The sequence below is a fragment of the Stegodyphus dumicola genome, chromosome 8, assembly GCF_044657685.1.
Source record: "Stegodyphus dumicola isolate Sdum_Otavi_A_Nest chromosome 8, ASM4465768v1".
NCBI classification, from domain to species: domain Eukaryota; kingdom Metazoa; phylum Arthropoda; class Arachnida; order Araneae; family Eresidae; genus Stegodyphus; species Stegodyphus dumicola.
The window spans coordinates 174,595,645-174,739,823 of record NC_140775.1 but is presented as its reverse complement, the minus strand read 5'-3'; the positions used below and the strand labels follow the sequence as shown (position 1 = coordinate 174,739,823).

The 144,179-nt window shown below is 33.4% G+C and overlaps 3 protein-coding genes and 1 non-coding gene across 11 annotated transcripts; 2 read left to right on the top strand and 2 right to left on the bottom strand.

The window, feature by feature from the left end:
- Window positions 1–55,189: 55,189 nt before the first annotated feature.
- Window positions 55,190–90,615, bottom strand: LOC118194841 (uncharacterized). Its single transcript, XM_035366053.2, has 6 exons — window positions 90,489–90,615; window positions 75,835–75,940; window positions 70,647–70,821; window positions 66,006–66,172; window positions 63,051–63,213; window positions 55,190–55,715 (listed from the first exon to the last, which is right to left on the bottom strand). Coding segments are annotated over exons 1-6 (747 nt in total). The 5' UTR covers window positions 90,490–90,615; the 3' UTR covers window positions 55,190–55,580.
- Window positions 81,934–82,007, top strand: TRNAV-GAC (transfer RNA valine (anticodon GAC)). The gene has a single exon. It is a non-coding gene; the product is annotated as a tRNA-Val (tRNA).
- An 893-nt stretch (window positions 90,616–91,508) lies between the features above and the next one.
- LOC118194837 (uncharacterized) lies at window positions 91,509–112,989 on the top strand. 8 transcript variants are annotated; one of them, XR_004759154.2, is made up of 8 exons: window positions 91,509–91,884; window positions 94,297–94,416; window positions 95,700–95,790; window positions 99,299–99,417; window positions 100,777–100,945; window positions 107,787–107,840; window positions 110,531–110,800; window positions 112,691–112,989. XR_004759154.2 is itself a non-coding variant. In XM_035366041.2 (6 exons), the coding sequence occupies exons 1-5, from the start codon at window positions 91,719–91,721 to the stop codon at window positions 100,902–100,904; spliced, it is 624 nt and encodes a 207-aa protein (XP_035221932.1). In that variant the 5' UTR covers window positions 91,509–91,718; the 3' UTR covers window positions 100,905–100,945; window positions 112,778–112,989. The 8 variants fall into 8 exon arrangements, 3 of the variants coding, with proteins under 3 accessions (XP_035221932.1, XP_035221930.1, XP_035221933.1); XR_015042817.1 differs by lacking the exon at window positions 107,787–107,840 and adding an exon at window positions 107,841–110,410 and having other exon boundaries at window positions 91,510–91,884; window positions 112,778–112,989; XR_015042816.1 differs by lacking the exon at window positions 107,787–107,840 and adding an exon at window positions 107,841–110,410 and having other exon boundaries at window positions 91,510–91,884.
- Window positions 112,580–128,080, bottom strand: LOC118194836 (putative RNA/DNA demethylase ALKBH6). Its single transcript, XM_035366038.1, has 6 exons — window positions 127,922–128,080; window positions 127,463–127,592; window positions 121,943–121,989; window positions 117,645–117,749; window positions 114,148–114,258; window positions 112,580–112,861 (listed from the first exon to the last, which is right to left on the bottom strand). The coding sequence occupies exons 1-6, from the start codon at window positions 127,952–127,954 to the stop codon at window positions 112,607–112,609; spliced, it is 681 nt and encodes a 226-aa protein (XP_035221929.1). The 5' UTR covers window positions 127,955–128,080; the 3' UTR covers window positions 112,580–112,606.
- Window positions 128,081–144,179: the final 16,099 nt, after the last annotated feature.

Genomic DNA, 144,179 nt, shown 5'->3' with positions numbered 1-144,179 from the left:
AAACAAAGAAAGTCGTCTTCACCAGGTTAATGCCGTCTCTAATAGAGCTCAAAGGAAAACAGAAATAAATGAAAGCGATGAAAAGAAGCTCCTGGAACCGATGGAGGAAGAAATTGAAGCATCCAGAGATGCCTTTGAAGAAGAAGTTAAATTACCGGAATTAAACGTGGAAGATGAAGTTCTCTTGAAAGTATTACACATTGACTGAAAAAAGGCTGAAAGTAATGATTCCTGAAAGTGAAGAAAACGAATTAAATGAGCAAGAAAAAATGTTTCCATTTAAATAAAACTTCGAAAAGAAATAACTATGTGAAATGAACAATTCATTTTATTGTTTTCCACCTTTACGTTTTTGTTTGGGTCTTTTCAATTTTTGTTTTCCGAACTTTTTAAATTTTCCCATGGCCTGTGCACATCTGTGCAGCAAACTGTCACATCTACCTATAAATCGATCACACGTAAATTCGAAGATATTCACGAAAATTTGAAAAATGATAAAGAAATTAATATTGAGGTTAGGTTTGGTTATTTAATTACGGCAAAGCCTCGAGGGCTATCTGCCTAAGGGGAGGGATGCCTTCGTGGAGGACTTTCTAAGGGAAACTGGCTCGTATACACGTTACACATGGGGAAAACCACGAAAACACCCATGCAGCCAGCCCGTTCGCGGGTTTCGAACCTCAGACCGAACTGCCAGTGTTCAGCGACTTTACCGCTCGGCCGCTTAAATTAATATTGAGAATCATTTTGCAATGCAGCTTTATCATCATCATTTTTCGGCTTTCGATTTAATATCAAAGGCGCTAATAATAGACGAAGAAAACAATTGCCGAAAGCAAATGGCAATTGAACATTATCCGAAAGACACAAATGAACTGAGAAAAGGCTTTGCTGTGAATTATAGCCGAGGAACTGGTCCAACATGGGAGAGATCTAGGTGCCGTCAATAAAAAAAAGAAGTCTAATTTGAATACTATCCATTTTCTTCCTGTTTAAATGTGGCGTAAAACTATTTATTGAAAACTTAAAATTTTGGTTTAAAGTTTGGAAACTTATGAGAGAAATTATCTTCTCTTGAATAATAATTGAGAATATCTTCTCTTGAATTCCTCTTGTAGGGAATATCAATGTAATTTCTTAATGAGAGAATCTCTTCTCTTAAATAATAAGTCTCTTGAATAATAATAATTAATTTTCTCTTGAATAAATAATTGGGAAAGCCGAGCTCATAAACTTTCGAATTTTACAGAACATTTCCCTTCGGAAAAAGTCTCTCCGTTGGGGTAGAGGTTGTAAAAGCTTTAAATATTGTTATTAATCTCTCGTGCATTTGAAATAGATGAATAATAATGTACAAGTTACTGGCAATATTGAAACGCAGGCTCGAGAACCGAATGTATTGTGTAGCAAATTCACTTAATTATTTAATTAATGACTTATTAAAAGTTAATTTATTAATATTCTAAATTTATGCTACACAACGTGTATTTTATTTAATCTCTGTGCTAATTTGTTTAACTTTAATTGGGGTTTTGGTAACTAAGAATTTGTACGCTCATTTTCACTCGTTACTCAATACGCGCTGAAACACACAATGGAATCAGGTGTTTTTCTACGTAATAATCTTGATTTTACATTACTTAACTTAAGTTTACCCATTCTTAACTTATACCACTAGAAGCAGAAAAATTAGTTCTTCAATTTAAGATCACTTTCAAGAATCTAGCCTTGATGCTACTTTAGTAGACGGTTGCACGGATTTTTGGCGATTTACATTGGCGCAATTGTTGGAGCAGTTTTTACAGTCGTCAGCCATCTTGAAAAATGCTATTTTTACGCATTTTAAGCATATAGTAAAGTATTCGAAACTTTAAAAAAATAAATATAGTTAAAAATAATGGATTAATTTTTTGTTGAAAACGCTGTTTTTTAAGATGGCTGGCAAATGTAAATAAATACATTTACTAAGAGTATAAAATGCTAAAGTAAGGTTAAATTATTACTTTCATATAATAGAATAAAAACACCGCTATAAAAACATTGTGCCAACATTTAATTGGGTTAAAATATAACTTAAATTGAATATCTAATTAAAAACATCATACCAACGTTTAAAAGAATCAAAATATTACTTAAATACTTTAAAATAAGTTTTATAGGATTTAATTATTTAACATTCAAACATATGCGGCAATAAATATCTCAGGAGTTTTTGAAAACATTGTATTAATTTTTTAATAAAAATTGAAGTATGCAATTATAAAAAGAAAATTATATACTTACATTTTTTAAAGTATTTTTCCTGTCGTATATTGATAAGTACCACAAAAAAAACTGTCTTCTAACGATCTTCATCTGTGATTCACATCTCTCGCACTTCATTAAAGAAGCAATTAGCAAGGTTTTCTCCAAAAATAAATTTAAAATAAATTTCCTCTGACGCTATTAACAATTTATAAATAAATCTTTGATTAGGAAAGCCAGATTGTCTAAAATAAGGTCTCAAAGGGCAATTTTTTTATTTCGATACCAATAATTCTCGGTAATTACCAATAACAACATTCATCTTCGAAACGGATATATCCATTCGATTTGAAATCTGAGGAATTCGAAGAGATGAATAATAAAATTTTAAAATGGCGCGATAATGCACAAATATTCAGTAACCAATCAGGGAGCTGATTACATCACGCATAGAATTAAAATTATTTAAATAATCATTCATAATAAAATCATTTTTAAAACAAATGCAAAATTAAATTTTATTTTAATATTTAACAGCCATAAATAATGTTTAAAACATTAGATTAAATTTATAGATATTAATAAAACCAATTACTTTTCAAGTAAGGTGACGTCTTTGATTACATCATCCACAACATAAAATTATATAAAATATTATAAACAACAAAATTTTTATTTCAAATAAAAATGCAAAATTAAATTGATTTTTAATATTTAGAAGCCATAAATAATATTTAAAACACGGAATTTATGCATAATAAAACGCATTATTTTTTAAATAAAATGAAAACAAAGTATCGGTTACCATAAATAACTTATCCAGCAATGGGTTTACTATAAGTCGTATTACTCGCCAAAAGAAAAATCGCCAAAATCCGTGCAACCGTCTACCAAAGTAGCACTCTAGCCTTAACAGATTTTAAGATACAGTAAATTTTTTAACTGAAATTTCTATTTGTATTTTTCATTGTGTTGGAATTGAAGGGGGGGAAATTGAAAAAAACGCAGCTTTTTAGCAAGTTTTCTATCTCTCTTGACTACACTTATAAGGGATTTCCGTTGGGGTGAGTTAGGTGGCCAGATCGGCCTTCGCAGCTGTTTTAGATTTGGTAAAGAATATCTAAGGAGATTCTTTGCTTTATGCTTTTTCTCACACACTGTTCGGAACGAGTAAAGAAGGGGCTACTGTTTGGCTTCGACTTTTTGGGAGGCTGAGATGCTTCTCGCTGAATTTATGGGGGCATTTCGCCCAAGTGGCAATGGAACTTCATCCGGAGTAAATCTCTTATAGTTCACTATGGGAAAAAAACTAATATATAGGGACTCACTCAGTCCTTGACAATAGTCATGTTTCAGATTAGCAAATTTTTCAACTGGTTGCTGATACCTTATTGATCAACATTACAGCTGCAACAGTCCTTAATAGATTAAAATTCTCCTACTCATCGATTTGAAGTTTATTAATCTTCGAATTGGCTTCTTCAATATGAGTGATCGGAGCAGTGACTGTCACATATCATAGATGCGGTCTGGAGGTTTATGATATTCGAATTGGTTCCCTGTGCACTTCTTCAATATCTGAAGGGTTGGTGAGCCGTGCCTGTCGCATATCATCGAAGCGGTCTGGAGAGCTTTTGGTTCTTCGCGTCAGGCTTCTGTCTAGTTGTTCCTGCTCCTGGCTGACCCCTGTTTGAATCATTAAGCCAGATAAGTCCATACCTTACGCAAAACTTTAGTTGGTTAAATCCTAATTAATTAATTCACTTCTTAATTTCTTCAGAAAAATCTGACCGGGTGTACTAATATAAAATTTTTATTTGTAAATTTTTTTAACTCTGATTTTCCGTAGAATCAGTCACATTTTTTTTTTGTCTTACTTACGCGTTAAGTAAATTATTATGTAGGGAATATCAATGTAATTTCTTTAATGAAAAGGCTTATTAATATTTAATTTGTTTGCAACTATTATAGAGCTGAGTGGTAGATCAATGCAAAATTTTCTAATCCAAATGCTAATTATTATCTAAATTGTCTTAATACTTAAGAGTTAATACTATTAATAATATTAAGGTTCTCTTATTCACCAGTGGTGAGTTTTACCTCATCGGTAATAGCTTGATATGAAATGTGCAATGTAATAAAATCAAATAGTGCAATATTTAGGTTAAACTTAACTGTGGTTATAGATTGATATGTTTACCAATTATAGTATGAAACTATTAAAGAATCATTATGTGGAATGGAAATTTTCTGTTAATAATTAATCTCCCCGGGGACATTTATTTTTAATTAATCTTGGTACCCATTGTTTTGATAATTGTTTACTTTTACACTTAAGAAACTTAATAAAATTTAAGATATATATACATTGGATAACCATTTGTATATTTTATTTTCTACGTATTATTCGACATGACCTTTATCACCACTCATTCTTAAAACTAAGGGTTTTTCTTTCTCTTTACACAACGCAATTAATTAAAATTTAGGTAGAATTTAGGAAAATTTAAATTTGTGTGTGGTGTCTTCTTAAAATTATCATAATACACGCGGTTCTAGCACAAAGCACGTATTTATGTTATACATTTATGCATATTCTTCATTGTTTAATTTCTTTAAATATAACACAGGGCGTTAATATTTGGTTGCAACAGTTTGAAAACTGATACGGACATTTACAGTGAATCAACGCAAAATACCAAAACGAAATTAATAGCCCTTCTGAGCTAACGCTCCTTTGGGCTAACAACAACATGCGCTCATAATGCACAGTTTCAAAGATTCAGCGTTACAAGAGCAGTGGAAGCTCATTCGCCCCTATATGAAACCCCTCCCTCAGTGGCGATAATGATGTGCACTTGTAAATTATGTATACCGAGGCAATGTATGTTTACTGTTGGTTACAAATATATATATACTAGCGGACAAGCCCGCCAAATGAGCGGGCTGCGACCAAAGCAATATTTGGAAGTTCTATATACTGAAAAACTGAAAGTAAAATGAACTATGTACTATGCAAGAAGTTGCTAGTTGCGGGCAAAGCAATATTTATATACATAGCGTTTCATAGCTCATGGGACAAACTTGGAGGGGCGGTCGAGCGTACTAAAACATGCATTTTTTGTATAGGAATGTAGGGTCTAAAGTGACGGGTTAAGGCAGGAACGCAAAAAAACGACACGAGAGGAAAATGTGTTTATGTACAAAATCAACGCAAAGTGCAGCAATACAGTATTCAAAATAAATGTTCAAAAAAGGGAACACTAACAGTAATAGGACCTACAGTTATGATTGGCTGGCAACGCAGCGGTAGAAAGCCGGACAAACCACAATCCGATGCATCAGAGGATCATTCGCAACTCTGATGTCGAGCGTGATGGGTGAGTTTAAGCATAGTTTTCCCTATGCGTAAACTCACCCATTTTGAACATTTATGAACATTTATTGTGAATACCGTTCCCATTAGCAGCACCATACATGAGATGCTGACGGGGACGGCAGAGGAGTGCTATGGTTGTACCAGGAACGGTTTCCGAACAAGCGTATGCCGAAGCACACAATATTCGAGAGATTGCATTGGTCTCTGTGTGAAAACGGGTCATTTGAAGCCACCTCTGACACTAGGAGTGGAAGAAGAAGTGCACGACAACATCGCATTGAAGAATCCATCTTGAACATTATGCATGAATTACCTTAGACAAGTACAAGAGCTATTGCACGTCGTCTGCAGCTGAGTCATTACACCGTTTCGAGACTATTGCATGAAAATGGTTTGCACCCATACTAATTGCAGAAAGTCCAAGCCTTGCAAGAGACAGATTACCCTCTTCGAGTTCATTTCTGTCATTGGTTCCTGCAGCAGTGTGCGGCGCAGGCGTATTTCCCATCGGATGTGCTATTCACGGACGAAGCAACTTTCTCACAGGACGGCATCTTGAATAGCCACAACATGAACATGTGGGCAACTCATAATCCACACATCACACGTCCACATGCATTCCAAACCCGCTTCTCCGTGAATGTGTGGGCGGGTATTGTTAACGACCACCTCATACGCCTATACCTCTTACCTGCACGTACAAATGGCTTATGTTATCATATTTTTCTGCTAGAGGTGCTACCGGAATTGCTGCAGGATGTTCCTGCTGTCGTTCATGATAGCATGTGGTTCCAGCATGATGGTGCACCAGCCCATAACCATGTGCGGGTCCGCAATTACTTGGACTGGACATTTCTGGGCCGATGGCTTGGCCGTGGTGGACCCGTTCGATAGCCCCCCCCGGTCGCCAGATTTATCCAGCTTGAAATTTTTTTTATGGGGCCATCTGAAGAGCATCATTTACAAGACTCCCCGTTGACTCACTGGAGGACCTCGTTGCACGATTATCAATTGCGGCTGCAAGCGTGCGCAAAATGCCTGTTGTTTTTCAAAATGTTCGTCAATCCCTTCTGCGACGTTATTAAGCATGTATTACTGCTGGTGGTCGCAATTTTGAACATTTATTGCGAATACTGTACTGCTACAAAGAAGCACTTTGCGTTGATTTTGTATATAAACACATTTTCCTCTCGTGTCTTTTTTTTTTTTGTGTGTGTGTGTGTGTGTGTGTGTGTTCCTGCCTTAACCCGTCACTTTAGACCCTACATTCCTACAAAAAAAAATGCATGTTTTAGTACGCTCCACCACCCCTCCAAGTGTGTCCAATGATCTATGAAAGACCCTGTATAAATAAATATATGTATGTAAGAAAATGCATAAAAACATTTCAATGTGAATAAAATTATTCTTTCCAAGCAACAACCAATTCGTAAATAAATTTTTTGTTGCCAAACCAGAAAACAAAAACTTTGGACACTTCAGGTTAATACGTAGGACATCATGATTTAAATTTAATGTAATATAAGAACTTTTTCTCAAAATCAATAAAAGAATTAACGTGGCAATAACCTACCGTGTCAATTATCCTAGCCCGAAACAAAAAAAAAAAGTTGCCAACAGAAGCTGGTTGTTCAAAATGCTGACATTAACGAAAACGTTTCGGCAGACAATGACGTCACATGCAATTGCCTGCTTTCTTCAACGTCAGACTATGAACTTATATAATAACAATGTATTTAATGTTTGGCAGGGCTATTTTTATTTCATATCCCTTGCTGGAATAATCTGGAACTACGGTTGGTCATGTTAGGGAGGTTTCACTGTAATTCGCTGTATCTAAACAAAGTCTTATTGCACATATCCTCCGGAACGAAATTATTAAACATTCATCTGATGTTAGCTTAAATTAGTTTTCTAAATCCGAAGTCTTGTCGTATGGAAGCTCTTAACACATTAATTTTCCAGCTTGAAGTATAAGTAGGAGTTATAGTTTAGATAAAATGTTTCGTTTTCGAACAATAGGTACTTATGCAGCTCGCTTTTGAGGAGAAAAGTAGTCAACACAGGTGGACATTTTTTCGTTATTTTTTAGATAACAACTGATAAGAAAACGATAAGAGTTCAATGAAAATAACTGTGTTACTCTTTCTCTCTCTCTCTTTATATATATATATATATCGCTTTTTTTTATGTGTGTGTGTTTGCGTGACACGGTTTTATTTAACTTGCCTTCTCCTTTTTTTTTTACCTGAGTCAAACGGTGAAATTAATGTTTGACACCCTTCTATTAACACAAAATTCGTAAAATTTTTCACAAATACGTAATTGTAATGATAAATACATTATTCCACAAAAATGTTTTCAGAATTCAATATTGCTTTAAATATCACTGAATTAATCCCTCATTCTTTTCTTTAATGGTTAAATTACTAACCTTAGCATAATTTTGATCTTTATACCACCGAAGTTAGCGAGAAATAGTCGTCCAAGTGTTGAATATCTTTCGAGATTTTTCACATGATTTCTGAATTTTGGTGGATTTTTGGATGTTTTTTCGATATTTTTAGCTATATATTGTTGCTAACTATGGCGGACTTTTAAAAGAAAAGATTTCAGCCTTTATTGCGTGAGATTTATTTTAATTTTAACCAGTTATTTTATGTTCTGAATCTTTAATGTCACTTTCCTCTTTTCATTTTTCCGCCAGAATACAAATTATCTCGCTTGTATTTCAGTAAAGACAGAGCGTGTTTCGCCTAGTGATGGCTACGTTGCTAGGCGTGCTGTTCTAAGATAAGAACTTCTGTTTTCTGCCGTGCATTATAAATGCCGATAGTACTTCGCGCTGGTGAAGCCTTAAGAGCCAAATTTGCGTTTTACTCTGCGAAATGTTTGGCTGTTATCTACTTAGATTTAGTTTTACACTGAAGTTTTATTCCGAATTCTCGAGGCAAATGCCGGCTGGTTTGTAAGCACCATGTGTGCCATCTGTTTATCTTACTGAGTTTTAGAGTCCGTTACACCCTTCTCGTGTCTCTGTAGCATTTCTGAAGACATAACGTTTTCGAAATACTACACTTAACGGTCTTATTAGCCTCAAGTTATATTTAGAAAAAGGTTCATTCATTATAAATGTTAGCAGATCCATGATTTATAGTGGTGATGAGATTGGATTTCTCAGTCAAATACATTATTCCATAAGAATGTTTTCAGAGTTTGAACAGTGATACTTTTTTATATATAGGTGAAGTTATATCACATATTTTTGTCTAGTTGCCAAACTAATCATCCCAGAATTTTGATCATTACACCAACCAACAGAGCGAGAAATGAATGTCCAATTAGTTAAATAGCTTTTGGAATTTATAACATAATTTGTTGAATTTTGGCGAAATTTTAGTTAAATAGCTTTTGTGTAGAGATATTAGGTATTTTTTAAAGCAGGAGAGATGAAAAATTAGCAACGTGCTCATCGGAAATCGAACCACGGACCTCTGGAATACGCGCCCAGCCTGCAGACCACCACACCACGAAGGCATGCCAAGAAGGCGGGAGAATTGCCTTATGTACTCCCCCTTTTAAAGAGCGACTGGGGTTTTAGGGGACCCAGTCGCCAAATGCTGAGTAGGAAGAATCATCATCCACCACCCTTTTAGTTTGGGTGCCACTGTAGAGCGATTAGGATGCTTTCGAAGCAGGAAAGATGAAAAATTAGCAATGGCCTTCGCCGGGAATCGAACGATGGACCTCTGGAATACGCGCCCAGTGTGCAGACAACCACACCACGAAGGCACGCTAAGAAGGCGGGACAAATATTTATAGGCTTTTTTAATAAGAATTTATTAGGAGTGAGGTTTTCTTTGCTCACCAGACGTAATTTTACTCAGCAGATATTCAAGCTTCTTGAAGTTTGTAAGTTTGAAGTCCTCTTTAAGTCTGTAACGTTTTCGTCAGATATTAGAAATTTAAATAGGAGAATTACAGCGATTAGTGAAGTTAAAATGCTGTCATTCTAGAGCGAATATATGATTTGATTAGTTATTACGCCAGATGTAAACTGTACCTATTTTGAGCTCATATGAATGGCTGATAAGTGTATTTTAATAAATTATTCATATCAGAGTCACCGATTTTCTTACATTCCTTTGGAATTTCAGGAATATTTAGCTCTTTTTTATATATTTTTCCAGCAACCGAACTGTATTCCGACCGATATTTTTCGTTATCAATTAAATGTATTGTTTTCATCAAAATACATTTAGATATCAATTTCCGCTAATATCTAGATTTTAATTTGCTTTTAATCGGGTTTACCGAATTAATCTATCAGTAATCTTTTCGTATCTACTTGCGTTCTCAAGGTAATATCTTTGATCATCTATTTTCACGATAGGCAGTGATAATGAAACATAAAGCAATCAAAAAGGCTCGAAATAGAAAAGATAAATAATTTTGTGTTCATTTTAGAAAATGAAGTAAGCAACATTTGAAGTTAAATTCTGTGCTTTTAGCATTAAGCTTAACTGTGTAGTCTACAAACACAAGTTCATCATTATTCTTAGGGGTAATACTGATTGCAGTTCAAGTACCTGCGTCGAAGACTGGAAACGAAGAAGTGGGATATATGAGAAGATTGCTTCAAATTTATACCTTATTTTTGATTGATACCAACAAAGGCTTACAACACTGTAAGTGAGTTAACTTTAATTTACCATTCAATTAAACGCAATGTTAGCTGTAGAAATATGAACTGCATCAATAAATTATCAAGAGATATTTCCAATGGTTTCTATTTTGTTAGTAGTTTTTTTTTCTTCTTATTGCGTATCGTAAATTCGAAACAAAATGTCCTCCTTTAAAAGTCATCCATTCCGTAAGCAAGTAACCATCTCGTAAATTTCTGCATTCAAATAAAGAAAGCCACTTTTGTCAAGAAGATGACTTGTGGTCGAGCAAAATCGGAAGCTATATCCAAAACGTGCTGCCAAGGAGTGTGCAAGACTTTGTTGCTGAGATAAAAGATCCTTTCATGACAAAGTAACTTGTCCTTCGTTATAATTGTCACCCCTCTTGTTGTGAAGCATTTTTACCCTTTTAATGGGGTTAAAAATAAGCTACTGGACATCAATGAATAGGCTTAATGAAGCAGCTAATAATATAATTTATCTATATATAAAGAAGAATGTTTGTATGTTTGTTTGCGATTAACCCACTCACTACTGCAGCTATCGTCACCAAACTTTCTACATTTTTTTTCCGGATCCTGGGAAAGGTCGACGTACACCTTTCCCCCACCCCCCCAAAAAAGCTAAAATCAGAGATATTAATTAAAAACTCTGAAAACGCAAATTTTCGTCCTCCTTTTTTCGAGGGACAACAGTCTTTTACGCTGGAGATAATAATCTGCTTATTTCGAGAAATGCTGCCACTATTCGCTTTCAAATCGTAGTTTGTTAACAAATTTCTAAGTTTTACGATGAAATAAAAATAGAATTGCTAAATATTAAATACATTATTCCCCATTCCAAAAATTCGTGGGAAGCCATTTTGACTATTCTCATCTACGTACGACTTTAATCAGCCGAAATATTAATTAAAACTCTAAAAGCGTTAATTTTCGCACTCATTTTTCCGAGTGGCGACAGTCTCGCGAATTGGAGATTAAAATGTTTTATTTCGAAAAGTGTTGCCACTTCTCGCGTTCAAATCGTAGAGTTTGTTAAACAAAAATTTGTAAGTTTTACAAAATCTAGCTATGTATAAAGAAGAATGTCTGTTTGTATGTCTGTGTGTTTGTTTGTTTGTTCGCGTTATTGATTTCTGAACAATTATGATAAATGTTTTGCCACATTTAATCGAGTAAAATTGAATACGGGTGGAATATTGGATGAAATTTGAGCTTTTACGACCATTTGATTAGAAAGACGAAAATCATTAGAAACTGCGTGCCATTTTTGCTGATATAATGAGAGAGAATTAGTTTGTTTTTCTATCGAAATCTTTTATGTGGGTTCCATACCGCATGAGGCTGAAAAATATATGACTATGAATCATAGTTTTTGCATCTTTATTAGAGAAGGTTTACAGCGATATCGTTCTCTCTATTGTTAGATACATTACTCCCAATCTAACTTGGTATCGGGTACTTCCGCTAGTGATATAATAAAACTTTTACTTTGTGCTTTTTTTAAATTTCCGCCCAGACAATCACAGTGGTTAGCGACGCTGACTGCCGTACCGATTAGGAAACGACAGATACAATCTTGCATGCCTTCCAAAGATAAAATTTGTGGGTTTGTTCTGACTAAGTCAGACACGCGATATTTATCACTTCCACAACAACATTTTTTAAAGCTAGATATAAGAACAAATGTATCATCCTTTGATGCACACAACGCAAATTAGAATTACCGAAAGCAAACTTCGAGGATGATAACGAACATGCTGCAAGGTATATTTTAATTTTATAACACTTATTTTAATTTTGAAACCCTTTCCTTTCAATTCTTATTTCCACTTAAATCGTCCTACCAGAATGAGTTTCTAGAATCGTGTTGAATGCAAATGAGTTAGAAGAAGTGGTTAATATTCAGATTAAGGTAACTTGGCGATTTTTTGCCGAAAATTGGCGACCAACCCGGCTAGTTTTTTTTTTTTTTTTTTTTTTTTTTTTTTTTTTTTTTTTTTGACACCATTTTGTTTTCACGGAGCAAAGGCATTTTTTTTTTTTTTCTCAAAATTTTTTTCCAACAATCTGCTAGCGGAATTACGCTTATGCTAGACTTTTCATGGAACAAAAGTGCTTAATCATGACGAAGATTAGGTGCGAAATTGGGAGAAAGTGCAGAATCGCCCACTGCTTGCCGCGTTTTTAAGAATTACACATACACGGTATCCATGTACACTTCGACCTATTTTCACTTAAAGGAAAACATCCCAGAATTGCACAAAAATGGCATTGCGTACACTCTTCACTTTATCCATGTACACTGCTAAAGTCCTAGCTAGTAACCTTTATCGCCTTACCAAAATGTCGCAAAACTACCTGTTACCATATTCCAAAGATTAGCCGAAGAAGTATTTAAGGAAGATTCAGCTTACTTCGACAAAGAGTGCTAGGGATCTTTAGTGACGCGTGTTTGCCTTTCGGCTAAGTCACTCTTGAAGCTGTTACGCTCGGACGTATTATATGTGCCTACTGATATTCGCCGTCTAGTTTAATTTAAGGGCCGACTACGTTCGATAATCGTGTCTAGCTTTGGCTAAGTCTCCTTTAGTTAATTATAGTTTAGTTTCTTAGTTCTCATTCTGAATTAAAGCTCGAGTAGAGGCTTTGCTGTAAGCCTAAGAAGTTGGCCAACTGTTATTCTTATTAGAGCGAATAAAAGTGTAATTTAACACTTCCCAGTCTACGTCTTAGTTGTTTGAACTCAGCGATAAGGTTACTAGCAATACTAGGTTCCTCGACGTTTCATCTTAGAGAACGAGCGAGGAACACTACTATGTAGTAAACCCAAACTACAAACAATCACATTTTGCACAAAGTTCACAGAACATAAATGTACCATTTATGTTTTCTTTAAGTTTATCTTTAAGACGATCACTGATGTTTCCCATATTGCTTTGGTCTTCTGTAGTCATGGTCATCATAGGGAAGGTGATGTTTGATACGATGCTCATACCGATGCTTCTCAGAAACACTGGCTATTTATTTTCAAAGGTAGTCAGTCAGTCGTCTTAAGGAAATAGTGGTCTCAAAAAGAGTGACTGCACATGCAAAAATGACAGTCTTAAAAGTAAATGAAGTTTTTCAGTACCAGCTAAAAGGAAGGACTGAAATTATTCTTTGATTTTGTTGATACGGAATGCTTAAATTCTTCATGCCTATCCGGTGCATTAGGTACTACTCTAATTAACATAAATTGGGCATAGGCCAAGTATTTAATACAACTAATTAACATAAAATGTGCATAGACCAAATAAAAAAAATAACCAGTTCTCCTTATTTTCATGACAGAGGATTGGTTACCCTAATTCAATTTAGCTTATTATAATATGCTAGTCGGTATTCAAACATACTATGCATTGATATCGTTTTTATCAGGAATTCCAAACTTTTTCTTGCATCGATCCTTTTAAAAGGAATGGCTTTCTTCATTGGCCCCCATACATTTTTCTCTATAATATATGTCATGCAACATAATTACAATAAAAATAATTGTACATGAATAACTTAAAGGTAACAATTAGATTAGGAATATGAGCAAACGTTTTGATAGATTTATTGTTTAGGTAAGCATTATTATTCTTTTGTTATTTTATAATCATGAGAAAGTCTTCAGAAACAAAAGCACAGATTCTAATTGCACAAAAAATCGAATTTGATTAGTGCATTTGACGTATATTGATGTATTTAAAAAAAATATTTAACATAAGGTTGCTTAATGAAATTTCTAAATAACCCTTACTTAGAAATATACGACTTGTTATCCTGCTTTCTATTCTAATTTAACGGCCACCAACGGGCGAGCAGTAACCGTTCTTGAGCAATGATAGTTTAGTCGGAGATCGAATCCTAGAAAATATCCTGGCTGCATGTTTCGTTTCTGTGATTTTCCCCGTGTGTAGCGTGGATACAAGCCAGTTTTCCTTAAAATTTTCTCCACTAAGACATCACCCCCACATACACTGGTAGTCCTTGAGTTGCTTTGCCTTAATCAATTAACCTAAGCTCCAAATTTTGCGCTCTTCGTATTTTTTATTGTATTTTTTCTCGCGTTTTACTTTTTTATATTACATTTACTGCATAAAAATGTTTTACACGTTTAAAAAATCTTTTGATTTTTTGATTAAATAATTTTAGTACATTTCCCCCTTCCATTTATTTTTATAATATAAGATTATTAGTTAATTAACTAGTTATTTATAATTTTAGCCTTTACTGTAACTTCTCCTTTCCGTTTCCTCACCAGAAATGTAAATGACTTTAAACAGTATTTTTGCTAATGTTTTTGGATCGTGTTTCTACTTCTTGTGGCCATATTACGTAGTTCTGCCATTTATTTATCCGGCTTTGCGTTATTTCTGCCAACTTTTAAATTTCATACGCCGGTTAGAGTATTTAAGGGTAGCGTAGATTTAATTTAATTATGTAGTCTTTGGCTATTAGTCTTCCTTTCAAATTTTGAATTTGGCTGTTATTTTGGTTGCATCACCACAAGTTGTGGCTGATGTTGTTAGCACGAGAAAGTGCATTTATGTTCAAAGTTTGTACTTAAATCAAAAGGTTTATTTAAGACTTTGTAGTTAATTTCGGACATAGAGATAATTCGCTTTATGTTTGTTAGGAATTTGGAACTAGTTTAAGGTCCTAAATCAAGTCAAACTCTGCAATATGATTTCTTCCTTACTACATGATACAGCTATATCAATAAACAATTAATTATCGATTTTATTAATATTTAATTTTTTTATAATTATTCATAATTAATTATAATTTATAATAATTAATTACTTATAACAAATGGCATCTTAATTATCAGTTGCCGGTGCACATTCGACTGTCAACCCCCCATCGACTCCATCATTGACCCCCTTTAAAATTTCATCGATCCCTAGGGGTTAATACCGACCCCCATGGGTCCGATGGCTAATACCGACCCGGGTTTAAATAAAAGATTTTAAGCCATTTAATATTAGAAGCTTTTTTTTAAGACATCGTGTAGCATGAAATAGTATTGTTTCATCATTATCCAAAAAAGGCATCTTCATGATGGAGAGTGAACTTTTATAGAACTCAAAATGTATTTCATCACAGAATGAAAGAATTCTTTTGTTGAGAAGTGATTAGAATGTAACTTTTGAGTTTCCTTTCGTTGATTTACTTTGTCATATGATGCCTTCAGCAGGAAGTTGTCTACATGTAACTGCCATTTCGTTTCGCTGCTGAAGGCACAGAGCATGCGCTACGTCAATGGCCTTCAGTGTAAGAGAGATTTCATTTGATTTTTTCCAAGCTCTTCTACTGCCTTCGGAATCTGTCTCTTCGGTCTGAGTCACGAGTTTAATGAATCCATCTGTCTGCTTTTATTAATGGCTCGCTTAATAAAGAAGGTCTTTGTGAACCAGTAACTTATACATGTGAGACCCTATATTTGTTTCCCATAAGTTTATTAAGAAAATAATAAGCGCAATTATTATTACAAAAATTTTAAAATATTAAAATATTTTTCTCAAATATAAGCAGTACATTATGTGGAGTTAGACGTTTTCGCCACAGACTGATGGGATGTATTATTTCTAATGACTTAATACAACTATATTTCTCTTCTTTCTTTCTCTTTCTCATTTCTTATAGACGACCTGCCACTGAAAGATATCAAGATTCCAGATTCACTATATTTGTAATTATAATGTAATCATACTCACTAATGTGGTCACCTCCACAAAGACCAAAGTCATCTGGAGGTGTCTGTGGTGTCTTTGAAACGTTTCATTATATTTTTTAAATAAAAATAACATTGTATAGTCAAAATATTATACTTATGTAATCTGAATATTATTTACATTATTAAATTAAAACAAAATGCCGTTTAATCCGCTGTACATTTCAGAGAGGAAACGCATAAAGTTGCTTTGGAATTGCATCTTTCAGAAGCATGTTGATATAAAATATAAGCATCATTACAGAAATCTCGGCGAACGGGAATGTCTGCATGGTCTTTTTCGGAGGTTTTCTCTATGCATAATGTAAACATGAGCCGGATTTCCTCAGAACATCCTCCACGAAGATATACCTATACCTTAAACCAAACAGCTGCGGAGTTCTTTCCTATAATCAAATAAAAGAAAAGAAATGAAGCGATTCTGTGCATTGAAACACTATGAATTTGCCTAGATAATTAGAAATGCAATCAGAAAATTCAAATGGCCCCTTCCTCATTTTACTTTGCATATGATACAAGTTTGGAAAAACATTTCGTATACGATATAGTGAAACCTCTAAGGCTTAGAATTATTTCTAAAAATGTGATTAAATAATTATATTGAACATCACCACTAATCTTGTTCTTTAAAGCGAATACCTCCGTGAAAGAACTCATTCAGCTCGAATAGTCTTAGAAGTATTTAAATGCAAACTAGAAAAGATGTACTTTTAAATAAAATCAGGGATTTTATAAAATATAGCTTCTTGAAGATTGCCTGAAACGGGTTAGTCCATACATTTAGATGAGGAAAAGCACGTTTAATAAATCATTTTCGTCAAAAGCATTGAATTAGGTGTCCAGAATTAGTTTGCATGTGACAAAGCTTAGTATTGTGTGCGTACGGGTTCGTAATGGATTGAATGCATCAAAGAACCGATGAAAACTTGATAACATTTATTTTACTAAAAATACTTTACAGTTCTGAAACTTTTCAAACACAGAAGTACTTATACAGCTCTTCTCAGTATCATAGAACACAATCAGTAGTTACCGCTTCAGACTACTAAGAATGTTGAACACAAGGCATTGCAAAGAGCTTCAAATGCTTCAGCTCGTACCGGTAATCTCTCTATACTTTGAATGCTCAGTACTCTGAGATGAACTCTGGACTCAACCTCTGAATTACACTAAACTGAAAATGATGCTTTCTCCGGTGTTATATAGTTTTCTCCCGTCCGCCGAGAAATTTCCAGTACCTTCGATTTCTCGAAATTTCTGGAAGGCATACACAGTTATAGTTACGTGGGGCCGGATACAATTAAAGTTACATAGGAATCGGATCAATTACAATTATCGAAAATCGAACCAAAATGTCGCCGCCAAGCTGGAGGCGATTTTTCGCTAAACCCCTGTAATCTTGTTTTCCTGGCGATGGTTCGCACTCTGAGTCCTTGCATATTACATCATATAAGAGATGCAATAATTTATATATAATTTCAGTGAAATTTCTTACATGTATTCAAAATTCGTAACAACTCGACAGCTATATCTGCTGAAGTCAAAGAATGCTTTCGCAGAATACGACCTGAGAGAAACTAGGTGATACTTACGTTTATTTAGAGAAATCTGTATAATTACCCATGCTGTGGACCTGTTCGCCCGGTTTCGGACACATATGGAAAGAATGAGCTGCAAATTGAATCATTAAAGCCGTTTTACTCATAATGAAGATGTCTACAACCTTACAAAGATAGATTTGTTACTTACAAAAGCAACTTTTACGCGCCTTTTTAGTACAAGCTGAAAACTGATCTTTACAATGGATTGTATTAGTGGGATTACGCAAAGCATGCGAATGTTATACGCCTAAGGGAAGAGATTAATTAATTAATTAATTAAGCTTAAGCAGCAAGAGTTGTCTACCTAAGTTAAAATGATGCCTTCTTGAAAGGCAGTTTTGGAGAATTCCGCTAGGATTTGAATGCGGGTCGAACTACCAGTGTTCAGCGCTCTTACTACTCTGCCATTAATGGGCTCCGATCTTCACATGGATTAATAAATGGATTTTCACATTAATTACATGAATCTTAACATTAATTGGCTCCGATCATGAGGTTATGTAGGGCAACCTCCACTGTGTTTCTGTCTTTCCGAACTGAGGCCGACTTGTATTAAGGAACCAGCATCTTTATGTCGTGGCATCGATATGAAGCGATGCCATTTTAACAGTTTATCGTATTTCAGATTCTACTGGGAATTCTAAAGATATGCTCTTTTTAAATATTTTGCGATTTTGCTGTTGAATTTTATCTGGTGAAAATTCGAAAAACATGATGTTTAATAAATAGCGTTTCAACGTGCAAAAAAATAAAAATAATAAAAAGACCAAAAAAAAAAAAAACTTTGTAAACTGTCCTACTAAAAAAACTAAACATTGATAAGATTAACTGAAGAAAGACTGGGAAAAAAAAAAAAAAAAAAAAAAAAAAAAAAACAGAAAAGTGCATGTTAACCTTTCTGCATCGGGAATTCTAAATATGTGTTGCTGTGCTGCTTTTAAAAATTTTGTGATTTAGCTGTTGAATTGTATGTGGCGTTGTAGAGGAGTCATTAGGTTAATTAGAAGCAGAAAAGATGAAAAATAGCAACCGCCTTCGCCGTGAATCGAACCACGGACCACTGGAATACCGGCCCAGCGTGCTACCATTACACCACGAAGGACCGCTAGAGAAGTGGGAGAAATACCTTATAGCGTAAGTGCAAAGAAAGCGATGCTTAACAATAAAGCTAAAAATTTGTGTGAACGGAAGTGAGTTCAATAGCAGACTAGTAACCTGCGATGCTGGGCGAGAACATAACAGAAACCATAACACATCGTATGGCGTGACGTTAAAATCTTTCTTTTTTATTTTTAGCAAAATGAAAATTTTTACTAAAAATAATAAAAGATATTTTAACAAATTAAAAATTTCTTTCACTAAATATATATCAAAATATACATAAACAATAACAACAATAGGTATAGGAAAAAATTCAAATTTTTATTCATTTTCTATCTGAAATTAAATATTTGGCACATTCTTGTTCGTTACAATTTATAATTCAAATATATTCACAGCTAAATATTACTATTCAGATTGATACTGTTTTCAAATAATTCTAACATGTTTTATTAATCATCGTCTTATATTTTCAAGAGGAAAAAAATTACAATGAAATAAATCCCTTAATACAAATATTAATTATCCTAATAAAAAAATTAACCAACTTTCCGTTGAAGAAAAAAAAAATCATGCAAAACTTTTCAATATCTTACAAACAGTGAAATAAGCAAAAAATAACATGAAAGAAACCCAAAAAACAAAAAATTCCGCGCACAATTTTACTCTGCCGAACAACCTTATCAAAAAAAATCAATAAAAATGTATTATATATATAAAAAAATGACAATGAAATATGCCAATCTCTTAAAAACAGTGACATAAGAAATGCGATAAAAAATTGTTGCCAAACCCATATTTCTAAAAGAACGAAACTATTCAAAATGATGCGATTTCATAAAAAATCTATCAACAACAAATAAGAAAGGAAAATTGTTGCCAAAATCACATTTTTAAAGATGTGAGATGTGAGAAGTGTATTCGGAAGCTTCATTTAAAATTTTTTTAAAAATAGAAAATATTATCATTTTTCCAAAATTCTTTTTGTAAAAGCAGTCGCAAGGATGAAAGTTTAACGTGTCCAAAAATCAAAGAAAAATAAACTGTAAATTTTTAAAAAAATCCCGTTGAAAAGGAGTTAAGCTCACTTTGTTAAATAAATTCGTATTCAATCGATTTATTGAAACACGAAATTTATTTTAAGTTCGTAAAATAGCTAAGTGCCTACGTTTCATGACGATGTGAAAATGGAGTGTGTAGAGTAAAATCTCGCTTTCCTATAGCCCATTATGTCTCAAAATGACGTGATTTCGTCACAAAACATAAAATAAAAAAGATTCTAATTCGAATTTCGAAAAAATCGCTTCGAAGTGCACTGGCTTTTGTCGAGATTCACCTATGTACCAAATTTCGTAGCCGTGGGTCTATTAGCTTACGCGCAGTGCGAACGAAAGACACACACACACACACACACACACACACACACACCATGACTCTTTCTTTTATTATATGTAGAGAAGATTATATAAGTTACTTTAATTTAAACTAAAAATAAATAAATTATGAAAACTTCCCAAGCGGAAAAAACTTGAAGGGACTAAAAAGAGAAAATGAGTAGGTTGCAATAATTTACACCAGTGCCTTTCTCTTATTTATTACATTTCTTCGGAGCATACCTGAAAGCACGCTTGTTTGTATAGAAATAATTTTAAATTTAATTTCCGACTACAGTTGGACATTTGACGGCGCTTCGATTCTGATGAAGTTTGTAGCGTTGTAGAGAAATTATTAGATATTACTTTCATCACGTATTGTGATGCTCATTGGTTAATACAGTTTGTTTCTTTTATTACTTTTCAACTGAAAAAAAAAAAAAAAAAAAAAAAAAAAAAAACTATTTAAATATAAATGTATTGCCAAACAAACTGATTATTCTTAGTGCAGAAATTCTTTAACTGAGCGTATTTACATTTTGACAAGAACAAGAAAGTTAATAAAATCTGCATCTTAAATCTCAAAATAAGATTTATATCTTATTGTAAATTCATTAGCTTTCTTTATAGATCTTTGTGATGCATCGTTATTCACGTTCAATTTTAATGGAAATGAAAACAATATAAAATCTGACTAAACTAAACTCTTGAACCGTATTGACAACAAACACATAGAAATATGTGTGCTTCTTATGAATATGTGAATAATGAAATACATAACTGCAGCACATATATGCATCAAGTACACAACAAGTATAAAATGCCGTTGTGGATCGCACAAATCGAGACTACTGCGCTAAAAAACTGCGCGAAATAGCCTCCCACGGAAATAAAAATGCGAAAATTAAGCCAGACTCTTAAGATATCTTGCGCTTAAAATAAAGACAATGTCTAAGCAGTATCCCCCCGCGAGTGCTTAATATTTTTGCAGAAAGAATCGACAATTCTAATATCAGAATCGTCTTCGTCGGCAGATTTAAAACTTTCATCACGTATACACTTGCCTTGCGATTTCGTATCGCTGCTAGATAACATTATAAGGCACTATTTAAAAAATAAACATTCCTCGTGAAGTGATAAAAGTGCCAAATAAAATGTTTATCATTTGTCTGTCATTTTGGTTTACATTTCTTTTAGTTTAAGTGACTAGCGATGCCGCAAAAATAAAAACTATAATCTGTGGTCTGAAGACGCAGAGAAAAAATAAAACAAAGAATACAACAGTAAAGAAAAACCTTAAAAATGGTTTGATATCGTAGGTTGTCCGTGGCGGTTTGGCTCCCTTTGTTCAACGGGTGGCGGACGGCATGGACCTTATAAGAGATAGACTAACCTAGTAGGCGGGGCGCGAGTCACCGACATGTCGGCAAGAAAGAGTAGGGACGATCTGGTTAACTTTAACACTGAAACCTATGGCGTTTGTATCACATAACTCTTTTTAATTATTAAATGTGATACGTTGTATAGTGATGAGATTATGAAAGCCACAGTTTTTTCCAAACAGGATTTAATATATCTCATTAAATCACTTTTTACTCCATTTCGCGCATTTTTTCACGCGTAATTCTTGTACAAACATCTTTACTTTGGTAAAACGGTAAAAACTCTAGGCAAAAAATTTATGAACTTAATTTTGCGTACAAATAACGTAAAATCAAATAAGGTTGATAGCACGTGATGCTTATAAAAAATAAATACGGTAAAATTAGACAAGATCTGATATTTTTTTTTTTTTAATTTTTAACTTTTTTTAAAAAATTTAATAACCATTTCAAGGCATGGATTTTCAAAACTATAATAACATTACAAAACAATCATTTATTTGATTTAGATCATCATTAACTTATTAACATTAAAGTGGAATATTTATTTTAGTAATTTATAATATTCGGAGCATAAAATTTTCTGAGTGTAATGAAGGGAGAAAAAAAAAGGTAAAATAAAATCTAGAAGCATTAAGATATTATATTACGTCCAAAAGGAACCTTTTTTTTAAACGTTTTGTGTGTTCCTATATTTATTGAATATCATGTTCTTCGCCCGTAAACCACATACATTTGAAAACAGCATATCTTTAGAATTTCCGCACTGGAGATAAAACTGTTATTTTCCGTACAGTGCTCTCTCTGAACTCGTTGAGTTTGTTACTCAAAAATTCGTTAAAGTTTTACAAAATATGAAATAGGTTAAAACAAATTCGAACTTCAGCCGTCCAGATGACCATGTTCGGGTGGAGGATCCATGGCTAGTTTTTGTCTTGATGGCTCTTTGATGGTTTTTGTTACAGTGCGAGAAACATACATGTACTCATGCAGATTCTTCATTATTTAATTTCTTTAAATATAATACAGGGCGATAATATTTGGTAATAACAATTTGCAAGGAGACCGGGACATTTATAGTAAAACAGCGCAAAATGCCTCTTCGGAACTAACAGCCTTTCTAGGCTACCGCCCCTTTGGGCTAATAAATTAAATTAAGAGTAAATAAAAAATCTTATGCAGAACTAAAAATAAATTTTAAAAAATAATCACTATAAAATACAAGCAAAATTAATTATTACGGTTAAATACAATTTTAATATTAGAATTAAATGTATAAAAATTTTTAAGGCGTCGAAAGTGTTTATCACAATGATGTATTATGAAATATAATTGAAATAAAATTCCTTTGTAGAAATTGTGCTATAATATTCATCTATAATTTTAAAAAAGCAGCACAATTTAGAATTTTAAACAAAACTTTCGAAAATTCGTTTTTAAATATTTTAGTATTTTTTACCTATTTACACCAATAAAAAGCGTAAAAATTGCAAGAGAAAATTGCTTGTTTGAAATTTTCTATTAGTTCAGATTTAAAATATTATTTTCTAAAAGGAGTAGTTACAAATTTCCTTACAGCACAGGAAAAGCTAAAAAAAATATCCAGCCCTGAAAGCATGCAATACCTTTATAATTATTTGGAACGTTAATTATGCTTGATAAATATGCTAAATTTTTAAAAATCAATCTCAATTTCAAAAATAAAAATATGGAGAAATTCTAATTTGTGAAATAAGGCGCTACAACAAGCTTTTTCTTGACAATTATACACGCTGCAATAGGCAACCACTGTTAAATTTCTGCAAGTCGTCCCTACTCCTTCGGATGTGATCAAGGTGACAGCAGGGAACGCCTCAGACGAGGGAGAAAACCCATTTAGGTTAGTCTATTTCTTATAAGGTTCATGGGCGGACGGTCTATGACGTATCTATGTTCTCTTTTGTTGGCGGATGCTTGCCGTCCACCTTTGTGTTCTTAATCCTAGACGGTGTGCAACAAAATTGCTTCCCTAGGTTGACCGGTGCCGTTATGCCTCCTTGGATCTCATCTAGGAGTTGGAGCATTATAACCGTTTAAGGCATCTTAAGCCAAGTCTGGAGCCCCTTCTTCCTAATGCAGTGTATTTAAAAAATATTAATACATTGGTAGTGGCATATACTAAAAGATTTACTTTTGAACAGGCAAGAGTAAAGTGATTTACAGAATATTCTAGTTTATGAAAATGGTCGCCGTTGGTAAAGATATTAAGAAACGCTGAGGATTTTAAAAATTCAGTTATTCTTGTAGCTACAGTAGTTCATTCAGCCCAAAATTTTAGTCTGTTAAACTTCATCTTTAAAATATTACAGACAATATTTGTCTTTTGGAAAAGTAACATTACGTAACATATTATACTACGCCAGGGAAAATGCTTTTATTTAACTTTTTCGACTTAAAGTTGTTTATATTAATGAAAACTTTTATTTGATTTTTGCTTCTTGCTAAATTTCATTTGATAACATAAAAGGAATCTAGACAAGAGTCTTTTCTACTCTACGTGACAAAATATAATTCGGATACAAGATTAGGGTAAAGTGATTAGACGTTTCAGGGGTTGGGAAAATCCCGCATTAAGATATCTATCAGAAAATGTCCCGCTTTCTGTAAATATTAGGTTCCGAAATTTTCCTTGAGTTGGCTGTGGAAATATTTGGTCACTCTAGAAGAAAAACAACAACAGTATTCCTATATTAATAATTCCTATATTAATAACTAGCAGCTTCGCTGCCAGCCTTCGTCTGGCTTTTAAATGTACCGGAAAAATGGCTGAAGGGAACACCAAACGTTAAATTTAAAAACTACGTAGAATTTTACTCTGCAGAACAACATCATAAAAAAAAGTTATTACGTATAACAAAATTACAATGAAATAAGCAATAACCCTTAATACAAATATTAATTATCCTAATAAATAAATTAACCAAATTCCCTTTGCAAAATCTTAAGAACTCAAATGGTATAAAGGAGGTTAAGAACTTTGTTTCTTAAAAAAATCAGTCAAAACTTTTCAATATCTTAAAAACAGTGAAATGAGCAATAAATAAAATAAAGGATTGCAAAAAACAAAAAATTCTGAAAAGCAAAGTATAATTAATGATATTTTATCTTATGTTTTCAAGAGAAAAAAATTACAATGAAATAAGTTATATCCCTTAATACAAATATTAATTATCCTAATAAAAAAATTAAGCAAATTTCCGTTGAAGAAAAAGAATCATGCAAAACTTTTCGACATCTTACAAATAGTGAAATAAGAAAAAAATAATATGAAAGAAACTCAAAAAACAAAAAATTCCGCGCAGAATTTTACTCTGCATTAATTTTACTTTATGAAAAAAAAAAGTCATTAAAAATGTATTATATATATAAATGACAATGAAGTATGCCAATCTCTTAAAAACAGTGACATAAGAAATACGATGAAAAATTGTTACCAAACCCATATTTCTAAAAGAATGAAACTATTCAAAATGATGCGATTTCATCAAAAATCTATCAACAACAATGAGAAAGGAAAACTGTTACCAAAATCACATTTTTAAAGATGTGAGATGTGAGAAGTATACTCGGAAGCTTCATTTAAAAAATTATTTAAAAATACAAAATATTATCATTTTTCCAAAATTCTTTTTGTAAAAGCAGTCGCAAGGATGAAAGTTTAACGTGTCCAAAAATCAAAGAAAAATAAACTGCACATTTTTAAAAATAAACTTTTTCAAAAAAATCCCGTTGAAAAGGTGTTAAGCTCACTTTGTTAAATAAATTTGTATTTAATCGATTTATTGAAACACGAAATTTATTTTAAGTTCGTAAAATAGCTAAGTGCCTACGTTTCATGACGATGTGAAAATGGAGTGTGTAGAGAAAAATCTCGCTTTCCTATAGCCCATTATGTCTCAAAATGACGCGATTTCGTCACAAAACATAAAATAAAAAATGTTCTAATTCGAATTTCGAAAAAAATCGCTTCGAGGTGCACTGGAAATTTGTCTATGTACCAAATTTCGTAGCCGTGGGTCTATTAGCTTACGCGCAGTGCAAACGAAAGACACACACACAGACAGACTCTTTCTTTTATTATATGTAGAGAAGAGAATATGGTAAATCCCATTACAACTGGGATGTTTGCGCAGAAAGAATACTTGATTTCGAATTAGAATAATAATCTCATTCAATATAGCTTCTGATTTGCGAAATGGCTTGAATTAATCCCAGTGATTATGTCATATTAGCATAAAACACAATATTAAAATGTATAAGGCACCTTAAAGGTCAGAATCCCAGCCTCAGATCATCGACATTTCCCAACTTCAGACTTCGACCGAAGAAGTATGAGGATTCCTGTGTTTAATTGGATATTATTTCAGACGTCTTTGATCGTCGTAATTACTACACGAAGCAAAGTACTTTAATATCGCAATAGTAACCATTAATGTTAAAAACACGTGAAATTGTATATAGTCGTAACGATCATATGTCTCTCGTGTATATCTAAAAGAAAAAAAACTTAGAAATACTCTATATCATTGCTCAAAATTTTTTAAGGAGTCACTTTTACAAATTAGAATATTCTGACGACCACCTTCCCTTCGAAAGTAACTTTTTTAATGTTTGTTATTACCATAAACACTTATAGTTTATCCACAATTAATTAAAGTTCGTGTGATTTTATATCAAGCTAATTGTAGCGCTCAGTATCCTTACTGTCATTCTCCATTTCATGTCTTCCCCTCTTCCAGAATACTAATTTTAGTACGCATGTATTCAAATGAAGTAGAAAGAGATAGTATTTAAATGAATTTAAAGTATTTAAAGGAATTTTTTAAAATTGCTTAATGAGAGCGTGTTCCACCTACTGAAGGCCACATTTCTAGTTGAAGGCTATGACAGCAGTCTGTTCGATATTGCTTTATTCTTTCCAGTAGGGCTTGTCATGCCGGTACCGGTTTGCGCCAACTTGCACGCTTATCCTTTCTGCTTAGTTTTTGGGCTAACTTTAGATTCAACTTAGTTTTAATTTGAATTCATTACTTTTGAGTTAGGCCTTAAATGCTGGCTAGTTTGCTAAATTATTGAGAGAGTTCTTCATAAAAGGGTCTTTTACACCCTTCTTATGTTCTCTGTTGTCTTATTGGACATAGCGTTTTGATCCAGCTTAGTGTATGCTCTCCAAGAAGGGGAGACTCTGCAAATAGACACCCTATATTTCGTCCCCTGTCAATTTTCAAACGACAGAATTAGTTAGGAAAGGGAAGATAGGCGAGTGAGTACGGTATTTTTCCATAAATAATTTATTGCTTTGGTGAACAACACGTATACGAAAACAATTAGAATTAGGGTTTGCTTCAGGTATACGAAAAATAAATAAACGAGAAACGCATTGCAATAAGACGGATGTGTTGGAATTTCTTTTTAAAGATAAGTTAAGATCTTTTAGTTTCCCTAAAATATCTGATAAATATTACAGCTTTGATTTTAGAAATCATTTTGAAAAAAGAGCAGGAAGATCAGATTTTTTTTTCGATTAAAAGTATAATAAATTTCGTTCTTTAACAACAACATCTTAAAGTTTCCCTCTCGACGTCCATCTTTACTTCTGTTGTTGCTTATGTCACTTGTCTGACGTCATCCCAAGCCCACGAACTCGTGGCAAGGAGCGGAAGATTAAGCCTGCCGTTGGCAACAGCCTTAAGCACCTAATAGCTGACAGTGCGATTTGGCTCAGTTCCGCCCCCCGTTTTGACGGAGAGCAACCCGGGGGACGGTTCCAAGGGTCTCCCACCTCTCTTCGCTTCTACTAAACCATACGAGAGGACTTTCGGTTCGCCGCATATTTAGAGTGCCTCCATGCAGCACCGACATTATACATTTGCCTTCTCCGGGATTCAAACCCGGGCCCTTCGGCACTATGCTAACCACTATACCGGTTGGGCAGGATCTTTATTTCTGCATATAATAATAAACCTTTGTATTCAGATTCCATGTCTTCACAAAAATTCTCGAATAAACAATTGTTAAGGGCACGACTTATAACAAATTTTATAATTTTTAATAAACTTAACATTTTAATAAACTTTGAAGACAATTTTGAAGAGACTAGTGATGAGTGTTTAGAATCTTTTACAAAATTTCAAATGAGTGATAAAGAAAGAGATGCAAAAAATGTTCGTCCTTACAACAGAAGTTTTTTATCAATGGGCTTATCACAGATTGAACAGACATTTCACGATAAATTATACTAGTAAAGATAATAAAAGTATTGATTATTTTAAAACTTTATTAATATCTCAAAATAAACAGAGTACAGCTTTTCTAAACACATTCACAGTCAGCGAAATAACTCAGGAAGCAAGTTATTTGGTAGCAGAATTTATTGCATAGAAAAGGGAAAGTCACACAGTTGGTGAGGATCTGATAATGCATTCATGTTAAATTATAAGTAGGTAAAATGTCGGGAGATGATGCAGTGAAGAAAACTGAAAATATTCCAATTTCGAACAATACAGTATACACCAGTGATATGTCAAATGGTGTTTGTTTGGGTCTCATCCAAATAACACACACTAAATAAATTCGCTGGTTTGATTCTTTATTAATTCTCATAATTAATTACAATTAACTCATATCTGTGACCAGCCCTCTTACACCGTCGATGGCGATTCTCAAACTCGTTAGATCATCACATTACAGATGCGCATGCGCGGATTACATTACAGATGCGCAGGCGCGAACATGCCGCCCCGCGTTGCAATGCTTAGCATTCAACTATTGTAATTAAGATATAGCATAAAAAAATTAAACAAGTATATCATAAACAATTTTGAATAAGTACTATCACATAAAAATCATTATTATAATTAGACATTTACCATATACATTAGCGTACAACTCAAAGCAATACAATATAACATTTCAGTTACATAATGACATTTTATGTGAAGCACATTCAATACTGTACAATAAAGACAATACTCATTTTTGTATTGGTAAGACACATAATTTGGTAATTGGTCGTTTAAGAGTTTCAGTTTGAGTTTTTACATTACATACGCGAACCTTTCCATCTTTACCATAAAATACTTCTATTATACGACCAACCGCCCAATTACAACAAGGCAAATTATCTTTAATTAAGACCATGTCTCCAACTCGTATATTGTTTTTAGAACTTTGCCGTTTAGATCGATTTTGTAAATGACTTAAATAATTGGAGTTTCATTTTTTCCAGATAATTTGTACTAATCTTGTGATCTGTTGCCACAATTTTAACCTGTTAATGTTAACTTCCGTGATATCTGGCTCAGGGATCGAATTAATTGCTCTACCAATTAAAAAGTGCCCAGGTGTTAGAACCTCTAAATCATCAATGTCCGAAGACAAGGGTGTCAATGGTCGGGAATTTAAAATTCCTTCAATCTGAATCATAATTGTTAAAAATTGTTAATATGACAATTTTGCATTACCTACGACACGTTTGAAGTGGTACTTAAAAGATTTAACTCAAGCCTCCCAAAGGCCGCCAAAATTGGGTGCTGTGGGAGGAAGAAATTTCCATTCGATATTCTCAGAACTCAAATAACCAGCTAAAAGGTTATCTTGTTCGTTCACTAGTTTGTTTAACCTCTTTAATTCTGCATTTGCACCTACAAAATTCGTAGCGTTATCACTAAATAGTGTTAAACTTTTACCTCTTCGTGCAAAGAAACGTTGCAAGGTAGCTATTAATGCTTCAGATGTTAGGTCTGTTACCAGCTCTAAATGAATGGCCTTAGTAACCATACAAATGAATATACACACATAAAACTTTTTGATATATACCTGTTCTCTAGTTTTTGTACTTAATTAAGAATGGGCCACAGAGGTCAACTCCAGTATAATTGAATGTAAGATTAGCTGTGATTCTTTCCTTGGGTAAATCACCCATGATTTGCTGAGCTACAATGGGATTAGCTTTAAAACATATTATACAATTTTTCTACAAACATTTCTACCACTTAAAATCCAAAATTTTTGTCTTATATGATATAACAAAGATTGAGGACCCACATGCAAATATTTTAAATGAGAGTAATTAACTATTAACTCTATTAATTAATTTATTAGCTCTATTAATTTAATTTATGTTTAGAAGACAGAATAATAGGAAATTTTTTCTCATAAGTTAAATTGCTATTTTTTAATCTACCTCCAACTCTCAACAGTCCATTACTGTAAATGAAAGGGTTAAGACTTTTAATAGAACTATTTCTTGGAACAATACCTGATTTTTTAAGATCACTTATCTCATTTATAAAATACTCACCCTGTACTAATTTTATTAAAGTTTCTTCAGCTGCTCTCAGTTCTCCCACTTGTAAATTACCTACCTGCTTTTGTTCTTGCTTACAATACTTGTAAAACCTAAAACAAAAACTTATAATACGAATTAATTTTAAATACTTTGTAGCGTTGCGCGCCTCCAACTTGCACGCAACCAAGAGGTGACTGTTGAAACTGGATAAAAGACAGAGTCTTGTTAAGGGTTTAAGTCCCTTTTTATTCAACGTAATAAATTACAAGTGCGTGCTCTTGACGCTCACAACTACGCCAACTCGGCGGTCAAATAAAAATAATAACCTGAAAAGAAACTAAAGACAAGACTCTAACTACGAGGCTCTCTAAAAGTAACTAACCTCACCGCGTTTTACAATACCGCTGCTAATTCAGCAAACTTGAAGATCACGTTGAACGATTAACAATACTTCCAGGCAAGCACACAGGCCGAAACGCGGGGTTCTTCAATTTCTGGCTAACTACCTCCGCGCTCGTGAAGTAAGAACAGTACACCTCGAACTCGTTTCCTTTTTATTTAACTCAGAATACTTCCGCTGATAATTTGAATCCTTGCGCGTTCTACTAAAATTTACATACTCTGGCATTGGCAGTTCCAGGGGAAAGTAAGGCTTGACAGGAAAGGTAGTTTAAACTTAAAATAAATGTTAGTTAAAATAAATATAAACCCTACAACTTATTACTGCAATTCAATAAATCATTAATGAAATTTTTCACATTCAGATTTAAACATGTAGATAGTTCAGAATCAGCAAAGTTTTTAAGTTCATTACTGTTCTTTTCAGTAATTGCTGCAGGTATAACTCTTATAGGGTACTCATCCTTCATTAAGAAGTCAGGCCCGTTCCACCAGAGTTGACTTAGTTGCAGTTTTTTGGCAGACGTACCTCTAGATATGAGATCTGATGGGTTTTCTTCAGAAGCGATATGATGCCACTGTGCTATTTCAGTCAGATCCTGTATCTTTGAAATCCGGTTTGCGACAAATGTCTTGAGCAGATGTGGCTCTTTGTTGATCCATGACAGCACAATCATAGAATCGGTCCAAAGGTGGATAGCAGTAAGCTCCAATTTTAACGATGATTTCACGATGATTCAGTTTAGCTAATAGCACTGCAAAGCTCAAGTCTTGGGATTGTAGTCTTCTTTAGGAGTGAGACACGCGATTTACTGCATACCAACCTCACTGATGTATGGTTTGTTGCTGATGTTGCTTTACAGTAGATAACTGCTCCATAGACGGCCTCTGAGGCATCACAGAAACCATGTAATTCAATCTTGATTCTGTCTTGTAAATAAAATACATCTATGGACTTCAATGTTGTTAATTAGCTGCAAGGTAGTGGAGAATTCTTTCCATTCTTTAGCCTCCTTTTCTGGCAAAACATCATTCCAGTTCAATTTCAACAGCCATAATTTCTGCATAAATATTTTTGCTACAATTATAACGGGAGAAATTATACCCAATGGGTCAAAGATGCGAGATATGACGGATAACACTTGCCGTTTCATAACCTTTACGTTGTCTTCGAATTTAACGTTGAAGCTCAAACAATCTCCTTTTGACTTCCATAAAATATCTAATGCTTTAGATTCTTCTGATTTACCAAAGGGATATGTTTTGTCGTTTGTTTGACACAGTTCAGTAGCATTACTACACCACTTATGGAGTAACATTCCACTCTTCAAAATGCCTATTAACTGATTTTGAAGTTCTAACGCAGAACTTAGCGACTCAGCTCCAGATAGAATATCGTCCATGTACATGTCTTCTCTCAGTACAGATGCTACTAAAGGAAATTTATCTCCTTCGTCCTTTGACAGCTGTACAAGTGTTCTCATTGCTAAAAATGGTGCACTCACAGTTCCATAGGTAACGGTAGTTAGCTCAAAGTTTTTAACTGGCATATCAATGCCTTCTTTCCATAAAATCCTTTGCAACTTCCACTGATCTGGATGAATAGAAATAGCTCGATACATCTTTTGTATATCAGCAGTGAAAGCAAAAATATATTTCCTGAATCTTAGCATAATTGAGAACAAATCGTCTTGTATCACACCTCCATTATACTGTATAAAATTTAGAGAGTTTCCTTTGGTTGTCAAAGAAGAAGCGTTAAATACTACCCTCAAGGGAGTCGACTTACTTTTCTCTTCTCCCCTATATACTCCAATATGAGGAATGTAATATGAACCTCGTTCCTCCTCGCTTTCACTCACCTCAACCATATGTCCTAACTGTTGATATTCTTTTAAAAAATCTGAGTATAATTTTAAATATTCGGGATTCTTTACTAAGCGTTTCCACAAGGAATTTAATTTACTCGTTGCAATTTGTTTAGAACTTCCTAAAGTGTCCGGATCCTCCTTTAATGGCATTTTAACAACGTAACTACCGGTTTTATCTCGTGTATAATTTTCTACGAAATGTTTCTCACAAATTAAAAATTCTTTGTTTCTGGGTTTATCAGTTTCAATATTTTCTAATTCCCAAAATTTTCTAAGAGCTTTATCTAAGTTGTCTTCTTCCTTTATCAACCCACAATGAACCCTGTTTTCAGTCTCTGTTGGAATACTTCCAGACACGATAAAACCAAAAACTGTATCTTGAAAAATAAGATCAGGATTATTCATTCGAATTTGACTCGGTTTAAAAGTTCATAAAAAACTCCCGCTCCCAACAACATATCTACCCTATTAAATCCTTCATCTGCTAATTTTAAATTAGGAAGATCTTGCACTGAAATTTTAATTTTGCGCGAAGGTGTTAAATCAGCAGTTATTTTTGGAATTACTAAAAAGTCCAAATTCTTTATAAAAGTTCCTTCTTTATTGCATATCCAAGCATTAATTTTATGCTTTATTGTTAAAGTAGCATTATTTATTCCCGAAACGGAAATGTTTGTTTTTTCTTTCTTTAACTGCAAATGCTCAATAAGATTCCGGGTCAAAAAGTTCGACATACTGCCCCCGTCCAGCAGACACTTCACTCTCTGTTTTTCTCCCTCGTTATCAATTAGAAAACATACGACTGTTGAAAGCAGAACTGTACTCTGTTTATTCGAATAATTGCTAATAAATGCCTTTTGAACGAACTCTAGCGCATAACATTCAAGGTCGATGAGTCATCTCGTTTGGGAACGTTGCAGTCAGATACATTTGTTTTGTTTTTATTTTGTTCCGATTCCTTTACGATATTATTTGCTTTCGGAAAGTGAATAGTTTTGTGGTGCCGTTTTTGACAAAAACAAGAATATTTCGATGGGCAGTTTGATACTGAATGCATATGTAGACAGTTAAAACATAATTTATTAGATTTCACAACCTGTACTCTTTCTTGTACCGGTAATTTTAAATACGATGGGCATTTTGCCAATCCGTGATTCTCGTGCCATAAAATACAGTTCTCTGTTTTAACATCTGATAAAAACACTTTAGCTACACTTTTTGAGCTATTATACTTACGATTAACATGAGAATTCTTAGTAAGAGGTTTTCCTCGTGACGTGAAATATAAATCTATTTCTTTACCTAACTCACTAGGTGAAAACCATGAATCACCTTGCCTGACAGCAATGTGAGAAGCTGTTCCCGTATCTAAAGATTGGTATAACCTATCTGAAACTATTAGTTGTTTGAGGGTCTCGAAGTCAGTTACCTTCCTTAATTTTAAATAATAATCCCAGGCAGTTATTAAGCGTGAAGCAAACTGCACATGACTTTTATATGTGGTTGTTTAACAGTTTTTCTAAAGTTTTCTAAACACGAATATGGTGTTGGCTGAAACTCCTTCAGAACTACTTCTTTTACACTTTCATAATTCGCGATATCCTTATCATGTAAATAGGTTATTATATTCGAAGCTTTGTCTCCTAACAGATTTAACAGAATTTCTGCTTTATAGTCCTCCGAAACATTTTTTGTAATAAACGTTCGTTCTAATGACGAAAAGAAAAATCCCCAACTCTCAAGCCGTATAGGAATTTTTACAGTTAAGTTTCTGATACTTTTTATTAATTGATCTAGTGACTCTGATTTTGTTTCGGTTTCGCTTACACCATCAAGTTTAGTTTCTGCTTTAAGCTTAGCCAACTCTAACTCATTCTTTGATCTCTCAAGTTTTATTTTTTCTAACTCGACAAGTTTTTGCTCTTCCTGTTTTCTATTTTCGATAATAGAGTTTGCTATCTCTTTTACTAAATCTTGTTTAGTTTTGAAAATTTCACTATTCTCAATAATATCAGTCAAATCTGCTATAGTCATTTTTTCGTCAACATTTAGATTTATTTCTAAGGCAATAAGCCTTAAATCATCTTTTTAGCACCCTTAAATAACATTGTTATTTATAACAGAACAAGCACAGAATGTACAGAATTAACAAGAGAGGAATCACTTACCTCTGCAGTGATTCACTTTTTATGAATATCCGTATCCAAAATCAGCGATATTCGTTGAAAAGAACAATCTGGGAATATTGGCAAACACAAATACTCCTGTGTTCTCAAAACGAAACACTTTACTCATGCACAAACTTACTCTCCGGTCGACTACGACCAGATATGTTTGGGTCTCATCCCAAATAACACAAACTAAATAAATTCGCTGGTTCGATTCTTTATTAATTCTCATAATTAATTACAATTAACTCATAGCTGTGACCAGCCCTCTTACACCGTCGATGGCGATTCTCAAACTCGTTAGATTATCACATTACAGATGCGCATGCGTGGATTACATTACAGATGCGCAGGTGCGAACAGTGTTGAAGAGGTTTTGTTGTGATAAACTGAGTAATAGCAGTTTTTCAATTCAAGTGGACGAGTCAACAGATTTAAACAACAAATGTTATGCTCTAAAATTTCTAAGAAAACGTCCTCTGCTGTAAAGTATTACTTGAAACAAACAAAGGACCAGATACATCTAATATTTCATCTGCGTATCTGGGAAAAAATATCTTCCTTGGAAGAAGCTGTATTGGCATTTGTACAGATGCTGCTGCTTCCATGGTTGGCTCCATAAAAGGCTTTGTTTTTCTTGTAAAAGAAAAAATGCTAGCGGGTTACCTAAAAAATCTTCTTTATCGAGGACGTCTGGTAACCTTGGCAGATTTGAAAGACAGTATCACTCTGCATGTGAGAAGCGTTTCAACTGACCAATTACGATCCGCAGTTCAACAAACTGTCCACTGACTGCAGATTTTACATCTTGGAGAAGAGAACCATACTGAGCTGTCTTCCCATACATCGATAAGATCCTTGTGATATGAATGGATGGTACGTTCGAATAAAACCTGTTATTAATGTGTAATTTGTGTCTTTTCAGCATATTTTCCGTTGTACGGCACCTTCTATTGGTGTTTCACGAACTAAGATGTTTTCAGCGTAATCTGTTTCGCCATCTCTTGGCTAGTACGTTCAACAACTTTGGAACCTTTGCAAACAACAGGGTGTTTTAATTTTGACCACTTTGTATATGGTCATGTGATGAGCGAGTCAGTTGGATCATTTTTTAGTTATCTGAATCCGAGATAGAAAAATTCAATATTTTAAATTGTACAGAAAATTCTAATGTATATGTGAGTAGATTTATTTTATCCGCTACATTTTCATTCAATTTATAATGATTTCGCAATAAAACCTGAACATTTTAGATAGTTTTTTTAAAAGTTATCACCATACGCAAATGACATATGTACAACATTTAACTTAGACTCTACCACGTAAAAAATTTCTAACCCCTTGTTTCGAAAACAAGTAATACGTAACACATCGTATAAATTTAAAATTTTATGTTAGCCACGGTCTTATTACAAAAATACATCAAATCTGAGCTTTCAGCCATAAACCTTGGTTAAAAGAATTTACTGGATTTAATAACGATACACGTCAAAAGCCTAAAGTGAGTCTGAAATCTTTTTTTTTTTTAAATAAATAATTTTTTTGTGTAAAAACATATCAGAATATACGAAAGAGACTATCTACACAGGGAACTTTAAACGCAAGGAAATGGAGAAAAAAAATGTAAATAGCCCTTTGTTAGAAAACTGATATCTTGAATGATAATTTTGCTTTCATCTAAAAAAAAAATTATTATATTTGAATAAGCCTGTTTTTGTTCGTTTTACTCTTTTGAAATGGTCTAAATTACACATATACAAATGGCCACTTTAAAAGTGTGTGTAATGATCGCTGTGAATTATTATTCACCGATATTGATTCTTTTTATTAAAAGTATACAAACATGATAAATATTGAAATTTTACAAAATATTCTTCTGCTATTTAATATTGTAGTAATTCTGGAAAAAATAATCAAATGTTTAATTCTGAAAACAATTTCTCATTTGAAAAATGAAACAAGTATACCTATACAAGGTGGTTCAGAACAAAACGTAAACTACGCAAAAATTGTAAAGGCAGGTAGAGGGGACCTAAAGGAGCAGATTTCGTATAGGAATGTGTGCTCAGTAATGCGGCGTTGAGCTGGCAGAGAAGTGCCCGCGTTAGCTGGATTCTTCATTTACCGCACAGATCTCCAGCAGCGTGCATCATTACACCAATGCGGAGCTTGCTGAGATGCGTTTCATGCATGGGGCTGCACAAAGAAATGGATTAGCTGCTCAGAAAGAATGTACAGGGAGGGATTCCGGGATAGGAATCAGCCGGATCATAGAACGCTCGAGCGTCCTCCTCAGGAGTTAAGTACGAGTGGATCATTTTATACATCTAGCGTGTGATACAGTAGGAGATAATCCTCAAGCTCAAGAGCTATAGGACGTGCGTTGGACGTGAGCAGTGGCGTAGCTAGGGGAGCAGCGGGAGGGCCAGCACCCGACCGTGAAAAAATATAGCCTACTTACACCTTTAAAGTATTATAAAAAACAAAAAAGAGCATATGAATCTGTCAGTGGATCGAACACAAGTACACAACTACATAATTTCAATAAATGAATTGTTTTCAAATAAACTATCTCCACTCCAGTCTATCTACTGACGAGAAATCTTTTTTTCCTAAAATATGGTTTAGTAGAATAGATGTTCTCTAGACTTACTGAACTATTACTTTCTTATTTACTTATTTTATTATTTTTCTGATCTTACCGAATAGCAGCGTATATAGTCACATATAATCAAATCGGTGCAAAGACATGCCAATATAGCTTTTCCACGGAATAAGGTGGCACCATGTTACGATATCAATGCATGCCACTTGTATGTGCACGTCGCGTCTGTCCGAGACTATGGCTCGGTTGATCGGGGATTACTCCAATTTTTAAGTTTTTATTTTCGCATTTAGAACTAAATATTGCTCTGGGATTCCCCTAAAATGATCGTTGCTTATGACTGCCGGTGTCATTCATCCTCATTTCTTAACTTGGCGTGAAGTGAAGAATCTTTATTTTAATAGTTTTCTAAACGAGTGGAAAGATTTCATTTTTAAATTACATGAACAAATAAATAAGTAAATTTATTATTTATTTGTTTAAGCGTTCTCCAACTACCCCAAAAGATAAATATGCCTCGTGGAGCTCATACATCTAAAAGAAAAAGTAGGTTTCAGCAATGAAAAGCCAAATAGGCTAAAATCTGTGTAGTTCAGAGCATATCTGGACACATCTTTAAATATATTACAAAAACTGATGGCAGCGAAGCTTATGCAAGGAATGATTCTGATGATGTTAGTTCAACTTCAGGAAGCAACAGAGCGACAAATTAATGATAATAACCTAAGAAAAAGACGAATCAGAAAAAAAAAACTGCCAATGACAGTGATGACAATGCTGAAGCAACATTTCGGAAATGCTAGAATTATGAGCCGTCATTTCCCTACAGCGTGGACGTCCCGATCACCTGATCTTAATCCGTGTGACTTCTGGTTGTGGGACTATCTGAAAGATGTTGTGTTAGCGGCCATATGGGCACTTCCAATGACTACAAGGAAGCAACAAATTTTGAACAGCGTTCAACGACCGTTTGTTTTGGCCATCACGAGGGCCTACAGGACCACAGCGACTGCAGCAGCCACAGTGCTGGCTGGACTTATTCCACTGCACATAAACGGGCCCAAATGGAAGCGGTCATCGCAAAAGTCACTCTCCTTAAGCAACCTGCTCAATACCAGAACTTCCATTTCTCACCGGAGGACTTTGACAGCAATCTACAAGTTGCGGAAGAACACCCGGCCCTTTTCTGCAAGAATGTCCATGCTTATACAACGATGCTTGAAGACAACAACGATCACTCTAATGCCCTTAAGATTTATACAGATGGCTCCCAGGTGAATGAAACGACAGGCTGTAGCTATACCATCAAACGAAATGGAAGCAACTTAAGGTCTTGGAAAGGCTTTCTGGGTGCAGGCAACTCGGTCTTTCAGGCGGAAGCCGAAGCCATACGCCAGGCAATCCTAGTAGCGAGTCAATTTAGCTACTCCACCGCAGAAATACACACCGACAGCCTGTCAGCAATTCATGCAATTCGGAATCCTTTTCACAGGTCGCCCATCATAGGGCGCATTCAGCAAACCCTGCACCAGTATGAAGGACGCATCCTCATCTTCTGGATTAAAGCACACGCTGGACACCAGAGGAATGAGGAGGCAGATTTACTAGCCAAAGAAGCCGCGAGCAATCTCGATGCGGAACAACTGGCAATAAAATTACTAAACTCCTATGTAAAGAAGGCTGTTCTAAACGTCGCACTCAAGCAATGGCAGGAAGAGTGGTATTCTATTCCGCAAGGAAGAAGGACCTACGAATTCGCTCACAAAGTCAGCCTTGACAAACAGATATCTCAGCCACACATCACCAGATTTATAACGGGTCATGGTCCATTCCCCGAATATTTTCTAGAGCGAAGAATAACAAACACCAACATCTGTGCGTGTGGCCAGCCAGGTAGCCCGGACCATTATGTCACCTTCTGCCCACTAACGCGAGAGTGGCACATGCCGTTTTACAACACAGATCCAGCTTATAAATAATTCTTTATTCGCCAACCAGCGGTACTTAAAAAACTCAAAAGTATTATGGACAGACTGCAAGCATTAGGCCAGGACTTGTATGATTCGGCTTAACCACAACCCTATCCTTTCCACATAACCAACCTTTATATCCAATGTACCTGTGGCAATGTGCTTATGTATCGTGCCTTCATTAATTGTCACTCATTCTTACCTATGTTATTAATTGTCATTCAATATTTCATTAATTACCAGTGCATCTCCAATAATTGTTGCATACCATTACTTTAGTTTTAACTATCTAGATCAACGCACTTTTGTATCCAACGCACATCATTCGTTTAAGTGTACCATCCCTGTCTATGTATGTAAAGCCATGTAGAATAACACAGGGTTTTGTGTTATGACTAATCGTCATGTATCGTTTTACTGTACAAGTACCATTTTCAGTGCATCTTCTGTAGTAATGTATCAGTGTTTAAGCGTATCATTTCTCCTAATGTCTATATTGCAATTCAGGATAACACACGAGTATGTATAATCATTAATTGTCATTTTTCGCATTAATACACAATTCAGTGTATCAGTTTTATTAATGTATAGGTGTTAAAGGTTTCATTTCTAATAATGTATACATAGCTAGTTGCCTTGAACTAAAAAGCATCAGCTTTGTATAATAAACTTTATTGTTATTCTAAAAGATGAAATATTTAAGAGAAAAATTGCCTGCAGCGCAGTGCGGCTAAGAACGCTATTCTACTGAAACATAAACATGAACAACTGTTGCCACTCACACAAACTTAATAGTAAATAAAGCACGTTGCCAGTAACAAGATTATTGCAAAAATCATAACATAAAATTAAGCAGTGAGGAAATAAAATATACAAAGAAAAAAAGAAATGCAAATATTAAATATGCATCCAACATTAACTCCCACCCTTGCCATTGCATTAACAATAGATCATTCCCGATGCAATGGCAATGGTAAAAGTTTTACTATAGGTCTTTTAAAATAACCATTAACAGTTTTTACTGTAACAACTCTAACATTGCCATCCTTTCCTGGATGGATTTCAACAATGCGACCTAAAGGCCAAACACCAGGAGGCATGTTGTCCTCCTTAATTAATACAATATCACCTACAGACAAATTTGGAAGTTGTTGCTTCCATTTGTATCTTTGTTGTAAGGAATTTAAATACTCCTTATAATATCTCTTCCAAAAGCCTTGTTTCATTTGCTGTAATAATTCCCATCGTTTTAATAAAGTGGGTTTGGGAATATTAGAAAAATCCTGCTCTGGGATGCTAGTAATAACATCCCCAGTTAAAAAATGTGATGGAGTCAAAGCATCTAAATTACCTACATCATTGTGATTAGTTTTAGATAAGGGGCGTGAATTTAACACAGCTTCAATTTGAGTTAGTAAAGTAGTTAATTCTTCAAATGTTAACTTTGTCTCTCCTATCATTCTTTTCAAATGAAATTTTATGGACTTGATCCCTGATTCCCACAAACCACCAAAGTGGGGAGAAGCAGGTGGAATCATTTTCCATTCCATAGTATTTTCAGCCAAATAATTTAAAATCAATTCATTGCTGTTAAGTGAAAGTAGCAGAGTTTGCAATTCGGACAATTTTCTTTTTGCGCCAACAAAGTTCGTACCATTATCCGAAAATAAGTATCGAGGTGTACCACGCCTCGATACAAATCGCCTAAGAGCAGCAATGAAAGAATCTGCAGTTAAGTCGCTAACTACCTCAATATGGTAAGCTTTGGTAGCTAGACATACAAACAAAGCTATATAACCTTTAGTGGTCTTAAAGCAACGACCTTTGTAATTTTGTAACATTTTGTAACATTTCATAATTTGTAACATTTCAAAAATTACAGGACCGGCATAATCAATACCTGTGCTAAAAAATGGTCTCTCAAGTGTTACTCTTTGTTTTGGCAAGTTTCCCATTAACTGATTATTAGATGACAATTTATATCCGTGACAAACAATACATTTATGGATAAAAGACTGAATAAGTTTCTTACCATTTACAATCCAATAGCTTTGCTTTAAAATGTTAGCTAGTAAACTGGGCCCTGCATGCATATAAGTTACATGATATTGTTTAACAAGCAACAAAGCAATCCTGTGTTGACCTGGTATAATTATGGGATGCTTAGCATTGAATGACAAGTCAGAATTTTGCAACCTACCTCCCACCCGTAAAACACCATCATCATCTAGAAAAGGAAAAAGTGAGCTTAAAACACTTTTAGGACTTAAAGATGAATTATTTTTGAGATCCTTTATATCTTTATGGAAGTGCACAAACTGGATCCATTTAATGATCAACTTCATAGCTGCTTGCCTTTCATTAGATGAAGGTACTACTGCAGAACTTTTTAACCTATTATCTTCCGAACCAAAGACCCGTTCTTTGCACCTAGAAATAAATCTTAAACAAAAGGAAATTACATTAACTATTTTAGATAAAGAAGAACAGTTCTGAAATAAATTGTCCAGAGTGTCATTAGTCAAATAAGCTGTTGTACAAAAAATTGATTTTGTCCTTTGTTCAGTTAAGACAGTTGCATCTCTGTTAGTCTCATTACTGACAGAACATTGTAGAGGCCACTTTGAACTGTCGAACGCTAAGAATTATGGCCCATGCCACCATAGGGATATGTTCGGTAGAACTTTAGGATCGATTCCTCTAGAAGGAAGATCGGCAGGATTCTGTTTCGACGAAATATAGCTCCACTGTTGATAGGGAATAGCATCTAATATTTCTGAAGTCCTGTTTGCCACAAAAAGCTTCCATTTTCGAGGATGAGCTGCTAACCAACAGAGAACAACCTTAGAGTCAGTCCAAGCGTGAAAGGAAATTTCAGTACTGGAGAAGGCTTTACGGACAGCTTTGATTAATCTGGCAAGGAGCAATGCACCTAGGAGTTCCACTCTAGGTATGGACACTTGTTTAATGGGAGCAACTTTGGTTTTAGCAACCACCAAATTGACTTCATTTCTGTCGTGAGATGTTGGTTGAACACAGTAGATAACAGCAGCGTAAGCAGATTCTGACGCGTCACAAAAACCATGCAGATAGATGTGGTTAGACGTAGTTTGAAGCCACCTTGAAATTTTAACATTTTTGAGAGCCTTAAGATCTTCTTGAAGTCGCTGCAACTTCTCTTCCCATTCTTTAGGCAGTGGGGCATCCCAGTCAAGTTTTAAAAACCACAATTGCTGATAAAACATTTTCAACTTGACTGTACATGGTGATAGCAAGCCAAGAGGATCAAAGATTTTAGAAGATTGAGAAATGAACCTTCTTTTAGTAATTTCAGTCCCAAAATCCATAGAAATGTTAAATAAAAATACGTCTTCTGTAGAGTTCCAAAACAGCCCTAAAGTCTTGGCACATTCATCTGAGTGAACTTCCAGGTCATCTTCTTCATGATTATCAATGGATAAATTTTCGAGAAGCTTTGAGCAGTTTGATCTCCATTTCCTTAAATTAAATCCACGTTTCTCTAATAGCTGTGAAAGCTTAGAACATAGGTCAACTGCTTCCTCTAAATTGTTTGCTCCAGATAAACAATCATCTACATAGAAATCATTTTTAAGAACGGAAGATACATGAGGATGATCCTGTTCTGCATCCAAAGCAATTCCCACAAACAGCGTGTTGCTAAAAATGGTGCAGATGCAGTGCCATATGTAACTGTACATAATTTATATGTCTGCATTTTTGAATTAACAGATTCTCTCCAAACAATTCTTTGTAAATGTTGATCCTCATTATCTACTAAAATCTGGCGGTACATTTTTTCTATGTCAGCAGAAAAAGCTATTTTATGTATACGAAAGTTGAGCAATATTGAAAATATATCTCGTTGTAGTGTTGCACCTACCCCTAAAACAGAGTTCAAAGAAACTGAATTTTTAGGTTTACATGAACCGTCAAATACTACACGAAGTTTAGTGGTAGAGCTACTCGGTTTAACAACAGCATGATGCGGTAGATAATATACTTGCTTATTTTCTTCATTCTCAACAACTGGAACCATATGATTTAAAGTTTCGTATTCTTGCATGAACTCCTTGTATTGCCTACCAAGTTCTTTATCTAAATCAAATTTTCTTTCCATGGATAGAAGACGAGAAATAGCCAAAGGTTTGGAGTCGCCTAACTCTTCAGCATTACTGAAAATGGGCAGTCGGACAACAAATCTGCCATTTCCGTTTACTCGATAATTTTCTTTAAAATGCTTCTCACAAAACTCTTCTTCAATCGTTGATTTCTGATTTTGGAACGTTAATTCTTCCAACTCCCAAAAACGCTTAAGTGTTGCATCGACGTTATCCTCAATATGTAAACTAATGCGATTAACACTAATGGGATGCGGAGTATTGCCTTCTGTTTTAATTCTGCCTGATACAACCCAACCAAAAATAGTATTTTGCGCAATTACATTTTTATAGCCAACAATCTGCCCTGGCTGAAGCAGAGAAAAGAAATAGTCAGCTCCAATTATCATGTCTATTTGTTTGGGCGTACTGAAATTCGGATCTGCAAGATTAATTGAATTCAAATAATCAAGGTCCTTGCTATCAATCTTCACTGAAGGCAAATGCGAAGTTAATTTTTTAAGAATATATGCTTGTATTAAAACACCATTTTTTTTCAACTCAGATTTCGGAAACAATTTTACATTTACATAACCACGAGTCAAAGCTGCTTCAGAATCACTAAGTCCCTTTACGCAAATACGGGCATTTTGTCTGCGTATATTTAATTGTCGAATAAATGATTCACTGATGAAAGAAGCTTCACTTCCACTGTCAAAAAGAATGATACATTCGTGACCTTGACCAGCAGAATCGTAAATTTTTACTGCCGCCGTTGGTAAAAATGAAGCACTCTGACCCTGAATAGAAAAACTCGAAATATTATTTTGTTCGTCTGAACTAGAAATTTGTTCATCAGATGGAGATGAATTTGACACAACTACGTTATTACTTCTAATATCTTCATGCAGTAAAGTATGGTGTTTTGCTTTGCAAATAGAACACACATTCTGCGATGAACAAAATTTTAATTGATGATTTCCGAAACAATTGAAGCATAATAAATTCTTGTGAATGATATTTTTCCTAGTCGTAATATCTGCACCTTTAAATTTATAACACTTTGATAAAAAATGAGAACCATTGCAATGCTGACATTTTAGAACAGAATTTTTATTACTATGTGAAACATTCTTCGAAACAGAGCACTGATTTTTATGCGATACTCGCTTTTCATTATTATGAGTGTTTAACATTTCAAGTGAAACACATCTTGAGTTTAAGAATTCCAAAAAACATTCTAAGGTAGGAAATTCTTCTTCACCATTTTTTTGTGACCATAAATGGCGCGTTTCCGGATCGACTTTTTCTAACAAAAAATAAATTAGCCAAACATCTCTAGACGAAGCCTTTTCGCCAAGAGATTTTAATCCACGGATAACTTCATCAGATGTATCAGATAGTTTTCTTAGATTAACAGAATCAGCGCTAGTAATTTTGGGTTGCTCAAGAAATGTTCTGACAAGCGACATTACAATTTGATTTTTTCTATCATAACGATTCATCAATTTGTCCCAAGCCTCATCGTATGTAGTTTCGGAAATCGGAATGTGCTTAATAATAGCAGCTGGTTCGTCTTTTAAAAGTCCTATCAAATATTGGAATTTCTGAATTTTCGCTAATGACTGATTGGTATGAACTGTCGCCATGTACAGATCTTTAAAATTAAGCCAATCAGTATATTTACCATTGAAACTCGGAATGTTTAAACGCGGAAGTTTAAAGCTAGCCTCAACTGCAGTGGGATTTGAAATCAAAACATTTCTGGCCGTTACGGATTCAATGGCGGATTGATACATTACTTTCGTTTCAAAATATTTAGCTTCGAATTCAGCAATTTCAGAAGCTTCTTCGGGTAAAGCAGCATCATATTCATCAAATTCTTTAAATATTTGTTCAATTCTTTCTAATCGTGCTTTTAATTCCGTTAAACTTAACTGATTACTGAAACTATTGTGAAGCCGCGTCAGGGTAGATTTCGTTCGTCCTCTTAATCTTTTAAGATCAGATTCACTTAATTCTGTCATTATTACCATGAATAATGATTAATAAGCACAAATAACTTCAACAAGATACTTAAGCAGCAAAAAATATTTCCGCTTATCTTTCTGACGTCACGCAGACGATTCGCAGTACCAGTACTTAAAAGTTCGTTAAACACAGTTCTAAAGCATATAATAATAACACATTAAATAGCATTAAATGCCTCACCTGGGGAACCAAATAGTTGCCTTGAACTAAAAAGCATCAGCTTTGTATAATAAACTTTATTGTTATTCTAAAAGATGAAATATTTAAGAGAAAAATTGCCTGCAGCGCAGTGCGGCTAAGAACGCTATTCTACTGAAACATAAACATGAACAACTGTTGCCACTCACACAAACTTAATAGCAAATAAAGCACGTTGCCAGTAACAAGATTATTGCAAAAATCATAACATAAAATTAAGCAGTGAGGAAATAAAATATACAAAGAAAAAAAGAAATGCAAATATTAAATATGCATCCAACATAGCTATGTAGGATAATTTATGTTCATGTATTTTTATTAATCGTCATCTTTCATATTTATCCACAAGTACCATCTTCAGTGTGTCATTTCTAGTATTAATGTTTAAGTGTAGCACTTCTACTAATGTATATATAGCCACTTAGGACGATATGCGATTATGTGTAAATATTAATTGTCATCTCTCGCAATGATGCACAGGCATTACACTCAGTGCAACATTTCTGTCAACTTACAGGTGCATAAAATGTCTTATTTCTATTCATGTACGCATAGCGCAGTAGGATAATACATGATTATGTGTTATCATTACTTGTCATCTTTCGTATTAATGTAAGTAAGTTATTACATACAGCAAGTTTTGGTAGCATCAGGCCAGAAGGTGAGTCATTTCATTTATCTGCATGCAATTTATCTTTGATAATGAGTTTTGAAGAAACCGTCGAGAGAAATAGAAAAATTAGAGGTTCGGTTCGTACCAGTGTAACAAAATTAATAAGGAAATTGGATGAGGAATTGCAAAGCGAGAATCCGAACCTAGAAGTGTTGCAAGAATCACTTTCAGTGTTAATCGAGAGAGAAACTAGCTTGTTAAAATATGATGAAGTTATTAATGCTCAAAGCACTGTTCAGGAATTAGAGACAGAAGTAGAACATTGTTTAGAATACAGCGAATCCATCATTAGATGTAAATCTAAAGTCAATAGATATATTCAAAATGTGGGTAAAACCGGAACAACTTAACAAGTTTCGGAAGTCAAAACTAATTATAATACTAAATTGCCTCGCATTACCTTAGAAACTTTCAGCGGCGATTTATGTAAATTTACTGAATTTTGGGCTCAGTATAAAGCTGCCATTCACGAAAACAATACGCTTCAAGATGTTGAGAAGTTTAACTATTTAAGATCTTTACTCACCGGTTCAGCTGCAAAAGCTATAAGCGGATTGCCATTAATAGGAGAAAACTATATAAAGGCCATCGAAATCTTAACTGACAGATTTGGGAAAAAAGAAATATTAGTTAGCGCGCATATGAACGTTCTACTAGCTTTAGAGCCAGTACGCCGTTCAAGTGATGTATACAGTTTAAGAAAACTATATGATGAAATAACAGTTCAAACAAGAAGTTTAGAGACATTAGGTATTAATTTTAATTCTTATGGCAATCTATTACTTCCTATTTTATACAAGTGTATACCGCAAGATTTAGTGTTACAGTTTAGTAGGGAGAAAAAAGGTCGACACAGAGTCAACAGTGTCAGATTTATTGTTGTTTCTAAAGAGAGAAGTAGAAGCGCGCGAAAAGTCACTAAATGTGGGTCTTAAACAACAAACACTTTCGATAACCAGTGAAAGAAATACCGACAACTATCGTAAGAGTGTTGCTCCAATTAAAAAGAAAATGGTATCAGCGGCGACGCTTAATACATCAGTCGAAAATTATATGTGCGACTTTTGTCTTAAATCTCACCTCTCAAAAGACTGCGACTTAAGTATTTCAGAGAAACACAAAGCATTATACGATCAATTTAAGTGCAAGCGCTGTTTAAAAAAGGGTCACAAAAAACCATTTTGTAAGGCAAAATGGGTTAAATGTAATATTTGCAAATCTTTGTCGCATTTAGAGAGCCTGTGTGATGCAGAAGGGCAAGAAAATAAATCCATTAAAAATACTGCGAGCGCAGCAAAAGAGACAAACGTTGGTTCACTATTCCTCGAAACGAAACACTGAGCAAGCAAATTCCTAATGACGTGATTTATTATCAAACATTGAAAGGTCAACTGGTAGGAAATAATTCCACATTTAACGTTAGGTTGTTATGCGATTCAGCTTCCAAAAGATCTTATGTTTGTCAGTCTATTTCCAGAAAAGCAAGTTTACCAACTATTGGTAAAGAAAGATTAAGAATTCATACATTTGCATCTTCGAATCCTCCAGTGCGAGAATTTAAAAGAAAAAGACTTTCTCTAAAAAGTAAGACAGGGTTCACTCTAATCATCGAAGCACTCGAAGTAAAAACCATATGTTCCAGTGCATTACCCACGCCATCTGCAGAAATTATAAACAATCTTCGCCAACAAGGATTTCACTTATCTGACACCTGCGATAGTGAAGTGGCAGAGGTACAGATTTTAATTGGGAATGATTACTTGAACTGCATCTTAACGGGGAAAACACATCGGTTAACAGACTATTTAGTACTGCATGAAAGCATATTCGGTTGGACGTTGAGTGGTAGAGTGGGGGGAGAGAGTAAGAAGCTAAGTTCAGGGTCAGACTCCACCGGCTTGTTTATACACATCGATTCGGAAGAGGAATTAAAAATATCGGAACAGATTCGTCAGCTTTGGGAGATTGAAAGTCTAGGAATCTCTGAGTGCGCGTCGGAAAGGGGTTCTGGCGATGAGCGAATAATTAAACAATTTGAAGAGGATTTGAAATATGTAGACGGGAGGTATGAGGCTCGCTTGTTGTGGAATAGGAGTCCAGAGCATTTGGAAAATAATTTTGGTTTAGCGAAAAGGCAGTTCGAAAGGGTGCAGCGAGAGTTAAAAGGTAACAGCTTTGTGAGGGAACAGTTTATGGAAATAATTAAATTTCAGACACAAAACAACATTATTCAAGAGTGTGAGGATACGAGAGAGGGATACTTTATGCCATTCCGAGCAGTGGTCCGTAAAGATAAAAAAAGCACTCAAGTTCGAATGGTATTTAATTGCAGCAGTTGCGAAAGAGGAAAGCTATCGTTAAACGATTGCTTAGAAAAGGGCCCAAACCTAAATCCGAATATTTTGGATATCATTCTTTCCTTTCGAAAATTTAAAATTGGATTCTGCGGTGACATAGAAAAGGCGTTTTTGATGATTGGGATAGCAAGGGAAGATAGGCAATATTTAAAATTTCTCTGGTATCCTGATAATGACAGTGAGGACTTTAAAATTATGCAAATGAACAGAGTATTATTTGGATGTAATTGTTCACCGTTTTTATTGAGTGCAACGATCAAACATCATTTAAAGAAATATGCGGAAACAAACAAAAACTGTATGCAGACGATTTGTGTTATGGAGGGGAAAGTGTAGAATCAGCTTTCAGTCTTTCATCAGAGGCGGTATCTATTTTGAGAGACGCGAGTTTTAATTTGAGAAAGCTAAACACTAATTCTAAAGAACTGTATGACTTGTGGGTTCAGGAAGGGTTGTGTGAAGAAAGTAGGTCTGAGACAGATAGTAAGTTGAAAGTGTTAGGCTTGGTGTGGAACTTAGAAGAGGATGGTTTGAGAGTAGACGTTACATCATTGTTGAGTAGTTTAGAATCGTTGAGAAATAGTAAAAGATCGGTGTTAAGCACAGCAGTTAAGGTGTTTGACCCAGTCGGATTTATTTCTCCATTTGTGGTGCGAGTTAAGAGACTGATGCAGGAAATATGGGAGAGAGGTTTGGAGTGGGATGCAGAGTTGCCAAAGGAGTTACGGTGCAAATGGATAAAGTGGTGCGCTGAAATTGAGGAATTAAACGCGTTGAAAATAGAGAGGTACTACTTTACAGAAGTTCTAAGTAAAGGTCAGTCGGTTGAAATTCATATTTTCAGTGATGTGTCAGTAGTGGCATATGGAGCGGTGGCATATTTTAGATATAAGAATGAGAGAGGAGAGGTATGTGCGTCGTTTATAATGTCGAAGAGTAGGATAGCTCCGTTAAAAAAGTTGTCCCTCCCTAGGTTGGAATTGATGGGGTCTGTAGTTGCAGCTAGGTTAGGAAAATATTTATTGAAAATGTTTCAGGATTTGGTAGGTAGGTTAGTTCTGTGGACGGACTCCGAAATTTGCTTGTGGTGGATAAAGGGGTCAGCGCGTGAGTGGAAGCAGTTCGTGTCGAATAGAGTTGCAGAAATACAAGACTGTACCTCGCCTGATAAGTGGAAATATTGTCCAGGGTCGGAAAACCCAGCAGATAAATTAACTCGTGGTGAAACAGCAAATGCATTGGTGAAAGATAATAACTGGTGGCATTGTCCATCATGGTTGAAAGATTCTGAAGATCAATGGCCTGAGCAGAAGTTTAAAGTAGAAACTGAATCTCAAAATTTGGAACGTTTAAGCACTTATGTTCAGGTGACTATTCCAGAAGAAGAAAATGCGTTAGACATTACCAAATTCAGCAGTCTCGAAAAATTGTTGAGAGTTACAGCTTGGGTAAAGCGGTTTGTCGCCAAGCTAAGAAAACGTGCCTGTGAAGAAGGTCCTCTTACTGTATTGGAGATCCAAGAAGCTGAGGAGTACTGGATAAAACAAGTACAGAGAGCGAATTACTTTTCGGATATTCAACAACTAGAGAGGAATAATCTAATAACACCAGATTCTAAGCTTTACAGTTTAGCACCATATCTGGACAGTAGAGGTATTTTGCGTGTCAGAGGTCGTTTGGAACAATCAGAATTAATAGATGACGAAAAACATCCCATTATTCTGCCCAAAACGAAGTTCACCGAACTAGTGATATTTAGTGAACACATAAAAGTATTCCATTCAGGAGTCATGGCAACATTGTCCAAAGTCAGGAATAAATTTTGGATACCTAAAGGAAGACAAGTAGTAAAGAAAGTTATTAACGCTTGCCTGGTGTGTAAAAAGTTCGCAGTGAAGCCCGCCAAACAGTTAACGGGTCAGTTACCCAGAGATCGTGTAGTCCAAAGTAATCCTTTCACAGTTGTAGGCATCGACTTAACGGGAGCAGTTACTATTAGAGAAAAAGCGGGTAACCACAAAAAGGTGTACATAGCCTTGTTTACATGCGCCGTCACTCGTGCTGTACACATTGAAGTGGTTTCAGATATGTCAGCAAAAAGTTTCATTTTTTCATTACGACGTTTTTTAGCAAGAAGAGGGAGCTGCAAAGTGATTTATTCAGATAATGCGAAGAATTTCCGCAGCACATGTGAAATAATTAAAGGATTTAAAAGAATCAAAGCAGATCCAAGTGTGAGTGATTTCTTGACATCCAAAGAGGTAACATGGAAATTCATACCTGAGCGTTCCCCATGGTGGGGAGGGTTCTGGGAGCGTTTAATGAGAAGCATCAAGGAACCTCTGAAGAAAATCTTAGGGAGAGCATTACTGACTTTCGAAGAGCTCTCTACAATATTAAATGAACTCGAGTGTGTGCTAAATAATAGACCTCTAACATATGAGACCAACGAGCTGGGTGAACCTCTCCCGCTCACAACTTCACAGTTTTTATTGCCAGGACGTGGTACATTTAACTTTCCCGAGCATTTCTTGGAAATTTTTAACAAGGTATCCGACAAAGAGACTTTAACCAGGAGGAAGCTTTACCAATCTAAGCTCTTAAAATTAACATGGATCAAGTGGAAAGAGCAATATTTACTCCATCTTAGAAGTGCGCATAACTTTGCTAATCCTAAAACTGAGCGGAACCTTAAGACTGGAGACGTTGTGTTGGTAGAAGGACCAAAACAATCCAAACTACTTTGGGACATGGGTGTAATTGAAAACGTGATTATAGGAAGAGATGGACATGTTCGAGCGTGCCTTGTTCGCACGCCCAAAGGACAATTCAGAAGATCGATCCAGATGTTATATCCTTTCGAGATTTAATTTAGAACTTTTGATATTATTGAGTTTTATTATATTATTAATTATTATGTTCATTTGTGGCTTTGATATATACTAGTATAGATTATTCTTTTATATTATTCATTTATATATGTCATACCATTTAGTATTAATCCATTATTAATTAATGTTGATATTGTTATGTAGGTAAGTTTGTGTACTCTTATTAAAGAGTACAGGTGGGGAGTGATGTAGAAAAAAGAGATAGAGGGCGCTGCGCCGCCCGTATGTTTAGCTAATTAAGAGTTTCGGCAGTGAGGGTTCAGAGGTTGATTAGAGTGGTTGAGAGTGACATAAACTAGATACTCTGTAATTTGTATATAATATTTGTACATAGTCTTCTATTCATTAAATAGATTTAGTTAAAGGAAAGTGTCTTTGTTTGGCCAATAGAACACAAGAACCACCGATAAAGAAGATGTAAGTAAGTTATTACAGTATTCATTAATTGTCATCTTCTGCATTATTGCGCCAGTTGCGTCAGTGCTTCATTTCTTTTAATGTATAAGAGTTTATTGTTTGCCTATCTCATTAACTACTTAGATCAATATATATATATGTATCCAATGTACCTATACCACAAATGTACCTATGTATGAAACTTTTTATTAATTGTATACTGAAGCATATATATGCACACGCCCTTGTTTGGCCACGTCAATACCACATATTCTCCATTAATATATTCCCGATAGAGCCCTTTCAGGAAGTCGCCAGGGTTGTGTTGTTCTAAATAGGTGCGGGTACCGGACGACACCCGATTTGTCATATTAAGCAGTACGGGTGTCCGGGCCCTGCATTCACCTGTCACCTGTTCAGTGCTCCGATTGCAAACTTAGATAAATTGAAGGCATGCATTGAGCAGCACATTCTGAACGTGACCCTGGAGACACTTCGACCAGTTGTGGAACATACTGTTTCTCCATTCCGGTTTGTTGCAGAAAACGGTGGATAGTATATTGAACATGTTTTGCGCCAGTCTCACGAAAATTAAAAACTGATTTCATTGATGCTTTTCATGCGGTTTTTGCCCTCAGGGCAATTAAAAACCGATTTTTCCCATCCCATGTGATAAAACTTTGGTGGATGGGTTTATGTAACTCATAGTATCACACCAGTACAGTCATACACACTAAACAGTACTTTCACCATCAAACGCAGTCGATGGCTCCGAAGATGACTGCATTTGGAAACTGAATGATTATTAAGAAGAAAGCAATGGAAGAAGAATTTTGCAGTGAGTTAAGTAATTTTGAGTGAGACAAGTACAAAATGACTGTACCGCAAGCAGTCTGATTCGAGTGTTAATGAAAAAATACTGGACAATTTTTTCTAAGTATTCTTTTTTTTTTTATTCTGGTGTTAAAGAAAAGTACTTGTACATTGCAAAGGCCAAAAACAGTCCGCTTAGCGTATGCATCCTTCATTTTGGAGTATACGGTACAAACATCTATACCTTCTTCGAAATTCGAATCCAAGGCCAAGGCCACGGCAATTTGCTCCCCCTACACCGTACCAACCTAGTACTAGTTACCACCTGAGTGAGCGAAAATAAGTATTTTCTATTCCATGTTCTGAACAATCCGTGTAATGTCCGCATCTTTCATTTTTACCTCAAATTTTGGTTAAAAAAAACTGCGGACATTACTCTAGTATGTACGGTACATACAACCCTACCTCCTCAAAGATAAGAAACCGATGCCAAAGCTATGGCAATTTGCTCATCCTACACCATGCCAACAGAGCGACATAATGCTAGTTACTACCTGAGTGGCGGAAAATAGGTAACAAGACCGCACGACCTATACAAAGTGCATGCATGATCTATACAAAATTGCAAACTAAATCGGAAATAAAAATATTAGCGAGTTATTTGGCGATGGAAGAACAACTTTAACAAGCAATCTCATCATCTGGCTAGAGTATCGGTTACTAAGTGCAGAACTTTCTAATCTAACCTTAGTTTAGGGTTCTAGAATATTAGCCGACTGGAACTGGAGTCTCACCACACAAAATTTAATTTTCACTTGCTCTAAAATCAACAGTCGAAAGTTAAATAAGTTACATTTTTATAGACAGTTATAGTAGAGAAGAATTGCTAGCTACTGTCTTGCTAGTAGTCGTAAATGTTAAACTCCTGTCTGATTCTTTATTCAGCTATTCTACTAAATACTAAACTTCTAGAGAGAACTGAAGTGCAGCAAGAAAATAAATAGAAGGAAATGAAATTTAAACAAAGCTTTCTTTTTCGTTATTTTAAGTAAACCCATCATTTTAATCGCAATAATAGTCACCATCAGACCACTTGTAAATGCTGTCTTATGCTTTTATATGGTGAAACTTGAAGGCAGTTTTGGCCATATCAGAATGGAATTATTTTTGGTTTGTTCGCCTCGCTATAGAAAATGTTTTCACTCTTTCTTGCTAAAGTGATCACCGCGCTAGGTGCCAAAAGGGACAAACTTTGTTCGCCAAATCGATAACTTTCAAATTTCAAATGTTATAAGGTATTTCTCCCGCCTTCCTAGCGTGTCTTCGTGGTGTAGTGGTTCTGCAGGCTGGGCCGGTATTCCAGAGGTATGTAGTTCGATTCCCGGCGAAGGTGTTGTTAATTTTTTATCTTTCCTGCTTCCAGAAAAATCCTAATGTCTCTACAGTGGCACCCGAACTAAAAGGGTGTTGGATGATGATTCTCCTCCCCCAGGATTCGGCGATTGGGTCTCCTAATAACCCAAGTCGCCCTTTAAAAGGGGGAGTATATAAGGTATTTCTCCCGCCGTCCTACCGTGCCTTAGTGGTGTTGTGGTTCCGCACGCTGGGCAGCAATTCCAGAGGTCCGTGGTTCGATTCTCGTCGAAGGCGACTGCTCAGTTTTCATCTTGCCTGCTTCCCCCCCCCCAAAAAAAAAACTAATGTCTCTACAATGTAACTAAAATTTTATGCTGTGGCTTTTCTTTTCATTAACAAGAAAGTTCAACACCTTTTTCGTTTCTTCTTCATAATCCCCCCCTTACAGGCTGGGTGGGGGAGTTTTGAACATTTCTCTTAAAACGTATCATACGACCAATAGTGTTCTAGTCTCAAGCCCTGTGGAACTACGAAAGTTAGTCCAATAATTCCAAATGCACTTAACCATCGATGTTTCGATGGCGACATCGATGTTTTCGTGTTTTTCCTCATGGAATAATGCGAATGCGAGCTAATCTCACTTAGAACGTCTTCTGAAAAGGCATTCTTCTGCTTCATCACATAACCCTCCTGAGCTTTACCTTACTTAATAGACCTAACTTAACGTAACTGTAAAAAAAGAAATTGTTCATTTCTATTAGAAACACATTTATAAAAGGAATGTAAATGTCTTGATCTTGATTTGCCCAATCTTTTATTAAGTAACTTGTTAATGTTTTAAAATCATCTGCTTCACTTCGTTCTTTTAAAGCAAATAATTAGATCAACAGTCTCTTCGCCCCCCCCGGGGTCGACGCAGAGAACTCTGTCAAGCTACTGGCTAGGATCTGTACCAAACCAATCTTGGCCACTGGTGTATACAAATTACGAACCTAGTGATTTTGGAGGTTCAGGAAAGATCATTTATTGGTCGGCCGGTGGGTCTGGAAGGTCCTAGAACTTAGGGGTAGCGTCCCGGGTTTGCTGTGTAATGCTCCTGAGCGACGGGCAGCCCGAGCGACTGGTAGGTAGCAAACAGGCGATCAGCGTTGCCATATGACGACTGGTGTCAGTCTTCTTCAAGGTGCAATGACAGGGGTTGAACCCCTGGGCCTGGTTCTGAGGGTGGATTGACCGCGTAGAGCCGGCACCTGGCTGGCGGAACGTGAAATTAAAAACTAGATCAATAATCTATAGAAGAGTAATTAAAATGTTTTGGTAGCATACGAGTCATTAACATGCCTAAATGTTTCTTATGCAATAATTTCCTTAATAGTTCCGAGTTTAGTTGTTTTTCATTGTTTAAAAACACACAAATTAAGTAGATAACTAAGAAAAGTGTAATAAATAAGAAAAACAATTATCTTAATTATTTTTATCAAATCTTTTACAAATATTACAGTTTATCCTGTAACAAAGACTAATAAAAATCGGATTGCAAAGATTATATCGGCTGCGTTAAAATATTTTCATGAGATAATTGATGTAGAAGAAAGAAAAAGCTCAGAATTTTTTTTTATTTTTCTAAACAATGAAATGACTTCATTAATTCTTTTATATAATACTGAAAAAATAGTTTTCAAACTAAGGAAAAAACAATTAAAAAAAAAAAAAAAATCTAAACGAGCTGTTTCTTTACAGTTAATTGAATTATTTTTCCCTCTCAAGAAAAAGCTACTTTTATGTTTAAGGAAACAAATATAAACTACGATGACGGGCGAAAAAAAAAAGAAGATCTGTTGCATAAATTCCGCATTTCAAATACGAGGAAATTGAAATTGTCACCCGACTTTTTTCAAAAGCTGTATATCTTGAAGTATGTTCTTAAGTTCAGCTTTCTTCTTTTCCATCAATTCTATGCTTCGGTTGGAGCACTGGTGCAGATATTCTTTCAACCTTTCGATCAGTTCTTCAATCTGTTTCGAAATAAAACTGATTTAAATTTTGGTATCAAACATTAGCAAAGTTTAAGACGAGTTATAAGCGCTCTGATTCAAGCAAAGAATAATTGTACATTACTATAAGCTAAATCTATAAAAGTGTTAATCTACTAAAAATACACTATGTCCCAAGTTATAATCCAAAATGTTTGTAATAAAAATAATATACTGTAAGGTTTTGTATGATCATATCTTTCGATCCAAAACTAATATCGCTGCGCCAATCCTCATAAAGATAAGAATCTTTTTGTGAACCTAAGTTTCCAACAGTTATTTTTAAGTTTATATACCTTTCCTTTCTTTCCTGGCTTCAGCTTACAAATACCTTACCAGAATGAGTTTTTAGAATCGCGTTCAATGCAAATGAGAAGGAATGGTATTTAAGTCGAAATTCCACTGACTTCGAGAGAGAGAATCAGAATTTCTGAATAGCGCGCGTTTGCCTTTTGACTATCTCTCTCTAAGCTGTTACTACACTCAGCCGTATTACGTTCCCTTGATAGCTTCGCTAGAAAATTCGATATTTAGGGGCCACATAGTTTAGAACTGTGTTAGCTTCGGCTAAATCTCTTTAATTAGTCATTAGTTAAGTTCTTATTTCGTATATTTTTGAGTTTAAGCCCAAGTGAAGGCTTTGTTCAATCTATTCATGAGAAAGGGACAGTCTGTAACCTTTTGTTTGAGCAATAAAGGGTAATTAATCCTTCTTGAGTGTTACGTTTCTGTTTCTGGACTTAAATGATTATTCGCTTAGTAATTCAATAAGTTTCTCAACTCTGAGTTAATAGTTAAAAGGGAGGAACACTACAGGTTCACCTCAATGTCAATTTAAAGGCTGACATCATTTTTTTTATACTATGAAAGTATTAATTGTCCCTGCAATGTCTCCGTTTCATAGATTTACCCCATAAATGTCGACTTCCAAACTTCACGACCATTGTGAGAGCATATGAACTGTTAGCAACCTCTCTGTCATCACTGCATCTTGATCTCAAGGTGATAATTAAACAATGATTCTACTGATCGTATGATCTTGCGGTACACCAGGGTTTCTTAAACTGTAAGTCGCGACCCCCCAAGGGGGTCGCTGGACCTGCAGCAAGGGTCGCCAAAAATTTTAGCAGTTTTGATATTTCTTTAACTTATTACAATAATTTTACAATTACAAGATATTTTTACACAATGCGTCTGAAAATAGATAAAGATAAGACAATAAAGACAAAGAAAAAAACGAAAACGTTGCGACGCATTCTTTTTATAATATAAACGTTCATTTTCCTTGCTTTGGACGTGACGCTGTCATTTCGCTGTAACTTACTTAAAATTTTCACGTTGTTTTATGTCTTAAAATTAGAAATTAAAGTTAATGACCTAAAACTGCAATAGTATATTACAGTACAAGTGAAAATATTGACAGTTTCACTCACGCGTGTGTCGAATTTGCGCAATATTTATAGGGTCCCAAAAATTTTTTGTAAATATTATGGGTTTCTGGGGGTCGCGAAAAAATCTCGGTGATAAAAAAGGGTTGCGACTGAAAAACGTTTAAGAAATCCTTAGACCATGATGAATATCCTAGAACCTAAAATGCATAAAAAAAAATTAAATAAATGAAAAGGAGAACCTAATTTCTTCTTTAAAATTTGTCAGACTGACTAAGAATATAAAATGCTATGAAACCCTGAACAAGAGATAACTCCTAAAATATTGCAACTAACTAGATTTTGGGACATTGCCTATCCGTTTTAAAGACATGAAGCCTACATCCATAAGTTTTCTTTAAATTCATTATTCTTTCAATACAAACAATGCATGATTACTAATTTATCTTGCTAATAATCTACTGTAGTTTCTGCAGTTCTTACGCAGCCAATACGATTAATGCAGCAAATCTTAAGATACACCTTGTATTAAAAAAAGAAAAAGGGACATTCTATGGCTCCGGTTCTACTTGACCGATTGTCGAAATTTAGCCTGCGTTTTCCATGTCGCGATATCGCATCTTAGGATATGTGTTAGATTTATATATAGCATTATTCTAACATAGGTATTTTGACACGAAATCGGACTTTTTCTGAAATAACATACCAATTTTTCCATATTTTGATTCTGCGATTTAAATTATGCCTTGATATTAAATTTTGTAATTTTTGGTGTGAAATTTATGGAGAAATTTAAAAAACTTTATCTTGGCGCATTTGTTTTAGTTTGCGGCAAGAATAATTTACTTGACCAACTTCTTCATTTATAGCAACTTATTTTCCTTTCGTTTTTTTTTTATTGTACACGAGCGGAAAAAAGGTCATCGTTCATACTTTCAAATAATTTTAACAAAGTGCGTTAACCACATTTGGCGTTATTATTGCTTATAACAAATATGCAAAATTCCAAAACACGCCAATATGCAAATTTACGTATTATATCTTAGGGAATTTTGAATAAAAACTCTATTTTTTGGCAGGTATGCTTAGAAATATATCTATTTTAAGATGATGATAAAAAGTTTATATAGATTATAGTAAATTTTCGAAAAATATATAAAAATTATTTAAAAATAGAAACTTAAAAATAAATCATAAAAAATAGGCCAATTTTATTTGGGATAAACCTAAATTCTGAAATATGAAAGGAAGAATCAAATAAGTTTAATAAAAAAAAGAGCTATTAATAAATATATACATAATTATATTAACATAGAGGAGCTAAAATTTTGAGAGCTAATTTTTTAAACACTACACTTCGATTTTTACAAAACGTGGCACTTTGGCATAATTTGAGTTGTAGAATCGAAAGATGGAAAAAAATTGGCATGTCATTTCCGAAAAGGTCAGACTTTGTGTCAAAATACCTATGTAAGAACAATGCTAAATATAAATCTAATATATATCCTAAGTCGCACTTTTGAGACATGGAAAACGCAAGTTAAATTTCCAGTAAATTGGTCCAGTAAAAAGGAAGATATAGAACTGTTCTTTTTCTTTTTTTTTTTTTTTTTTTTTTTTTTTTTTTTTTGGTAGCAAGGTATACCACCACTCCATTATCATTTTATTTATGTACCTGCTGAGATACGTTCTTGAGTTTGTTTAGAAATTAATATAGTCAATGAATTCCTCAAAGAAAACGTATTTTATGAAATGAAAATTTTATGAATGAGAAATTTAGAGAAATACGATCTGAAATATAGGAAGACTGATTTAAAATCTTATAGCCTTTTTTAAAGGGAGGATCTAGGATGTATTTATATTACTTCTGCTGCAAGAACTGCAAGCATAAAGAAGAAGATAAATGATAAAGTTTGTAATATTAATTCTGACATTTCAGGGAATTTAATTGCATTTAAGTATTACTCAGGTAAGAAATGATACCCTTGTTGAATGTGTGTGAAATGTATTTGAATTAAAGGAAATTGTACAATCTCAACATTTATATGAAAAGTTTGAGTAAGTATTTAATTATACGTATTTGGAAGCCCTATGTAATCAAAATAACAGTCATGCTTCAGTCTTTCCAACATTTTAATAACACTGTTGAGAAAATATTGAGTGATATTCCGCCATTCTTATCTCAGTTCCATAACTATATCAATTTTAGTATTCATCGGCAGGACTGTTATCAGCAGTGTGTATTCTTGGGCCATCTTATTTATGTTTATGGAATTTAAGTCAAAGAAGAAAACATGGCCAGATCATTTTCTCTGTTCAGCCGTTGTACAGTGGGTCATCCACACAAGTTAAACGGTGATAACAGATGCTACTATCAACAAGATTGGATGGATGAATTTCCTACAACAGCTCAAAATTTCCTTACTTGTTGATTAGCTTTCGACAACAATAGTATTGAAGACTCGCGGTTCCTTTTTCCAAGATTAGCAGATCTATTCATGTATTATTTTTATTTCTCACAATTACATCAGAATCTCTATAATGATAACTGCAAGGATTAGTCAAGGAGAGATTTCATGCTACGGATGTTGCCGTTTTTCTAAATATATAAAACATCAGATAACAGAATCTGCTTTATTAATGAGCAAAACATAAGCTCACTGCTCGCTAGTCGCGTTGGAATATCCATGGCACCATTAATAATGATTTCCTTTACGTGCTGTATTCAGTAAAACATCGTGGTCTTAGAATGTATGGATATGGCAAGCACAGTATTCTGTTCTTTCTGCTTCAACACAACTCCATTATGATGACATCTTTTTATCTTTACGTCTCTATATAATAATCTGCTTCTGGGGTTATTTTGTAGAATCGACACTGTGTACATTTTGAATGCCAATCAATTTCCTGAAAATGTTTTTTAGTCAGGAAACAAAACTTTAGACAAATAAATCTCTACAACTCATGTTCACCATTCTTCAAATTCTGCAAACTGCCATGGATACTTCCCCATAGTTTCTTCATTACATGATATGTTATGTATCATAATAACTAAAAAAGGAACTTGCAGTGTAATCCATGATAAAAGAACACTTGTCTATACACTTTTATCACCATTCAACAATCTTCTGTTGTCCCTAATTCCACATATTTTTCATAATCAGCAGTACCTACCTCTTCTATCAATCGATTTCAGTAAACTGCTTTTACTAAAAACTAGTTTTCATGATTTAACACTTGTTTATGGAAATCTATTACCATTTCTTAAAACTTTAATAACTATTCTCGGTTTACAATTAAAGCACTACTGCAGGCAATTTTCGGTACTGAGCAGGAAACGTTTTCAAAATTATTTTTATATTAGAAGTTCCTGAAATCATTTGAAAATTTTTAAGAACATCAAATGCTCCAGATTTTAAGGCAGTGTTCCTCTTCCACATAATTTCCTGCCTTCTCTAATATGCTAAAAAGCTAAACTAAGTGGCGCAACAGCCCTAGTGGGCCGTGGCCTGCATTGGCTCGATATCTGCTTTCCCAACCGTATGCCCCGGGCTACATGGGCATATGCCCTGGACAAGTAATCAGCTTGTCGAGAGACCCCAGGCCTTTAGGCCTCAAGCGAACTTGTAACTCATTTTATCGACCCACTCAAGGGATGAAATCATGAGACAACCATGCCGAGCCCGTGGATCGGACCCAGGACCTGTAGTGTTGCTGCGCAGCGCGCCTCTCTCTAATATACTAGTGTAGAGAATTAAAGCAACAAATTCATTTTTCAGTAGACAACTATGAAATCGTTGAGAAAGGCTTTTTGCCGTCGGTAAAAAGAAAGGCTAAATCAAAAACTGTTGGATATGCAAATATAACTGCGATGACGTCAGAAGGTACGTCACAAAACGCGAGAAGTTAGAGCGCGCAGCGCAAGACAAATTAAAATGGAAAAAGGAAGACTCATTTCTAGGCATATTTCTACAAGTGAAAGTAAGATTGCACGTACAGCAAGGCTACAAGAAAACATCAAAATGTTTTTACACATGGCAGAATAATTGGCACGCTTGGAAAGAGGCGCTGTCTGATGTCTTTCACCCAAGAGTTTAGAATTGATAAAAGCGTTTTTTCCCGAGCTTGGGAAGCCTCACAGACAGCAAGTATAGCTGCAAGATTTAAAGATTGGTGTTATCAGCCAAAGAAGACAACGGTGACTCATGACCGATATTTCGCCCTGCAGGCGAAAGAGATCGAAATCAGACAATGAGAAATATTAGTCAGCAGTTGGGCATGGCAACCGGGCGATAGAAGTCCGGTATACTAAGGTCAGACAACTTCACCAAAGTGCCCTATTCGACCGGTATCCTGAACGCTGCATACCATTGACAGCCCATCAGAGGCAGCATTTACAGTGGTGTAGAAAACACAAACATTTGACACTTCAATCAATGGGGGATCATGTCCTCTTTACCGATGAGAGCCATTTCAGTCTAGTAAAAGATTCTCGGTGCCAGTTGATATAGAGAGAGATAGAGACAATCTTTCGTCCTGTTAATATCTGGGAAAGAGACCATTAAGGTGGTCCTGGCATACTTGTATGGAGAGGCATTATGATGATTGGACAGACGGAGCTCCACATTTTCGACGGAAGCCCACTTACCGGAGACCGTTACTGTGGTGAAGTTACGTGCATCTCTTTTGGGTATCATTGGTCCCGAATTTGTTCTTATGAATGACAATGCACGGCCATACATACTGTCTCATACAGTTGATGAACTTCTTAAAAGTAAAGATTAACGGAATGGATTGGCCAACATACTGCCTTGATTTAAATCTTTTGAACTTGTGTGGTATACTAGCGGCATGATCTACTCTCCGAAGAACACCAGACAACGGAAACAGATGCTCCTTGAACAATGGGAACTCTTACCCCAGGATTTTCAATAATCTGATGCTGAGTATCGACAGACGGTGCAACGCAACCATTGCAGTTAGGGAAGCCATACCTCTTAATAAGGCTCTTTGATCTTTTGTTCTCCCTCTTGGCCAGACAGTTTTTTGTACCAACACCATTCTGCTTATAAAGCCTCTTTCTGTTCGTTCGGTACTGTATGCGTCCTATTCATTTTTTGCTACTTAAGTTTCGTCATATTTTAAGTACTACATTGTGCCTCTGTAATAAAAATTTCATGTGCCTCAGTTGATTTTTTGCGGAATATCGGTCAAAATCATAAAAACTGCTTGAGTTTTGCAAACTAGTATAGATTTCGCATACAACTGACGTGGATTTCGCTGACGCCGTCTAGATAAGGATGGAAATAATTTTATCGAACATAAATAATAAAAAAATCAGGCATTTAAAATTGTTTTTGCGGAATTTGCATGGTCCTCAAAGGTAATGATTTATGAAAGAAATTTTATATTTCGTTTCCGTCTATGTGTATTTAGAAAAAAAAAAAAAAAAAAAAAAAAAAAAAAAAAAAAAAAACGTAAATTCAGTTTATTTAGCTACAAAATTTTAAATGGAACGTGTTGAAAAATGCAGCTGTTTTTGCAAGAAAATACTTCGCAGAGTTGTCTGCTAAATATATGCTTAATATTATATAGTCATTAGTTTTTTTATGCTGAACACATGAAAATTAGCAGTGTGAAGGAGGTAGATGTGTGTGGAGGTAGTAACTGGAAAGTTTATCAGTGCTGAAAGAGTAAAACTGACACGAAGTGAATCGAAATATTTCCTTAATTTCAGAGTAAACGTATTTATTTCAAATTCGTAAAGTTACATATTTGCTTCTTAATCTGATTTATTATTCTGAAAAAAACTTAGTTTCTTAATTTTGAAGCAATATTTTGCATGTATTTATTATACTGGAGAAATTCTGTAATGTTTACATATTTACTAAACTTTCAAGATATTTTAAAAGAGGTACTAAAATCAAACCTGCTGATCTAGCCAGTTCTTGAAATCCGTTAGCATATTATCGTCGTCCTCCCTTTTGCATTCCAAAGTAATAACAATATTTTTAACTTCAGATTCTAAAGTTTCTTTCTCTTTTTTAGAATTCTCGAGGAAAGCAATATAATTTGATATGTCATCTTTGTACCTAAAGCAATGAAATTAAGATTTTTAAGAATTCAGTGAGAATAAGTCTTCAACTTTAATATTATTAAAAAATCTGATGCGGACACTTCATGTCTTCGTTGTATGCCCTATTAAATTATACACATTACACATTCTTTGCTGCATTTCAATTAATTTATTTCCTCGAATTTCATTAGAGATATATTTCTCATTCAGTTAATTTAGTTCTTACTTCGCGGCAAGGCAAAATACATAAAACATCAAAATATCTTCATTAAAATTTGAAAACTATAGAAAAAATAAAACACAAAATACAGTTAAAACAATTAAAAAACAATTTTTACAATTAAAATTAGAGTTCCTACGAAGAAACAGCATTTCGGCCAGCGGGGAAGAAGGCAGATTTTTCAGTGCACAAAACTTAAAGGTTACTTTAGGTTTCACTTGACAAAAAGACACTGAATGTGCAGAAATTGACTTTATCCACTATTCTGCTAAGTTTCAAATGTAAAGAAATATGGCTGCTAAGTTAGGCTTAGCCGCACTCAAACATCTTATTAAATGTTCAAAACCTTCTAATTATCTAATTATCTTAAATTATTGATAATTCTACAGTTATTGCATGCAGATTAGTTAAAGGCATAAAACCCTTAACCGGAACATAAGAACTACATAATTCAATTATTTTTAAAGCAAAAAATGCCGAATTTACCAATATATAAGAATAAAAACTGAACTCACCGAGCCGAGTAACAGAGTCAGAGTGGGAATATATATACTTTTGATTAAAAATTAATATTAAAATTAAAATGTTATATTAAAATTATATTACTTTAATAGTCAAAGATACAAAGATTTTACAGTAAAAAGAAAAATAAACTGTGTCCTTGCCGAAATTCGAGCTTATGATTTTCCACTTGGTAGCCAGACGTACAACCTACTTACGTTACGAGAGCAGATACGGAGAGAATGCACATAAATTCCTTAAAGTCAGTTGGGTTGAGGCATGAAACTCCGTCGATCAGATCCAAGTGATTACGTATTGTTGTCTACCAATTTTAATTTGGCAGCCATTGTACAGACTACTGCGCTTTTCCGAAGAGAAAACGAGAAAATCAAATATGCTATCTTCGGAATTCGAACAAGAACCTCGTCGATCTTCCATTTGTTAGCTGGATTTAAACTGTGAAAGCAAGCTCTGGGTGATACAATACCTAAAAAATATACGCTACATTATCGGAAAAAATATGAGAATATACCCTCATGAGAAAATCCATAATAGGTAATAAAATAACAAAGAAGGACTCAACTCTTATATGCGCCCTAAGATCACCAAATGTGGCGATATGTGTTCTGCGCTGGTTTTTCGCGCGATTACGTGTTGTACGGCAACCCTTTTGACGTTGAAAACTCTTTTGCTGGAGTGGTTTAATTGCTCCATGGTTCGTGTCGTGCGTGTTTTGAAATGGCCTATGTTGCAATGAAAGAGGTGATTGCAAGAGAGTCTGGGAGATTATTTTTAGTGGCTGTGCATGATAGAAGTAAATTATTATTATTAAAGGGTGGATTGAGCCTTGTACAACTATTTTTTCGGATGGCTGGAAATCTTACAAGGATTTAGGAAAAGAAGGTTTTGAACATTTATTTGTGAACCATAGTATGAATTTTGTGGATATCGAGTCTGGCTGTCGTATAAATTACCATAGAGAGTACGTGGCGCCATGTTACGTTCTGCTGTCCGAAGAAACATCTATTATTGTAAGTGCTTTTTCTTTTATTGTTTTTATTTTGTAGAATGTTATGCTCATTGTTTTTTACTATGAATTTCTGTTGGTATTGTTGTTTTTTTAATTATTTGTAATTTATTTTAGTTTATTTTGTTGATTTGTGCGCAATACCTAGATTGTGCAATTCGTAGATGTTTTTTAAGTTCAAACAGAATGCTGTGTACATGGTATTCTTTGAAATTTATTGTTGTTATGTTAATTTATTAAAGCGAGGTGTGCGTAGTTCGTAGATTCCTTCGCTGCCTATATTGTGCAATTCGTAGATTTTTTTTTTTTTACTTTAAAACATATCGCTGTGTACATGGATTTTTGTCAAATATTTTTGGTTAGAAACTTCACGTTTTTGCTAACTAATATTTTTGTTTTTGTTTCGGATTTTTAGCTTAAATTGTGTGTTAAAAACGTGGTTTTTGTACGAGCGAAAACTGCGTTTTTGGAGATATTTTAGACTTAAAGTTTGAAATGTAGACAAAAAATTTAGATAGTGATGTGGCACCGTGGAGTTTCTCGCCAAAAATATTTGGCGAGAAATTTGGCGACCTGACGGCGCATATAAGAGTAGTTCTCAAAGAAACACAATACACTGAAAACTTCCTAAGATGACCACCAGACGATTTTTGTCTTTACTGGAGATGATAATCTTCAAGAAGTGTTGTGTAAATTATGAGAAAACACGGGATGGTTGTTCGCAGATAAATAAATGATTTTGAATACCAATATTTATTTGCGTTTAAAAAATTACTAGTCTATTTTAAAGTTACTCGTTACGAAGGGTTTCACTGTAACTTATTTGTTGCTTGAAGGAGACATTAAAAAAGCTATCTATGGGCCAAATGTGCCCCATGGAGCTCCTATTGGTCACCACTGTTTTATGTTTATATCACTAAATTGCTGTATTAATTACAATCTCCTAAATTTCGCAAAAAAGATTTATAAAAAAGGATTCTATAAAAAAAAGATTTATAAAATCTTAGAAATTTTATGAATGCCTAAATAACTATATAAATATGACAGAATAAAATATTACTTATCCTTATCTTCGCAGTGATCGACATATTCTTGAATCTCTTCATGGCTTTTTCCTACTCTGCTTAGAGTTCCATTAAGCTCTTTCATCATTTTCTGAAAGGATTCCTCTGTGCTTGCATGTACGAGAGCCATCTTCTGCTTCACTACACTGAATGATGTGTCAGCCTGAAAATGGCGTAAATTATCTTCCAGAATTTTATGAAGTGGTGAGCTTTAAGGAGATCGTACGAGCCCTGTTAAATTTGTCTCAATTTACAAACCCTTTTGTAATTTTGTTTCGAGTTCTTCAAAATATGCCACCACTTCTGATTTAAAAATATATATAAAGCACTATTGGGGAATCAAATACAGTATGCTATGAGGAAAGGACACCCAGACTGACAAGCTCAAAGCTTTCATACACAGTTAAATGCTCCAACCGCTAGAAATCGTCCAAGGAGGAAGAACCTAGGGTCAACCCAGGGGGGGACACTTTCGTTTCACACAGTCTGCGTTAAGTACAAGAGTCAAAGGTGAACGTCTAGACTTCCACCACAAAGAGGAAAAAGTCATGGTAAAGACATCAACCTTCGCCCAGTATTGACCAAGGGCAGCCAAACACCCAGGGACAGTCTTCGATTTCTAAATATCTAGCCCCGCAATCAAGGGGCAGACAAGACTGTATCATAAGCTCCCTACCGAGACTGAACCTACCACTGTATAGACGATGGTTCTAGTCACTGTGAAGACTATTAATTTTTCCTCAGTGAATCTATTTAGGTATTGATCTAGCCAGAACGCCGGGATTCCTCCCAGTCTACCTCCAGGAGGAATGGTGAGCCAAAGACAGTAAAACGGCTGCGCTCTGAAGATCTTCTAATCGAAATACTTTCTCAAGTTCAATCGGCTACCCTGCATTTTAACTGGTAAATCTTGTGCAAGTCAACGTTAATGTGTCAAAACACAAATCATTAAATTACAGTCGGGGCGTTATATCTAAATTGTCTCAGAGCTGTTCGATCAGAATGTATATACTGCAAGGCGGATCGAGATGAGTAAAGAAGGTCAGTTGATAAATACGAAACAAGTAATCCTGACCTTCAGTTCACCTGATTTGCGAAAAAGTATTAAGGCCGGGTATTTGCGCTGCCCTATATGACCTTACATACCTAACCCCTTACGACGTTTTCGCCAACGCTTCTACCCACTCGAACAACATTTGTAACATTTTTATTATAATATTTTCAATACAATGTTTTTATTTTATAATATTTTCAACATTTATAAAACAGTGGTTCAATATTAATCATCTTTCCCAAGTCTTTCACTTTTCAATTTACTATCTATTCACCTCCTTCTCTTAGCACTTACCTTAAATATATTTTCTTCAATAAATTTATAATACTCCTTTTCTTATATTAATTATAATACTTACCTAATGCTTCTTTTCTCATAACTATAAGATTATTCCTTAAGTATAAGATTATTAATTAGAAGATTATTAACTATAAGATTTTTAATATTTTTTTTATTTTGTTTATTATTTACTTCTAGCATATCCATAATATTTATTTCGTCTACGTTTTTTCAAAATTTATTTTATGTGTATTCTACTGCATTTACTGTTTTTTCTCATTGTTTTTATTTGGCTTAATTATTTCTAAATTATATATGTCTAAATTCTTTGGAATGTACAATGATATTTTATATTATATAATTTGGTTGTTCTTCAAAATTAATATATAAAAATCTATGAACATAAATTTTCAACATATGTAACAATTCTCTAAATGCTATGTTAATGAGTTTTATTGTAAACATTGCCATCTATGTAAACACCACAAGACCTGAATAATCTGTTTCTGTATGCCATATGTATATAGTACAACCATTGTAACTTTGTAAAATTTTATTTCAAATAAATGCCCTGATAGCGGATGGTAGATAGAATACAAAAGCTGAAAGTCGAAATGATGGTGTAGCTGCTCTATTGATGGTCTCCAGTCGTGGCAAACTCATATGTGCACGTTGCTCTGAGGAAGGCCATGGCAGCGATAATTTCAGTGCCATCCCACTATGTATTAATTGCAAAATAGAGCACTGTCGACTTTGCCCAAAATGCAAGTCCGAGAATGAGGTGCAAAATATTAAAATAACCTGAAACATTCCTTATACAGAGGCGAGAAAATTAGTAACAGAGTCACATTCTCAACAAATAGTATATTACGCAAACGCAGTTAAATCGGTCAAATCCATAGACACCCAGACGATAAACATACAATATAAACAGGCAATCCAAAATGTACAACCAAATATAGCACAGAAACAAAAACACTCAATAGTAACAGGAGAATATAATAAAGCGAAAGAACATCTTAATGAAAACAAAGAAAAAGAGAAAATATCAAAACCTCATAGAAACATTAGAGTCAGCTCTTTTCAAGCTATTAGCTCTGATCATCTTAACTCAGAGATGGAGGTGGAAGAGGAATGTAACATTCCGAAGAACCTACTTCCACGTAAAATCAAAACGCAGCACAGGAAAGACAAAATCACACATAATAGCCACCCTCTTTTCTTGGAATTATGGCGATTTCCACCAAATTCTTTATAGCATCAAAGACCTGATTAATTTGCATCATCCTGTGATTTTGGCATTGCAGGAGACTCTACTGAAACCAGAAAAAAAAAAACTAAACTTAGAAGGTTCTTAATTTTCAGGAAAGACAATCTTGTAGGTGAACGTGCCTGCGGAGGAGTAGAGCTCCTCGCCTCATCAGACTACCCGAGCAATTAATTTCCTTTAATTACAAGCCTCCAAGTTGTTGTCATCCAAATAAATATAAGGACCCTGGTTTCAGTTTGTTCTGTTTATTTGCCTCCAAATGTCCACATTGATCAAAGGTACTTGGACGGTTTAATAGAGCAAATGCCTGAAACTTTTGTTTTAATGAGCGACGTTAACGGTCATAGTAGTGATCTGCCTCGAAGCAGACAAATCGAGCTAATGACTGAAGATCATTCTCTTTGTCTCCTCAAGAATGGATAGGATACCTACTTCCATGAGCCTACAGGGGCTTTTCACGCTCTCGATCTTGCCATCTATTGACCATCTCTTTTACCTCTTTTGCACTTTTCATGTTTTCTTCTTTCGCCAAAAATACAGTTGGCTGAGGAAGACATATTTCTGCCGTAGTAATAAATGGGGAAGGGCCCATGTCCAGATATAAATTAATTTAAACGGGAGTTACTGAGATATCTTTTCCCGTTTATTACTTTGATTAGTTCATGTATTCTCCTGCCTTGGTGAATAGAGTTTCATTTGTTCTGCCAAATATGATTTTTTTGTGCACCTCTTTTTTTTAGGTATGACTTAAACCATTTTAATTTGATATCTTCGAAATCAGTAGTAGTAGCTGCAGCTTTCGCAAGGAAGTCGGCGTCTTCGTTTCCTTCATTCCCTGCGTTTGCTTTAATTCAACCAACAGAATTTGTGAACGATAATATACTTTTCGTTCAGACTATGAGTGATGATATATAATTTAAAAATTATATTCTTCTCTCAAATTCTACACAAATCTCCGGCCGCCAATGTATCGGTGAAATCGGATACCGCGGGTTAAATGGAAATAAGGCAAAACATTGGCATTTAAAGTATTAATTTACAACTTTATTACATTCAGTATTCTGACAGAACTTTCACACAAGTAATTTTTAAGTTTCAAAGTTTAAAAGTATGTTATGAATATTTTCATATAGCTTTTATACTTCATAATCTGGTAACCGTATAGAAAACTGACTAAATTACAAATGTTTTTCACTTTTAATTAATGCAAATTTTACGAGTTGGCTATGTGCCAATACAAAGTGTTTTTAGAACACGAATTCTATAAGATTCTACGATTAAAATCTCCATTTTTAAAATAATTATATTTATCTATTATTTTTCATAATAATCTCCATAGAAATTCGCTTTACTTAATCTCTTATCTTCAGAAACTATTTCTAAAGTATTTTATATTTTAGTTAGTTACAATTTAAACATTACTCTCTTCAATATATTTGCGGCCCTTGAATTTATGAATATGATATCGATTTTTAATATCAAGTATCACGGTCAAATTTATCATACGGGTGTCGCACTTTTTGCATTTCATTTTTATAAGGAATATAAAACTTTTCTAAGGGATTGGAGGTCCGTATAAAAAGCTGGATATCATATTTTTTACAAAAATAATTTCTCTAAAAATTCCAACACATGAATCTTTTCATAATTTAAAACATTTTTGTCACTGGAAGTATATGTCTACGACCAATGCTTGATAAATTAAGGCTTGCCACCGGGCGAGTGGTAAAGTCGCTGAACGCTGGCAATTCGGTCTGCGGTTCGAATATCGGGGAAAAGGTAGCTGCATAAACGTTTTCGTGGTTTTCCCTATACGTAATGTGTATACGAGCCACTGTCATTTAAAACGTCCTCCACGAAGGCATCCCTCCCCTTAAGTAAATAGCCCTTGAGTGCTCTCCCATTATCAAATAAACCAACCAAAGCATACGGTTGCTAAAATAAAGGCCGGGGAAGGACTTTTGGGGACAGAGTACATATATTTTTTTTTTATCTTATAACATCATCTGAGGTCTTATAATAATAATACAGTACCTTTCTTTCAAGAGTTTTCTTTAAATCCATTAGCAGTATTTCACGTTTTCTGATAACAAGATTCATGGCTTCACTACATTTCTCGGCAGCATTCATAAATTTGCTTTCTACATCATCTTCCGAAGGACACTCCACAACTAAGAAACTTTCGGTTCTTTGATCAAGATCCCATGTTCTTTGAAAAAAAAAAATGTGTTTTGTATTACTAAAATTGTTCATATAAAACTTGTTGAGAGAAAGTCTTTTCAAATAACTTTATTAGTTTAGTAACTTTTGTATAAAATCCTCGTTTTGTTTAAAATTTTTGTTATTAAATATCACGCTTAACGCGATGAATTAAATATACTGGCCACTCATTGTAAGACCATGATCATGGCACTAACAAAGAAAGCCATCGTACTTCCCAATGCTAATGATCTCGAAACTTTCAAGGGTGTTCAAGCATGTAAACAAAATAGTAGGTGCAAAATATTGCACTTAGCTATCCCCTGCAACCCCCATTTGGGGGTCATCCGTCTTATTTTGCAGAATCAAGTAGTATTGGACACACGCAATAGTTGCAACGAAGGACTGAGAAAAGTAATATATCTATGAGCTTTGAGTCATTCTATACCTCAATCGCAAAGTTGCACATGTCTTACAAGTGGTAATGCAGCGGGATGGGAGCTGGACTACGAGCAAAGCTGTATACACGAATAGTTAGACTCCTAGGTAGTAGTGTTAGGTATGTCATAATCTGTAAAATTTATCACCTGAGGCCAAAGATGCTTGAGATGAAAAAGAAAATATATGCTGGATTTAAAACTGGGATGGCAGCTTTACTGGCCACATCTTCAAAGCAAATAGTTTCGTTTGTTAGTCAAAAAGCAGATAGTTTTCTTTAGATAGTTTCTTGGAAAGCAGATAGTTTTCTTTGTTAGTCAAAAGTTTCAACACATCCAGTAGGAATGCTAACTAGAAAAGGGCACCTCTGAAGGTAACATAAGAATGCAAAAACTTTCTAGAATAATATTTAATGCTCAAATCATATGCTTTTATAGATTGCCCTGTTTCTTTGATATACTTACATATTTGCAATATCTTCTGACACATATATGTATAACAAAGTGTTTTAAGAACGCGAATTCTATAAGATTCTACGATTAAAATCTCCATTTTGAAAAAAAATATATTGATCTATTATTTTTCATAATAATCTCCATAGAAATTCGCTTTACTTAATCTCTTATCTTCAGAAACTATTTCTAAAGTATTTCTAAAGTATTGATAGAGTAAATTATTAAATAGAGTGAATGATCTCGAGCACTATACCTTGTTCCATAAACAAACTGGTCTAGATCGAACATACCTATTTGAGCTCATAGTGTGTTCAGAATTCACAGTTAAACAATAAATAGCAAAGAATAATACAAATGTACAAATAATATTTTTGAAACTAATTTTTATTTACAGAAGACTTTTAACTACCGGATGAATTGAGACAATAGTCTAAATATCGGACTAATAGGGCTGCCGTTTTCCTGTAGACAAAGCACTCGTTTATTGTAAAGCATGCAAGCTACTTTATTATTATTATTATTATTATTATTTATCTAAATTTAATTCAACCAAGATTATGCAAACATAAACTTAAAAACATTTATATTTCTTTAAATTAAAATACAATTTTTCACAACTTAAGAATAATACACGTCCGTGCGATAAATAAAATATGAAACACAAAAATTACACTATGAAGTCATTTTAATGCCTAAATACACTGCCCATTCTCTATTTCAATTAAAATAAAAGAACGAATCAATTTCTGTATGCATAAAAACTTGCCTTAAAATTAAAAACAGAACACTAAGCCTATAAACAACGTGAATTCGCTTCTTTTAGTATTCCTCGCATAATTTGTATACCTATTAGACTTTTATCGAAACCAAAAAAGCAGCTATGCTTTCCTAGGAATTCGAATCTTCCGATTTGTTAACAGAAAGTACTACTAATTGCACCACGAGAACTCGCACGGGACAAAACGACAAGAGATTTTGTGTGTATGTGCGTGTGTATGCAGCCAAAACTATTAAAAAAAATGTTTTGTGTTTACGAACTAGATTTTCAGACGTCGTTTGGCATTCAGAAAAATATTTTGATCCCTCTTTAACGTTAGATTTTCAAGAACTCTTTACTTTTCTTTGTCTTTTCGATCAACAGATGATACCAATCGCTTCCTTTTCTGTCATTTACTTAGAACATACTCGAAATCCTCTATTATTCTCATGCAGGCCATTCGTTGCTTTTCCATCATCTTCATTGCAGCAGAAGGAGATTCTATCTAATATTCGAAACGCCTGACCTTAAAATTTACTCATGTTATGACGATTCTTACTTAGTTGCTTCATCGTGTTTATTTTGTTTCATTTGAAAGCTTCTATTAGAAAAAAGGGCTGTTTCAGAATATCCTTAACTAAATCAATGAAAATTTTAAAAACTTAAATAAATTAACAAGTTTTATTTTAGTGGCTTAGCAACAAGCGGTGCAAGTAAGTGAAGCTCCTAATAAAGGAAGTCAGCATGTAGGGTTTCATTCTGTAATTAGTTTTTAATCCCTAGTATAAGATAGACAGGCGAATTATCGCCCCGTCTATGTAAATAACAGTTGAGTCCTAAGAAGGTTCAAATAACCTTTTTATTTAAACCTTTAAGCTGAACAAATACATAACTAGTATTTACAGTTTAAATCTCTGAAGTTTAGGGGATATCAGCTAATAGAAAAGTGAACTTAAAGTTTAAATTAATTAGATGCTGCAGAATAAAATGCAAACAGCCTAACAAGAATTGAATAAAATTACTAAGTGCGCAACTCACTAACACCGGTTATCATATTTCGTAAGTGCACATCTGTATCACCACCTAAGGCCTGGCTTCTAGAAGGGATCAATGAGCTACCAGTAATATTTCTCTCTTTTCACGTGTACTTTGCCACGCTTTAATCAAGTTGGTTGAAAATGTTTTGCCACGCGATTTCCTGTACAAAATAATCAAAGCATCGTGGATTTCTTGTGAAAGTTTTCAGTGCGAAGTTGGATCAAATATGAGCATTACCATATATGTAAACAACGGAAGCCAGCATTTTTTATTGCAGTCTATATGAAAAAGATGTTCGATAATAATAGCCAATGCACATTTTATTAAAAATGAACTTTTCTAATTTTCATTTCTACACATTTAGAGTGGTAAATTTCATATTAGTAACTATGCGCTCTTAAATGTACTATGCACTCACCTGCATAAGAAATATTCTTCAAAAGCTATCTGTCTAAGCTTTCGAGAATTCTGTCTTAAATACTCTTATTTCATTTACATCCTGGTAAAAGCCAACGAAACGAAAAATTGACGTTAGAGTTCCAGATCATGAGAAAATGGGTTAATTTTGAAAATTTGTTAACTTATTTATCTATTTTTATTTTATTTTATTTTATTGAAAGCATATGACCCCCCCCCAAAAAAAAAATCTATTTATCAGACATAAGAACATTTGGTTGCTCCTGCTCTATTTCGGAAGGTGATCTGAAAGTACTACCCTTCTAATTATATATTTCTAATTTTCTAATTTCTAAATTGTGTTCACGTAGTTTCGGTAAAAAGCAGTCTTAAATTTGATTTCACAATTATTATTTTGCTACTAGTATTCGAATAAAACTGCACCATTAAAGTAAGCCTTTTCCGTATAAATGTAATGCAGAAATGTAACATCACATTAGAACATGAAGCTGGCCACCACCCCTGTAGTACCATTGGTGATTGAAGTATCGCTGAGTCTAGCTAATGTTAGAAACGACACTGATCAGGGAGCCCAAGAGAGCTGAGCGCCAGGCCCGCGCACTAGCGCGCACCCGATTCCAAGGCGCCATCCCGCGAAACACCAGGAGCCTATGGAGCACAACATCCGAGTGCAGGAGTCCAGCCGCACCCATCATTTCACTGAAACTTTAATTTTGTATACATGTTAATCATGTTAATAAAACAAAACAAAACATGTTAATCATTTGTATATAATTTAATCACATATTTGTTAATTTGAAATATTTGTTTCGTTATATTGCTGTCTTCTTTGTGACTTACCCGTGCAGTCTGTACCCATGCTCTGAGGGTATTGAATTACTTTGTATATTTTGTGACTTACCTGTGCAGATTGTACACGAGGGTATTGAATTACTTTGTATATTTTGTTTTTGTTTTTTGGTTACTTTGCTTTTATGATATATTTTTTGAATGCTTGCGTATTTGTTGGTGGATTTCTGCCGTTGTGATCTTTTGTCATATTGAATCTATTCCCCCAAATGCCTATCCCTATATTGGAAATGTTTCTGGCTTAAAATATAGGGTGAAGAGGCCGTGTCCTGTAAGATAGTCTTGATTCTACGGATTATTGGAATTTGATAGCATTTTTTACTTTCCGGATTATTTTATGAAGACGTTTGCGTTGTTAAGAATGGTCCCACTCTTCTTGTGATTTTTACTTCTCAGTTCTTCAATTTTTTTCTCAAGAAAGATTTTGGCCATAGAATCTTGAAAATTTCACTTGTTGGGTTAGTAACTGAACTAGCAAGAGAAACCGCTGTTTCATTTCCCACTATGCCACTATGGGCTTTGCAGAAATGTGATATGAAAACTTTCGCAAAAGTGAAAAGTAGATCGTGCAGTTAGCTAAAATTTCATTCGAATTCTCGCTGAATTTCATCTTCAGTGCGGCGTCACCAAATAAAAGAGCTCCCAGTTAATGCGTGCAGCAGGTGTAAACATTGACCTTTTTTTCTTTCCATATTAATTATGGCACTTATTTTACGTGTAGAAATATTAAAACCATGTTTTAACATGTTTTTTTAATAATTTAATAACAGTATATCTCTTCGGACAGCGCAAAAATATAGCCTTCGATCCATTGTTTATTTTCCAGCGATATTTTAAAGAAAAGAATATTTTTAATGCTGCAGATGATAATTAAACCTTTCTCCAATTTGATGCCAGTCACGTTCGTATTTTAAAATTAATATTTAAATTCAATTATTGAAAATCAAAATGGTTAAAAAAATTTGTGAACACCCTATATATTACGTAATATTCTACACTATATTATATAAAGTTATATACTATCCTTTTATTATATGTTAACAAACGCAATAAAATTCGAAAAACTTACTCTTCAGCTGAAAACAATCTTCCATCAGTGAATTCTGTATGGCTTGAAGTAGATTCATTACTATTTCTTTCACAATGAGAGGACGAATTTAATGTATTATTTGACACTGAAAACAAAAGAATATATTTTTGTCAATAATTTTGCATGCAACGACCAACCAAAACATAAACGTTGCTGATAAACAACGTTGCAACGTTACTGATAAAAAAAAATAAGTCTTTTTATCACAAAAACTGGCTTTACCATTCTTAATGTAATTTATGACGTTATCGTTCTCCAGCGTTTTGTTTTCTTTTATTCTTCGTTCTAAGATATGGTTGTGCAGTTATTAATTTGCTTACCAGATAAATAAAATCTTTTTTAAACATTCCCCCTTTTTTTCTATTTTTAAAGATGTGTGATTAAAACATGCTTAATCTCAACTCTTTCATTGAACATCAACACGAAAAATGATGGTTGACATGAAAAATAATGCATTAACATTAATTTAGTTTCTAATTTACTTATGAGTAATTCGAACCAATCAGATAGAAGGAATACATTCGATTTACAAGAGGCTGAAGCTTCCGTTGTAGCATAAGATATTATCATTGAAATCTAAGTAAATTTAATTTAATTAAAGATAAAATTAATTAAAAATAAATGTATCATCTATCACAGAAATCGCATATCAAAGTGATTAGTTTAATCACGTTAATGATTATTGTACTAAATAAGCATAATTTCCCAATCTTTTTTTTTGTCCATTGGCCCCTTTGCGAGGTTTATTTTGCTCAATGCCTTCTTCCCTTGCAGCAATGATGTGTGTTTAATCAGTCCATCTGGCTAAAAGAAACTAAAACCTTATAGGCATTTATTGTATTTACATTGCATTAAATTAATTGAAAGGAATATAGAAAAAAATAGCAGTAGGAAATAAATAAATCTGCTAAACACGCACAGGATCCTATCACAGCAGGTGAGCTGGTATATTTTATATGAACCCGGTACTTAAGCGTACTAGATATCACTGTAAGTATGGATTTCGTGATCACGTTTTAGAATATAAAACTGATAATTTTTAAACCTCCAATCCATTGCAAGGGGAAGGAAAGAGTGAAACTACTTAAAATTTGAAACTGTTTGCGTGAACAATCGACTAACATATTTGGCTTAATTCTTGTGATGATTATACTATTTCCAAAATCCAGAAGTTTCTGAGTAACCAAATTTGGCAAATATGTTTTTATTTCCCACTTGCTTCTCAATGACTCTGTGCTGTTTTTCTGGGTTTTCTGTAATGTACACTCCATAAGGCTCCTCAAAGCCCATTGGTGAGCGATGCTGTCGAATACCCACTTTGAGAAACTATAATTTATAGCAGTATTTTTCAATCTGTGGTTGGCGGATTATAAGTGGTCTTTAAAAGCTGTCTTTGGGTCCTGCTAGATTTTCAAAACGTCCTGAGATTTCTAAACGAAACTGACGAATATGTATTAATTATAATTATGAATTATGTATTAATTATGTAATAATTAATACATAATTTCTTGCGATGACATGTGCCTAAGAACAATGACTGTCTTCCAGATGCACTCACAAAACAAAATGAATTAATTTTCTATCTACAAGGTAATTTTTTTACTGTTCTCAGGGCCCCTTAGAATATAAAGGGGCTTGAGAGGAAACTTGGTTTGTGGGTTGTTTATTATTTCTCACCTTAGAATCTTTTTCAGTAGAAAATATAATCGTTACTGGGAAAGAATTATGCAATGGACATATGTTTGCATTTCGTAAGTCTGATGTCACAATTTGAAATTTATTTTTTAAGTGGTGAGTACAATGAATTTTTATGGGTTCGCGATCTTTTAATTGCGATACTGAAAATAACAAACTGACACTGAATGAAATACACTTATATCTAAAATTATTTTACATGCATGAAATCGCGGATTTCTCAGAAATTATAAATTATAACTTCATGAATTTGTAGCGAATGATACGCATCATAACACGTGAATACGAAAGAAAAATTTAAGAGCACTACATATGATATAAAACTGTAGCATGAAACAATAAAAATGATAATAATATATCACAAGAATTTGGTTCTAAAAAAGAATAACTCTAGAAAAGTTGACGCTTATAAATTCAATATTAAATGTGATCTCCTCAGACTTGTACACACATATCATATATATGTTTTCATGCTCGCGTTTAATGTTCTTAACCACTGTTTGGGGAATTAAGTTCCACTGCTCCAGCAGTGTGGTCTTCAGAGCACTTACACCTCTAAGAGAATGATACCTCCGTGCAACTGCTTTCCCAAGGTAGTTCCATAAGTTCTCTAGCGAGTTAAGATCATGAGATTTTACCTGTAGGACCTTATATCTATCGGTCATTTTCCTCTCCATACCATAACAGCTGCATTATCGAAACTGTCATGTTCCATAAATGTTCGGAAGGAGATTTCGCGTTTCTTACTCCCTCCAAGTGTAGACTGGTAAAATCAGATGTTTAAACCCCAATTCAGCAATAAGAAGAACATGGGACCATTGGTATTTACTCCAGTTCTGATATTCTTTGCATCAATTAAAACAATCCCTCTTTTGTTGTGAAGACAGTGAAACACATATCTTTGGCTTTTCTGGCATAAAGACCTTTTTCTTTAAGCCTTTTGTATGCAGTTTACCGTGATACAACAGTTCCATTGGCACTGAACTTAACTGCCGAGCAATAGACTTCCTGTTACGAGGGGGGGGAGGGTTATTGTCCTGAGAAACAGCTGTTGTTTGCTTACGACCTTGTTCAGACGACTCAGGCGAACGCAGTTCGCAATAAACGGGCCCCCGCGCGGTTGCGCTATCCCAGAATAACATGTGATGGCGATTTTCGAGCTTCTGATTTACCATAGCATAGGTAGTTCCTAAAAGAGAGAACAGTGTATGATAAAAGAAACAAGATTAGCATGGGTAGGGACAAATAACATGCCCAGACAATAATGCATAGCTGAAAATGCTTTCTGGAATAAGTCGCGGAGGAAAAGTTATCCGCCAGCCAGTAGCCGCGGTGCTCCCGTAAGGACGAATAGAGAACGAGGTGGGCGGAGCACGGGAGAGTTCTCAGGTGGTCACCCACCCAAGTCCTGTCCCTGCTGCCTGCTGCTTAACTTATCGGCGCTAACGCTGCAATAAGGCTTCATGATCCTGGATAAAAAGAGTTGTACGGTGAAAAATTTAGTCGCTTGCTAGTTGAAAGATGTTCATCAGAATTAGTAGTTTTTCGGGGTTGCTAGGGGCTGCTTGAAGGTGGTGATGATTTTCTTTGAAAGCTGCAACAAACTTTCTAATGCAGTCGTTACTGAAAATTTCTTGTATCTGTTTGAAAATGTTCATAAGGTCCAATATAGATTTAAAATCACTTTCTTTCTCAGGGTAACCGATGTCTTGAATCAGTTGAGGCTGGGTATCATCAGTTTCTTTAGGAGTTAGAGGCACAGGGGGAATTTGGGATTTAGCCGCGTCAGCATAACTCACGCCTGGTCTTGTACGTGAAGGATGAGGATTTTTCGTAAATTTCCGAAAGTACTCGCAACCACGATAGGAACTAACGTGGTTTTTTGAGCAGTTGCTGCAGGTAGGTTCGTCAGTCTTTTTACGATCACACTCCGCAGAGATGTGGTTTTTAGCACATTTCACACACTTGGGGGGGAAGTTTGCAGTTATCAGATGAATGTCCAATTTTTTGGCAGTTGTAACATTGATACACAGTGAATCTTGGCTTATACTTCTCGATCTGCACGGCAAATCGAAGGAGTTGCTGGATGTCATAAACTTCATCAATATTCAGAGTATGACGCAGTTGAACTTCAGACCTCCTTACAGCAGTTTCAGAGTTCTGAAATTGTTTCATAACTTACAGATTGTCTGTCTTGAAGTATTCACACATGTCACTGCTTCCATGATTGTTTGCCGTGCTTCTAAACGGCCGATGATTCATCCCGTCACAGATTCTTCCAAATGATAATTCAAAGCCATAACAAACTGTTTTGAGATCTCACACGCTGAAATCAAAAGCTATATTTCAACTCATATTTACATTGAGAAAAGCATTTGCCGAGCAATAGACGCAACTCTTTGATTTGCATATCCAGATACTGTTTGATCACTTTTGATTGGATGATGCTAATTAGATGTATCTTTCATACATTCCCTGCAAACATAGATTGTATAGATTGGATATTTCATGGGATACCATTATTTTCGAGTTGTAAAGATAAATTCAGACAGGAGTGTAGAACATGAGAATTGAACACTAGAATCTCCCTAGATTTGAAATGAAATTCCTGGCAGAAAGAATGGTTAACTTATGGACCTCATTAGTAGTGAAAACGGAACGTAGTGAACCGTATAGAAGTGTTTTAAACATTATAATTCAGTTTTTGCATATATGTGTGAAAAAGGGGCGTTTTAACACTAACTCAAGTAAAAACAAAGCGTAGAAATCGACTTGATACATGTTCCAGTCTCGAACATAACCAGCACGAAAGTTCTAAGCACGAATGAGATGTGCAAGAATCGGCAGGCATATTAATGGAGTACTAATATTTATTTAATTGTTAGTTAATAAGATAAAAATTAGACAAATTCTAATTATCTTGAATTATTAAAAATGAATATCAATTTTCTTCTGATACCAATAGAAAATCAAATGAATTTTAATTAATACCATTTTAAAAATATAAGTGTGCTGGTAATAACAAATGCTAAAAAAATTGCTTTCAAAGGAAAAAAGAGTAAAGTTATTCACAAAACATTGTAATCTGTAGAAGTAGTCCCCACTTAAGAAACGTTTGAGAAATACTCTTTTAGAATAAATTACAAGGCAGCATATTCTAATCACTGGCGGACCTGGCTCACATTTTGTCAACATTTGATGCTTCGGATATTTTTGGTAGATACTATAGGGTATTTTCTCCTTCCTTTTGACATGCCTTCGTGGTGTAACTGGAAGCACACTAGACACGTATTTCCTATGTCCAGGGTTCCATTCCAGGAGAGGGTATTGTACATTTGTTACGCCTCCTGCAGTACTAAACACTGAACTACGAGTATCGAAATAAAAACATACTTACTTTATGTAAGTATGTTTTTATTATGTAACTTACTTACTTTATGTAAGTATGTTTAATTTATTTATATAAAACATACGTGCATAATTGTATCTTCCAAAGATGCTCAATATACATCTGTTCCTATCGAATACGTTCCGACAAGGAAATATGATCTGTATATTGCACAATATGAACAGTCTACTACACTCGTTGTTTTGGATATGTTATAACAAAGAGTTTAAATGAACTAACCTGCTGAGATAAATCCGTTGTCTTTTCAAATGTTATAGAAAACCAAACATTAACCGCTCTGATCCAGATGATATGATACTTGTCGTGGGCGACCTCCATACTTGCAGTTCATTGAGCTGTTGTGCAAATTTGGTTAACTCAAACGAGGTTTAGTGTTTTGCCTTGTTGGCGTACACTGACGGCTATGATTAGCTCAGAAAGTGACCAGCATTTCTGAGAAAATAATTCAATTCATAATTAAAAAACCTCTGTTTTTAGTGAGACCACCGTCAAAGAAGACCAAAACCTTCTGGTACCTCGGGATGGTCGTCTTAGGGAAATGTCACTGAAGTTTTTAAATGTTAACATTCATCTTACTGAATATTACATTTAAATTCAGAATCTTTTACAAATTCCAGAGTACTACAATTCATTTTATGAAAAATTTGGTAAACAAACTAAATTTAATAGATCCTCTCACTTACAAAACAACGGCTTCTTACCATTTTGTGGAAAAAATGTGATTTATTTTTTTAATTAATTAATTAATTAATTATTTTCATAAATGTTATTTCTGATTCATAATTCATAAATTTTATCACGGATTGCAAATGCAATATATTATACATACCCTCCCCTCCTTATTTGTAATGAACGTTTTTAGTAATTACAAGCCCAAAACGCACTTTGGTACATTAATTACTAGTTCTAGAAGCCAAGTGGAGATGTGGCATTTATATCCATCCTATAAGGTATATCTCCCGCTTTCCTAGCGTGCTTTCGTGGTGCAGTGGTTCTGCACGCTGGACCGACATTCCAGAGGTCCGTGGTTCGATTCCCGGCGAAGGTTAATTTTTCATCTTGTGGTTGCTAATTTTTCACCTTGCCTGCTTCCAAAAAAAAAAAAAAATCCTAATGTCTCTACAATCCTTTTTTAGTAGTTCTAAAATAAATTGTGTAATATAATTGCATAAAAAATTCCATATGTTTTAGGAATGTTCCTCTGGTACGAGAGCACCGGATTCCTAAATCAGAGGGGATCCGGTACTATTTTCATGTAACCGAGCCATAATTTTTAACAGAAAATTCTTTTGATCTCAAAAATTTTAATTCAATAATAAAATTAAAAATCGATCCTAATTTCTGAATACTTGCCTCTCCTTTTCTGGGAAACAAACCCTTGAATGGATGTTGACATTTTTAGGAAAAAAAAGCCCTCACCCACCTGTCAAAGACTTATTTCTCCTGGAAGTGCAACAGCTTTATGAAATTGGGGAAATTTTTCTTTAAAACACTAAAGCACCGTTCCCACTGTGGTTTAGTCGATTCCATGTGTCGACTAGCTCCGCTGTGCCAGCAGTTCAGATTTTTAAACTTGCTGCCCTATGGGAAAAAACTCGTTTTGGAGATGGGTCGACTACGTTAGTTGTGTTCGTTAGCTCAGATAAACATCAGTGGGAACAACCCTTAATGTCTTTCAGCGGAAAAGAGTACCTGCGGACTTTTTGGAATGATGCAACCAAACGAAAATCAGCACTTGCTACTTTGCTCTCAACTAACCCTCAAATTAATGAGATTCTTTTTTCTCTGTCACATTCTGCTTGACAACTGGAATTATATTTGCAAGAGTGTGATCAGAAAAATGTTGCGTTCTTCTCTGATTACTTTCATATGTTCACACACTGCTTTAAAATTTCCTCCGTGTTTTGTTACAGCATTCTATCTATTCTCATTAGTGATCGTTAACTGTTTCAACTTTTTTAATTGTTGTGCTGGGAAGAAGATGGTCTTTGTTTCTATCACCCCTTGAAGGAATGCATTATACTGTATATTCAGGGCTTAAATCAGCTGGAGCCTGGCTGAGCTATTTCCTAGTTTTTAAGTGAAATTGTAATACTAGCTAATGACCCAAATAAGACAAGGCCCAGTATTTTATTATATTATTTAACTATTTACCATTAATTTAATAATTTATTGAATTTTTATTTATCGCTTTACATTTCATTGAATTTTAATTAATTAATTAGTTGACTATTATTTTCCTTATTAGTTTATTATTTTTGTTACTAAATATTTTACTATTTTGTTAGTTACTTTATTCACTCATTTTTGTACTGCTAATTTTAGAAACTAAGCGCTGATTTTAATAACATTATAATATGCAATATTTTACGTACAGAGAGTTCAGGATAATAATTCGAAACTTGAAATCTTCCAACCACAGCAAATATTTATCAATTTTGGAGATAAGACAAATTTTTATTTTGACTATTCGCCTTGGATTGACATAATCCTCCTCTCCTCATATCACAGTCAGCATCAAGAGAATGTTATTGAGTACTCTGTCAAGAGATAGGCTATCTGAAAAAATTCAGGTAATGGATTGTTTACAAACATCAGTTGAGTGCTTTCAAAAATTAATTTTTAATTTTAACAATTCCTACGCATTATTATTTTGTAATTTTTCACTTTACAAAGTTATAAATATGTCTATTGATCCAGGTAATTTTATTAATTGTACTTGTCTTATGTGAGCGTGTACAGTTAAAGGTTAGATAAAATATTCGTGTATTTCACAGTGCAGCAGCTTTATTACATTCTTATCTAGTATAAGATAAGGATTTTCTTTTTCCGTTAAATTCCGTAAGATTGTTCATTGACTTCAAAACAAAAACTTTTATGTCAAACAGAAACTTGCTGACAGTTTCAAAAGCTAAGTCTCAAAAATTGTGAAATTTTGTCCACATAAATATTTTTATCACTTTCACAGTACAACAAAAGTGCTATGTAGAGTTATATGGGCTAATTCTAACTGCTGTTCAATTCCTTCACAAGAATGTCGAAAAAACTTGGGGAATGAGCGGTAAGATGCGGGCGCCGGTAAAATTGTTTAACAAAGGAGCCCAACGTACGGATCCTAACGGCGTACGGATAATTAACAATTATATTGTAAATAAAAGATCCGTATGCCTTTTGCATCTGCTACAGAGAAAGACAAAATGCCTGCTGCTACCTTAATGAGTAAAGCAAACCGCAGGAGATGTTTGAGGAAGGACATTATTGCTTTGAAAGAAAAGGTTTCTTTGCGCTGATTGTCAAAATAGCAAGAAGAACTAAAATTTAGGGGAAATAGAAAATGTACTAAACAAATTCGTTGTAGGAAGGTCAGCGATAACGGTAGCTTTGAAAAAAGGCGCGATTTGAAGCATCACGCCATTTTAGAGTTTAAATAGCTCTTGGACTTTGTAAATGAAACAAAAGGTAGACAGACTGTCTACTAGGCTATAATTTTTTTCAGACACTTTCTGTCAAGTATAAAGATTTCCCACGACGCGAAAGTGAGATAAATCCGTTATCCGGCTTCATTGGGTGAAACAAGGAAAAATTGCAGTGCATAATTTTACTTGCTGCGTAGCTTTAATTGGTCCGAAAAACTGAGAGGTGATAGATTTGACCTATTAAGATTATATGAAGCGCGTTTGCATTAGAAGATAGCTTTTAATTAAGTCGGGAGTTTTAAAAGGGGGCTTTTAGCCTTTTTTGGGAGGAGAAAAAAGAATGGTAAAGAGCGGCGAAAGGGAACGAAAAGAAAGAAAAATTCTAACAGGTTTTCTCCTCAGAGCTTAGGAATACGAAGAAGGAAAGGGGGAATTGTAGATGATAACTTGCAGAAATGCGTACTGAAATGGTTGATGGAGACTGGAGCAATGCTGATATGATTCTCAAGAATGTGCGAGATAAGGAAAAATTGACATTTCACAAATATTGTAATAGCTCCACAAGCTTTATGTTAAGTGATCTTTGTTAAATAGTATTCTTATTCTTGCCTCGCTGCATTTGTTTTGCTACTTATGGATTCAATACATTTGGAACTATGATATTGTCACTTAAATGATGCACAAGTGATTAATTTTTTTTTTCCCCCAATTTGCAAGAATTTTCGAACATTGCCAAATGAAATGCTGTAGAATAATCTTACGGCAAGCATATTGTGAAAGTTCTGTCAGATTATCGGCTATGCCTGATCATTGGCTGCAGGATTATCGAACTTCCACTGCAATATTTAATCTATTAGCACAAAGCGGCGTTAACCCGAATGGGCTATTAGTCCCAAAGCAGGATTTAGCGGCGTGTATCATTTTCTGTCTGAAAAGGAAATCTGTGAAATGTCCAAATCACTTTTCGAATTCGGCCTGTATCACTTTTAAAGAAATTAAATGATGAATAATTGGCATAAATGTATGCATGTTTCTCGCGCTATGAAAAAACGACAGTACCTAGAGCCATCCAATTTTGAATAGCGTAAGATGGGCACATGAAGGCCGAATTTTGAACCTCGAATTTTATGTTTCATGTTTTGCAAAACTTTAATGAACTTTTAACAAACTCAGCAACTTGAAAACCAGCAGTGGCAACACTGTACGGATTAAAACATTTTAATCTCCAGCGCTCGAGACTATGTAGCGGAAATTCTAAAGATACACTTTTTTAATTTTGTCATTTTGCTATTCAACTGAATTTTATGTGGCGTAAGTGATATAATATTTAATAAATAAATTTAACTCGAAAACGTTAATAATAAAAACAAAACAAAAAAAAAAGTTTTTCAAGCCATCTTAGTAAGAAAACTGTATATTGATGTGATAAACTGAGAAAAGACTGGAAAAAAAACTGAGAAAAGACTGGAAAGAAAACAGAAAAATTTATGCCAACACAAAACACTTACCGTATTTGACAGCATATAAGACGCACCCTTATTTAGACGGCCATACACAAGGAAAAAAAGTTTCAATAGCGTGGTTTTTTTTAGTTCTCACGTTTCGTAAAAGCCAAATAAACAATTATTGAATGCAATTACCTTCACGTATAAGACTGTATCCTTCACATATAAGACGCAGGTAACTTTTTTGAGACCAAATTTAGGAAAAAAAGTGCGTCTTATATGCCGTCAAATACGGTAATCGGGAACTCTAAACATATGCTGCTTTTAAAATTTTTGTAATTCTGCTGTTGAATTGTATATGGCGTAAGTGCAAAGAAAATGATACAGTTTTTAATAAAGCTAAAAAGACAAAAAGAAACGGGTTAGCAGGAGTGAGTGCAACAACATCAACAAAAAAGTAGAAAAAATAAAACCCTTTTGGGCAACCGTTAAAATCTGAAACCTTTCAGATTTTTCTTTGTTTGTTTGTTTTTTATATAATTTTGATTGTCTCTACTTCTACACCCTTAGCATGGCTTTGCATCAAAGAGTAGTACTTGAGTAACTAATATCTGTAATTTCGATATTGCGATATCCAGTAGATATGAGTTTCACTGATACTACCACATACAATTCTTCAAGCATCAATATAAAGTAAATATGATCCTCTAACTAATTAATTTTATTGTATTTAAATTCATCTTCTTATTTGTGTGAGAATTTTAAAATATGCTCATGATTACAAATGATGTGTAATTTCATTGTATGGACACTAGCAAAGGGGGAAGAGGAAAGAAAGAATTGCAGATGATAACTGGCAGAAATGTGTACTGAAATGGATGATGGAGACTGGAGCAATGCTGATATGATTCTCAAGACTGTGCGAGATAAGGAAAAATTTACATTTCACAAATATTGTAATAGCTCATGTTATTCGTAATATGCCATACTAATAAAATAGTGGCCAGCCTTTATTTTAATAACTTACCAATTTTCTAAAACACATAAATTATAATTATGCGTGGTTGCAACAACTAGACAAGACTTTATTCGTGTGTTAAATATCAGAATGTCATTACTGGCTGGTTACCATCTGCGGTAATAAAAAATTTCAGTTAATACGTTAAATGTTGAAACACACACTTCAAATATATTTAGCTCGAAAGGCGTTACAAGGGGTATTAATTTCAAAACGGCATTTTACGTCGATTCACTTTTCGAACTATTGCCACCAAATAGTATCGCCACGTATTATATTTAAAGAAACTAAATAATGAAGAATCTGAATGAATACCTGAATGTTTCTCTCATTGTGAAGAAACAACAGTACCTAGAACCATCAAATTTTAAGAAACGTAGTCCTCCAAGCGAACGTGGGCACTTAGAAGCCCGAAATTTGAATTTCGAATTTATTATCTATTTAAAATTTTGTAAAATTTTAACAAATTTTTTATTAACAAAGTGAACGATTTCAAAGCGAGCAATGGCAACACTGTGCGAAAAAAAAAAATTATCTCCAGCGCGCAAGACTGTGTATGGGAGATTCTAAAGATATGCTGTTTTAAAATATTTTGTGATATATTGCTGCTGAATTGAATTTTGTGTGTTTTAAGAGCGAAGAATACGGAATAAACGGAATATCTTCGCTGGTAACCTTTACGCCTCATTTTCAAAACAAGTCGCAGACATTTCTTACCAGATTGATTGTTTCTTTCAATACTGGCATTTACATAGAATGTTTACGAAGATAATTAAATTTTATGCCCTAAGACCATTCGCGATAATTAAGTCAATTAGGATGCAATCACACCGCTCACCCGAAGGCGAAAATATAGAAAAGGCAAAATCAAGGGTTAAATTCATCAATTGTAATGAGAATGCCCTAGCGAAATAAAGCACTACGGTTTTACATAATTTCTGAGAAAGCTATTTGTACCAATTGAAATAATTCTTGCATTTAAACTTGTATTCCAAATTAAGATTTAACTTAAAACTAATGTAGATAATTGCTGAGAGACAGGGGCGTAGCTAGGGTGGGGCAAGGGGGGACATCTGTCCCCGCTCGCGGTATCTAGGGGGCGCCAGTTTAATACTATGACATCTTAGAATGAAATATTTCCTATTCTTGGCACATAGAAGGGGCGCAAAATCTTCAGCTGCCTCCGGGCGCTAAAAACCCTAGCTACGGTTCTGATGAGAGAATTAGATTTTTGTAGCGTAGTTTACGTGAGATAAAATCACTTGGGGTCACGTGATACGAACCGGCGAATCAGGATGTTGAACCATGAAAGCATAGTAAATTTTTAAAGTAATGTCTTTTTACAAATTTATTATCTTTATTTATTGGCTCTTTACAAAATTTTAAACCATATTAAAATGTTTATGCCTTAAAAATAAAAAATTCTTAGAACTAACCATTTGTTAAAATTTTTTATGTGTATACTGTATGCTGTATGTCGCCAACAAAGTCTGCTTGGCTAGATTTGCGCCGACGAAACGGAAAAGTACCAACTCAATTTTTCCTACACAAAAAATGAACAGAGTCAAATAACTTCCATTCTGTTCGATGACCTTTTGCATTTTTCTGGTAACTTTATGATTCAGTTTTTGAAAAAAAAATTAAAAAAAACCCTTGTAAAAGAACAGTCAAAAACTCAACCAAGTGCGATTTATTGATGATCGTTGTTACTGAAATTTTTATCATTTGAAAAGCTTTGTAAACTTCGAAATAAATGATTATCCGGTGGTGCAAGGTCGGGGCTATATGGAAGATGCGATATCACTCAACCAAACTCCAATAATTTCATAAGTGTTGCAAAAGATGAGTGAGGCCTCGCATTATTGTGGTGGGTTGCGATTTGCAAATTCTGGTCTTTTCTCTTTGGCTGTTCCTTCCAATTTCATAAGTTGTTTTGCAATAAACATCTGAGTTGATCGTTTGGTTGCTTGGAAGCAGCTCAAAATGCACAAACCTTTGTAATCCCACCAAGTTGACAATATGATCTTTTTCTGATGCAATTTAGCTTACAGTATGATTTGTGCTGATCCATTATGCTTGGGCCATAATTTTGTTTATTAATGTTATTGTAGACGATCCATTTTTCATCATCATTTAATAATTTCATCATTATTTAATAATAATTTAATAATTCATTTAAAAAAATGTTGATTGCAACACGTTTGAACTGAGTAGCGCAAATATTGTGCTAGCTCTTATTTAAGTGTATTCCTTTCAGTTTAAGTAGGAACAAAATATCGAGTTTCTTAACAAGTTCAAGAATCTTATGTGATTTTCAACTGTCGTGGGTGATTCATTTAACCATTTTGCAATATCTCGGACAGTTATATAATGATTCGATTTAATTATGGTTTTAATTTTGTCATCATCAACTTCAGAAGAGCCAGAACGTTGGTCATCTTCAAGTGAAAAATCTGCAAAGAGAAACCTTTTAAACCATTTCTGACACATGCATTCTGTTAAGCAATCAACACCATAAACTTCACATATCTTTTTGTAAGCCTCAGCCGCTTTTTTGCCTTCGTGAAAATAAAAAAGTAAAATATGCCGAAAATGTTTATTTCTTGCACACCATGTTAAAACTAACCGTATGCTAACAATTGTAAAGGAATATACACGGAATATGTTTCTATGAAGGAAGGTTAGAATTCTAACCTCCTTGGTTTCTATAGCAACGTAAAATTGTCGGCTTCCAAATCCAAAAGAGAAAGAATGATGAGATTGATAGAAGAATAACAAAACGAACATAACGCTATCTATTTGTGCAAATCGAAATTACTGTCTTGCCAGTAACAATACATCACAGGAATTATCGTCTGCCTTTTAAAATTAAGTCGTACTTTTCTGTTATCGTGACAGCGTTCAGAAATTATGTAGGTATATGTGCATGTACGTATGTATGTGTACACACACATGCATGCATGAATTCTTTTCACTCCATACTTATTCCAAAAAATATGAAATATGTATTATACGCAGATGCCTATAAATGCAACAAAATAGCAATTACTTTTTAGTATTATTTCTTATGACATATTCGTACGGCAAAAAGCAGTGTAACCAATCGAAATAAAATTGACGACATATTTTAAAATGACGTTCTCTACTTTCTTCAAAAATTTACGCGAATAAACATAATAAATTACAAAATCATTAAATAAATATGTTGAACGATAACTTACTTAGAAAGTCTAAAGCAAAATTATTTTTCAAGGTTTATAATTCAAGAAATATATTTAAAAGGCAGATAATATCATTTTTATTTAATTCCAATAACAGTTCTTGAACAAGGCGTCATTTAAGGCTTTTCCAGTAACAAATATATAATATATACATAATAAACAAACATATACATAATAATAATATATAAGCAAACAAACAAATAGATGCATAATAATAAAATTCTAAATATAAAGTATGTATTTTGAAGCCTAGAATTAATAAGCATTTTGATAACAAGCAACAACATAATAAAAAATAAATAATTCTATGTATCTAAAAGAGATTTAATTAACTTGTAATAGCATCCAAGATATTTATAAATTGAAGCTAATAAATCTAATAGAATTGAATAAATTAATTCAAAATAAATATAATAAATGTGAATTTACTTCCAAGGTCTAAAAAAACTGTTTCACAAATGATCTCATCTTCATTATTTTCAATTAACTATTCTTGCAGAATCACCAAAAATGTTTCCAAAGACAGGAACGTAAAAAAAAAAAAAAAAAAAAAAAAAAATTATAAATGTAGAATACTTATTATGAAGCTTAGAATTAATTTTAATTTAATAATAAACAACACTTTGCAAAAGGAAATAAAATCCACATTTTTAAAAGAGATGCTTTTATAAGATTCAGACACTAATATATGATTTTATTCTTTGGAAAATTATAAAATATTTATGTATGAGAATAATTACAGGTTATTTAGAATTCGGGTAATCAAAATTCAGTTGAAAAATATTAAATTTATTTCTAAAATAATAGTTTACAGCAGAATTTTAAAAATCACAGGATAATACACTATTTTTTTATTATTATTATTCCTGACATATTTTCCGTCAGTTTAAAAATCCATATGTCGGTCCGCCATCGGGCGGGTCAACACTCCTTAATGCATACAGATATTTATGAAGCGTTTAACTGAGTATCATAAATTTTTTTATTGATGAAATACCTAAATTAACCATTTCGCTATTAAATGCCAAATTTACTAAATTAGTGTTATGTCTTATTCTACAAACATTTTTCGCTGTTTTCAACTTAGTTCATTTCAACGTAGTGCTTGTTTGAAATGTTTTACTTTTGAGATTTGAGAATGCTATTTATGGAAATAATCATAAAGAAATTCATCAGTCATAAATTGTAGTAAAAACATTTTCAGCTGTAAATGTTATAATATTTTGTAAAATGAAAGAAAAAAAATTGAAATTAGAGTAAAGGAACCGATTACCCCCCCTCCCCCCCAAAAAAAATATTAAAGCGTTTGAAACAAGCTTAAAAAATCTATACTATAAATTTAAATTAATTTTTTAAAAAAGAGTAATGACTGAATTTTATGTATCGAATGCGTTTCAATATATTGTAAATGAATTTTTGCTGAGAGAGTAGAAAATTACTATTCAAGAATTGGCATTAACATTTCATTTGTATGTCTGCTATAGTTTCTGTTATCCCATAGGCATGTGTGTTTCTTGTTTTCCTTCAGTTTTATGCTAAACTGTACTTCGTAAAGACCGACATTGATACTGAAAAATATACAATAATCTGTTTATAAGGCATTTGGTTTCTTTTAAAACGTGATTAAGTAACGAGAATGGATTTTTTGAAATCGCAAATATGATGCCGCATTGGATGACAGTTACCCTTCGATGTTGGATTGCATTTATTGCATTTACAAATTTCGGAGCTGCATTTCGTTGCTTTACTCAGGATAATTTTGTTCATTCAAAATTTTTTGCCATTGATTCTCAGTTATGGAAGTCTACTGGTTTTAAAAGTAAAGGTTAGAATATTGATTTTGTGTTTATTACTTGATGTGTATTTACCCAAACAATGTATAAGAATTTAGTATAAACTATATTTATTCTGGCTTCATGTTTACCTCACTGAATTACAATAAAATATTCTCTTAAGTTATCGAATGGTTTGTCTCGTAATTTTCAAATGATTAAATCATTTTATGTTTATATTTTATGCATATTTCTTTGTCCCGCCCCTTTTCTTACTCCCTCTCCTAATGAAACCATAAGTGCACAGAATGATTTTACATAGTCGCACATATATCACATAAATTTTTCTCTTGCTCACTTGATTTGAGTCTTGGAAGTTGTTATGCTTATTAATATTGCTGCATACTTTCAATTATTATAGTTAAAATTGCATACTTTCAATTTGGCAAATGAATGCTAATTAATTAATTAGCAGACCATTTGTGTATATGGTAACAAAATGATAAAGTAACATTGAAAATGTTAAAGTATTTTTCATAGCACATTCAGTGTTCTTTCATCATTTGCAAGTAATAATTACATTCTCTTCTTCTAAGAAGATGTAAATTGCATAAAAGATTCTAACAGCATTCTTCATTAATGATACACTTAAAAAATGATCAACATTGTGTCTTATGATACTGCATTCTAGATGCTGCCATCCTACAGATGTAGCAATGTTTCATGTAACATGGGAAAATTTCCTCGGTCCTAAATCCTGCTGTTTTCATGGTTTGCTTTTGACCGAAGGAATTTACTGAAACAGAACCACACCTCTTCTGCAATAACTAACTCTGTAATAGCAAAGTGTGATGTTAAGTCACTTTTCATACAAACAAAATGTTCATGAAGATAATTTGTTCTTTTACGAAATGCTTAAGTTGTATATAAGGGACATCGTGTATTTAGGTGTTAAGAAGTATCTACTGTTTGTACTTTTATTTTGAATTAATGCATTATTACTAGTGTATCTAACTAGGGATATGCAGTGTATTGTATTAAAATAAAATATCAAATTCTAACAAATTATTTTACTTTTTAATAAAAATAAAAAATAAAAATAGTTCTGCTTGAAGAAAAACTTTTTTTGTAATTTTTAAAGGTTTAAATCAAAAACATTAGATATGACAATTCCTATAGGATAACTGTAATTAATACCAGGTCTTTGAAAAATTCCAAATTTAGGAATCAGTTATGTTCAATGTAAAATTTTTCCATATAGCTGGATAGTTCCGTTGTATAGCAAGAGCAATCTAGGAACTATGTGTTGCTCATCATGGTCCAAACACATGATGAATTTTTAATGTTTTGACACTTAGATCTTTACAAATCTCATTTAATTCATGTGATTTGGGGAGAGGGTAGTAAAGAGCATGCAATTTATCAATAAATATTCCAAATTGAATCATTTCATTAATGTAAATGTTAGGAAATTTTTGCTGAAGTTTAATTACAACTGCCAGTTTTCTTCTTAAAGTTACACTAGCTCAATCAGAACAAAATGCAATTAAATTATCCTTAAAATTATTTTCAGAAATTCTGTATGAGTTTAAAGCATTAATTATATAGATAGAATTTTCGAGATCTAAACAAAAGAAAAGAGGCTTGTAAATTATATACCAATTTAACAACTTCCTATAGCTAATCACTGCTTATAATGAAATACATGCATCAAAGAAATATGCAATGTCACATTGTTTGCTTTGAAGTTATATTAGATTATATTTTAAGGTAAAGAATTTGAAGCTGTTTATTTTAGAAACAATGCCATCATGAATGTTTTTACAAACAAAGGCTACTTTATGTCAGTGTTAAACATGGGAAAAAGCCACAAAATTCCACATGCAACATACTTGCTTAATTATTGGAGAATAAACTTAAGGTAAAATATGGTAGACATTCAACAAGTTGAACTGAATGTTGAAATTTATGTTTTAAATTTAACCTCTCATGAAAAGATTTTCAGTTGCTCCTTTTTTTTTTTTTTCTTTTCTGATCTCTTTATTTTTAGTTATGCTCTTCTAATGTTCAATAAATATATAATGAAATTTCATTGAACATTCCAGTTTAACTGCTTGTTAGCCTGTCATCTGTCAAGGCTTACTCTTTGCCATTGTGCAATGTATTTTTTTTTTTTTTTTTTCTTTTTTTCCTCATGACTAGAAAATGCTGCAGATACAATGCATGATGTAATGGAACTCTATTTTTTTTCCTTCTTTATTTGGAGAAAATGATTTCCATTAAATAAAAAATATATTTCTATACTTAATACATGAATATTTATATCATGTTAAATAAATTATGTTATATCTTGTTAATTAATAGATGAGTATAGTGAATCTTGTTATGGCAACCATCTCAGAAAATAAGAAGTATTCCTGAAAACTAAATAAACTTTGATATTAAACATTACCACTCTCAATTAGTTACCTTCTCCATACCAGCGGCAAACCATCTAGAACCCTGGATGATACAGTCAAAAGTGGTTAATCCGGACTCTTCGGATCTTCGGCAATTCCGGATTATAGATCATCAGTTTAAATCTGGTAAGATGGCATGCAGAAATTATAAAATTAAAAATATGAAACCGCAATTTACAAAATAAAGAACAATTACGATCTAAAGGGTATCAAAATTTACAAAAAAAAAAAAAAAAGCTTAATATTTATTTGTTTATTTTATTAAAAAATTTCTTTCAATGTAAGTTGTTTAAGTTGCTTTGTTTTATGTGATAATACTTTCTCTTTAATTCTATGAACAGAAATAATTTCTTCTTCAGTTACAAAGTTCCGCTGTCAAAGTCCTATAATTGCTGTGTCGAGAATACCGACTAATTTGTCAATCAAAATTTTTTCGTTTTCAATAACCTCTGTATCACTTTCTTCTTTATCGAAAGCGAATTATAATGACGAGGAATTTGATTTAAATCATATCAAAGACGGAGTACATCGAGATGAAATACTACATTTAGTAAGGAATTAGAAGCGAAATAAAATAAAAACATCTGCCCTGAAGATAAGGATAGTGCTGACAGATTAACTTCCAATTCATTGCGCGCCGCGGCGTTTCGGCGCCCCCCCCCGGGCTGCAGAGCAGCGTGAAATTGATAAACAGATTTCGGAATGGTTTGAGAAACGAAGGATATGCCTTTATCCATTTTTGCAGCAATTCCACTTTTTGTTTAATGGACTTCTAAACATACTTTCGCTTTGTAGATCCTTTACATAATAGTAAATACATATCGGAAATTCTATTTGACATAATCGAAAGTTCAAGCTTACTTTTATAAAATTGCTCTAACAGTCTACAAAAAATAATAAGCCGGATCCGATTTGAAGATTCAGGAACAACGCAATCTGCAACATTAACTGAATTAGATAATTTTAGCTTAGCTTATACCGTCCGTTATACATTAAAGGCGCAAGCATAAACGTATTACGCACATGCACACGCGCATATTCACAGCCGTAAAAGTCTTACGTCAGTCATGCGTCAACGCAATGCGTGCGCAGAAAGTTTGTAGCTTTGAGGTCCGGATTATAGATCACTCCGGATTCTGGGTGTCCGAATTAACGACTTTTGACTGTATTCATTATTTAGTAATGTCTAATTTGAATATTAATTAAAGCATGACAGTTTACAGATGTTAATTAAACTGTGCAAATTGAAAGATTTTGCAGGTTTTTTCAAATGATTAATTTTCATTTCCTCTTTTTAAAATAAAGTACCTGTATCAAAAACTAATTAATTGCATTTCGTTGAATTAGTCATTTGTATTTTATGATACCTTTCATTTCCCAGGTTATAAAATATATTTTTCTTTTTGTAGAAGGACCTGTACTTGAACACATGTATGGATTTTGGTCACTTATTAATGGCATTGTACTTTTAAATTGCTTCTTTTTTATTGACGAGAAGAAGTAAGTTACATTTACCTTTTTATGACTTGGATAAACTGTTATATAAATGCTATAAATACTTTTTAATATTTACTTTTAAGTTCTTTTGAAAGTAATTACTTGTAATAAAAAAGTTATTACTTACAAGTCATGGTAATGCGAGATTTTGGCCACTCCTGATTTTCACCGCCTACGTACGTTTATCCACTGCACCTGTGCGAGGAAGGGCTTTATATTTGCATCAGATAGAAGAATGCTAACCTCTTAATAGGACTGTTGCCAGAATTCAGAGAGGGCAAAAGTTTTAGAATTTAAGGAGGGCAGAACTTTTAGAATGAGTGCAAATTTTGCACTTTTGCAGCTGAGGATGGTGGTTCGGTAAAACCATCGAAACTAGTCCTGTGAAAATTTGAAAATATAACGCTGATTTTTGTTGTTTGACTTCTGAATTAGTATACAATATACATATAAAAAATTTTAACAAATGTTAGATCTTAAGAATTTTTTATTTTGAAGACATAAACATTTTAATATAGTTTAAAATTTTGTAAAAAGCCAATAAATAAAGACAATAAATTTGTCAAAAGACATTAATTTAAGAATTTACTATGCTTTTATGGTTCAACATCCTGATTCGCTGGTTCATATTGCATGACCCCAAGTGATCTCATCTTACGTAAACTACGCTACAAAAATCTAATTTTCTTAGTAATTATTTACATTAATTTCAAGTTAAATCTTAATTTGGAATACAAGTTTAAATGAAAGATTTATTTCAATTTGTATGAATAGCCTTACTCAGAAATTATCTAAAACCGCAGTGCTTTACTTTGCTAGTGCATTCTCATTAGAATTAATGAATTTAACCCTTGACTTTGCCTTTTCTATATTTTCGCCTTTGGGTGTGCAGCGTGATTGCATCCTAATTGACTTAATTACCACGAAGGGCAAGGGCCTTAGGGCATAAAATTGAACTATCTGGTAAAAATTCTATGTAATTGTATGCCAGTATTGAAAGAAACAATCAATCTGATAAGAAATGGCTGTGACTTGTTTTAAAAATGAGGCGCAAAAGGTTACCAATGAGGATATTCCATTTGGCATCACTTCTACCATTATTGGCGACTGTATCACTTGCACTGGCAAAACGGAAAAGTACCCCTAAAAGATATATTTGCAATGCTTTTATTTTTGAGGTCACTTATTCGAACATTTGCCCTGGCCTTTCATACAAAAGTAAACCACATTGACAAGCGATAATGAGAGCAATATGTGTGTGTGTTAAATGCTTGAGAGAGTAAATATTCCGGCAAAGAGTGTGAATTGTATTTAATGCAGATGTCTAGAAGAATTATATTTTAGACCACTTCCAACCTGAATGAATTCATGGAATTAGGAGTTAGATGTTTTCTCTTTCTGTAGTCATTTGAAGCCATGATTTTGAAGTGAAAATTGTAGTAAATCGCATTTGCTGTAGTTGAAATACAGTTGATCTAGAGCTCCTTTTAATAGTAAATATGGCTTCTGCTAAAAGAAAGAAATACAGTGCTGTTTTCAAATGCAAAGCCATTTATTTTGTGAAAGAAAATGGAAACTGTGCTGCACCAAGGATGTTTGGTGTTGATGAAAGATGAAATGGATAATTTATGGATCAAAATAACACTGATGGTAAAGATGAAACAAAATTCGATGAAACGCTTGATGATATAATTGAAACGAACTCAATGTTATCCGATAATGAAAATGTTTAATTTCATAAAGTAAATGATTTCTTTTAAATAAGCTGCATTTTGGCATATGTAAAAATCTAATCTTTTCCTTATTTTTAAGCTATCATTTTTATATACGGTAATTCAGACTTAACAACTTCCACAACATGTGGCAGGAGCAAGACAGATAGAAGAGCATAAGAATTATGCTTATAAGCAGAAAATACATAGCAGAACATAAGAATTATGCTTGGCATTATTTCTTTAGTCACCAATCTCATGATGCATCCGTAATAATGTAAAGGAGATGCTAACTAAGCTGTGTTAAAATAAAACACTATACAAAATTTGTAGTGAGGTTGTTTCTAAATGCAGACAATATTGCTACTGATAGTAAAGAAAGTGACAAAGAGGTTGCCAAGAACAAAAAAATTGTGATTGATAATTCAGTGGGAATTCTCAACTTGGCAATTACAGGACTTAGATAGTGGATCTTTGCAACTGAACAAGAAATTATGTGAAGTAAATTTAACAACTTACACAGAAAGATATGTTTAATAAAGCAAACAAATAAACATTGCGCTTTTGTGTAAATTTTTATTCCCTCGAGATAATAAATGCTTCATTGCTTCATGAACAATTGTTTAGCATTTTTAATTTTATTATTTCTACATGCCATCCTACTAAATTTAAGCAGATGATCTTTAATTCAGAATCGCCCAAGTCCTGGGCGATTCTGAATTAAAGATCATCTGTCTGATCATCACCTTGTTTGGCTGCGAGACAAAATCAGCCCAAATGTGTGTATTAAGAAGAAGAGGTATTTTCATTTTAGAACAATAATCTTTCTTGGTTAATAATAAGATAAATTTGAGAAAATAATGACTATATGTTTTAAACTTCAAACATAAAAATTTAAATTCTAATTTTGATTAATATAAAAGCAAATAGTATAACTTAATTTTTCTCTTTAATATCAATGGCTCTCCTGATGCTCAGTTTGTGACATCAGTTTATTCAAGTCTGGCCTATTCATCTTAAGTATCTGAACTTTTGATAATTAAGCTACTCCTGTTTTTACTTAAAATAAATTTCATGTGTGAAAATATTTGCTCACATTTTTAAGTTGAATCGAATGCAAACAAAATGCAAAGATTTATGTTTTAGAATTATGGACTATGGAACAGCATTGCCAATGTATGAATTTTTCCATAAAATTACGTTCTGATTTTTAATTTTTAAAAATAAAAATTCATGTTTGTTACTACAACTTTGTAATCAAAGAAAAATGTTATTGTTATTATTTATTTTGGTTTATTCTTTTATATATTCTTCAAGTGTTTATTTCATATTTATGTTTTATAACATAACAACTTTGTAATCAAACAAAAATGTTATTGTTATTTTTTATTTTGGTTTATTCTTTTATATATTCTTCAAGTGTTTATTTCATATTTATATATTATACTTCATTTCTGAAAATCAAGTGGGTCACTTGAAACTATGAAATGGGTCACTCGGTGACCTGTGGCTCATAGGTTGCCGATACCTGGTATAGATATTTAAAAAGCCATTTATGTAATAAAATGGTACTTTTTGGTTATCCATACCCCAATGAAAAATCAATAGCTTCTCGTCATTCATTTCATTTGATGTCACTCAGCATGTAAATTCATATATATGATATGGACATGTTATTATTGTCATGTATATATTTGAAAAGATGGCAGTTTATGTTGAAAATAGGGGTATGGATGATTAAAAAGTACTGCATTGTACAGATTATTTTCTGTTCTTTATAAAGAATATTCATTTTATAGGATCATCGCTTTAGCAATATGTGTGATAGTCATTTATTTATGTTTCTTTGGCATGGAAGCATTCTTTCATAAAACAGTATTAATCCATGGTCCAACTATTTATCCATGTGCACTAAGTGGTAAGTTTTCCTCCTCCTTTATGGTAGTATTTTTATTAACCTTGTCTAAAACACGTTATAAAAGATCATCCATTTTTGAATAATGAAATGTAAAAATCCTAGCTAATATGACATTCATTTGTTCTGTAACAGTACATTAATTCTAATCCAAGATAACTTAATCCTAACTTCTTTGACAATATAAAAATTCTGCATTTTTTAAAAATTCAATATTACAAGAAATTGTCATACACAAAAAACAGTCTTTAACAAGTGCAGTTAAGTAAATAATAATAGGAAACTAATTATTACATTTGCCTTTATTATAGTATTTCTTTGATGTTTGTTAAAGTATGTACATTTTGGTTGATTAATGCTGACTAGAACAAATAAGCTTGGTGAAGATAAAAAGTATGATTACGTATTTTGTTTTGTGCATCTAATAATATTGTTGTATGCATACAGATTTGAAATAGATTGAATGCACACAGATTTGATGATAGCTCAATGAAATTTATTTTACTAAAAGAAACACTTTCCACAAAAATATCCGTAGAGTTTCTTCATAGTATCACAGACTACAATCAGTAATTACACTTCAAACTACTGAGAACATTAAACGCAATACAGTGCAATTTGCATCTAAAAGAATGAAGCTGACGCAGAGATATCTCAATACTTTGAACTCATAGCCTTGGATACAGTCACAGTTACACATAGGATCAATTACACGTATTGAATCAGAATATTTATTATCGTGATACAGGGACCAAACCAAAATGTTGCCAAATGATTTCCAAGTTTGCCAACAAAATTTAGTTGCCAAAAACATCTCCAGCTTGGCAATATCTCGCCAATTTAGCTACATAGTCATTTTATCAATGTTAAATAGACTTACCATCCTGTAATCTTATTTTTCCAGCACAGTGTTGTCTCTTAACTCATTTTGTTCCATATTCTAAATTACTCCTTATTTGATTAGAACAAATAAATTTGAAGATAAAAATTTTAATTATTATTATGCTTTATGTGTATATTACATATATGTGTATTTACATATATCCTGCCATATTCTAAATTACTCCATGTTTTTATGCTATCAGTATTATAAAATAATAAAACTATTTTTTCAGTTAGCAACAAAAAATAAATTAGGTGTACGAAGTATTTTTCTGTCTTACTAACATGCAAATTAAATCTTAATTTTTTTTTAATTTTACAAATTTTCAACTAGTAATACCAAACATAGTTTAAAAATACAATTCATGTTAATGATCATGTAATTTAAACTGTAGTTGCAGTAAGAGGTATAATTATTTAGAATGAAACTTTATGTAATTTTAATTCTTTTAATATAAATTTTAAAATTTACTTTTTCAGCATTGACACTAATATGGTTGCTGGTTAGTTTGAAGTATCTTTATAGTCCACCTAAGGAAGAAGCCGATGAAAATGAGGTTTTAAGGAAAAAATTTCCTTTTAAAAGTATATCTAAAAAGATACGATGACTTAGATTTAAATATTTTTTAGTGGGTATAAAATCATTTTGGTAAGTAATCTGTTATTTTTTTACGTTCTTTGTTGTTGATTTAAATTACATGTGAGACAAATACTAAATTTTCTTGAATCTAAATCCAGATCGTAGTTCAGTCTTTGAAATCTTTTGTATCTCAAATTCTGCATAAGAATAATAATACAAAGAAAAGAATAAAATCTTCATTTAGCAATAAAAGTATATAGTTACAGGAAAATTTTTAAAAGTGCATCAAATTGAAAACAAATTTTAAAATATAGTTTTTAAAAAATACCTTTGGTAAAAGTATATTAACGGGTACCCCTTGGCGAAAATTGACGATTTTTGGTGGCACATGGATACCGAGTTTGTGCAATTCTTTGACTTGTTATTTTGTCTTTGTGTAGCAGCGGAAACATTGCCACTACACAAAGACAAAATAACAAATCAAAGAATTGCACAAACTCGGTATCCATGTACACATTGACCTATTTTCACTAAAAAAAAAAAAATCGCAGAATTGCACAAACTTGGTATCCATGTACACATTGACCTATTTTCACTTTAAAAAAAAATCGCAGAATTGCACAAACTAGGCATTACATACTCCCCTGACTTTATCCATGTACATGTCGACCTATTTTCATTTAAAAAAACATCAGAGAATTGCACAAACTTGGTATTGCGCACTCCTTTGACTTTGTCCATGTACACATTGATATTTTTCACTTAAAAAGTCAAAGGAGCACACAATTCTAGGTAAAAAGTATTTTTACGGAACATTCAACTGTTCAAGTTACCATAAATGAAACAACAACTTGGCGATAAACGAAACAACAACTTCGTGATAATACAAGGAGTATTCTTCAGTCTAGTCAAACTAGTACATCTATATTTATTAAGAAGATACAAATTAAAGTTAATAGATGAAATGCATAATTAAAACTCTTGAAAATTGAAGTTAATTCATCTCAACTTAATTTGGGAATTTTTTTTGTAAATATTTTATAATTTTCTAGATTGTTTTTAACTAATTAATTAGTAACTTTAATTAATTAAAAAATTTTATTTTTTTAATTTAAAATTTTATTAATTTAAGTATTAAGCATGGAATACTAAATTATCTCCAGAAAAAGGAAGAAAGGTAAAATATTTGTGTATTTTAGAAGTTCATGAAAGGATACTTGAAATGTTGCATTCAGGGCCATGAAACTATGCTAATAATTTAGGTATGAAGTTGAAAGTGAAACAGTTGTATTCTTTTTTTGATGAAACTTTCATTGGGTATGAATAAAATCAATCTTCCTGAAGTTCTGAATTAAAACATTTAATGACTTTTTAAGTCAGGATTTGAAAAATTCAAATGATGTGGAAAAAAATTTTAAAAAGCTGAGTTTTTGGATCTCGGGCCTTCTTCAAGATTTATGATAAATTTGAATTAATATTATGCTAAATATTTTTAATAAAAATTTCCATGGATTTACCCAGTATATTAAATCTATTAAATAATTTTTATAGAGAATTGAAAACTAAAATATTATCAAAATTGTCATTTAGAATTTTAACTCTACAGATAGCAATCTATTTATATATATAAATGAATGTTTGTTTGCCATTTATACAAATCTGCAGTTTAATTTCAGTCTTCATGAAACTTGCCACACTCAACCTTCAAAACAAGAGGAAGTCCACTATCTACATAAGATTTCTTAAAAACCAGCCTGTGGGGGCCTGCACTCTTTATATACATCTATTTTTTATGCTAATTTAATGAATTTTTGATTAAAAACTCAGGGATTGAAAAGTTTTGCATTGCCATTCTGCAAAGCGTAAAATGTATATATTTCAGATTTCATCAGAGAAATTGGCGGTATAAAAAAAATTGTGTTGCCACTTGAGAAAATGAAAGTATATTAATTTTTCTTGAATTCAATAAACAAACTCTGCTATTTCAAACTCTGCTATTTAAGAGAAATGTGTTGCCATTGCCCAAATTAAAATAAAGTATGTTATTGTTCAACAAAGTGTAAAATATTTAATTTTTCATGCATTAACATATACACATTAACATGTGTATTATTGCATCACACATATTTTCTCTGCATTTTGAAAGAGAATTTGTAGTAGGCATCACATCACACATCATCGCTGTGAAATCAATTATACCACCAAAACTAAAATCGATTGCTTGATCTACACCTCAAGCATGAAAGAAAAGGCATCAAGAAACAAATAAGCAATTGGAAACAAGACTGGAATATGTTCGAGTACATGCTGCTCAAGCCTGTTCTTGTGAAACAGATGAGCAACAAGAAGCAAGGCTGAGAAACATTAGAGTATGCATTGCTCAATGCAAATGAACATGCTGATTAAATCGTGGTGCATGCAGTTACAATACTAATTGTAATTACCGTCTTTATCCAAGTGTGGTTGTTCAAAAAATGGATAAATTATGCATGTATTGCAGAGCTCTCAAATTTAAGAATGAAGCATCAGTAATGTGCTGTGCAGGTGAAAAAGTGAAATTGCCATAATTAAATTCACCACATGGACCATTATCAACCTTGGTATCAGATAACACAAGCCAATCAAAACATTTCTTGGCAAACATATGCAAGTACAATTCATGTTTCCAAGTGACATCATTCAGTGTCATGTATCCCAATGATTCTGACAGATATGCCATTCGAATTTAAGTGTTTGCAGTTTCTAGTATGACTCACATTTGGAATGACCATCAACAAAGCACAGAGACAATTGCTACAAGTTTGTGGATTAAATTTAGAAAATCAATGTTTTTCACATGGGCAGCTATAAGTGGCCTGATCACACATCAGGAAACCTTCTGATTTATTTGTGTACGTGCCAGATGGAAAAGCAAAAAATATTGCATATCCAAAAGCACTTCAATAAACAGAATTAAAACACTTCCTTTTCTTTAAGTAGTATTGTAACACATGATGGGTAACAGCTATTTTTTGATAAGATAGCATCTCCTGATTTTGAAATCTGAATATTTAAGGGATATTTCTTGAGAACATCTGTGTATGAGTGTTAGATGAAATAATGGATGCACCTAGCAAAGAGGAGGTAGAAATGAAGGAAATTAATTGTTAAACCTAATATTGCAAGTATGCTATTAAATATGCAGTAATTATGCTGGCTATAAACTCTTAGTTGCATGTATTAGCAATAAGATATGGAAGTGATTCTTATAATGTTTGATCTAAGTAATTTACAAAAAGAGACAATAGTTGAAGCATGTTAACAGAAGCCCCAATTTGTATAACAGCTGATGAGTCACAGAAACAATGAAAACTATGGCCAAAAATATGAGAAAGAAGCTTTGTTATTTCAAAATGAAAGAACTATGGACTATAAGAGATTACGCTTAATGAATATGGATAAAGTATAACAAAAAAGGTTTTGCTAAATATAAATAAACCCAAGCCAATAAAATAATGTAAATAAAAGGCTGTATAGAGGATTTACATTTATGTGGAATAGTTCACTAGAACTTGACAATACAGAATAACTGTTAACCACAGTTTTATTCTATTAGTATGCATAAACCACATTTAATCTTTTAATATCACAAAAAGCACTGATTCATGCAAAGAATCTCATGCTATGATTCATGCAGAGAGAAAACTAAAGTCTCAGTGACTGGTAATCTATAGTTTTATCTCTGAAATCACCTTTCTTTCTTTTTCTTACCAATAGAATCTATGCATGAATGGAAGTGCATCAGCTGATTTTAACTAGAATCATAGAGATAGTTTGTGATCAATTGGGGAGCAAAATGATAATCATTAGATTAGTCTTTTAGTATTCTGAAAGACAGTATTACAACTAACATGTATTTGAATATCTACTGAGTCATCCAGAAAGTTCAGCGATTTTGTTGAAAAGCGTCTGTAGTCTCTTCGATGCACATTTTCTTCTAATTATCTCCATACTGCTGATAATGTTAATCTTGTTCTTGCTTGATAAAAAATGGATGTTTAAATATAGTCTTTTCTGCTCACATTGTGTAATTCTACCATGTGTTGTGGCATAATTTTTGCTTCGTTCCAGTACTGAGAACAGAGAACCCGAACATTATATTATACTCTTCTATTTTTTAAAAAAAGGTAAAAAACACTTGTCATACTGCTCATGAAATTTTTGTAATATATGGCTAGTGTTGTTTCTGATTACACAGTTCATTAGTGTTTTGAAAGTTTAAATATGGAAATTTGAACCTCCAGGACAATGCTTACTTTGAATGATCATCTTCAAATTAGGACTTAATAAAAGAAGCTGTTACTAAAAAGCTTATTCTTATCATTATTCAGTTCAAGAATTATCAAACAGACTAAATATTCTAATCAGAACAGTACATGATCATTTGAAAAAGAATAGGTATATAAGCTGTCAGAATGAATTTGAATACAGCCAGTTACGCTTGCTCGAGTTTCAGCATCCGATTCTTAAAAAAATAAAGAAGCTCCATTACATAAGAAGTGGAGAGTACATACAGGGTGATCAGCGAATAAGCCCTGATTTCAAAATTGAATATCTCTACAAGATCCATAGAATTATGCAGTAAACTTTATGTTTATTAGCAAATCTGTAAAATTGGTGTACAAAAGTTTAGAAAATTTAGTTACGAAAATCGTTAACAGATGGCGCTCTAATCGCAGTGACCTTTCAATAGCCTTTAAAATGTGCTTCAAAGTCGAACATGATCAGTACGACTGTTGGCTAGTGAAAAGAGGCTAGCGTAGAAAGTGAAATGATGTATTCCATTGAACGTGTTTTTTTTTTGGTTCTGGAATTTCACCGATTAGAACACAGATCTACGGCAACACGTCGCAGTTTTCAAAACCAATTCAATGTTCCACTTGGACCCGATGCGAAAACCATTCGCTTGCTCTTCACGAAATTTGAACGGACTGGCAGCATGGCCGAAAGGGAAATGTTGGGCCTAGGTAAACTGTAGTCACTCCTGAAAATGCAGCCAAAGTTTCCCATGAAAGCTGTGCAACAAGGGATTGACTTTGTGAATCAGATTCTAACAATGATCGGCAACAACAGATTTGATGTGAGCTGCATCTGGTTCGCAGATGAGATACATTTCCATTTGAATGGAATCGTTAATAAACAAAACTGGAGATTATGGGGTTCCGAAAATCCACATTTGTGTGAAGAGAAAGCACTGCATTCGCCTAAAGTTACTGCATGGACTGCGGTATGCACCAGAGGCATTATCAGACCTTTTTTCGTACGAGAAATGATAACTACTGAACGTTACGTTACAATTTTGGAACAATTTGTCAGCGCTCAAATAGCATTGGATGATCGACCAGGTATCGACTGACTGGTTCATGCAAGAGGGGGTTCGACCACATCGAACAGATAAAGTTTTTCGCTTTCTTCATGAATACTTTGGGAATAGAGAAATTGCATTAGATTATCCACAATTTACTGACACAGGAATAGCTTGGCCTCCATATTCTCCCGATCTGAGTACTTGTGACTTTGTAATTTCCACAAAGTCACAAGTGGCATTGTGGGGTGCATTGAAAAACACTCTATCAAAACAATCCCACTACTCTAGATGAGCTTGAATCGTTGATTGGTGTTGCATGTGATTCCATTTCCGCTGAGACATTGCAAGACATTATGTCAAATTTCATTGTTCATTTATGCCACCTCATTGTTTCAAATGGTGAACGTTTTGAAAAAATTGTATTTTGATTGCAAAGGCTGCTTCACTTTATTGTTTTCTTCTTCTTTTTCTCTTTTTTTTTGGGGGGGGGGACTCCTTTCAGGGAAAGAGTTTTTAGCGCAGAGCGCCATCTGTTAATGATTTTCGTAACTAAATTTTCTAAACTTTTTACACCATTTTTACAGTTTTGCTAATAAACATACAGTTTACCGCATAATTCTATCAATCTTTGTTGTAGAGATATTTAATTTTGAAATCAGGGCTTATTCGCTGATCACCCTGTAGTAATGCTATAATAAAAAAAAAATCTTTGTTAGAATTGTCCAGATGACCCACTAAAAGATCACATTTATTCCATAGCATGTTCCAAATACATGTTAATGTTCTCAGCCTGATAATGTTCTAGTTAATATATCTATGTTGTTCTAATTTTGTTTAAAAGGTATTACTCTCCCATAAAGTAAAAAACCACCTGGATATCATCTGCCATCAACCTGTAATATTATGGTATGATTCTAGTATTTTGGATAAGAGCTCGGTATTTCTTTCCTTCTTTATTTTGCAATAGAAGGTATTTTGGCAAAAGAATAAAACAATGTAAGTAACTTTAACTTGCACATTTTTTTTATCTATTTAACTTGAGCACTCAGAACTGCTACATTTCTGAATGCTCAAGTGGTAGAGTTCTTTATTAATTAGATATTAAATAGTCATCCAAAATAATAGTAATCCATACAGAGTCATCCATAATGTATACATTAAGCGATAAAAATAGAGAGCCGAATAATCGTCAAATAAACATGTGATTACGTGTCAAAAATCGTTGTCATAGAAACAGACAATAAAAACTAGTTGAGAATATTACTGATTGATCACCACGAGAGAAAAAAAAAAAAAAAAAAAAAAAAAAAAGCACTTTTTCACACTTGCATTGCTGTTTGTGACCAAGTATTTATTGAGTAAATGGTACATCTTAAACAAACATTGTTTAAAGTGCATTTTCTCCTTAAATTTATGAATATGTTGCATTTTTTATTTATTTATTATTTACATAATTAATAGCAGTTACATAAAATTGAATATTTCCTTCTAGAATGTTAATATAAAAAATTTGAATATTTTTAACATCTGGTTTGTTGCATACAACTCATTACATTGTCCTAGGTGTGTCTTCATTCATGGTTAATTAACAATACTCTTTCTGTATTCTTTTTACAGGTAAGCTTTGTTGCACATCAGTCATTGCATCATCTTGCATGTGAAAATTTTTGTGCCATCCTGTGTATATATTATCAATTCTTTTGAGGACTGACATTCATTATTTGGGAAAGCACTAAGCTTTTACTACATAATAGTGAAATTTTTATATAAAATTCATATACACAATACACTGTTTAGAATAAAACTTAGTCATACTAAAATTTTTATTGCTATTCATTTTTCTTTCTGTGAAAAAATGTACATATCATATATTTCTACTCTTTTTTTTTTTTTTAATATTATACTGGCATTTCTTCAGGCAATATGACAAACACTGTGCAAAGCTGTGTATGTCATTAAACTGAAACTTAATTAATTCACCTACTTAAGTTAGTATCTGGCTAAAGTGCAGAATCGCCCACTTATTTGTTTGGTGCTTTTTACAAGAGTAAGAAGAATTGGATTTTTGTCAATTTTCTTTGACTTTTTAAGTAAAAATAGGTCGATGTGTACATAGATAAAGTCAAGAGTGTGTGCAATGCAATTTTTGTGCAATTCTGGGATGTTTTTTTAAGTGAAAATAGGTTGACGTGTACATGGATACCGAGTATGTGCAATTCTTAAAAACGCGCCAAGCAGTGGGCGATTCTACACTCTCCCCTAATATCTTGTGTACATATTTATACATTCTAATGGTGAACCTGCTATTTCACCTTTAATTTTGTTTTCTTCTTTCTACTTTTCTATCGACTGTTCTTGAGTTATTATATCATGAATATCTCAGTAGGATAAAATCCTATATCCTTCATAATTTTCACATTTTCTTCACTTACATATTTTCAAACCTTCAAATCATATAAATAATTTCAACAAGACCTGTTTATTTCTCATCATAACTTATGAGCTTCCTGCTACCAGTCATCAGCTTTTTCAAACAAGAACTAGCAATATTTTAACTTCATTATAAGCCTCAATGCATCAAAAGTGTTGAGTTCTTTCAAAAAGATTATACAGTACAAAGTCTGAAATCCGGACGTCCATTATCCGGAATGATCTAAAATCCAGACCGCAAAGCCACAAACATTTTTTTCTTTTATTAATGCTTTACACATGCGCACTTGATTTTTCTTTCCATAATAAAACATGTGGAGATTTTCACTTAAAAATTCCGATTCTTAATTTCACTTAGGCACTAAATAAAATACCTCATTATGGAAAAACAATCTTGTAAGCATAAATTTGTGAGATTAATAATTTGGCTTCGTAGCTGAGTATCTACTTGGCATACATCTCAAACCGAAACATTCACCTATTTTATATCCCTGACGACGACCTGGCGAGTCATTATTTATTATAATTTGCTTTCATGACCGCATGTTTATCAGTACGTGACAGTTTCAGTAATAACTCATGCCAATGCCAATGATTAAAAGTTACAGAGTGCCTATGATCCAAAAAGTAATAACTCATGCTGTGATGTCTAAACTTTTTTTATATTAGTAATTTAATAACAAGAGTATGGCAACCTTTTATGCTAACATTACACTTGGCGATGATTATAGATTTTTAAATGCTCTAAGAAATGTTGACAATGAAAAATTCAACGAATGATGAATGTTGATGATGAAAAATTCAACAAAAATTTCTTTTCATATGCTAAAAATAGATTTTTGTTAATGAAACTCATAGGCCAAAAGATTACATTTGGTGCTATTTTAATTAAGAATAATTGATATGTTATTCACCATAAACCCAGAAGCGGCAGCAGAATATGCCAGCACTGGACGGCAGAATTTAGGGAAGACTAAATTTTTGGAATTTGGGGAAGCACTGAGCGGCAAAATTAAGGGATGAGAAGTTTTTATGATTTAGGGAAAGCAATGGGATCCAAAGTTTAGGCACGGTGAAAATTTAGAACTTAGGAAAGAGCTTTGTAGCAGAATTTAGGACCCATAGAGATTGCACCAGGCGGTATCGAGTGCCGGACCTAGATAAAGCCTTAAGTATATGTGGGAGTTTATTCATCTAGGACTCGGATTAGTTTGAAGCATATGCAAGAAATAAACGTAGGTATAGTAAATAACTAAACTAATACAATTCAGGCCTTATTCAGTATGTAATAGGAGCAAGACAAGATTTAGCGAAACAACTTGGCTTTTGTTGCCAATCTTGTGATACAACACCAATAATGTATAATGGACGCTATTAAACTAGGCTAAAATTAACTTTACTGATTCTAAGGCATTTCAATTAATGTAAGAGACTGTGCTGCTCCCTGGTTTTCTAATTTGATCGAGCTTATTATTTTTTGTAGATTGTTATTATTATGGCAAGTTTATAAAAACTAAGCTTGAACTTTCAATTCTGGAGTTGCCAAAGGATCTACAAAGCAAAACCATGTTTCGATATCCATTAAACAAAAGGTGGAATTGCTGCAAAAAAAAATGGATAAAGCCATATCCGTCTCAAAATTATGCAAGGAGTATGGCATTGGAAAGTCCACTGTATATGACACAACAAAAAGGAACCTTCTGAATTTTTTGTCGTAGCATCTCAAACAACTTGCATTGAAAGAAATGTTTAATAAAGTAAACAAATAAATATTAAGCTTTTTTTTTGTAAATTTTGATACCTTTTAGATCATATTTGTTCTTTATTTCATAAATTACGATTTCATATTTTTAATTGTATAATTTCTGTATTACCAGATTTAAATTGATGATCTGTTATCCGGAAAAATCCCAAATCCAGAATCGCCGAAGTCCCGACCAGTCCGGATTTCGGACTTTGTACTGTAGTACTTTCGTCTTCTTTAGATTTGAATATCAAAGTCTAAGAACTGTTTTGAAGGGCAATGCATGGATAAACAGGAATTTAATTATATGAGAAAATTCAGTAATTAAAACTCATATGTATGCATAACATGAGAATTAACCCCAAGAATGTTAACTTAAAGTTAATTACAGATCTTTATTTGGGTAAGTAGAAATATTATTTATTTTCTTTTCTGTTTTTCCACCTTTTTTATGTTAAGCATCTTTTCCTGTATTTTTAGGAGGGGGTATATTTGTGAAATTTATAAATATGGTAGCAATAATTCATGATGTTTTAAATGGCTGTGTATTTAATTTTTTTACCTTGTCGTACTTTTCTAAATTTTCTTAAATTCCAAACATTTTTCCAAATTCTATACTCTTCTTACCTTTTTTCAACTTGAATTTTTCTTTTTATAATTAAAAAAAGGGGGATGAGAAGGAATGTAATCTTTTAAGTATCATATTAGAGAATTTGTAAATGCGAAATTAATCTACTATATTAATATGCTAATGTTAATAAGAGTGTTCTTAAAATTCTTAAGCACTGTTTTAGTTACCATAAAACTATTGAATTTTGTTGATAGTAATTAAATATGACAAACTAACCTTATTTTCTATTTACACATTTTGTTGTCACATGTTCTCAATAAGCATTTTAATGAGATTGTTACTTAATCAAACTTGAGCTTAATACTGTAAATGTTTAAGTGCATGTGTGTGTACACACATATCCATAAGAAAAGAAATTCGTAATAATCTTTGGTCCATTAGGAAAAATATTTCATATTCATAATTTGAATATTTCATGTACAAGTATGTATGTTAATGTTACAGCCAAAGCCCAAAGTCTGCCAGTTCCCGAATTAACCGACCAAATCGCAAAACAGCCAATATCGCCTCACAATGACCGGCCAATGTCCGATCTTTTCTTGATTTCGGGGTTTGGCCATCCAGTTCGCGAAATGGCATGGAGCGATCGGCCAAAGTCAGAAGAAAAAGGTCATGAGCAAATTTTGGGTGTTTGTATACCGTAATGCTAATGATAATCACATTATAGCTGCCACAGAGGAGTCCCTCTTGGGTGGATTTAAATTATTGCAAGACAATTAAATTTTACTTGTTAATTAAAAAAAATTACACGACACAACACATCTAGTATAGCGGAAAATATTTTTTTTTTTTTTTTTTTTGCATATTTTGTGAATAAACAAAGTAAGATCAGCCCTCCAGTTTTATTTCAAAAAATCATTTTATGTGTTAAAATATTAGTTAAGTTCAATTAATAAATTTGAAATTTTGGTAATTTTTTAAATATGATGTTCCCATTTGGGAACAATGGTCCTTAAACATTAAGAAGCATCTGAGCACAAGATTCTTTGTTAGCTGCAAAACTGCAAATGGGTGCGGTTTTGCACCTGAGGATGGTGGTTCGGTAAAACCATCGAAACTAGTCCTGTGAAAATTTTGAAAATATAACACTGATTTTTGTTGTTTGACTTCTGAATTAGTATTTGTTCCGCGTGTTTATTGGGTCTTAAATTTGAAGCTACTCGTTTTCGAATTATACAAGATACGTATGTACGCACAGACGCCACAAAAAATTCTCTTTAGAATTCATTTTAAATCAGTCTTATAATTTTGGGGGGGAAAAAGAGTCCTTACGTACAGATGTCATGCAAAAAGTTTGTTAAATTGCATTCGATAGCGGTGAAAATGGGTATTTTCATTGAAATATGATGCCTGAAACTTTTCGCAATGACAATACTTCCTTTTTACTTTGTACAAGGAAGTAAAAAAGAACTGGTAACATTATATCAGTTGACTGCAACATTCAGTCAAATGTGAACTATGCATAAACAAGTATGTAAGAGATATGGAAGATTTAAAACAAACACATGTAAAATGATATATATGAGGAATAAAGTGACTAATGAATTAAAATCAATGAAACAATATATGTAATATTTATTATCTTACTCCAAATATAAACTTTGCTTTGACAGTATGTGGTACATGTCTTATAGTTAATGAAATTCTTGTGTTTCTTTTTAGTTCACATCCAACTGGATTATTACAAGCATTTAAATTCTTTATTTTGTTATTAATTATATCCACTTCTCTCTCCTGTATTCCATGAAGGTACTTGTGATATAAATCATGCTGAACTACAAGAAGACTGCACCTTTCTAAAAGCAATGATCCAACATAATTGCTTTCTGTTTCCTAGAAAAAAATAAGTAACAATCTACAAGTCATTTTTTAAACTACAGTTATGTGTTGATATAGGTATTCATTTTTTAAATTCTACTGATGTAAAATTATTAAATTATTAAACCTTATTTCATTGGGTACTTTTATTTCTTAAAAAAATTCTTTATACTTAAAAGCCATTCATTTTATAAGCCTTCAAAGAGTTGGCATGCAGTAGGGAGGGAGAAAATAGCTTATAAAGAGTTTGGGGCAATTTGAGCACAAGAAAAATTAACGGAAATGGTATAAGTCTTTTTTAATTAATCAGTAAGCAATCTGAAATTCTCACATTAAACTGAGGGTAATTATTATTATGACCTGGAAGTGACACTCGCGTAAAAAATTAGTTACTTTTATTTATCGTCATTTTAGATGCCGTAATTTGTGCTCGTAATTATTATGCTCTAATTCGTAAAAGCATAAATACAAACAGATGTTACATTTCAAAATGATCTACCTATTTTTTTAAGAGTGATGATAATGACTGAAGATTATGTTACTGATGTTAGATTAACAATGATGAAGTTATCTTATTTCTCAGTACAGGGGATAATATTACCTTATTAGTATTGGTTGATAAAAATTTTGATTTGAACATTAATGGCTAAAGAATAAGTTTGACTTTTGCGGTTGTGAAGTTTTATGCTTCATCTGTATTATACGACAATCATATAAATAGCCTTTAGTTTGGATAAAGTGCATTTCAAAAGAAAGATTTATTGCACACATTTATTAATTTTAGATTAGAATGAAGAATATTCAACTTAAAAACAAAATGTAATATAAAGTAGAAATTTTATGTTTCATAAGTTTACTTAAAAAATGCTAGGACAAAAATTAAGACCTGTATTAACTGCCGCGTCTTCACCATATCAAATTTATCTAGTAGTTCTATCATTATCATCACCAAAAATATTACTCAAGATACTAATGCTAATGAAGATGCACCACATGAGATGGCCAACATTTTCCTCATAAGGAAAGAAAGACAACTACAATCATGGCAATCTACAGACAACCATGCCTTTTCCAGGATTCAAACCTGAACGCAGCATATAACAGCCAATTCAACTAACCAATATACTGATTAGGTTAGTGTCTTCTAGAAATATTAAACTCTACATGAAGCAAAGTACAAAAAAGTAATAATAATTAAATAAATGATGTTCATATTTTTAAATCATGTGAAAAAATAAAAAGTATTAATATAAAAGATTTTCTCCCTTTTAAGAGCAGAAAATATAAAATTTAGAACTTACTGTCTTAGAATGTTCTAAAACATTAATTTTCTCATAATAATCTAATATAGTATGTGATCCAAGATTAATTGTTGCAATTGTAGGATAAAAGAGAGGTCCATCTTCATGAGGCTGAAATAAAATATAAAATTAGATCCATGTTATTTACAGAAATTTGCTCTGTACTTTCATTTTAATCATACAATAAAAATAACTTGCATAATATATACACATTACTATTACTTCAGATATAATTTTTGCTGCTTTTCTCATCCATTTAGGTTAATTAGATTTGTTGATTTGTATAGTTTAGAATTTATATAGTTTATATATGTTTCAGACTGAACCGTAACTCTGTGAATTTAACCAATATTTTATAATATTATTGAAAAAAACTTTGCATTGATTTTAAGGTACTATAAATATTATATTACAGTTTTGTTCATTATCTTGGACAAAATCAGTAAAATTCTTATCAGACAAACTAGGTAGTTATTATTTTTTAATATTTTCAATATCAGTAAATGAAAAGATTTTTAAAAGGTATATATTATATATATTTAAAAATTAGCTTATTTATGAATTAATATTCCTAATTATTATCACCGACCTTCTTTACTCAACAAGAAAAAAGTTTTGAAACTAATTAAGAATTAATTACAAAATGGAAAAATAAAATACACTGCTGGCCATTAAATTTGCAACACCATGAAGGAAAGCAAATACAAAAAAGATATTTATTGTACATAAAACAGTATGGCATGAAGACAAAATATTTAAATTTATAGGCAGTTTGGGGGTTTAGAGAAGTGCAAAATTAGTAGAAACAGCTGCCATAACTGGCAGCTAAAACAGCCTTTACTCAGTTAGGGCTTGGATGACAGGAAACGGGCAACTCATTCCATGCTGCTTCAAGTCTATGCCCCACTTCTTCAACTGCATTAGAGAGGTGGCAGGCCAGTCTCTCAGCAACCCATGACCAGATGTTTTCAATGGGTGACAGATCTGGAGACCATACAGGCCAGGGTAACAACTGAGTATCCATGTGTATCGGAGGAAGGTCAGAACACGATGTACAACATTTGGTCTTGCACTATCTTGTTGGAAGATAGTGTTTGGTAGGCCTCAAATATAGGGCACAACCACAGAAAGTAAAAAACCGGAAATTTACCAAGCTGCGTTCAAATTATGGTCAATCCAAACTCAACAACAAACAAAATCAAATGTGCACATCATGTACCCAATGACTGCTCAAACCATCATACCAGGTACAGGGCCCCCAGGCTGATATGATGCAAGAAGGTGATGTGCGGTCTCCTTGGAGCCTCCAGACATGTATATGGCCATCAGAATATTACACAAAGAACCGAGACTCGTCTGAAAAGACGACATTGTGTCACTCCTGTTTTGTTTTGTTTTTTATACGGGTGCAGCCCTTCCGCCTGGTTTGTTGAGCCTTATGAAGGAAAGCGGGCGCAACCCTTGCAACAACAAACGACACGAGCTGGCCATGTCCAAATAAAAACAAAATCAATTTAGCAGCTTAACAAGAAAAAGAAAAAAAAATTAGGTTAGTAAACTAAAAAGAATAACACGGCACATAAACACACAAAAACATTTAAGCTGTCCCTTCACCTTTGCACACAAAGTCTTTCTCTCCCTTTAAGGGTAGTTTCATAAATTGAATGCTTTCAGTATGTTAGTTCGATCAATTAGAGATACCGATCACATGTTTATGAGAAATGATGAAAATGTGTCACTCCTGTATCCAACTTTGTCCTTTGGCACACCAGAGTCGCCGTCTCTCTCGGAGTTGCATTGTCAAGGGAAGGCGAAATATGGTCGACGTGCTGATAGTCCATGCTGCTGCAAATGTCAACGCACCATACGAGCTGATACTGGGCATATTGCAAACATGCCCATTTCCTGACTAATAGAAGGTGATATTGTTTTGCAGGCTGACCTCGCAATATGTCTGTCCTCTCGAACATTAGTCATGGGAGGGTGTTGAGACTCTGCATGCCATTCAGTATTACCTTCCTCAAACCCTCGATTCCATATTCACATGACAGTGGTTGGATGTCGACCAGTGCGATGGGTGATATCACGGAATTATAATCCACACACTCGATAGGCAACAATCCTGCCACTATCAAATTCCAACACTTGCACAAAAATTCGAATATTTATACTGATGCCCTATCTTCACTTCAGGCACTCGCCCAATCAGGTCATAAAAATCTACTGATTAATGAAATAAAAGACTTGTTTAAAAAGGCTGAAAGAAAACATATTGTTAAATTACACTGGGTAAAAGCACACAGTGGAATTGTCGTAAATCAAAGAACAGACTTGGGACTTGCTAAAATGCCGGCACTTGGGGATGGGACCGATTATTTTGATATCCAAGATTCAAGAAAAATGAAGAAACTGTTGAATTCGGACAGATGATTAAGTGTTCGTTTAATGGCCAACATGTTAAACATTCCGAAAGCTCAAGTCCATGAAATCGTTACGAACCATATTGGCATGCAGAAGGTGTACACAAAAATGGTACTAAAAGTGCTCACTGATGACCAAAAGTCACGATGCGTTGAAACGTGCCAGAAAAACCTCGACATGAGCAAACGTCATCAAAAATTTTTGGACAACATCATTACAGGTGACGAGACTTGGGTATTTGAATATGACTTGGAGACCAAAAGGCAGTCATTGGAGTGGCACATACCCTCATCCCCTCGCCCGAAGAAAGCTAGGATGAGCAAATCAAAGATCAAGATCATGCTCCTTGTGTTTTTTGACATCCACGGACTGGTTCATCATGAGTTTGTAGAACCTGGAACCACTGTGAACCCCAAATTTTATGTGGAATTCCTCAAAAGATTGAAACGCAGGGTTCAACACATCCGGCCGGACATTGCAGACAACTGGAAGTTGTACCATGATAATGCGTCGGCCCACAGTGCCTTCATGGTCACCGACTACCTGGTCAAAGCAGGGGTGTCAATGATCCCCCAGCCCCTGTACGGCCCGGACTTGGCTGCCCCCCTTCCCGACTTTTTTCTGTTTCCATGCCTTAAAAGGCAAGCATTTTGGAACAGTGGATGGGGTCAAAGCAGCTTGCACCACAGCATTAAAGGAGGGAGGAGGAGGGCTACAGTGGCGTATTCAAGAGCTGAAGTCCAACTGAAGCCAATGTATCAATGCAAAAAGACAGTATTTTGAAGATTTTTAAACACTTCTAACGATAAATTCAATAAATAATTTTTTAATAGACTTACTGACATTACTTCCAGGACAGACCTTGTATTCATATGCAATAAAATTAATTATCATCATAAAGATGCATATTATTATCTAAAACTGTGTGTGGAGGTATAGTACGGCTATAATTTAATAAGATCACTCAAAAAATAAAAATGTTGCTTAATTTTTATTAAAAAATTTTTCACTATTAACTGAATGCTATTCTTTTAATAATTTACAGATTATAATTATTTTTATACTATTGTACATACCATGATACCTTGTCCAGGAAGATACTCATTTACTAATACATGATTCGGAACTTTATCTTCAAATATATTAAGATCTTTAACTTTTTTCACGTAATCTTTCAGCCACTACAGAAAAGAAATTTTAATAAATTATGTGAGAAATACTGCAATATAAACAATAAAAAATATTAATTATTTCAAACAAAACAAATTATGCATTTTTTTTTAATTTAATGCAACAACAATTAGTAAAAGTATTGTTTAAAGCAAATTTAAAATTAAAATATTTGCAAAGATTGTCTGCAACAGTAAGTAATGTAGCAGTTAGTCTTTTCAATCCTATTAATATAGTTGTTGAAAACAAATTTTTTTTTAGTTTGAACTTACCATCTCTTAACATCTTCTGAATTAGCAAGATGCATTAGAGTAAAATAATTTTCCATTGAAACTGAATCTAAAACCTGCATCTCTTAAATACAGATACACTCATAATGTATTATTATTACTACAAGTTACATCTACATATCATTATATCATCAGTTAAATCATGAAATTGAATTATCATGTAATGATATATTCGAAGCTGAAATTTATTTTATTTTATTTTATTTATTTTTTTTTTTTTAAATCACTGGAAATGGAATATATGTTTGCCTGACTTCATTTGGAATGCAACCAGTAACTTTTCAAAGTTGAAAATGTTTAAAGCATTAAATTGCAGTTGTTTATAATTTTGTTAATGCTATAATTTAAGTAAGATGATTATATTCACTTACTTATAATGAAGTTAAAGAAATGAGCTTTTCTGCATGCCTTACAGCTAACTTGTCACCTTCAGAAATTCAGTTTTCCTCTTTCTTTTTTTTTTAATTATGATAATACTATTTTTATGTTTACAGTTTAGACATTTTTCAGACATTTTAAAATTTGCATTACTTCGTATTATTTTACACTGTAAAAATTATACACATGTTTCAATACTAAAGAAGTATAAAACTATTATTATTCTTATTTTTAATAAAGCAAATTAATCTGAACTTCTCATGATGATCACCCCAGAGACACTTCTGAAAGTGACTAATATTTATGACAATTAAATAAACATAAAGATGACCGTCACTGCTTGAAGACTAAAATCATCTTCAAACTATGACAGTTATTTTAGAGAGAGTTTACTGTATTATGGAATTCTCATATGTGTTGTTCACAAATGGTAATAGGTTCAAACATGAATTTTGCCTCTGTTCCCCCCTTCCTTTTTTGTTTCACAGATCATTTTATGCAGTTGAATCATTTTTACACCTATCAACTCCAAGTGGTTAAGACCATTGAATACTAGAAGTTCAACCTGAGTTTGATCCCAGGCAAGTGGGCTGGCTGCATAATTGGTTTTCATGTTTTTTTCCATATGTAACATGAACATGAGGAAAGTCCTTAGAAAAGGACTCTTAGACAGTCCTCCATGGCGACATCCTTCTTGTTATGCAGATAGCCCTTGTGCACTTTGCTATATTCAGATAACCTATCCTAACCATCTAATTTTACTTTTAATTTTGTACATTAGTCATCTTTTTTTAAATACATCTGTAAGATATGATATTTATTGAAAAAGTGTCTAACTTATTATTCAGACTGCCCCTCCTAATACCCCACAGTGAACAGTACTCTATAAACAGCAGCTGTACTTCCTGGCCATACCTTGCAAAAGTAATCTTTTAATTGACATAACTAATGGAAGTGCTAAAACCATCAGTATGACATGATATGCCAAAAAATAAATACTAAGGAAAATATGGACCCACTTGCACAATAAAACTGTATATTTTATATGTAATAAGTAATAATCTAAAAAAATGTAGATTTTTTCTTCAAGGCTACAAAATTTATCAGAATCAAAATTCCATTAAGTGTCAAGTTGTAGAAAGAAATAAGAAAGACTATAATTATTTACATAAAAACATAAGTATTTTTTCTGTATGTGTTAGAAATACTTAATAGTAAAAAAGAGAAAACATTATCATTATTTATTTTCAATTTTCTTTCTCCCTGGAAAATTTTTTTTAAAAAATTAAAATGTTTTCATACTTTATTAATTTAAGCTAAAAGTAAGTTGTTTAGAAGTTAAATCACCAAATTAAACACTAAATAGCTCAAATTATTTTAATTTAATGTCTGCCTGAAAATTTAATCTGAACTATAATATAAAGCCAACAGAAATTTCTTGTATCAACCTATAGATTTTAATAATTAGAAAATAAGTATAAATTTGAATTTTTCCTTTAAATTATTATCATTATTTATGCATGTTTTAATTAATATTTAATAATTAAAATTTAATATTTAATTGTTAAAACTTTTCATTTTGTAAAAAAGGGGAATATAATACATATTTTATAAATAAAACTCAATAAATAAATTCTTACAAATAAAGATAGAAACCAATAGAATGAATGTTAAAAATAGCACAAAACAGAAAGTCTTACGACTTGATAATCATTAGATTCGTAGTTCAGTACTCTAATTATCTTAAGAGAAAGCGAGCGAGGGGTTAAAAGTAAATTATTCTCTAAGCAGAAATACTCTGGCAATATAATAACTTTCTTATATATATTCTATATTCTTTTAAATTTGAGGTTATAGAAATAAAAAAGTATAAGTCATAAAAGTCTTTCATTACTTTTTTTTTCGTTTAAAAATTTTATCCGCATATAGAAAGAATTTTTTTAGATTTTATATGAAACTTCAGAATAATCCTCCAATAAGTGATAATTCTCTTTTCTATATATTTTATATTAAAACTATATACTGGTTTTTTTCTTTAAAAGAATGCTATTGTATATACTGTATACACAATGAATGTAATATTTTAAAGAACAGCTCTTTCTTAGTTACTAAAAAAAAAAACTATTAGTACTTTAAGAAGGAAAGTTACATCTTCATTATAAAAATCCTCATACTTTATTTAAAAAAATATTTTTATTTTTAAGAAGGTTTTGCAAGATTTGGATCCTCTTAAGTATATCTTGATTTACATTAATACAGATAGACTGAATTTCTTTAAAAACATCTAAATGATAATATTAGAAACATTTTTTCTTAATTAGTAAAATATAATGTCAAAAATATGATATACACTCATATCCACAGACGAAAGTGAGAAAGAGATTTGGTTTTTTGAACAATGGTGTTATAAATGATTTTTCTTAACAGATAAAGTGATATGCCCCCCCTCCTCCCAAAAAAGTATGAATGTAACAATTTGTATGAAAATAACTAGCTTGCATGGCTACCCACATAAAATGGTTATTGTAAAAAAGAAAGATATATTTACTGCATTTATTGTTTTTAAATCACGTAGTTTGTTAATCAATAATGGATAGATTAAATTTGAAATAAAATTTAAATATCTTATGCTTAGCCAAATGACAAACAACACAATGGTGTATGGAAGAAAAAAATATTTTATTTTAAGCAGTTGTAGCACAGTTTTGTTAAATCATTGGTTTTCTGATTAAATTTGAAAGATAAATTCTAATACTCTGCTGAGTGGCAACACACTTCTTTTAAATCAGAGTTTTTTTATTAAATTTTAAACTTAAACATCGTGTGTTTTGCCAAGTGGCAACAGATTGCTTTTAAACTGCTGAATCTGTTAATCAAAAACTCATCATATTTGCACAAAATATAATGTAAAGAACTAAGGAATTCAAAATTCAGGTTTTGTTGTGTCCCTGTTCAACAGATGAATTATGCGAGTTCCAAATTGGGTGGCTCCAGGTACTCACATTATTTTTACAGTATGACAAACATACTTACACATGTACAGATTCTTCATTATTTAATATTAAAGATATGTCAACTTATTTGAATATTTTGGAATTTCCCTTCTGTACTAGTGGTCTTTTTAAAAATCTTCTGCAGCCCACAGATTTGGTATTATAATAATTAACAATATCAATTTACCTTGCAAAAAATATTAGAAAGTTAGGATAGCCTTCATCTCACTTAAATTTAAAATACTATTTTAAATCTCTGCAGAGTAGCTTTGGAACTGTTCTGTTATCAGGACCAGACCCAAAAATGTATATATCTATGCATGTATGTGTTCATATATATATATGTAAGCATGAATATATGTGTGTGCCTACATATACCCATATATGCACATACATTTCTGAACCTGATCCCAATAACAGGACAGTACCGTAGGTTTTAACACTTAATTACAGTTTAATCTTAAGTATGGTGAGTTTGTTCAATTTTGTTTGTGTATAATGGAAAACAGATATTTTATGTCTGATACAGAAATTAAAGTTTACCTCCGGTAATTCTTCTTCTATCATTCCTTTAGGATGCGGAAGTCCTCCTACCAAAAATAGATGAATAAATAAGAAAATAAAATATAAAATTAATTTTGCTTCAGTGTAAAATATTGTTGTTTTACTTGTAAAACTTCTGATTAACTAGCTGTTTAAAAAAAATTATCTTAAAAGAAACAAACTTTCAAACCAGTTCTAGAGAAGTTAGAGAAGTTATCAAGATTATTACTTTCCATATAGGACTAACAAAATATTTTCCAAAATCAATACAAGAATCTTTTTTTTAGGCTATGTCTCCCTCATAGTTTTGATATGTAGCATAATTTTTAGGATTTTTAAGAAGTAATTAACTAGACAGAATATTTAAAGGCCTTCTCCTAGATGGGATGCATCTGTATAAGAAATTACACATGCATTCAATTCTAAAATTTAAAGGCAGGCAATATTTTATCATGAAATATTGAATTTGAAAAGAAACTAATAGTGTTTCAACCCGAAACTTAAGCTATTTTACTAATTTGATATTCCATAATACTTTTATTTCTTTTTTGATTTCCTTTATATTCTGTTGTCATCTGAATTATGTACTGGATGACTGCAAACTTCTGTACTCTATTTGAAAATAAAACACAAGTAGTCATATTTGAAAGAGATAGATTTCTTTATGCATGATATAGTTACCACCATTTTCTCTAGAGTCTTTCCATGTTTTACAAATTTTTGGGATTTTCCTTTGTAGATATTACCATGGTTTTCTGCAAATGTTATACAATAGTTTCTGACAACCACAGAATCGAACGTTTTACTATGCAAATTATTCTACAGAGATTAGAACAGATGAAAATCTGGAGGACAAAGGTTTGGAAAATAAATGGTAGCTGGGGGATTTTCCATCTTAAATCTTTCAATTTTTATCAAAGTTTATTTATTTATTTATTTTTCAAAGTATTACTTGAATAACATAAGGCTTGGCATTGTCTTGACTGATGATGATGCCCAAACCAGACATTTTCTCTGAATTTCCACACTGAATTTGTGAATTGCTGATAGTACTGTTCACTCTAACTGGTCCACTATATGGAATCAAATAAAATTATTCTTCTGTAATTTCACCAAACAGACTGTAATACTTTTACTAGATAAAAGGCAGCGCTCGTAATGAATTCTCGTATTTTATCTGCTTGTTTTCAGTTCCTTTTTCAATGCATGTTCTTATGAAGAATCCGCTTTTCATCACCTAGTACAACTGAGTCTACAAATAGCTGTTTTAGACAGCTTCTAAAACACAAAAATGGTTGCATTCCTTTCCATAAAACAATGTGGGATCTTTGTATCAAGTTTGGAATTACTCCAGATTCTTAAAAAGATAAAATACAGATGAATTCTCAATTTTAGTTTCCTATAGATCTAGTTGTTTTTAACCTTTGGGTTGCTTTTTTGCTAAAATATGCATGATTCCATTATTTTTGCCAGAAGATTGTGCTAAGCAGGGAATCAAATATAATCCATCAACAAATGTTACATGGTCATTCCTAATGGAAGTACTACAGTCAAAAGTCTTTAATCCGGACTCGTCGGGACTTCGGCGATTCCGGATTATCGATTTTTTCGGATTATAGATCATCAGTTTAAATCTGGTAAGATGGCATGCAGAAATTATAAAACTAAAAATATGAAACCGTAATTTATAAAATAATGAGCAATTATGATCTAAAGGGTATCCAAATTTACCAAAAAAGAAGCCTAATATTTATTTGTTTACTTTATTAAACATTTCTTTTAACGCGCGGATGCGTAAAGCATACCTTACTCATAGCCGAAATTAGAAAATTGCAACCAGAAAACTATGTGATTTGTATTCGTGATATTTATAATGACGAGGAATTTGATTTAAATCATATCAACGACGGAGTACATCGAAATTAAATACTACATTTAGTAAGGAATTATAAGCCGACTAAAATAAAAACATCTGCCCTGACGATAACGATAGTGTTGACAGATCAACTTCCAGTTCATTGCGCGCCGCGACGTGCCCCCCCCCCCCGCGCAGAGCAGCGTGAAATTGATAAACAGATTTCGGAACGGTTAGATAAACAAAGGATATGCTTTTATCCATTTTTTGTAGCAATTCGTTTTTTGTTTGATGGACATCGAAACATACTTTCGTTTTCTAGATCCTTTGGGAGCTCCAGCATCGGAAATTCTATTTGACATAATCGAAAGTTCAAGCTTACTTTTAGAAAATTGCTCTTACAGTCTGCAAAAAATAATAAGCCGGATCCAATTTGAAGATTAAGGAACAACGCAATTATCAACATTAACTGAAATAGATAATTAGATAATTTTAGCTTATACCGTCCGTTATACATTAAACGCGCACGCGAAAACGTATTCTGCACTTGCGCAGATGCATATGCGCAGTCGTAAATGTCTTGCGCGCACGAGTAAAACGCCTATGCGCATGCGTCGATGCGGCGCATGCGCAGAAAGATTTTAGCTTTGAGGTCCGGATTATAGATCATTCCGGATTACGGGTGTCCGAATTAACGACTTTTGACTGTATCTGATTTTACAACTTTAAATTGACTGTCTGATAAAAGAAAGCTACATGAAAAGAGAAAAATCATCCAAACTCTTGAGCAAAAATTCTATTTTTGTGTTTTGCCCTTGAGATCAGTATTTTGTTATTTTTCAATTTTTTTATATTTGTAACTCTTTATATCTTGTATGTAATAACAATTCATATTACCCAGGTCATAAATCTTTTTGCTTTACTTAGAAATAAAATATGGTTTATATATTTTCAACCTTTGCCTGTCATATAGAGTAAATCTCTCAGTTTGTGAATGCATCATTGCCCATTTCAGTTCAAATATCTTTAAAAACCCTGTTCATTGGATTTTTTTCCCTTCTTTTTCTATAATATCTAAGACAATTTATTTACATAGAAGAAAATTTCATTTTCAGATTCAAATATTAAATTGTATTTCACTTGTTGTTTGTTCAGGTTTAATAAGTCATTATTATTATTTTCTAATTTGTAATTTTCATGGTAATGTTCTTAACATCTTCGTATTTTACATTAAAAAACCAGATTTATCAAACATTTCTACAGTTTGACTCCCTGGTGGTAAGCATTTGTTTGTATGTGAAAGAATAACATCCGATGTCTTATTGATCAAAGCTCATTCTGCAATATCGCAGTGAAGTAGATATTGTCATTTTTGTCCAGTATATCACTGATGTATTTGCCTTGTCCACGTTCTTCATAAATAAATTACCTTCAAAACCTAATATTTTTTGCAATTTACTTATAGATAAATCTATTTTATGTTCATTCAATAATTTGATAATATATCATTGTTGAGATCTTAGGATGCCAAACTTAAAGGATGGTTCATATTTCTCTACTTTTTCTTCCAAGTTGTTAAAGAAATAATCTTTCAAATAATCGTTCAACTTTGTAACTGTGTAATTTCCATCTGGGATAATGAAATCATACCACTAATATCCATCAGAGTATTTAAACACACTGTTTCTGTTATTTTCATTTATATTGTATCAAGTGAAAAACATGGCAATTCCTTGAGTGCAAAAACATGGCAAATCCCTTGAATTTTAAGTGGATAAGCTAATTCAACCATGAATTCTTATGGTTCATCTCTTGAATTTAAAACCAAATACTTCTGTATCTGACAAATGTTTTGTTGAAATCACTCAGGATTTTAGTAAAAAGATTTAAAATTTCTACAGGAAATTGATTTTTATTTCTTTCAGCTATGTATTTCATCCTGTAAAAACCACAGTTAACGGATAAAGAATTTTTTAAAAAAACTGTAATTATATATTAATTTTTGCTAATGTTTTGAGATATTTTACTATATTTTCTGAAATGCTTAATTTCATGTAATCACCAAAAGAGTCAAAATGTTCAATAAAAATATTATTTAGATGGTTATAATAACAAACCGAATGGGTTTTAGACCCTATAGATAACACCATTTTCTAATTTTTTCATTCTTTTGGGCAGTAAATCTGAACTTAAAAAACCCTTTTAAAACCTTTTTCATTTTTAGAATTATCTTTAAGTACAAGTAACTATTTTGGTAACTTTAACTGTACTAAGGACAAAACAACAAATATATGTCTTAATGTAGGAAGAAGAGATTTTCAATCTTGATTTTTATTTTTGTTTTAACATTTGATGCATCTGGATGGAATAAGAAAAATTAATACCATCAGTATCATGTACTCAATATGTAATATAATTAACAAATACTCAATGTAAATTATTGATAATCTTTTTCTCAATCTTCTGAAGCAATAGTTATTCTAAAAAAAAATTTGCTTCATAGTAATATCCTTGCTTAACATTCTATTAACTTCCATCATTCTCCCTTTTACACACACAGCAGAAAAAGGCTTTTATACAATTTGGCCATATTCAGAGGGAATTTTTTACATGCATTCTATAATTGTTTTTGTGTTTGAAGATTAGCTTAATTACTATTTTTTTTTTTTTTTTTTTTTTTCAGATCACCATTACTGCAGTCTCAAAACTTATCCTCCCAGGCTATGGTCATGAAATTTTGGATTTTTATACAAAATTCTCTGTTTTTTAATTTCAGAATATATTTGTTTCTTTTCTCTTAGAATTTTACATTTCCACTTTAACCAATGGAATAAGGAATAATTAAGATACTTTTATGCAAAAAGCATAGGAGAAGATTTTGAACAAGTCATCATTTTTTAGTGTGATCAGACACAGAATCCATTTTTCTTCAGAATCCATTTTTTTAATACAAGCTATACTTTTATGAACAGACAATAAACTAAAATTTCTGATATAAATAAATGGAATCTAGATATTAAGTTAGAATATTTATACTTATCAAAGTACAATGATTCTAGTTAATAGAACAAACAGAGGTTTACATCTTGATACTTTCATGATGCATAAAGTCTATAGAAATGTTTAAAAGAAAAATATTTAATTATTTTAGTTCATCAAAAAAAAAAAAAAAAAAAAAAAAAACCTCAAATCTTTCAAATGTTTTTGTAATTATGACATGTTGTTGTTAATATCTCATCAAAGAAAACTATTTAAGTAATACTTAAGTGTGAACCGGGACATTAAAAAGAAAAATTTCAAACAACTTTTCAATAGATGAAAAACAAAAAGAGGAAATAAAAATAATAAGAAGAGAATAAGAAATTTAAGATTAAAACATTTTAAGAAGGAAATATTACATGAAGTTAAATCTATAAAAAGAAGACTTCTCAGGTAGATAATACACAATTCACATGTCTTTTAATTAGAACATGAATTAGATTGAAAAAATAAAGGTGTTAAACTAAATGTTCAATTCACATGTCTTTTAATTAGAACATGAATTAGATTGAAAAAATAAAGGTGTTAAACTAAAAAAAATTCAGAACTGAGCTACTATATATATATATATATATATATAAAAAGAATGAGAATAAAGATTAGTTAATATTATAAATAAATATTACCCCAATTTTGTAATTTCCTATTTGATAATGTCTTCCATTTTGGTTTAGGAGAAGCATACACTTTTTCTAGAAGGTATGATTCTTCAGCTGGTGTTATGAATTGAGGAATATAATATGCAGAATCCGGCAACTAGAACAGCAGTAAAAATAAAAGTAGGTTAACAGAATGAAACGGAATTCAAATAGTAATCAATTTGCAATTTAAACTTTTGTAATATTAAATATGCAGCTTTAAAAAGGATTATTGCCTAGTGTCATATTAGTACATATTACAAGAATTTTCGTTCGATTTTATCGCATAGTTAATAAAGACAAAATTCAACATGAGCAAAAATTGGAAAGAAAGTAAGAAATGGTAAGCAAATGCAAAATTTAGTTGTAATGAAAGCTATAAGAATAACTTTGTATAGCTGGCATAGACCACTACAGTAAACATTAATGCAGATTTATCGAATTTACCTCCTTTATTTTAAAATTTCGTACATCTTTCATAACTGACAGAAAACTAGAAACTATGCAATCATGTTTACATTTTACGCCGATGTCTGTTTATACCATTTACGTCTTTTAGCCTACTGTTGAATCATGCCAGGTTATAATATTTACTCATTGGTCATTAGCATTTAAAATATCCTATTACCTATTTGAAGTTTTTGCCCGAGGGCGCTGGTGTTATTTAAATGTAAAAGTGTCTTTTTTGAGCTGTTGTAGAGGGAATTTGAAGATCTAAGCTTGAGAAACAATTAAAAATTTACCATTTTTGGATAGAGCCAGATTTATGTATAAGCTACGCAAGGTTTCTAAAATATAGGGTCCCCACTTTTTTGGGGTGAATTATTACTATTAAAATATATTATAACAGACTTATAAAGAGCCTCATATCTCAAATTAGCGTATGACCTTGTCAAGTCCAAATCTGGCTCTGATTTTGGATTGTGATGAATGGTTTATGGCCTTTTGACAATATGTTCAATAATAGGTCATAGTTTACGTGTTCTCTTATACACAGATCGTATTTTTATTCTCGAGTGTTAAGATGTAGAAACATCTTTTTACTCGACTTCTGATAAGGATCGGGTGGGGGGAGAAAGAGTAGGGTGAAAGGAGTGTGGGAGGCGGAAAAAAGAGAGTGAGGTCCGAACTAGAGGCGGTGAAAAAAGGGGGGTGGCGAGTTCAGTGTCATAAGATGTAGCTGCGAATGGTAAACCGCAGAGTCAGTTTAGCGTGAATGAGTCAATTAAGGTTGTGATTCTTATGTGGGAAGGATGTCACATGGGTAACGATGTTTTTCTCTGGGATGCGGGGAGTGTCTGAAAATGCTAATAAAGCTATTACTGTGGGTTTGAACTGAATAAAAGAAATTGACCGCTAATCGTTTAATATACTCTTGAATAAGTTCGATTCGAAGGTCTCTGTGAATATAGATGTTTGGAATATACCAAGGAGCATTGATAATTTCTCGTAGAATTTTATTTTGTAGAATTTGTAAGTGTTTAATATTGGTTTTAGCTGCATGTCCCCAGATCGGTGCTGCATAAAGGAGGGCCGGGCGCAGTATGGAGCGATATAGAATTAATTTGTTTGTAGTAGATAGTTGCTTTTTCTACCAAGAAGAGGTCGCATAGTAGCTGTGGTGATTTTAAATTTTTATACTACGGACCGGAAGTGAGTTCTGAAGGTAAGTTTTTGGTCAAGGGTGATTCCAAGGTATTTGGTTTCATTAATCCACTCTATTTCTTCGTCAAATATTTCAGGGGTTGGAGGATAGTATTTCATGTTTCCTTTACGGAAAATTATTGCCTTAGTTTTATCAATGTTAATTTTAATCCTCCAAAGGGTAAGCCATTTTTCCAGTTTTATGAGATAGCTTTGGAGTTGGTTTCTTACGGCGATAACTGTGCAGGTTTTAGTAAGTATGGCGGTGTCATCGGCAAAGAGTGCAAGATGAACAGAAGGGTCTTTAGGGATGTCTTGTGTATAAATATTAAAAAGGTACGGCGAAAGTGCCGACCCCTGTGGTACACCAGCATTTATTCCTCTGGTGGTAGAGTAAGCAGTACCGATTTTGATTCTGAATGTTCTGTTGCTGAGAAAAGAGGCTATTAAGCGAATAAAATGATCTGGAAAATTGAGAGTGATTAGTTTGTAAATAAGGCCTCGATGCCATTCCCTGTCAAAAGCTTTCGCGACATCGAGGAATATAGCACCGGTCGGAAGCTTGCAGTTGTAGCCTTCAATGATAATGTTGATAACTCTAAGAAGTTGGTGGCAAGTGCTATGATGATAACGAAAACCGAATTGTTCTTCTGGGAGAAAATTCATGGAAGGGTGAATTTTTTGGATGTGGAAAAGTAGGATGTAGGATGCTTCTCAGTAACTTTAGACAGATGGCTAAGTAAACTGATAGGGCGATAGTTCTGTGGGAGAGTTGGATTTTGTTGCGGTTTAGCAAAAACAATTATTATAGCTTGCTTCCATGAGTTAGGAAAATGAGCGAATTTGATAATGTTGTTGATTATCTTAGTTAGGCAGGTAAGAGCGTTGATCGGAAGATGCTTCAGTGCTTTGATCGAGATGCCATCGTGCCCTGGGGCTTTCTTCGTTTGTAAGGCGCTGATGGTATTGGCAACGATTGTTGGGGTAGTCAGGAAAGTGAAGTTGTACGGAGAGGGGTATTAAGGAAGTTAATGACCACCTGGTTGACCCGTTTTATATGGTTATTGTCGTACGGAGTGGGATTAAGAGTGAATGTATCTTCCATATAGTCCGCAAAAGATTTAGCATTATCTTCTTCTGTATATGGAATTCCACTAGGTCCATGGATAGGTGGAATAGGTTTATAAGGTTTCTTGAACTTGCGGGAAATGTCAAATAGGGAATTGTCCTCTATAGCTAGGTTATTTAGGAAATTGGTCCATTTTTGGTTTCTGAAGTTCTTGATTCTTCTGTTGATTTCTTTTTGCATAGAATTTAGTTCGTATTTGAGTTGTGGATACCTGGTGGTTTGCCATCTTTTACGGATCCGGTTTTTCTCTTTAATACTATTTCTTATATCGGCAGGCAGGGGGAGGAAAGGCTTGTTCACATAAAAAGTATTGGTGGCTTCCTTTAAAGCAGAATTGATGCTGTTGGTAAATTTTGAGACTTCGTGTTCTAAATCTTCTTTGTTGTTGATGCATGGGTTACCTTGTATGGAGTTATTCAGAATTTCAGAGTATTTGATCCAATTTGTAACTCCTATTGTTGCGAAGGACACAGAAAATATATAAATCAAATATATTCAAAACAGTTCGTTCGGTTGCGGGCCTGCCTCTACCCGAGGCTGGGTGCATTATGAATAAAGACAAAAAATTCTTAATAAGTCATTCTTTATTTCCATCAAAACAGTATCACTCTTCCGAGATCAGCTTTCGTTCCGTCTACAAGCAAAACATTCGAAAAAAACTCAGCACGCAGGCTGACGTCACAAACAGCAGCGCCTCGCGCCGGTTATTACTTCAGTTCATTTCACAACACCTATACTTCTGTCAAGAGTATGAGGGGAGGTATTTATTAATGGGGATTTCAAATACAATGGGATTGTGGTCGGAAGACAGCGCTGAAATTACAGAGATATTGCATTTGTTAATAATGTTATTTGAGATGAAGAAGTCAATTGTGGTGGCGCTATTGTACCCGTAATTGGTGGGCTCGTCTGGAGCATGAATGTTATAATTATTTGATTGAATGAGTTTAAATATGTCATTTCCTTTTTTGTTAGCAGGTCCTCGGTTCCAGCAGGGGTGTTTGGCGTTGAAGTCCCCTCCGACAATGGTAGAAGTATTAGAATTAAGGAGGTGAATCAATTCTTGTGCGCTGAGTTATTATTTGGTGGGATGTATATATTCGAAATTTTGAATTTTTTATGTTTTATTACGACTTCTATTGTGTTACTTTCGAAAGTGGTGATAGGATTAGGAATTTGAGAGTGTTTTATACTCCTTTTAACAAATGTGACGATGCCACCGCTTCTTCCTCTCTCATGATCCGTACGGTAGGTGTTTTAATTAGCATAAAGTACTTTGAGTGCTGGTGTAAGGTGAGTCTCTTGTATGAGTATTACGTCAGGTTCAATTTCAATAATGAGGTTGGATAGTTCATCTTTTTTATGGTAAAGACCGTTTGCGTTCCAAGAGAGGATTTTTATGTTGCACCTATTCTTGAATTTATTAGAATTAAAGATGATTTCCTATTTTTTTCAATGATTTCGACTACTGCAATTATTTTATCAAGAGGTGATTTCTTGGTTTTAATGTTTTTGAGTCCTTGCATCACTATTGTCCAGATTGTTTTTAGCGAAGAGAAGTCAAAGAGGTCTGATAGGGAGGATTCTGCGGTGCTGGTAGTTTCTTCTCTTGGATTTTCGTTTTGAATGGAGGTTTGAGCGAGATTTTCGTTACCGTTTGGTGTCAGCGGAGGAAAGTCTTGTCTTCTGTTACTCCAGGGATTGGTTGCTGGTGAAGGACTGGGTTGGAACTGACTTTGTTTGTTTTTTGGTCTGGCCGGGCAATTTGAGAAGTTGGCTGGGTGAGGATCTTTGCAGTGATAACATATGGCTGGCTGATCGCGACTACGGGTGCATTCTATAGGTTTATGATTGCCTCCGCAACGGACGCATATCCAGTCTCTGGTGCAGAGCAGGGAACTGTGAAAAAATCCCTGGCATCTATAGCATTGTGGAGGGCCAGGTTTCTTGCGTAATGATTCTATTGATGCGTTCATATAACCTATGCGTTTGATTTTGAATAGTTCCTTATTTTCTTCTGATTTTGGTATATGTACAAAGAAAAGCGGCATTGGTTTATTTTCTTTTTTGTTTATTAATAGTGTAATAAAGTTAACCTTGAATTCTTTGTCAAGAAGTTCCTGAGTGATGGTTTGGGAATCTGTGGTGATTGGTAAGCCTCTTATTATGACTTTTAAAATTTTATCTTCGGGCAATAAGCAATAAGTGGGCTTTAAGCTTTGTTTCTTCAATTATTTTGCGAATGAATCGATGTGAGTCAGAGTCTGTATTTCAAGGCGGCGTCCTTTTAAGGTGCCAGTTATCTCTTTTCCGGTTTGCTTGTTTAAGTTTTTTAAGAATTCATCCGCTTTGGTACGTCATCTACGACAATAATGGGCACTTTATCAATTCTGCTTGTTTTTGGCCTGGAGTTTGGTTTTCTATTTGCGGGAATGGTGTCACTTTTGTTTGGTTGGTCTTTTGGGGTGGTAGTGAGCTGAGTGGCTGATTCATCTTCGTTGTCCAAATGCATGTCGTCTATTTGGTTCTCTAATTGTTTATATCGATTGCTGGTTTTGAGGGAAGGCTCCTCATCGGAGTCAGAATCCGCTTGTCTATGGCGCAATTTTCTTTTTCTTTGAAACCACTAGTGGATTGAAGTATGTGGCAGAAGTTTTTAATCTCTTCAAATTGTTCAGCGAGCTTTTCGTTAGAGGTTTGTAATCCGTTTATTTTTGCATTGGTCATCTCGTTTTCCTGCATACGCAGTTGATTAATGGCTTTTACAAGGAGAAAGTTTATTTCTTTTTTATCACTAGCGAACATGATCACATTTGGTTCGTTACGGATATCTTGGATATCTTCCACCAAGGATCTGGTAGTTTCGACGTCATTGGATAAAGTAATTTTGTGACTTAATATTTGGAGAACGTTGGGTTCGTCATTGAGATGTCTCATGTGAGGATTTTCTGAGTTTGGGGGTGAATTTTTCATGTTTGTGTTATTAGTTACAGTTATGTTTGTTGTGTCATATTGATTAATCATGTGAGGCAAATAGGTTGGAAAAAAGGCCTAACTAGAGGCCGTACCCGAAGGTACCCTTATCAGCGCGGTGAATAAAGAAAATCAGAAGAAAGAATAAAATACGATCTGTTTTATCCAGCGAAGGGTGCAGCAGTGGAGTTAAGGCGACGCTTCTGCGAGGCGTAAGCCAAAGAAAAAAAAAACAACCCAGAGCCCGTGAGGCGAGGTCGATGAACTTGGTACAGTAGCAGGGGGGTGGCAACGCAAGGAAACGGAGAGCGAAGCGATAAGACGTCTATCTCGAACGCTGTCCCACCTCGGAATATATTCTCTTATACAGTGGTATTTTGAGTTTTGCATTTTCTGGAAAAGTTATGGCAAATAGAAAGTACTGGATCATGTATGGAATCGATCTTCATTTCTTTAAGTATTTGCTTGTTCCGAACATACCATGGGACGTTAGAATCATCATTATTAATGTATTTTGAAAAACTTCTAATTTTTTTACGATAGGTTTTAGCATCAGTGCTTTAGGAAGGAATACGGTATAGTAAAATGGGTCGAATCATAGTTGACATATAGCATCTATTTTGTTCTAATGTGAAGTTTCGAGTTTCTTCGTAGGAGAGGATAAAGGGCAATAACCCCTGCGTTAGCTTTTCGCAATGCATTCATAGTGTGTTCTTTAAACAATAATTGTTTAGAAAACCTAGGTATTTAATAGAGCTGTTAACTGGTATTTGCATATTATTCATTTGAATATCGATACCCGCAGGAGTATTCTTTTTATATCTTCTAAAAATAGTAACGTTACACTTATTTGTGTTTAATTTAATTCTCCAGGTCTTGAACCAATGATCAGTGATGTTAACTGCGAACTTTAGTTTGTCAATGGCCAGTTGAGGTTTTAAAGACTTCGTAAGAAGGACAGTATCATCAGTATATTTAGCGGTTTTTGCATTTAATGGCTGCGACATGTCATTTATAAAAATGTTAAATAGGATCGGCGCTAAAATGCTTCCTTGAGAGACGCCACTGTTAATGATCTTTCTATTGGAGAGAGATTTTTCCAATTCGAACTTGCAATGTACAATTTTTTAAATAGGAGTATATTAATTTCATGAGATTGATAGGGAGAAGTGCTTTTTGCAGTTTGAAGAGAAGGTTAGTGTGCCATACACTATCGAATGTGTTTTCTATGTTTTAAGAACATGCTGCAATAGCAGTTTTCTTAATAAAGGCGTCAGCAATAAATTCAGTCATATTAATGAGCTGGAGTGGGATACTATGTCCTCGGCGAAATCCATATTGTTCGGAGTCGATGATATTATTCTTTTCAAGGGATTAATTAGTCGAATTTCAATAATTTTTTCAAAAATTTTACCAATGCAGGGAAGCAGACTTATTGGGCGGTAAATGGTGGTTTCTTTTAGATTTTTATCTTGTTTAAGGAATTTTATAACAATAGCATGCTTCTACTGATGTGGGAAATAATTTAAAGGAAGGCAGGGATTAAAGAGATTTCTTAATAATACGATGTAACGCCAGGAAAGTTCTCTGATAGATTTATTGGAGATTGAATCGTATCCTTGTGCTTTTCTGATCTTGAGATTCTTAGTGACGTTCTGTACTTCTGTAGGGGAGATAGGTAACAAATAATTTAAGTCGGTATGATGAATTTTAAATTCTCGTTGAATTCTTGGGCTTCTTGTTCTGTTTCAGGATCGAAGTTGGAATCAGAAGTAAAGGTGTTTCCAAGGTGTTGAGCTAAAGCTTCTGCCATTTCCTGTTCAGAATAAACCAGTCCACTGGGGGTATTGAGAGAGCCGATGGGATCCGTAAATAGCTTTTTAAGATCTTGTGAGGGGAAAGGTAAAATTTCACACCATCATGTGGGGTTCTACCTTTTCCGCCACATTTGTTCAACGCCTCGATTTCTCCTCCTAATGCATGCGAGATAAGAATCTCATCTCTACGCGATTGCAAAAAAGAACTCTTCCCTTCTGTTTTTACAAGTTCGTGTACATACTTTGTTCATTGCTGATATTAATAATATTCTAACACTCTGTATGTATTTTGATTTATTGAAAGAATTGATTTTTATAAATGGGTGTTTAGCAGTTATAACACCCCAAAAGCTCTAGCAATTTTCCAAATAAAGGTAGATTCATATTGTATGTTATCTAGGAGTTCTTCACATTTGCTTGATGTGTAATCACTTAGTAATTTAGAGATTTCTCAAACTATTTAACCGAGGAGTCTTTTTAATATAGAGTCTCCAGTATTGATCCGTGTTTTTGCCAGTCTATCCTTATCTTTGATTTTTTTTTCTCGAATATAATCTGGAAGTAATATTTGAGAGTTATCTTCTTTAACGGTAGTAGCTTCTCGTAGAGCACTTTGAATGCTGGAATTGATTTTATGGATTTTATTTTCGATATCAGAAATGTTAGCAAGATTAGGGGGATCATTTGGGATTTCAATAATAGTATTAAATTTCTCCCAGTTAACAATACGTTTGAAATTTTGTTCAAAGCCATTTAGGATGAATTTAACGGGTAAGTGATCAGATGATATTTCCTGTAGGCAGGTTAATTTCTAAAATTAGAAGTGCCGGAGCCCTATGGAAGACCGTCAGCAAAGAGGAACAAGAGTAAACAAATAAATAATGACTATTAAACTCATTAATAATTTTAAAATTAATTGGTTAATTATTATCAAATTAATTAATAGGTATTTAATTAATGTTTATAAATTGGTATTTAATCAATAATTATTATATAATTAATTAATTATTATTTATTGAAATAATTAAAATTAAATGTAAAGAGATAAATTAAATTTTATAAGCGATTTTTAATATAATTTTATTGCTAAAAATAAAATTTCGAGATAAAATTTCTACTGAAATCGGTTATTCAGTTACATAAAAGAAGTGCTGCTGCCTTCTTATTTAGGGCTCCGGTGCGCTACGGCTAGAATTATGATTTATTACAAAAACTAAAAAGACCGAAGCCGGCCCAATTTTAGCTCTGATCATGGGGGGGGGGAAGTTCTTTTTATCATCACAAAAATTAAATATACTTAAAGTATAGCTGATGAAAATTCAGATAATGCTAAAAACAGGGCGAAACAAAATGAAGGCGTGAAGGTATGAGTGAGTGGAAACATAAAATGAGGGGAATTTTGATAAGAGAGAACTTTCTCTTTGAACGCTGCTCTCTTCTGATATAATTATACCCATCAAATTATACCATCATTATCATATCATCATTATCAAGCGGATGTGTGTCAGGGGTAAAATGAGTCCTGAATCTGATTCCTAAGGATGAATGTAAAGTTGCTGGTTACAACACTTTTCGCCCCTCCCGTATTTGGTTACATTAGTGGATACTGTAAGAACACGATTTATAGGACGTGCTTGAGCAATTTATCTCAGTGTTTCATTCTTATTGTAATCGCTGTCACTTAACGCACATTTAAGAACACAAATTTTCCTTCCTGCGAAGATAACTAACTGTAACATTGATAACACTACACTAGATACGATGGCATGGCGAAAAATTTACGCGTTCCTAAACAAACTCCAAAAAATTTATTGCCCTTCTTAAAGGTAAAGGTTTCCGTATGTGAATGAGAGGACTTTACTTCAACATCTCATTTTCTCATGTTCGTATTTCTAGGGAAATAGAGTACTGCAAAGTCTGCTTATTGTTAAAGTAAAACGTTAGGAATTCTACATTTTTTGACTTGAAATTGTGGCTCAGTTTTAGAAAAAGAAGTACCGGAGCTCATCTTATTTAGGGCTACAGTACGCTTCGGCTAGAATTGAATAGAAATATAGTATATAATTGGGCTAGAATTGAATAGAAATATATAATAGCTTCGGCTAGAATTGAATAGAAACGCTTCGGCTTCGGCTAGAATCTTAAAAACTCCTGAGCTCCGGCGCAATTTAAGCACTGCCTGTAGGACTTTAAGGTAAGGAGTTTGGAAAATATTTTGAGTGATAACAATGTCGAGAACTTCCGAATAGCTTTTGTAGTGAAATCTTGTATATTCACTCAAAAACTCTAATATATATATAAAAAAAAATTCGAGTTTTTTTATATTACGCTCAAAGGGGCGTTTTTTTCAGTGGGGATTCAAAACGGGCTTGAAAAGTGACACAGATATTCAAAGTCATTCGACGGACATTATCTTTTAGCATTTCTAACGCCAGATCTCATATTGCTTTAATGACTTAATTAAAGAAGAATTTGACTTTGATTGAAAAGTTTTCTTTTTTACCTCATATAGCAATTTCACCCATCCTTTAGGACGGCCATCTTTTTCCGATCGCAACAGTTCTGCTTAAATTTTCAAACTTTGATAATGTGCAAGACAAGAAAACAGCACTACACGGATTTTTGGCACTAAACCAGAGGATTGGTTCTTATCGACAAAAGATAAGGCAAGAGGTCATTCTAAATAATCGAAACTACATGAATACAAAACGGGTAGAACTTTTGCATGTTTTTTGGTTCCAGCTCTCTATTATTCGTAAGCGAAGTGCAAATGACTATATTTTAAAGAAGTTTGATTTCTTCTCTTGACTGCTATAAAGCTATCTTTGATCAGGTTGACTGATCCAAAAAATGCAGTCCTCTTCGAAATTATTTAAAGTAGATTGTAGGTGTTTCTATTAGACACTTACTTTCTCACTGAAAGTATTAAACAAAAGAAAGTGTTAAGAATTGGGTACAAAGAATAATAACTTCAATATGCAAAATAATAATGAATTAAAATAAGTGTAGAAATTTAGAACAGTCATATATAAAACATAAAACTCTGTCCAATAACATTCATATCAAAAACATTTAGTAGCCGATAATAATAAAATAATATTATCGTTCAAATCTATCTCATTTTTTTTTTTTTTTTTTTTTTCTTTTCATTTTAGTGATTAACGTCAAGTGTAGATTCTATGCTCCGAAGTTTAAAGTTTGCTTCCCACTTAACACTTTTGCCATTGCACTCACCATGAGCCGCTATTCTTATTACATGCGTACATGAAACGGTAGCTTTAAAAAATAAAAACGATGTTTTTCGACGATGTCCACGGATGGACGAAGATGTTTTCCTCGCTTAGGCCAAAAGGCGGTTTGCATAAATAGCGATTTTTGTTACAAGACTGCGGCTCGATATATAGTTTGAAAGCATTTTTACGAATTATATATTAAATACTGCCACCTGACCGTTATAGTGGTTAGCGTCGCTGACTGCTGTGCCGAAGGGCCCGGGCTCGAATCCCGGAGAAGCCATGAATGTTTGTAAATGTATAGTGTCGGTGCGGCATGGCGACACTAAATATGCGGCAAGCCGGAAGTGCTCTCGCATGGTTTGGTGGGATGGGAAAGAAATGGGAGACCATCCCTCGGGGTGCTATCCATCAAAATTAGAGGCGGAACTGAACCAAATCGCATTGTCACCTGTTAAATACTCAAGGTTGTTGTCAACGACAGGCGTAATCTAGCGCCTCTTACCACGAGGGATTTCGTGGGCTTGGGCTGACTGACTACGTCACTACAACAACATTTATTAAATACAGATAATTATACTTTCGATTACTTAATTTACTGATACAAATACTTCTATTTAAAAAAAAAAAAAAAAATTTTTGCAGCAGTAAAACCTTGCAATACAAATATTATATTATGAAGTACTCAGTCTCTTAACATTCACGTGTACTTCGATTTTCATGACAAAATAGCTTTTGTTAATTTTATCATAGGAGTTTTTCCCCGTTCCTCTTGTGGTACATTGCATAATGTGTCAATTGCTTACGGCCAAGGCCAAATAGATGTGCAGAAAGCAGCCTTTCTAGAGGTCTAAAATGTTCCATTAATAAGGCATTGGACTTCATGCCAAACATTTATGCCTTCTCCGGGATTCGAGCCCGGGCCCTTCGGCACAGCAGTCAGCGACGCTAACCACTATAACGGTCGGGTGGCAGTATTTAATATATAATTAAATTCCATGTTAAAAATTCCATTGTTATCACTGAAGCACACATTTTTTTGGAATATTTGAAATAAACAATTTCTCTTGAAATTTAGATAGGGATTTTGACGGGAAGCTCGTGGCTTTATCCTGGCGGGAATCTTGTCCGTAATTGTTTGCAGGAGATTGTATATATAAGATCCTTAAAGAGACCAGAATGAAGCAAGTGAACGTTAGCTATTAAGATGAAAATCATATTTCTTCAAAAGATACTTTTAGGGTTGATGCCTGCCTAGTAGTTGTTTAGAGGTGTGGTGTATTTAATTATGGCAAAGCACACGAGGGCTATCTGCCTAAGGGGAGGGATGCCTTCGTGGAGGACTTTCTAAGGGAAACTGGCTCGTATACACGTTACACATGGGGAAAACCACGAAAACGCCCATGCAGCCAGCCCGTTCGCGGGATTCGAAGTTGTTTAGAGGATTCTGAAGCTTTGTCGAGTCCAGTGGCTTATAAGGTGAACTGTCTCTACTATCTGTAAGAGTAAACATACTCAAGCGAAAGGGTTTTTTATTTCCCCCTTTTGCTTAGTTATAGATTTCTTGCTCTATCAAGAGATTCTGCAGCTCATTCGTGTTCTTGATAGCAGTGTTTCAATAGCCCTTGAGATAGTAATGTTCGGAATATGGTTAGGCATAGGTCATGGACTGGAAGGCGTGGTCTCCAACTGGCGGCCCTCGAAGCAATCTTACACGGCTTGCGGGTACATTTCCCGTAAATTAACTAGCATTATTGTGACAAAAATTTGAAGAAAAGTTTATGGTTTTAATATTATTTGGTTTTCAATTTGACATTACTTTCATTATGACTGAAAATGAACCAGCGTAACACCTCAAAAAATCTTTAAATTGAGTTAATTAATTTACCTACTACAGAAATTTCATTCAATAATTTGAAGATAAAATTTTTCCGTGGACTTGTGTCCAAAGATAAACACGATCAGTTGCGAATTTTTACTTTGTTTGGGAGTACATTTACATCTGAGCATCTGCCCAATTATAAATTACGAGCATCTAGTATTCGTGATGAAGGTACTTTCTAATAATTTTTATACAAGATTACAAACTTTTATCATAATGGAAATTCCGTGTCGTTTTAGAAATAGAGAAGTTAATCATTATTTATAAACAAGTATATTTATTTAGCGTGTATGTATCAAAGAAAGAAAAAGACTACAGCGTCTTTATTTATTCCCAAGGTTTGTCCCACCTGGAAAGTTTTCATGATTTGCTTATTTAAGTAAGTTATTTTATTGGTTTATTAGAATTATTTGAAATAAATGTCAGTCCCAAATTTTTTTATTTAACAATCAATTCGTTTCAATTACGACGTGCAAGTACCAGAAATTTCTTGCTGATAACAACTTTTAGATTTCAAGCAGAAAATAAATATAAATCGGAATCTTTTCCTTTGTATCATTATTATTACTGATTATGTATGTTTTGATAAACATTTACGACAAAAAAAAAAAAAAAAAAAAAAATGTTTGTTAAAAAAATTCGGCCTAGTCGCTGCTTTCAGATCGCGCACGCAATTGAGTTTGAAACCACTGATATGTAGGAAGATGAATTCTTAGGGTTGGTTGGTGAGTCTTAATACATATGCACTAAGTACATGAGATTTCGAAGGTTGTACACTATTTCAGATTCGCTTAGATGTAGAGTTAAAGCTTGTAAAAGTCGTTCCTAGTTGGGCACAGTGTGCGTGTCAGTTTCGTACCATGCGCAGTTGCTGCATATAATGCTGATAATAATTGTCAGGAATCAAGAAACCTCAGACGCAGCTATGAATGTTGATCTCTTCCTAATGTCTACAGATATACTTATTGGGGGGAACTATTATCTTTTAAAATCAAATCTTTATTGCACTAGAAAATTCTAATTCTGCAGAGTTTTTAAAGTTTTGTATCTGACGTCATAACGAAGTACACATTTCTAGAATCTGTGTGCAGAAACTAGAAGAGCAACTCTCACTGTTAATTTTGCATTTGACACCACTAATGATTTTTTTTTTATCGCCTTCACTTGTAGTGTTAAATCACACACTATTATCTTTTTCATTTTAGAGATGCACGGAGCTAAACCTGTCAAGGTGAAGAACTGCTGTTTCTGATGCGAAAAACTATACAAGCAGATGCATCATCATGATGCAGAATACACCTTAAGGCACTATTTTTGAGTCAAACTATCTGCAGGTTATTGTCAGGCTAACAGTATTTTCATTAAGAGCTTGTTCGAGCATTTTATGTGTTTCTGCACCCTTTTTACATATTTGTAAAGAAGTTAAATCAACAAATATTACTTTTTCACATCATCCATTTCGTTACAGATAAATTACTAAAATATAATGTTAACAGATGTGCAAAACATAAAAAAATATAGCCTGAAATAAAAACATGGAAATTTGTTTCCAAAAGAAAAGTATGCCGTGCCATGTGAAAGAACGAAGAGAAAATATTATGTAGTATGTGTAATTATTCCTTCCATTGGTTTTAAGAACTTTTTGTATGTAAAACATATTTTTGAAGATTGTTTAATTCCATGCTTAATAATTTTTGCTGGATGCTAAGCTGCTGTTTTGATCCTAAATAAATATAAATATCCTGAGTAATACTTGTTTATGTGTACAACATAGAATTTCAAATTTATTTTTCATAACAGCTTAAGCATTAATCATTCAAAAACAAACTCTAGTTAAAAGAATTGCAAATCAACCAACTGGGAAGTTTCAATGTATCTTGCAACTTTATCTTTGATTTCAGTCAGCTAGCTTTTCAAATAAGTGAAAGAATTATATCAATCATGGAACCCCCCCTTTTTGTGACAGTAATTTTATAAGTTTCAATATATTTGTTCAAGCCAAATCCTTAATAACAGAGTTCTGCGTTTGAAAAACATTTTCAAAGTTTTCTTGCTGCTTTAATACAAGTCTGAAAGCTGAATAAAAAATTGCATTAAAAATTTAGTTCCACACATTTTTTCACAAACCTGATTTATGTTACTAGTTGCTTATCGTAACCAATTTAAATGAATTATAAAGACATTCTGATGAACAAATGAAACACAAATGCAATCAAATATATTTCTTCACATAATGGCCATAGCATGCATTTCTAAGAAAATTACGATCCTCGTATATATGAAGCATTTGGTACAGAAGTGATGAAGAAGAATGGCATATATATCTGAAACGAATATGTTTGTTGCATTCTGATTTACATAGCTAAGAAGCAGAACTCGCACAGTTTGGTTTTCTGGAAAGACTGTAACAGAGCAGACTTGATTAGGTGATACAAGTGATGCTTTAAAACATGTGAAATGAGATAGAATGTCACCTAGATACAGACGGCCGTCGCACAGATGTTACTAAATAAAGACTCCGATTTTGGATATATGTGTGAATTATTTGAAATACATATCTGATATTTGGATGCATGCATCTTTTTTCATCATTTCTTTCCAAGACATCCTGTGTAAAATAAAAATGACTCTCAACTAGTTTATTTCCAGAGACCTAAAATAATGCGCATATTTCTTGGTCAGTATTGTGAGACAGAAAAACAAATACTCAGCAATACCTACTAAGAAAATTTTCTACAACCTGAGAGAAAAACATTTTATGTCCTTTACTACATCGTATAAAACTGCTCTCTATTAAACAACCTGTGATGCTATTGGATTAAAAAAAAAAGGCAACTGCTTTAAATAATACTGTGAAAAACATCTTTGCATGAATGGTCTCCCAATACATGTCAAAGTGAAGGGGGGGAAATAATTTTTATCACACCAGATATTAGAAAGTTATAATCAGATGAAAGTTAGAATTTGGTGTGGGTAAATAAACCTACAAGGGAACTGAAATGGACCTGAAAATGGAAAGGTTTTTTGAGATAATAAAAATAATTCAGAGTTCAGCCTTCACTTCAGCTACTCTAAATGAAAGTACGGTGACTAAACAAAATTAAATCTTCAGGTTTCCTAATTAGTATAAAACTTAGTACTTGGCTATTCACATAGAAACTATCCTTCTTTCTTCCATAAAACATTGCAGCACAATAGAGATTGAATAAGAACAGTACTTTCACCAAAACATTAGAAGAAAACTCTCTTTTCCCTATTTTTTTAAAGATCATGCTGATTTAAATTTGAATTTAGGCAAAATCCAATCTCAGGACATCAGTTTTAAAGTTTTATGGATTTTTTGGAAGACACACAACACAAATTCTATGAGCACTAAATATGGAAAAACAATGACCCAGTTCTTCATATCTTGAGTAGTAAATTAATAGGTTTGGGACTGTATTGAGGTTATTAAAGATAGAGCACTAAATATGGAAAAACAATGACCCAGTTCTTCATATCTTGAGTACTAAATTAATAGGTTTGGGACTGTATTGAGGTTATTAAAGGTATTATTATGATGGAACAATATGCTATAGCTCAGCAGGCTTGGAGACTCAATTAACTGTTGTAATATTACCCAAACCTGCAACATCAATCATATTAGAGATGATTCAGTCAGATTCACCTCTGGATATAAATACCTACCGATCCCTACTACCTCACACACAAAAAAATTCAGATCTTGCTACTTTTCTAATATACATTTCTCTAACATGGTAGCCATTTTAAAACTGCCTTCACATACCGTCAAGTGATTTGTGGAATTGCTGAGTCAATCTCTACATATAATAAAACAAAGAGTCTGTCTCTGTGTGTATCTTTCATTCGCGCTGCGCGTAATATGAAATATGACAGTGTTGCAACCAGGTGACACTGAAACTATTCACTGTTATTTGCTCTTATCCAACAGCAGTCTGTAACCTACTGATTGACTTTTCTCTTGCATATAGTGGTTTATCAAGAAAATGTCATTTTATTACTGAGG

Excerpts from the sequence above, each read along its gene's own strand:
- LOC118194841 (XM_035366053.2), bottom strand. Across the intron at positions 70,822-75,834 it reads AGATTGTTTTCAGCTGAAGA|AACATGGGATCTTGATCAAA; the intron begins GTAAGTTTTTCG and ends TTTTTTTCAAAG. Across the intron at positions 63,214-66,005 it reads CACTGCGAAGATAAGGATAA|GTACAAAGATGACATATCAA; the intron begins GTAATATTTTAT and ends TCATTGCTTTAG.
- LOC118194836 (XM_035366038.1), bottom strand. The coding sequence starts at position 127,954 with ATGAAAGATGTACGAAATTTTAAAATAAAGGAG. Across the intron at positions 117,750-121,942 it reads TAGAAGAAGAATTACCGGAG|TGGCTGAAAGATTACGTGAA; the intron begins GTAAACTTTAAT and ends TCTTTTCTGTAG. Across the intron at positions 112,862-114,147 it reads TTTTAGAACATTCTAAGACA|GAAACAGAAAGCAATTATGT; the intron begins GTAAGTTCTAAA and ends ATTTTTTTCTAG.
- LOC118194837 (XM_035366041.2), top strand. The coding sequence starts at position 91,719 with ATGATGCCGCATTGGATGACAGTTACCCTTCGATGTTGGATTGCATTT. Across the intron at positions 91,885-94,296 it reads TACTGGTTTTAAAAGTAAAG|TTACCTTCTCCATACCAGCG; the intron begins GTTAGAATATTG and ends ACTCTCAATTAG. Across the intron at positions 99,418-100,776 it reads TTATCCATGTGCACTAAGTG|CATTGACACTAATATGGTTG; the intron begins GTAAGTTTTCCT and ends TTACTTTTTCAG.